At 40.1% G+C, this 102,195-nt stretch overlaps 1 protein-coding gene across 2 annotated transcripts; it reads left to right on the top strand.

Moving 5' to 3' along the window:
* Nucleotides 1-5,094: 5,094 nt before the first annotated feature.
* On the top strand, nt 5,095-75,428 carry b3glcta (beta 3-glucosyltransferase a). 2 transcript variants are annotated; one of them, XM_073493785.1, is made up of 15 exons: nt 5,099-5,267; nt 17,290-17,333; nt 31,279-31,318; nt 41,844-41,953; nt 49,320-49,396; nt 50,102-50,213; nt 52,155-52,291; nt 52,390-52,453; nt 53,388-53,519; nt 59,146-59,215; nt 62,336-62,449; nt 71,322-71,421; nt 71,861-71,980; nt 73,527-73,671; nt 74,894-75,428. In XM_073493785.1, exons 1-15 carry the CDS (start codon nt 5,204-5,206, stop codon nt 75,059-75,061), a joined length of 1,497 nt encoding a protein of 498 aa, XP_073349886.1. In that variant the 5' UTR covers nt 5,099-5,203; the 3' UTR covers nt 75,062-75,428. The 2 variants fall into 2 exon arrangements, with proteins under 2 accessions (XP_073349894.1, XP_073349886.1); XM_073493793.1 differs by lacking the exons at nt 71,861-71,980; nt 73,527-73,671; nt 74,894-75,428 and adding an exon at nt 71,541-71,844 and having other exon boundaries at nt 5,095-5,267.
* The last annotated feature ends 26,767 nt before the right edge of the window (nt 75,429-102,195 follow it).

The following is a 102,195-nucleotide window of genomic DNA, read 5'->3' as shown; positions in this document are numbered from 1 at the left end:
ATTTCAGCATATCTGGTTAAAAACATCACAGGGCTTACCTGTTGTGATGACATTAGAGAGCAGTGTGAATTTCATAGACATGTGAGCTTATTTTACCATTAAACATAGAGGGAGCAGTGTCTGACAATCACATTTTCAGCGGTCAGGAAGTGTTCTCCCTGATATAATGGACACATTTTAGCATAGCTGGCTCAAAACAGGGCTTACCTGTTGTGATGACATTAGAGAGCAGTGAGGAAATTCATCATCTTTATTTAACATCTAAACACAAACACACAGTTAAAAACTGGACAAGCCTGGGGACATAATGGCAGGATCTTACACCTGATCTTGACTCGGGGATTTGAACCGGCAACATTCAGGCTACTAGTCAACTTCTGGTTGACCAACCGCCCAAGTTGCCACGTAATATTTCTAAGAGCCCACACTAAAAAAGCGGGTGAAAACCAGCACTGAAACACAATCATGTTTAGGCAAGCAAATTAAAGTGTAACAAAATATTTTGCCCAGTCCATCAAGGAGACTATCACTGTTCTATCTGAATATTGTTGAGCCACCGGTCACAGAAATCATACCTATGGAGCTCTTGAAAACCTGCAGTACATCATCCCCTGAACACTGCACCTCCTCCTCATACTGGGAAATATGAGGGCATGCAATTAAATGTTTGTAATAATAATTACAGGAATAACTCAGGGGAGGTTATACACACCACATGTATTTTTTTTTTTTTGATTACACTAACTATTAGCACTTGGCCCTCCCCTATAACCTAATTACTCACACAGTTTCCAAAGCAGTGGGACCTCTGAATTATTCAGAAAAGCTCAGTGAATATAAGCACCTCTAAGAGAGAGAAAGCCAGAAATATTCTGGGTGGGAAGCATCGTAATTATAGCTCACAACTTCCCACAAAGTCATGTGCTCCAGTTCCACCCAGGCTGGAGGAAAACAATGTGATGTCGAAGTGAAAAAATCCATCTTAGAACACTGAAATCTGATGTTAATTACACTGTGATTCTTACAGTTCGAGGCAGATTATCAATATTTATGGACATGAACAACTCTCCGAAGGCTACAGAGCCGAGGCTTTCATCACACAAAACATGTAGCTGTGTCAGTGACAGTGAACTGCAGACACTCTGCTTCTTTTGCCAGCAGTCATGAAGCAGAAAATGTGACTGTGTCTCTGTGAGATCAAGTAACCGTCACTGTCCACAAATCTGCTCTTTCATTTACTGTCTGGAGAAACATTCAGGGTGACGCTGTCTTGGTTTTTTCTTGTTTCTAGCTGTGAGAGAGACTTGTTCATAGTCACAAGTCTGGACTGATCTGTCAAAGTGCGTTTGAATGAATGCTGCATTCACAGGATGTCAGAAATACTGTAGCTGCAACTGCACATGAGCTGTGATGTTGCAAAAATGTGCCAGTTATGGTCCAGAATTAGACCATGTTTTCATTTTCTTAAACTTTAATTGCTGCATGTTGTCCTGCTGTATTCAATAAATTACAGTCAGTAAAGCATTCTTATTCACCTTCCTTTTGACCATTTAAGGGTGAAAAGGGGACTGAGTCCTGAAACCCAGAAATAAGTTCACATTTTTACACTTCCTGTTCCCTTGTCTCAAAGTCAGTGGGTTTTTTGAAGAGGTTTTCGGTTAGATGAGTGAAATAAGATCTGTTATTCAGGCACGTTTAGTTTTTTTTTATGACATAAAATACATCAGTTAATACCCCACTTGTGAATTTTTAAGCTTTTACGCATTTTAAACAGGTGATTGCTAACAAGTGGCTAAAAGTCGTTTCCCACCAGTGCGATGCAAAAAGATTTGGTCATTTAGGTTTCGTGAATGAGACCCCACATTTGATGCTAATGCTAGCTGTTGTGGCTGAGACCTGATTCATAAGGTTTTCTCCCATTTTGACACGGACATCAACTGAAACAATGTATTTCATTGGTCAAACAGACATTTTCACAGGCGGAAGATTAGTTTTACGAAATTTCTGTGCACATTTTTCAGCCGAAAAAATTGGTGCTTGGTGTGAAAAGGCCTTAAATGAGACCACAGAGGCTGTCGGGGACATTAAATGTCAGGGAGGCAACCGCCATTCCGACATACCACCATTCCGACATTAGGTCCAAATTGTCGGAATGGCAACACTTAAACCTTTAATTAAACGTCCCATCATTCCGACATTTTTTGCCTCCTAAGGTCGGAATGGTGGTATTTATTTCTTTTTTAAATGTGTTGCCATTCCAACAAATCTTTTAAAAGGGTTAGGGTTACAGGTTGCGGGTTTGGGTTAGCCTTGTCGGAATGCCGGGACGAAACTTTGTCGGAATGGCGGGACGTTCACATGTCGGAATAGTACAATGTCGGAATGGCGGTATGTCGTAATGGCGGTCTGTTGGAATGGCAGCATGTAACCAAAATGTCATCAGGCTGAACATGGAAACTCATCTAGTCGCTAGTCTGACTTTACAGATGGACTTAAGTTGCAAACTATTCTACCTCTAACTTTCCAACTTGCAGATTGAGCTGTGTTTATAGTACAGTGTAGTAGAAAGCTAAGTAGTGGTGATGATGAAGTCATGCAGCCGTGTTGTAGTTTGTTTATAGCCTAACGTTAGCTTTATACTTCTGGCAATTACATTTACGCTTCAAAAATCAAAAAAGCGGTGTTGATTTGTGAAGATTATCTCACTGAACAAAACGTGTAAGTTTCATAAACTTTGCCCCACGTGCCCCCACGTCATCCCTTCAGTGCTCACTGTACAAATGAAAGAAATGATGGTGTATATATGACAGACAACGTGCACGATTTAAGTATAAAAAATAACTTATATTTCCTTCACTGAGTTATGAAATAAGAATTTAATGGACTGGTTTTCTGTGAGCAGTAGAACTTAATGATCCTGTAGAAATGAGGTGTCAAAGTTTAACCACCTCTGGCCTGATTTTGCTTTTAAATGACGGAGAACGAATGTTAATTTTCATGCCTTAGCAGAATATCTTTGCATAGGTCAGGTAGCAGAAAACACACAGGTGCAACTTAAACCACAAATGAGGCTAAATTTAGGTGTATCACTGAGCTAGCATGCAAAATAGCCCAGCAACACCTGAATGCAATGCAGCCATTATTAATACCAATTACTGGTGCACTAATGCAAGCAGCTGTTGTTCTGGGATCACACGTATCCCAACATTAACATATTCTCCAGAGAACAAAATAATGCAATTATGCAACTTGTAACTAAGTAACTGAGTGTATTCACAGGCCCAGTACACCTACACAGATGTTTTCAGTTATTGTGGGAATAAAGGCTGAGAATAAATGATGTAACCAGTCTAATAAGATGATAAATGTGTAGGCTGTCTAACTCTAACAAGTTCCACTGAACTCAAAGCAAAGAGAGACCGATGTCAGCGTACACACCTACACAGTCCAGCGAAGAGGTCTAAGAAACCTGTGTGGGTGTATCGTGGATGTTACAGGGGATTTAATGAATAATTTGAATAAGACTTCCAAAAAGAACTGTATAAAAATATGTGGGTCTTTAAAATCAACAAAAAAGGAGAGTCAGGGGAAAGGAGTTTTGATAGATTGTTCCCTGTGGCTTCTCCAATTGCAAGTGTAGCATCCAACTGAGTTCGTTTCTAAATTGAAGACACCGAGGTTAAATCATTAAAACTGTTCAGGGACAACCACTGGTGTGTTCTGACTGGATTTTTTCTAGACAGACATTTTGATTTAATGTTTTGAAAAAGAAAAAAAAGCATGAATAAATGCAACTAGTTACACCTGTGACAGATGTCTGGTATGTCAGGGCTTAAAGTAACAAATGCACATGGTGTTTCTGAGGCTGATTCTAGGATTTATTTATATCTATTAAATGAAATGAATGAAATGTGAAGAAAACGGTACAATTATATGAACATTTCAGAGACTCTTCGGTGGCAAGTCAAGAAAGATTTAGGGTGTGGAGTCTTAGGGAATTTTGATTTCTGACTAGAACTTGAAAAAATAATCAATTATTCAATTAGTTCTTAATCAATTTTTATGGTTTTAAGTTATTTTTCAGCGATAAAGGCCAAACATGGCTGGTTCCAGCTTCTTTGCTCTGTTTTATATCATTATAAATTGAATAGGCTCTATTTGGGTATATCTGTATGGAGGCTGAGAACGCCCATGCCTAATGCCCAGTTAAAGGCACAGTACACTCAAAAATGAACTACACCTCCTACACAACTGGAGTACATGGGGACTTGTTTTAAAACGTAAAAAAAAAACACCCAAAAAATACATAAAAACACAAAATGGCTCCTTACTCCCTGTCGAAGTCTCGAGATTGACCCCCAAGATCAGAAATTGATTTCAAAAGACGTCATTTACATCCTCAGGGCGCGGTCGAGATTTTGCACCCACTTCAGACGAGGTGCGCGCTAATGTTTTTTAGCTTAGCAGCAACTGTGAAGATTTTGTCTTAAAAGAAAGGTGTAAATACATCTTTTCAAATCAATTTTGGATCTTGCTTCTAGAGCATCAGATTACGCTGGACAAGCTGCACAAAGCAGCTGTATTTTATTTATTTTTTCTTCAGTTGCGTTTTACATTTTAAAACAAGTCCCCATCTACTTCAGTTGTTTCTGAGAATTCTGCAGCACTGTTTTGCTGTGAAGCTCCAGAAATGTTAAGTGGACAACGAAACTTTGCTTGACTTTTGCATCAGCAAGGTGGGTGAGTAGATAATGACTGAATGTTCATTTTTGGGTGAACTCTTCCTTTAAGAATCTCTCAACTATAGAGCCACAGCTTGATTTTTTTTAAATAAAGTGCAAATAACTGAATAAATAAATAAATCTGTCCATTTTTTCATTATTTTCTCCAAAAAATTAAAGTAAAGGACTGTCACCAGAGCACTTGAAGGCAGCAGCAGCAGCAGCAGCAGCAGCAGCCTCCCTCTGGCCTGCCTGTCTGCCTGTAGGCTGGGCTCAGTGAACTCATCCCGCCAGCAGAGCGCGTCCCTGCGCCTCGGACAGAAAATGGGGAAGCCTCCTACCCGAGCACAAACCCACTCCCCGTTTTTTCTCTGAGAAACTGTGAAAAGGAAAAGCCCTGTTGTTTTTTTCTAACACTGTCAGAAAGCCCATGCACTGCGAGCTTTCTCCACCGCCTCCGCTGCTCACAGGACTCTCCCAGGATGCTGTCGAACAACCCTCACATCGGGCACAAAGTGGCAGGCTGTTGGATTTTCCTCTCCCTCTGTAAGTACTCACTTTACTTTCTAATCTTCTCGTCGGGGGGGGGGCTCGGACCGGGCCAGCTGTGAGGGGACGTAACGATCCTCCACAGTAAACAGTTTGTGCTGCGTTCAAAGGTGAAGCTTGTGTTTGGAGAGAAGCGACAGTTGTGGCGCTGAACTCGGTGTTTGCAGCGTTCAGGGGAGACGAGCTGCGAGTGTTATTTCCAGAAGTGTTGGAGAAGTGCGGAGCCATGATTCAACCTCAACTTCCTGAGGAGTTGGAGGGCGATTTTTTTTTTCTTTTCCTTTTTTTTTCTGGTTGCCATGTGGGTTTATGCAGACTAACAGCTGCAAGTTTTACACGAGAGTTAATCGCAGGGAAAAAGGGGTTTGAATCAGCTCTCCTTTGGCATTCCTGCTGAAATCTGTTCCGCGCTGCGTTAAGTAGCTTCTTCCTGACACATCGACGTTGCACTGGTGGGAGTCAAGGAAGCCCGAGGATGAATGCACCTCAGGCTACAGCTACTGTAAGCTTCAACCAAGTCAGAATTCCCTCTGTTGCTCTGGGATGTGCTCAACACAAGTAGAGGATCACACCACAGACATGCAGAGATGTTATTCCTCTTCTTGTTGGCATAGGAAGAGGAAAAATCATATCCAGTCTTAACAGTGTCATGTACTTTTAATTTTTTAAAAATCAGTTAAGTTTGCTGATGAAAAGTGACATTTTTACTTCCTGGGGTGGACTTGATTGGTTAATTAGACCAACACTCAATGGCTTAAATATCAGATATGTCAGGTGAAGCACCAGGAGCCTGCAGCTGTGCATACAGTACGTCCATGCATATGATCTGCACATACAGAGTGTATTCAGTGATGTGTCACGTCCATTGGGTGGGGTGCAGCACACAATATGTGGCTGCAGCTGTGGAGAGAATTACAGTGAGTGGCCAATATTGCATCGGCTCAGTGTGCCATGTGGACGTCCTCCTGCACAGGATGAGATAAACGCTGAGCGCAGGAGAAAATTGTCACAATTTATGAAAAAAAAAAGAAAAAAAAAGGCCAGAATACACAGATGGATCTGCAAATATTTCAGTACTGCAGGACAGAAAGGGCAAAGACAAGGAGCTGGGTCGTGTTTATGACCACAGACCGAGCACAGGTTACAGGCTAACAGAGTATCTATGAATCTTAATGCTGCAAGAAATTGCCTCCGGTCACACTGATTTATTATTAATTGGATTCGACCTAGGGTGATCAGTTTTTAACCTGCAGTTCTCTGCTTGCTTTATACCTCACCATGCTTGTGTCATGTAATAAAAAATCTTTTTATCCGACAGACTTTCATTTCTAAATTCTCTCAAAAAGCAAGAAAACTTGTCATGTATCGTTTAAAGATCACCCCCCCTCTCTCTCACAATTTCTGGTTTGGGATCAAAAAAATTCAGTCTTGTCTCAGTTTGATCCTTGGTGAAATTCATTCTAGCTCTCCTGGAAAAAAAACATATACCTCAGAGCTACTACACAAGCTCACGGAAACGTCAAAAATACATCACAGCCCGGGCAGTATGTGGAGCCAGGGTCACTGCTGCAATCCACCGCTACGTGCACAGAGTACCGCTTATTTGGCAGCGAGTCAAGCACGTTTAGTTCGGGCATCAGACTCTGACAAGGCTGCTTGTCTGCTCTCCCTGTATGTAATATTCATGGACCCAACATCAAGGCGCAGCTGAGCTCTGGAGGGTGTCCAGTTCGGTGACATTAGGGTGCCACCTCTGCTGTTTTTTCAATGATTTCATCCATCAACGGACTCTCATCACTGATGTGCACCGGAGTGGTTTTGCAGCTGAAGGTGATGCTGTTGGGATGAGCGGCTGCACCTCCAAGTCCAAGTCTGAGGCTTTCGAGTCCACATGGGCTGCATCACAAGTGTGGAGCGATATCGGTCGCTCCGCAAAGCCTCCATTTGATTGATTATAAATGGATACAATAGTGATATACAATATTTGGGGTAGAAAGTGTATTGTGCAGAAACTGTGGATTAGATTTTCAAACAGAAAAAAGCACTGACATGCTGTTATTATGAGAGTGGCGAAACACTAAAAAAAGGCATATTTGCTGCTGTTGGAGATCTTCTCTGCTACCGAGAAATCTCAAAAGTTATTGCTGCTTTGTGGTTTGAGCTTTCTAAAAGTTACAGATAATCATTTTCTCTCCAAAATACAAGAAACGTTTGCTTTCCCTGTCTGCACACCCAAGAGACGCCTCAGCTCAGGTGTCCTGGGGTTTAACTCGGAAGCCACAGTCAAGAGGATGTTGAGATTGATAAGCTCAGCCGAAACCTCTCAAACAGCTGTCTTTGTTCTGACCATCAGCTGTGGTCACACGTTTTGGCTGTTGACTGAGGGAATGAAATCGCAAACAGGAGCTGCCACGTTGAGTTTTCTCCGCAGGCTGGATGGCCTCACTGTGGTTGAGAGCCTGAGGAGGTCTGTGTGAGAGCTCTTAGTGAGGCTCCCGCATATTGAGAGGAGCCAGATTAAGTGGATCAGGCACCTGGTAAAGATGCCATCCAGAGAGGCCAAACTCTTTGTGATCTAGGATGTGCTGAAGAGATTAGTGTGTATCTCTGACTGGTCCGGGAGTGCTTGAGGATCCTGCTGGGAGAACTGAAAGGAGCCCTGAATGAGCAGCTATCGGTGAAGGGATGAGCGGATGGATGGAGGTTGTAGTCTAATGAATTATGATCGGAAAACTTGAATTTAATTTCAGTAAAAAAAAGTTTAGTGGTTCAAGGATGCAACATTGACTTCCCTGTATCCCTCCCTTTAAGTCAGTGTGGACAGTGCTGCAAATCGTGGTTTTATTCGAATCAGCGAAAAGTCATTCAGTCTATGAAATGTCAGAAAATTGTGAGAACTAAATTAACCCCAAAAACCCAAGGTAACATCCTAAAGCTATGTTTTTTGTCAGCAGTCCAGAATTCAAGGATATTCGGTGTATTGTCAGGTAAGATAAGAAAAAACATCAAATCTTCACATTAAAAGAGTGTGAAGAATGTTAAAAGAACTCAAACAAGCTCTGACATTCACATTTAAAGTGAAACTCTCGCCAAAATGCAACCTAGGCTTTTTTTGTGAAGGAACCCGAGTCAAACCTTTGTGTAAAAGCATAATTACGACGAAAAAGCCACTTTTAAGATTCACCGTATTTTCGTTTTCGGGTCAATTTCATTTTTGCTAGGGGCAACATTACGGTAGCATCAGGAGAAGCGTTGATCCCAGAGTGCGACGCTTTAGGAGCTTTCCACCTTTACTCTCCTCCATGTTACGTCGCACTCAGGGATCGACGCTTCTCGACTGGCAGGACGGCTACGAGCAAAGTTTCATGTTGTGTTGAGTCTTCTTAGTGTTTTAAAAATAGTGATTTTGATGCTACTGTAATGTTGCCCCCTAGTTGACATTTTACCAGGTGGAGCCACCTTAACAAAACTGTAAATGTAAATTACAAAACAAAAATGTACATAATAAGTGAGTATTCAGTCACTGACAGTAACTGAGTAAGTACTGTGCAACGCTGGGTATCAAACTTTCATACTACACCGACCGAATGGCTTCAATACTATCGAGTATCGAAAAATGTCTTATCATTCGATACCTAATTTCAATACATAAGGAGTTAATCTCATCAGCGTCAGTGAGCCAGTAAGCATGCAGCATGCCTGTTGTGCCAAGACCTAATAGTGCTGATGATTGCAGGATGCAGGAAGAACACTCTGTTATGCCCAGAGTCAGGGCTCACCACATGTATGTGTAATGTAATCTTTTGATGATATGGATTTCATGAAATTGAGATAGAAAAATGTGTTGCTCAGGAACTGTTATGGAAGTCAAGGTTACACCCAGCCCTCGCAGTGTGTCTGCTGAGCTGAATGTTTTATAATTTGTGCAGTCGGTTTAAAGAAGAAGACGGTTTATACGCACATTTGAAATATATTGTTGATCAATTAACCAATTCTTCTGGTACTTCAGGCACCAAACACCATGTTTGCTAACCTAATTCATGGTCATATTAACTTATCGCTTACAGTGTAATAATATTTTTCTTAATATGATTGTGCACATTAACCACCCCGAGTTAAAACCAGGATGTTAACTGTATTCAAATCAAAAGATATTCTTTCGAGACAGAGCTCCAACCAGAAGCTCTGACTGGGGAAGAAGTTGCCAGTGTGGGTCCTAGATGGCTGCTGGCGCTGCTCGAGTGTGAAAAAAAAGTTTAAATTCAATATGACACAATGCCAGATGAAGCCTGTGCTTCCTGCATGCCGAACAGTTCGCAGAGCAGTTTTCATAAACCACAAATCAGATGCATTATTACAACTGTATGTGCAGCGCAAACTGTGTGCCATCTGTGCCAGTTCTTTGAGGAGCCACTTTCATTATAATAGTGTTTACTGCTTCTGTCCACACAATGTGTTTTTTTTTCCATTATAGAAAGAAACAGAAGCATTTTGTAATGAAAAATGACTTCAAGCTGCCTTAAGTGTTTTTTGATTAGTGACCAGAGAGTGGAATCTGAAGTCACAATAACAAACCTTGATGTACAATATCATCTCATCGTCTTCTTCAACACAAAGCTTATTTTGAAGGGAGAGTGATTAAACTCACAGAAAGAAGCAAATAGACATAGGTTTGTCCGAGGCGCGACACAAATTGAGGTCAAGATCGGTCTGCATGAGTCTAAGATGTTTCTGATGGAGCTGTGTGACTCTACTTCTCGAATGCACAGAGAGAGGAGTAAAACTAAGAGGGGGGTAGAGGACACCCATCACCTGCTTGAAGGGTGTACTTGCTACTCATCCAGCCACCACCCCGACCTCCACAGTCAACCCAATCACCAGAACAAATGTCAGCTAAGTACGTTTTCCCAAAGTTAAAACTGAACGTTTCTTTGTGTTGCAACTTCGCGTTTCAGGTTGAATTTTCTGTTTCTCTCGTCACAATGCTGTACTAAAACCCACTTGGTTAGGGTCAGGAAAGCATCATGGTTCAGCTTAAAAACATCCATTTTGGTTGTCATGATCAGTCCAACTTCCTGCTCGCTAGTTTTGGTCACCACAAAAAATGGAAAATATCCCCAGGTCTCCTTCAAAATAATACATGCTTTAGACACAACAAAAACAGATCGATATATCCCCAGGCGTCCTTAAAAATATCCACTGGTGTGACTTGAATTGCGGTCAGCTGTTCGGCTGCCTTGTTGGCACAAAATGTCTCTATAAAAGTGTCATATTTAATGTTTATTACAGTCATTGTGCTGTTCTGCCTGTAGCCAAGAAAAGAGAAGTTGTCTGTCATCATGTTGAGCTTTGTTATATTTATCCTTTAATAAAAATCAAAAGTTTAAAGCCCTCAATGTTGTGTCAGTTTTTCCCCGTGGCATCCATAACTGTTAGTGATGGGTGTTGACCACACTAATCTGCAGACACACTGACTGTGCTAGCAGCTAACCTTTTGTGCAGTTGGTACATGTTGGGTGCTGTGAATGTTGGACTGTAAAAAGCTCATCAAATTTGCATGAGTAAAGCAAATTAACTCTGTGTTAAATTTTAACAAACCTTAATGGCAGGAACACAGCAACATGAGAATCCCATTTGAGTCCATTTTGTCACCTCAAGTAGAATTTAAGTCCACTATCCACTGGCCTTTTATCTCTCATTTTCCCGCTCCAGAGGAAAAGTATGAGTCTATGTGGCTTGCTGAATGTTCGACTGTCCTCACCAGCCACTCTACGGCATTGTTGTGCCATGCAGATGGCGTTCTCTTTTGAACTCGAGTGCTGGGAGCTGCTGTATGGTTTGAGAAGGGCTTGGTAAGAGGTGAATCCAGGTTTAATGGTCCTCAGCTTGTGGATGTTTGTGCACTGGTCTCAGAAGAGTTTGTGGATAGCAGCCCCTCCGTAAATATCAGCACTGCGAAGCTAACGTGATTTTAGATCTTATTGCCTCGGCCAGATTGAATAACTTTGTTTTTTGGGACCGCTGCAGCTGCGGCAGCCACTCTTCAGCCTCTTTTGAAGCCTTTAGTTGTCTCGTTTCGCTTTGAACCATCACACATGGACGCAGTGATTATCAGAGCTCTTTTAAAGCTGACACTGACTGCTAATTAGCATTCAAGTTAATATAATACACCTGCGTAGCTGCCTTTCCTAATGTGATTTACTTCAAAGTACTTTCATGTGGTCTCGATTTATTTCTGCTCCCTCTGTGCCCATTAAATCCTGAATGAAGTGGGAAGTTAAGTAAGACACCAACCAACAGTGGAACAAGCAAATTGTTGCTTGATTACTATGAATTCATCAGGATTTTCATATTTAAGACAAGAAGTTTCCCTTGAGGAAATGTTGGAAGAAGTATTCAGGTCCTTTGCTTTTTGATCTTATGCTTGCTCGTGCTTATTTTTGTGGATTACATGACTTTTGTGTTTGCTTGTATTGAGGTGAGATTCCTTCTATAAGCTCCTATAGGAAATTTTTACATCTCACATGCACAGTCTGCTTCTTTGTCTTTTGCTATTGTGTTACAGCGTCTTTGTTTGACCTTGCAAAAGAAATAAATTAATAAAACACTTAATTAAACTGAGGGATCATGAGATGATTAATGGCGGAGAGAAGGAAAAACAAAGTCCTGATCTGCATATGTCTTTTTAGTTTATGGACATCTTAAACGTGACAAGAAAAACAATTTTATCATATTAAGTTTATCAAATATGTTTTACCTGACTTTTTTTATTTAAAAAGTAACTATCCCTCAGTCAAAACTGTCACCAAAGACAGGGTTTGATGATGTGGCGTTGGATCAAGAGAGTTGTTGTCACCATTGCCATTTATATTTTTAAGTTAGGATTCCTTTAGTGTTCATTGTCCAGGAGGTTTTTTACCAGGAGTCGAATTATCTGCAGAGGTTTTCTCTTTCTGTAGAAAGCTTTGATTAAAACCAGTACAAACACTAAATAAAGCAGATTCATGTTAAAACCAGTGTTTCTTGATGCTGTTGAGTGGACACAGGATGTCAGGATCGGCTGCAGGCTGTTATCTTCGTCTCAGCTTGTTTTTAAGTGACTTTCATTTTCAAGGTTTTTACTGGGAGCCAAATTATCTGCAGATGTTTCCCACTCTCCAAAACAAAGGGAGCCTGTAATTAAAACCAGTAAAAAATACAGAATAAATCAGTTTCACGAGCCGAGCTGCTGCTGATGTTAGCTTGGCTTGTTTCTCTGATAACTTTAAGATCCAGACTTCTGAAGAGTAAAATCCTTAATCCGGTTAAAGTGATGTAACAGAGTCCAACATACCCCTCGCTTGCTGGGGTCCTGCGCTCTGGTGGCTTGGAAAAATGGCACCTCCCATCGAGTGCGACAGCTCGACCCAGGATGCTGTGGTGGAGACCAATCTCTGCACAACAGTGTCTGACTTCATTCTTTTGTCCATTTCATTTTCCTGCGACCAGACATTAGCCAGGAGCAGGCTGGTCTGGCTGAATGGTTGAAAGTTGCCGTGGGCAGTGATCATTTCAAAGTCCGCTGCTTTTAATCCTAAACATAAGTGAAGTACAAGTACCTCAAAACTGTACTTAAGTGCAGTACTTGAGTAGTACTCTCTTTCTACCACCGCTCCTTGGATAACCGTACACCTTGAACAAATGGGAACTGTGCATGTTTTCTTTGTCAGATTCTTTGAATTCTGCTAAGGTACCAACCTGACTCCCTCCCATTGTAATGAGCACAGTGTTTCCCGGCTAATTGCATTGGACGTCTGCTTTGATTACAATGACAATGTAAATTTAGACTCTTGTTGAAAAGCGTTCAGCTAAACCATTCACAGCTTTCAGCATGTAGAGTGATTCCCAGAGTTTCTAAAATCAAAGCAAACAAGTTCCCTTCGGTACGGCTCAATTGAAAACATGGTTGGAAACAACAGACTTGATTATGCAGGCAGAGGAGGCGATGAGATGGAGGTGCTCCCATCAGCACTCCTGACATTATGTAGGGAGTTATTCCCACCCACTGTCTCCCTCCCCCCCTCCGAGTGTCTCTGCCTCTCCCTCTCCAGAGTGAGCCATGAAAAGATGGGAAGTTTGAGCAGCTGTAGCAGAATGTATCGCGAACTTAAATATATTCCTGTAGGAGGCTTCATTTCACACCAAGTGTTGCATTTTTAATACTGACAGAAATTGCAAGGCCAGATGACAATGTAGTAGTTAAACTCGCTCTACGGAGCTCGTGATTGGCCCGATCGGATTTTATAGTTGTGACCTTTGTGAACGTTTGTGAGTTAATAGGGTTCATTGACATTATCTAAAATGTGCTAAGTCGGAATTTAGTTGAGTTGGCTTTTTGTTGCTGATTAACAAAAAAAGGATGCAAATGGTTATTGCATTTCCCACTTTGTACAGTTTAGTTGCTCCGTTTATCAGCAAGCAAAGGGTTTTTTTATATATAAGAGCCAGACTGCTCCAACCCAATCAGCAGAATAAATGTTGGAAATGTACGTTTATGCAAACCACGGGTATGTTAAGTTGCAAATTTACCTTTCTGTTAATAACATTTTCATCACCTTCTGGTCTGGTTAGGTTTAGGCACAAAACCACGTGGTTTTGGAAAAGATCATGTTTTGGTCTGAAACACCTGCTTTTGTCGCCACAAACACAGCTGATAATGTCACGGCGTCTAGTTCAAAATATTCAGTGGTTTCATCCTGCACATGTGGAAAAAGTTGTCTCATACAGACAAATGGCTTGCAGCACCATCCTCTCCACCTCCCAACATGAAAGTCAGCTCATATGCATGTAATGTGAACGTGATATGACACGTATTGTAGGAATGTCAATATGCTAGATATGAACCATACAAATTTTATTTTGGCGACTAGGCTGAGAACACTTGTGTTCTAGGAGCGTTCAGGTCCATGCTTAAGGTCTACTAGTAGACTATGGGTATAATCTTGCCATTGGCCAACTTTTAGTCAGCATTCTCTTCCCTTTCTGTCATCTGCGTTTTAGCATTTTTCAAATCTCTGTCTCTACGGGAAACGACAACAGCTCCCAGGTTGGCAACCTATACATGCTGAAAATGGAAATGTACACTAACCATAACCTTGTTGTGAACAGTACGGCCGTAAACAAGCAAGCAGTTGTTTCCTTTTCTGATGTGGGGATTTAGCCATTTTAATGCACATATTCCACCAAAACAGGTCCCCTGGTGCTAGTTTGCAGGGGCACGGCTGCTGCATCCTGGGTTTAGCGGCACCCCAAGACGATTGTGATTGATTTAAAGACATACAAACAAGCCAGATGTTTTTTTCTCCTATAGCAGAATGATAATGGGTGCAGAGCTGTGGAGAGCTCTGGTATAGTTTTGCAGTTGATTCAATAATCAATATTGTCAATATCATTTTTATTCTTACTTCCCTGTAAAACATGTTACACTAGTTCAAAATGTAATTTACAGTGCTAGCTCAAACAAGTTCAATAAACCTATGATATTAAGTTGAATCACCAGCTGATTTTCTGTCAGACTGGCTTTTTTGCTGCTTTTCTCAGTCTCAGCTGCTGTTGTTCGAACCGACCTCCGTCTGAAACAGAGTGCCACAATGTGAGGCTGCTCCCGGTGACCTTGTTATATTATAAGAGGGGGTCTGAATTCAATACTAACCTTTGTCCATAGTTCACGTTGTTTTCATTATAGCAAGAAGAAACAACCTTGACTTCACACATACTTAGGACCCAGAGTTCTCCAGGGAGTTTTTACTCTCTTTTCAACTTGTGTTACGTTCTGAAGCAGTCTGAGAATAGAAAAGGGATAAAAATAAAAGAACAAAAACTCTAAATTTTAGGTTAACAACTTATTTCAATTACTGACAAACATGTCAAAAAATAATTACAAAATGCCAATATCACAGCCGAAACATTTTAGTTTTTACTCTCTTTTTTCTTACTTTTCCAGTGACTTTTTGTCTGCAGGGTAATCAGGAGTTTTTTTCCTGTTTTCTTCCTATTTTCTCTCATTACTTCTCTTATTGGAAGCACTAATGCAGTGCTCATTCAAACGTGCCTGTTCAGGCCGATTGCTTGGCCTCCAGTATTGCTGCTTGTGGCTTTCTCAATATCATCGACCCGCAGTGCCGGAGAACCCCCGCAGCTCCAGACACAGCAGTTTCAGACCCAGTTCCAGATTTAGATGTTTATGAGTGCCGCCATTTTTATTTATTTATTTTTACCTTTGTTCAACTTAACAACACACTAATATCACAATATGCCACCAGTGAGACAGATCTTTTGAGGTGTTCCCAAAACATGAGCCACACCTACATTCTTAATAATAATCATCAGTTATGTTATCTTACCATGTGAGGCAGCTGGATTCAGATCATCTCCTGAATCCATCTTGTAAAACACACAGTGGTTGAATCAATCAGTTCGCAGCTAGTGGCGTTGCGACCAGCGAGAGGTGCCACTGTTTGTCCGAAGGCAGCAGTGGCAGCCTCTTAAGATGTTGGCGTAGATGCTGCTATAGCATCTGTGATAGCAAAACTGGAGGGAAGGCTTTTTCTTTATTGAAAGAAGAGCAAAGAAGCACACTAAAGGTCCTGCTGTTGATCTGTTAGTCCTCGATAGACTGTAGTAGACAGATGGTTTGGATGTTCCTGCCCCTTTCCAGATGTTTCTGTGGGTCTGGAACTGCAAGGGCTCTCCAGCTCTGCAGGGTGTTGTCAGCTGATGTTTGTCAACTTCACTGAGAGCTGCACTTCAACACTGCACTTCCTCGGGTCCTCAGTGAACACCTGCCAATTATGAAGTCGATCGGATGAATGGTTGTTGAGAAAATTATAGGGACAGACAGATGACAGAGATTCCTCATCACTAAAAGACTCTCAGCTGCAGCGAACAGTGTCTACATCAGTGTCCTCGGTGCATCTTTCTTAGACAATCGGTTTGAATACGACCTTAATGAGGGTATTTTCTGCTCCTTAAATGACGAATGTCTTCTTTTGAAACGAAACGTCGAAACATAGTGTTTCTTTGGCTTAGTTGGCAAGTTTGGACTTTTTCAAAACTGTCTTGGCTCCATTGTTTATCGGGGGCTTTCAGGACTAACATAATTAGGTTCATTACATTGTTCGTTTGTTCTGAACCGGTGGCTTCACTCCAGGCTTTACGCACTGAAGTGTTTTGAAGTTAGCTCTGCGCTTTGAATAATTTAAGAAATGGGTTCCTTTGCATGGATGGAATTAAAATCTGACCAAATTACTGCAGATTGGGTCATTAAAGCAAAGTCACAGAGATCATATCTATCTTATGAAATATGCACCTTTTTATATTGGATTTGTGTGTGTGTGTGTGTGTGTGTGTGTGTGTGTGTGTGTATATCTTGGATATTGGATATTACACCGTAGCAGTAATTTTAGTGGCTTGTTCCTAGAAAACAAATATGCTGCTTTTTAGGGTTTAATCAACACTCGTTGCCCTTTAATAGCTGCTGCAGAGTCAGGAGTGTACTTTAACTCTTTCTTTTCGGCTCTATCACCTAATTAAAGTCAGATTTAACGCTGACCGATGTTGGAGTGCAGGCAGCCTGATTTAATATAAACTGCTTTATAGATTCATTCTCAGCGACACTGCTGTTTTTGATGTATTGATTTGAAATCCTAGGAATCTCTCAGCGAAGATTTTCTTGTCTCGGAATCGATAGCAATGTGATTGGATAGAAGCTCTCCTGGCTCTAATTAAAACCTTGGATGGATGAATGGTGCTCTTACAGACTCGGCTCGGAGGAATTAGGCTCTGAGTTATCTTTATAATATTTAATTAAATATTGATAAAATATAATATCAGATAAAATAACATAAAGAAGGTCGTTTTGTCTAACCTTGTCTGTGTTCGGCAGCTGTTGGATGGAGAATTGACCCATCCTGAAGGAAAAGGGGGACAAATGATTAACTGCTGTTTGAATTAATATATTTTTCTCTTTCTGTTCTTACAGTTCATATCAACTTTTCAGCTGGCAGCTCAGGAAAAGGCTCACAGGTAAGAAAAACACTTGTGTGTGTGATTCTGTATTTCCTGTCTGCAAATGAGTCTGAAACCTGCTGCTGGTTTCTTGATAATTAGTGTTAATCATTCGCTTCCTGATCTCCTCGCCTCCATTTAAACCCTTAATCAGCTGACCAACTAAAAATAAATGACCATGTTTTTGTTTTTTTATTTAAATGGATTGATCATTTGGCCTCCAGATAGGAACTATTAATTTGCTCTTCCACACAAGGTGCAAGATGATTTTCTTGCTGTTGCATTTTCTACATAAGTCTGCAGTTGCTGCGCGATAAATAATTAACATGTTCAGTTGCTCTACTTCTCCTTGGTGTGAGGAGATGTTGACAGTAAGCCTCCTGGCAGAGGTGCTTAGCATCACAGAAATGGGAAATTACTGTCTTGCCTTTTACTGATGTCAACCGCCTCTTTCCCTGCGAGAGGATATTTAAAGTCTTCGCTTTGTCACTTTTTCATTTTTTTCTCACATTGTTGTAAATGATGTTTGGCAGAAATTGCATTCGTCTGAACTTCCCAGTGTAATGTAGGTGGATATTAAAACATCTCGAGTCTCTGGCCTCTAATTTGAACAGAATCAAGTTTGGTTGAGTCAGTTTTCTTCCCTGAAATAATTGTGTCACTTCATGAGTGTTCCTTCAATAGCAGATACTCGGTCAAAGCGCTTCTCTTTCTTTTTTTCTTTTTTTTTTTTTTACATTTTTTATATAAAAGAGCGATTAGGGACAGCTGCCTGTCAGAGTTATAAAGCAAAGATTTAAATGACATCCATTCAGGAGAAGAAACTCTTTAAGGGAATGAAAAGAGCCGTGTTTTCGCAACAATGGGAACATAATCGGGAATAAAAGTCATGTTTAATGTGCTGGAAAAAAGATATTAAGAAAGCAGAGAATGTTTTATGAAGTTCATTTTGTCTAAACTGTTACATTACATCTATTTTTAGATTTAAGTGTCTCCTAAAAGCTTCAGAAAAACACATTTTCTTATTTCTCCTCCTTTTTTGACCCTGACATGTGGCTTCTAGTGCTTGTGAGAGCTTGTGGGGGGGGGGGGGGGGGGGTTGTTGCCTAGTTACCACGGGACCACGGCGGCGCTTATGCCCTGTGTTTTTTAAAATGTTCACATCGCATTTGAATTTTTTAATGTCACCAACTTCTGACAGGTGTTTCTCAGACAGAGAGTGGAGCCCAAATGTGTTCTGCACCCTGTGTCAGACGTGCGTTGTGTGCTGCAAAGTGGAAACCAGGTTAATGCCCCCCTTTTAGATCTCCTGAGCTGAAGAACAACATTAACAAATTAGAAAGGAATGCAAATTTTTAGGTCATGGAAGCGCTCCAGTTCAGTTATAGAAAGTCGTGGAATTTACATCGGGGCCATAGCAGGAGGCCTGGCGCTGGTTTATACACTGAATACAACATTTTACAACACATGCTCATACATCTGTGAGCACACTTGATTTATTATTTAAGAAGTAAACCAGTCGCTGAATAAAGCAATTAATTATTGGTCTTCCCACAGAGGATTATTGACTTTCTAACAAAGTTGCGATGCAGAAAGACCTTTTTGTCAGCGTAGCAGTTTTGTAGCCAAGAATCAAGAACTATAACGTCAAAGACGGTACAATACATGCATATATTAGCAGATCAAATATCTAAATTATTTTTGTGGTTTAGACTCTTACAGTCTCGAGAACTTCAGTGTGCAACGGCCAGAACTTGTTGAGCATTGATTGATATTTCTCTCAATTATACAGACTCACCACACTCACTCTGGGTTAAACACAGGGTATGCCACACATATGACAAAGGTATAATATGTAACATTTCTGCGTTGAAAAAACCTTTGTTATTTAATGAGTTGAGTTGCTCTTACATTATCCTAAATGTTTCCATCAAATGTCAAACCCAGAGAACTCTATAATTTCACATAATGCAATTGTGCATTTCATTTGCCTGCGTGCCGCTCTAAGAACCCACTAGTAATCATAAGCATGTGGTTTATCTACCTGCCTTCTGAGAATGTCAGAAAGTATATTCGTGTGCCTCAGGCTGGACTCACAATATGGGAGTTTTAAAATCTTAATCAATTTTGAAACTGGGTTCCATCACGCAAGTGTAATCTTCACAGATGTTTTCTCACACGTGCACACGATATAAGATTTGCAAATAATGCCGCATCTTTAAGATTATCATGCCAGAGGGAGCGATGCACCGGCTCACGTGATCTCGTGGGGGAGCAGACGTAAACAAATGGCGACCGTACCGTACTTGCTGCAGTACCGTATATACTTTTGCAGTGAGGAAAAACAAAAGCAGAACAAATGAGTCTGGATGAGAACATGTTTTGGAAGACGTGGTCAACATGGGTCGTCTATTCTACAGCTAGAAAGTTTAACTGTAAGCTGAGTGTGTACCATTGATTGGCAACACTGTCAGCTGCTTCAGAAAGCACTGATAATCATCCAGATTCTAAATCCTAGATATCAAACACTTCTGATATTTATCTGGACAGCCACCATGAGTCTGCCAGCAGTTGGGGAGGTTTAAGAATGGATCTGTAAACCCCTCACATCACCATATAATCTGTGCCAAACTCCCAGGCCAGATTTCTCCTCTGATTGTCGGGAGGGGCAAATCAGGATCAAACAGCCCAAAACTCCTGTAGTAGTGTGATCCCGGCCTGAAACATTATAGTGTATACAGTGCTTTGAAGAACGGTGACGGTGATTAAATTGCTTTCAATGGAGTCAAACAGTCAATCCAAACCTTTTAAAGTAGTGTTTCATCAGAGCGTATTTCACATGATTTTTGTGCCAGTGGTCAGAATAGAAGATCTGGCACTGAATAAAAGAGGGTTCACCATCTGACTTCAAACAGCTGTGCTCATCCCATCGCCATTAAAATCTGGCTAAATCTGCAGGGGCTCCTGTAGCGTGTGATATGGGTAACGCTGATCTCAGAATGCAAAGTAGCAACTGTCGAGTCACATTAAACTTCCAGCAACAGATTCATAAGAGTGTGTGGGGGGGGGAGCATATTGAGTGTGATTCTGCATCCCGTGGCTTATTGTTTGCTCCCTTACAGCGGAGGAAAAGACCATCTGTTCCAATTTTTAGTCAGGATTTGAAAAGTTTCACCCTCTTTGATCAATATTGTTGCATATAACACTGATTACACAAAAAGGCTTATGAAGTGTAAAGCAGGAAATATGGCTGTAAGTTTCAGTGGCTGTCTTTGAGCACAGTCCGTGGCTCGCATACGAAAAAATGTCAGCGTCTCCCCCCTCCTTTGAAGACAGCCTGAAGCCTGTGATGACTGGCATCAGTTTGAACTCGGAATGACTTGGAGAAGTTGGTGAGGCAGGCGCAGGTACTGTGATTATTCGCCGCTTCAGGGCTTCATAAACAGCCTAAACAACAAGTGTGCTCCAAGTTTGCTAATGTAAGCAGAAGTGCCTTGATCTCATGCACTCAGAGGACTCAGAACAGCGAGATGATGCATGAGCACTACACAGAGTGAGAAATTATTTACAAACTTCCTGCTGAGGGTCTTGCAAAGCCAATGAGTAACTTCAACTTGTTAAGAGCACACCTGACAGTTCCTGTCACTTTGCCACCATTCTGGTCCTCTCAAGATACATGAGGGAACTTTTAAAAGACATTTCAGGGCTCAGGCTTTATTCTGAAAGTGGCAGCTGGCTTCACCTTCAGGCGATGTTCCTAGATGTTGGAAAACGCAACAACCAGTGCTAGGACACACACAAGAACACAACCAGGAGAGCAGAAGTAATTAAAAGTGCTGATCTTTGTGAGTCACCTGAGTTCTTTCATGTGTTTTCAAGGCTAAATGGTTGCTTTACAATGTTATGCAACGCCAACATTCTCTTAGGTTCGTCCTCAGGCTGTGCAGTGCCCTTGTAAACTTGTAACCCAGATAGGAACCTGAACGCTTCTCTTTTGCCATCATAGCCATCTTTGTTCAGTTCCTTTGACCATTGAAGGATATAGATCTTCATCTCTGTGGGGGCACTCAAGTGCCAATCAGTGAATGACAAAATAACCAGCCTTCAAGGAAAAGTGCTCTTGCCTTCCTTAACAACACAGTCCGATCAAGTCATTCATCTCTAACTGGAGGACAAAATCATCTATGTTGCTTGAAGGTTGCAGAACTTTCTGCAAAACATTGTTTTGCAAAGATTTTGTGTTTAAGCTCACATCAGTGCTGCCTAAATGGCTTTCACTCCAAGCAAGAAGATCTACTTGGGCTACCTTGGGTTGTTGAAAATCGAAATGAAGCGGACAATTGTGAGACTGACGTTTGAATCATTGCTTTAACTCCTCTGCAGTGACCTTATCTCAGCAGGAAAGATTCTTTTTCTGAGATTGCAAACCTGCATGAATGCTGCTGCCAATGTGCACCTGAAGACCCGATTTGACCAAAACTGTGAATATCAACAGGTGGCGCACACTCATCCTCCATCCCAACATGGATTCTTAAAATGATCTCGTTTAGCTCACAGCATTACAACAGTTTCATATTTGTCTCCGTTTTGGTTTCTGATTCTGAACAACAAGACGTAAAGATGTGATTACAGAGCAGAGTGTAGGCTGTAAAAGAAACACAAACTGGGAAATCAATTGGTATTTAAACTTAAATATTTCTTAGAACCTAACCACTCTTTAATTAAAAAAAAGGTTCTTTGAAACTTCTGTCTTTACCTTGTTATATTTATAAAAAACAATGCTAGTTTGTTTCTTTTGAGTTGGAGTGATGATAAGATACAGATTTAAATTGCACATAACACTTCGCAGCAATCTTTTTTCCCTTTTGTAACTCGAACGATACAAGAACATTATTTCTGTGTGACCAAATTCTTGTTTTCAAAAGTGTTCTGGTCAAAAATATCTATCAGCCATCTCATGTAGAGACCAGGGAGCAGCAAACTGTGACCCTAAATAATTTACACAGCAGGGCCTGACAGTAACGGTTGCCCCGTTGCCCAAGGCAACCAGATTTGGACCACTGTCAACAATTTTGTGCGGTCTGGTCGCCTCTGTTGGCAACAGTTGTTCCTGTGCTTAGAAAAACAGAGCCGAATCCCTCTGTATACAGTCTTCTAACTAAGTGAGAGTGCCCTCGTTGAACTGTTTCACTGTGTGAGAAATGATAAAAATATGGATGAAAAATGCTAAATATTACCCCAACAGATTGTTAGAATAACAGAGTGTTAATGATACTGAAATATGTGGACCTGAAGAAAAGGGAAAGGCAATGAGTTTATTTCTTTTATTTTACAAATAGAAAATGTGCCACAATATAATTCGATCCCCGAAAAACAAGTTTGCTCTTTCAGGTAAACACGCCATTTAGAGTCACAGGGCTGATGAATAAAACAGGGCAGATAAAACATGTTGGAAGAGCAGGTGCACAAGAACTATCACAAACTGTGAGAATATAAGTGGAGAAAATCAATCCAAGGAATACTTTCTACATCCTGTGTGGAAAAGAGCCTTTCTCAGACTCTCCTATCACGTCGAGATCAAAAACAACTCAGATTTTCGAGCTGTAGATTAAACCAGGCTTGCAGGATTTAAATATTCAGCGTATTATGTAATTTTTCCTGCTAATTATGTTACCTTGCTAATGTGAAATTTAAATGCAGTGACATTAGTCGCTCACTCTCACTGCCGTTCTGGATTAGTAATGAACCTGTAAGCCACTTGTTCTTAATCAAATCCATTTTAGGTGCTGGTGTGTCTGTGACATGAAGAGAGAGAAAGAAAGAAGTATGATAAAAATGTTGTCATTTAAAGTTGAACCCAAAGATATAACATGATTTAAATAGTGCCTTCAGTACTTCAGGGTTCACTACCTATTCCACGGGGGAGGGGGGGGGACAGGATGATGCTTGTTGCTATGGATACCATCCAGTGCTGTACACACTGCATCTTATGTCAGTTTAATTACATATTGAAGTTACCCTGGCTGGACGCATATAATTACTGGGTGTCAATTGCTTTGGTCATCTGCACAGTAAAACTGATTACCAGCAGCTGCAGTGATAGCCTAGCATTAACTAATACCGCTTTTCCACCAAAATTAGCAAAATTAGTCTACACAGGTTTTTCAAACACAGGTCAACCTGCTTAAATTACCTATTGATCCCATTCCCACTTCCTGCAGGCGAACAGAAGAGAAAACAACAATACACTCATTGTGAAAGAAGTGTCTGTAAAACGGGGGAAAATTATTTTGAGTGAAATGACTCGTTTCACGATCATAATTTGAGCCATTCCATCCAATAACATTGGGAAAGTCTAGAAGAGCAGCACCATTACATTATTTTATCCCCATTCAGGTTAGTCGGGTGCTAAACCGGCAGTCAGCCGGCTCGGTCGGCGATCCAGGTATTTTGATAGCCGGAAAGTTGAGCTTTTTTGGCTTCAAAACACCAGTGAGCAGCTTTCATAGGAATGAACAGGGCTCCACCTCCAACACTGTGTCAAGTAATAAAACGTCCTTTAATAGACTGCATCCCAAATTCCTTCCTTATTTACACGCCACCACCGGATGTTGATAATGCATCATCATTTTGCGCGGCAGAATTTAGCTAATGGCTTTCTCGCTAGATTGAGCAACCTTGCCTTAGAGTGACTAGTGTTTCAGATCATCTCTTTTAAAGTCCATACAGCCCTCATGAAAAGTAAGAAAAAAAATAAGTTTGTTAATAGCTTGTTGACCCCTAAATCGTGATTGTCCAGTTATAGCTCAGCAACCATGACTAGGCACAGCAAGTTTGTTTAGTTACGATGTGTGCACAGTTCTGTTGTGAAAGCAACAGTCAGCATTTATAGGGCTTAGAAGGTGGGTTTCTTTATTTAGCCTTTCCAAAACCAAAAACACAAGAGTGTAAGGAATGGATTCAACAGTGTTTTTATCTGCTCAAATGTGCATGCAGTAGCAGCCTAAGTGAGCATTGCTTTCATAGTTAACTATGCACTGTGTAGTATTTCCCCACTGTGTGGAAACCAGTCCTGGATGCTATCAAAGTCTAGGGCTACCTTTCATACCCTGCCAAACACATCTATTGGTCCAAATTGTAAAAGCTTTTTCTCTCATGACATAAAAAAGTGAAAACATAGCCTGTTGCTTGGAAATAAAAAGTAAATAGGATAGCTTTCCACCCTGAGCTTGACATCAGAGGAAAATGGCCGCTGTCTGAATGAGAATCAGTGACAATATAACCATGTTTACCTTTGTTACATTTACTTGAGTCTCTCTTTCAAACTCTCAATTGAAGAGAGTCAATTGAACACTGTTCGATTGTTGCTTGCATGGAGACAGATGATAAGCTATTCATGCGCCAACATCTTGACCTTCAACGCGCATCATAACATCACACTGAAAAATGGATGGAAACTAGGTTGTCCACCACGGGGTCATGTCTCCGTCACTCTGCCAATCGGAGCCAGAGATGATTATTACTGTTGACTACTGCAGAATCTTTTGAATTAATGCTAATTGTACCCTGTCCCACTGAAGAAAAAAAGCCAGATTTGAGTGTCTGTTAGTGGGTGTTTTTTTTATCCAGTGTAAAAGGGGCATAACTAGGCAGCTTTGTTCCATGCAGGCACATGCAGCTTTAACCTCAATCAATGTCAACTAAAACCAAAAGACAATGTTTAGTCGCCAGGTTGGCAGTCACTTCTACTGTCAGGCCCATCATCATGCACGTCATGGGGAAAATTGCTCCTGTCGTATCATTAACAGCAAGTTAATAGAGTAGCTTTACTTGTCAGTTTTGAGACTTTCTGCCCTACAGTGTGTTATCAACAGGTTTTTCCCCATTATTTCTGATTGAAGTCAACAAATTGCAGAAAGAAGGTATGAATACAGCCTGACAAGAATAACCTGCTGATTTTCATAGGCAGCAGACCTTTTAAGTCATTAAGTCATTACACATTAAGAGCTTTCGCTTGTGAATGAAAAACGGCTATTGAGTAAAATTTTTAATCTGTCAGTTCTTCTGGCACCCTGACAGGGAGGAGGGACAGAAAAGGCTTTTTAAGTCTTAAAGTGCTCAGTAGATCTGAAAGCGTCGTCAAAATGAAGCTGTTGATTTGCACTACTAAGAAGTAATTTTACTCCTTCAATATAAAGTAAACCCATGAATAATAGAGATCAACTCAGGTATTTGAGGTGCTCAGAATCCTTCCAGACAGCCAGCTTCTGTAAACATCGCACATTTTTCTCCAACATGTCAAAATTCATAAAACCACTGCAACCTTGAATCATTCTTGCCATCAGTGAACAGAGGGCTAATGTGACCTGACGGGTCACTCACATCAGTGGAGCGTCTGTGCCCTCGGGGACTGAGAGATGCAGCAGAGGGCCGGGGCTCCGGCGTGTTTGTATGTGAAGAGCTTCCAAATGAAAGGCAGGGATCAAAGGGTTGTCTTTGCGGGTGTCCTTGATTACATAACGGTCACATCATGTGGGTTGAGCATCGTTCTCAAGGAGTTTACACATGTACACCTCAGCAGGGAAAACCTTCGGCGCGGTGCTGCCGTTGTTCTGCGGTCAAACTACACGAGGCACAATCTTCCTGTCTGTCTGCATCAGCGCCGTGGTGCCACAGATCAAACCCACTCAAGGGATGGTGAAACTAACCCCTTCAGATGGACAGTGTAGACTCAAAGCAATTCCTTTTTAACACCTGTGGGTGTCTGATTCCTGCTGCAAATGGCTGACAGCCTGCTGTCAGATGGGATTAAGGAGAGCTTTACCTGCGCGTAGTAAGCATTGAGGGCCAAGAAGAGCCGAGTCCTATGCGAGCTGGGAATAATTCATTGCACATTAATGGCGAAAATGATGTTAGACCTGTTCTGAGTTCACTCTGCTGCAGAATATTAGATCATTTACCAGAGAAAGATAGCCCTCCTGCTACCCAACTGCAAGATTGCAACCAAGGAACATGATTTAAAGGGGTATTTTGTTAAATGTCCAATGAGTCACCTTTTGACTACAAAAATCTGAGGAACAGATGGACGACAGATTAAACAGAAGACTAACATAAAGTGTCTTAGTAAGATTGTGGGCCACCAGAACAGCTTCAGCGCTTCTTCACATTTATCCTACAAGTCTCTGAACTCTGCTGGAGGGATTGAACACCAGCGATCTGAAATCAGACACATTTCTATCCATTGAATTGAATTGAATTTAAAGGCACCGCTTGGAATGTAGTGAAGGAGGCAAGTTGTTGTGTTTCTTGTGTTTGAAAACCTGTTCTCCTGTTTTATTGTGGATGTCTGTATATCAAGTTTTATATGTTGCATTTTATGATGTTGTCACTTTGATACGGTAGCTACCTTGGCCAGGTGTTTCTTGTAAAAACGATCTTGATCTCAATGGGACTTCCCAGTAAAATGAAGGTGAAATAAAATAAAATAATAAATAAATGTAGCTGTATGCTCGTTTTCAGGTTCAGCAAGGACACAGCTTGTGTTCGTCTATACTGATAGAAAATATATTGTTGTACGTCTCCATAAAAATAGATGTATGAGTTCAGAGAGCTACTGCAGATGGTAGTAGAGGGAGAGGAGGAGAGGGAGAGAAAGGAGTGTCAGCTCTCATTGGTTGTAGCTCATTCAAGGCTCCCCGACCCGTCGGCGACACAACCAGATATTTAGCCTGTTAGATATCCAGCAGGCGTAAGCTCTGATATGCTCTGATCTGAGGCTTTATGTCTGCGATCTCCAAAAAACGTTGGCGAGTGGAAAATCAGGACAAAAATCCTGTAGTGTGAACTGAGCTTAAGGGGACAAGTGGACCCAAACCCGCCAGTAAAGTGCCAACCACAGCATGACAAATCCATGAGATACCCCTCTGTGGGGGTCAAGCATTCAGGCCTGTACCGTTGTCTTGGTGTTGGCCACACATGCACTTGCCCACTTGTCTGGAATACCATGAAAGATGACTCATCTGGCCACTTTCTTCCACATCTCTGTAGACCACTGCCGATGGTTCACTGGACTCTTAAATGTGCATTCATCTTCGTAATGAGGGGTTCATGCACTGCCACCCGACTATAATATCCCTCTCTCTGTAATTGTTGATGGATTGTTCCCACTGACAGTCTGCACATCCTGCACCGACACTCTCAGTCACCTGAGAGTCACTTTTCTGCTTTTCTTACATATCACACTAATGCACAAGCATCGCTGTCATCAAATGTGTGCTGTCGACCACAATATCCAACCCTACTTGCTGATGTCTTTCCCACAGATGCCACTTTAGTTCCTCTTGAAACATGAGTCAGCCGAGCAGTGTTTATGATTACAGCTCCTGCCATCCATGCCCCACGATGAGCCCTCTTTCAAAGTCACCATCTTGACACAAAAGTCGTCTTCAGCATTTTTAGACTTGCCACAGAGAATGATTGGATGTTAATTCCTTAAATATTATGCTTATGATTGCTTAATTGTACCATGCAGTGCACCTCCGAGGAAGCATTTGCATGTGTTATGTTTCTGCACTCAACACCAAGGGCAATAGAAATAAGTCTGTTTTTTCTATAATTAAGTTTGAGATGTTAGTATTTTATAAATATGTTCCTAAACCCTTTTTGTCATTTAATGTTGTTATTTTGGGTTTTACTTCCATTGGTAACAGGCTACATGAAGATGAAATGACATATTTCAATCTCTCCTACAGCACACTGGAATAGGGATCGACCAATGTTTTTTTCAGAGCCAATACTGATAATTATTATTGATAAAAGGAGACCAATAACTAATAATTGGAACCAGTATACATTGGCAGTAATACAAGTCTTGGTGTCAAAGTTTAAATACTGTACTTAAGTGCAATTTTGAGCTACTTTACTTGAGTATTTCCATTTTCTGCTCCTGAATACTTCCACTCCACTAAATGTATTTGACAACTCAAAGTGATAGTTCGGGTCTTTTGATGTGTGGTTGTATGAAGTACTTATCCTGAGTCGGTGTATTACCTGCAGCAGATGACTGTCAGCTCTCCCCCTGTCAGACAGCCACATAATACAGTGCATGTCAGGCAAAGCTGTGGTTGTGCGTAGGAATACGGACGTTGTGCGGTTGACAGAATGTAGTCCCAATGGAAAGGGCTGTGTGACGGCAAAGTAAAGCACCAAAAATGTTCAAAATATATCCTACACTTAAAGGGATAGATTTTTTTTTAGGCGTGCCTTCTTTTAGGTGGCTAAAATATGTCTTTCTGTCGATACCTGTTAGCAGTATAATGCTCTGCTTCCCTGTCGGTGCTGTACGCTGCTTCTCCACACAGGGGGAGAGCTGATGGTCACCTACTGCAGGTAATACACTAATTATGGATAAGTGCCTCATACACTCTACATCAAAAGCCCGGCACTATCACTTTATGTTACTAGTTATTTTGCAGATTTAAAATCTTCAGTGTCGATAGGCTTTTACTCATGACTTGGAACCAATCAGATAGTGTTGTGGGTGGGACATTTTATAGGCAATCACAGATACAGATAATCGGAAAAATGCTGAATATCGTCCCCAATAATCGGCCGTGCAGATAATTGGTCTACGTCTACACTGGAGGTTTCATGTAAAATATCACTGGTAAATGTAAATGCAGTCTGAAAAATGTAAGAAAGCATTAGAATATGTACATAATCCAAGTATATAGAGCAGGTGTTCAGACACAACAGTAGAAATGCATTAAGAAACACAAAGATCTGCATTGGTGGGGGCGTGTTGCTACAGCTACAGGTGAGAGGAAGAAATACGGTCCCTGAAGTCCAGGTTGAGTAATGCATCTCTGAGTTTGAAGGCTAAACAGACAGCTAAACACTGCTTTTAATACTGCAAGACAGGGTTTCAGGGCTCCCAATCGCCAGGCAGACATTAATCAGTAAGAATAAAAAGTGATCTGCAGTACAAAGAATGTGCACTCGCATGTGATTGATTGTTCAGAGTAGCGCCTCGCTGGATGATGATGTGTTGTGGAGAAGCTTTGTTTTGCCCAGATGACCCTGTGTTTTTGGCCGGAGGCAGCTGCGTCGGAACCTCCGCTGTGCCAAAATAGTGAACTAATTGAAATGAATGAGGAGGCTGAATTTTTCTGGACTCCTTACAGCCTGTAAAACAAAAGCTCATTAGAAAGGAACTCTTGAAATACACTGAACATCGCAAACCGCCGTACAGCAGCGTAAGTTAGATTCAGAGATCTCATTAAAGCCTTGTTAAAGTCTGTCAAAAAACGTTAGGACTTATTTAGAGTGATGTGAACTAGTAGACACACATGCACGCATTACAAAGGCACACCCAGTTGCACACAATCAATTTAATTGGTAACATTTCCTGACCACTTAATTCATCACACCGGAGGTCTTGATTTATTTTGTTTGACAGTGACGGTGCAATGATTTACTGTCAGGGCACTTTCCTCTCTGAGAGTTGAGTCGTGTTGGAGGAGACAGTGAGGAACTTTTCACCTGCCACTCTTCTGTCATCCAGAGAAACTCCCACTTTACTTCATTTGTTTTATGATTATTATCCTCCTCTTTCTAGATGAGTTTTCCCTCTATATTAACCTGTTGTCCTATGACATACTCTCAGAGTTGGAAGGTTTTTATACAAGTCATTATCTGATAACGAGTTGGATTCTGCTGGCTTGTGAGATGCATGTTTTCCTTGAGGTACCTTCTCTCTTCAGCTAAGGAAATGATTTAAGAGGAGCGGTGTGTGATAAGATGAGACAGAAACCTTTTGGGCATGACTAATGCTACTGAGTCCAATTAAGCTGATGTCTTGTACCCACTGAATTAAATCACCCTGATATGATCTTGTCTGCCTGTGCATATATTTGCTTCTAACTCTGATCACCTGGAAAAATAAGAGAAGACAGACAGCCTCACATATACATGAATCATCGCTGCACATATCTTTATAATTGGTGAACTTTCTACTATTATTTCTACATCTGAAAGTGTGCTCGCTCGATGCTTGTCAAAGCGCTCGATTCGGGATTTGATGAATATAATAAGAAAGACAGGAAGTGCGGAAAACGAGCCCTGCAAGCAATAAATGATGTTCAGTCGTGACAGTTGCAGGAAGGCATTCATGGGAGGGGAAATGACTAAATTTATAGTTTATTCTGTATTTCTAAAATTGCGAGTCCTCCAAATTTGCTGAGATAGCGAGATATGTATAGGCAGGTTCACACAACTGCCACCAAACTGCTGTGATTCCCTGTAACCACTGCACCACACCCGCTGAGAGTGAATTTATGACTTAGTTAAGCTCTCTGAAGGCTGCAACAGCTTGCCAGAGAAATGATTGTTAGTCTAGAGGAAGTCATAAATCAAAACAGGTCTCGGTTTGTCATTATCTATTAATACTCTGCCGCTCTAGAGCTCTGGAAACAGCCAGAACTCGCACATTCTCGCCTTTTCCTCCAAGACTGAAAGATTTCCTCTGAAAGATGGAGGTGAAAGACAGCTCTTCAAAGTTTGCACAGCTTGTGATTGATTTACTCATCCCTCCATGGTCTGCCGCGTGCACTGACAGCTTTGGAGGTGGAACAGTGTTGAACGCCTTAATTGAGCCGAATGTGCAGAGCTTAAATGCTGCAGGCACAAAACCCACACAATTAGGGAGGACTAATGACGTGGGGTATCACCCATTATTTCTCCAAATAACCCACAGGGCTTTCCATATTTAGCATCACTAAGTCTTAATTAGTGATTAGGAAGAGGAAATAAAGTATTTAGTCGAAACTGTGCGTCTTCACATGAGCCAGTTTTGACAGTTTCTACGTCGCTTGTTTAAACAAAACAGTGGATGTATATAGGTCATTATTTGAAGACCTTTTTTTGTTGTTGTTGCTGTTATTAAAAAGTTTCTCTGTCTTTTCAGAGCCAAGATGATATGCACGTCATCCACAACAATCAACTGGGTAAGTCTTGTTTTTGTAATTACAGTAGAGGCAAGAGTAAGAAAGTCAGACAACGTCAGCTAACTGTTGTGTCTTTTTTCAGAAATTGTTTAACATTAAAGATGAGATTTTTAAGACTAGTCCACTAATCTCAGCCTGAACATCAGGGAAATGTCACTTACAGTTATCAAGTAGTTGTAAATAATCTCAATGTAAGTTTTTTCAAACTGGGAAGCTACAATTCAGAGCTTCCTCTTTGACAAACTGTCATGCCCGTCTTACGGGGATGACAGTGCTGCATTACGTTTTTTAAATCTGTACAATCTAGCAGTCAAAACGTATTAAACGATCGTCACGTTCTTTCACAGAGCCAGACCAATAGACTTAATGATTTTAATACTTCTGCTATGAAGGGACTTATGATTGAGAGAGTCACAGAGTATAACTATCTATCATCATGATTGGACGGATTTGGATGAAAAACTTCAAATTTAATTTAGATTTCACGTCGATAATCTTGCCTGCCAACTCAGCCAAATTGTTGGCTCTTTCTCCCGAAATAAAATCATCTGTCCCATGTTGTGTTGTGTGGAGAGTTAGGAGTTTGATGTATTATTGTTAAGGCAGTTTTCACATCAGTCTTGGACTGCTGTGATTTATAAGCATGCTTCCTCTTTTGATCTTAAACTTCTGGACTTTTCTGTCTTTCACTCTGCCTTGAGATTTATTACTAGTGATGTTTATGGTACACATCACTGTATTTTATTTGACAAGGTTGGGTGGTCTTCTTTCGAGGAGAGACGTGATACTCACTGGTATCTTTTTATCTATAAAGACCTTCCGGGAAAATTACCATATTACCCTTTCAGAATTGCTTCACCACTCAGATGGGCTTTATCAGACCCGCTCTACTGACTGGCTGTCGCTTCATGTTCCGAGAGTTAGCTGTGAACTTGCAAAGACTGCTTTTAATTTAAGTGCACCTGACTCATGGAACAGAGTATAGCAGAGACGTTATAGGAGAGGAGACAAACTACCTAAAGCAGGTTGGTCTTAAACCCTGGGCCTCTGCAGCGAGGACAAGGCCTCTGTATCAGCTGAGCTACTGGGCACCCTGTGACGTGTTTTTGACCCGATTCGACTGATGACTCTAACCCAGTGACCATTAAAAGTGCAGTTACGCCTCTCTTCCATTCATTCAGAGAGGGACCTGGTCTTGTTAGTCTGAAATAACTGCCCCAGGGTGTTGCCAAAATGGCTGCCAAGGACTTCGAATATAGCACCTCCTTAAGATTAACACTTTATATGTTTTGGCCACTTCAGAAATTTAAACCTCACAAACTCTACTTGCAAATGTGTCATATAACTGTATTTTATTTGACATTTCAATTAATCTATCAAATTATGTGCCCTAATCTGAAAGCTTTAATGGCCTTTTATTAGTTAATTCTGGTACTGCCTCTTCTTTATTCATCTCTTTGTTGTTGCTTTTCCTTTATTTTTCACCTCTACCGGGGATGGTTGGGAACGGATCCAGGAATGTTAGGTAGCCGGTATCTATGTGTGAGTGCAATTTGATGCGGACAAAGGGGATTGGGGATGTTGGGATGCACTCTTTAACCAGTATTGTTAACAAGTAACAATAAGAATGTATCCTATTATTATTAAGTAGCAGTAGTTGTAAATAATTTCAGTGTAAGTCATTTCCAAGTCTCTCTCAGACACAAAGTTGTTATCCTCTTGTTTGATAAACTGTAATTATTTGCTGCATCGCCCATTCATACTAAATAATTGAATTGTTAGTCGCAGGCTGTAATCTCAGAATAACCAAAGACTGTTGTATGTGTATTCATATTTGTATTCATTTATATGCAGCTGTATTTGATAGTTGCAGTGTTCAAAGCTGCTATTCAGAATACGGGTCATCCTTTGGACACTTTTGTTGTTTGATATTTGGATCAGTCTGCTTCAGTGGAACTAATTTGTAACGCTGGATGACATTCAAAGGGATGAACTATTAGTGAGTATTTTGGAGAACTGCGTGCTCACAGGATAGAATGCATTATCAGTCGATATAATCATGAATAGTAAATTAAAAATGTCGGACAGTGTGAAATCTAAATAGCTAAAGCTTATTAAATGAAAAGCCTGGTGAAAAGGGCTTTTGTCTGACGCCTGCCTTGAAATTTTAATCTTCAGAGTTCCTCAGATTTTTTTTTTCCATAAATATAGTCCCATCTCTTTATTGATTTGAGAGCCAGCAGATTCATAAGTAGAGCAAATAAAAAGATCCCATGCATGCCTTTCATGCTTCAGGGGGCTCACACAATCACCATCTGAAAGTGATTTTCGGGAGCCTGCAGAGGAGTTTGCAGCCAGTTTTCTGGACCTCTGCCTGTTGTTCATTCAACTGGGTCACCGCAGACGCAAAAGCACACAAAAGCAACTTCATAATGCTCTCATTTGGCACCTCTGCACAGAGAGGAAATACAAACAGACAGTTATCTGAAAAATGGAGCTTCGCTATCTGGCACCGCCACAGTAATTCCCTTTGTCACACCAGAAAAAGCTACGCTCGCCTGCAGAGAATATTGTTTGTGGGCAGAAATTCAGAAGATGAATAAAGGATGTCGGACGTTCTTTTGTCTTAACAACACAGCAAACATCAAAAGGTATAACTGGCTTGTTTATTTTAAAGGAGCGGGTGACCTTTGAGGAGGTTTTGGGGTAATCATTCAAATGATGTTTCTTTAGAGGGAACACAGGGGGACTAATCTAAATCGAACGATGTCTCATTTAAGTCTGAATAAAATGAGCCGCTATATGCGCTGTCCATACTGCAGATAAACATTATTACTTCTTATGAGCAAACAAAAGCAGTGTGAGTCCTCGGGCCATATTTTGCTGCACATAGTGTTTTTAAAAATGCAACATGCTGCATCTGAAAAACATTGAAACCTTGGAGAACATCACGTGTACCAAACTGCCTCAGGAGAGGACATCACTCAAACCAGCCACAATATAAAAATTCCTAAGTGCATTGTTAAAAAAGTGAAAAGTCACAGAATAATCAACAACAAAACACTCAACATTTTTATTTTTAAGATATTGTTTGTGCTTTCGTTCCCAAAAAGTTTGGACGCTGTATAAAACATAAATAAAACTCAATGTGATGGTTTGCTAATCCTTTTTGACATACATACTGTAATGTTTAAACTTATCAACTTCATTGTTTTTTGTAAATATATGCTTATTTTGAATTTGATGTCAGCAACACATGGCGGCAAGGCTTAATGAATGATGTATGGTTTTGCGCCGGCAGCAAAGTGTGGACAAGTGTAAACATAAAGCAGACGATGACTCTACACCAAATGTGACAACTACCAAAACAAAGACAAACAATCTATATCTGGTGGGTAATAAAGAGAGATTTTCATGTCTTTTTCAGCCAAGCTCAGATTTTTAAGTTGGTGAATCCAAAGCAATAATGTCTTAATGTGGGACATAATATCTTAATGAGGCTTCAATTTCAGCTGAGCAGTCAGTGCAGATACACGTTTTGATCTGAGATATTCTTTATAAAATCTGAGTCTATCAAGATTCCCTATCACTTCTTGGTCCTAAAGGATTTTGTTTTAAGATCCACTGAGACCTGGTGAGGAAATTACATGAGAAGGCACAAAAATTCCACTTTTCCATTGTGTTTTGTGGGTCAGTTGCGTCTTCCTCTACTAATAAGCAGCCAGTTATTGGAATATAGATTAGATAGTAGAAAGTAGACATGAGGTTAAAATCAGATTCTTATGCTACATACTTAAGTACTTAAGAGTACACTCGCCAGAGTTTCGTGCAAACTTTTTGTCTCTGTTTCCAGCTGTTAGTTGTATGTGTAGGTGGAGAGAAACCTTAATACAGAGATCATGAAGCAAGATTTTATCTCCTGATTTACAAAAAACTTGGCTACATTACATTATGGTCTGCTTTTTTTCTACAGTTTCTTTCAGTCACGGCCAGCTTTTCTTGTAAAAATGCAAATGTAGAAATAAACCCTTGCTCTCTGGCATTAAGGGAATAGCACTAAAAACAGATGTTTATTGTTCATGTTGTAGAAAAATAAATGACCAAAAGATTTGGTTCTTTAGCTGTGGGAGAAAGAGAAATGTTGCAGCAAACAGCAGATGTGAGGTACATTCCCAAAAGCTGCTCTTTTTTAGGTGGATTTCACTTTTCAATGAATAGCTTTTGGTAGTTGAGGGTAGAGGGCAACTCCGTACCTCCAGAATTGAAATCAGATTATCGCTGTAACAATAATTAAGCCCAGAAAAGCAGTGCTACTGTCCCCTCTGCACCTGTATTATATTCATGAAGTGGCTCGGAGCCAGCTTCTTGAGACCAGAGGGATACGCATTGTATCTTCAAGAAGGTACAATACTCTCAAGATGTTCAAGTATTCCTGTGTAGCATCTAAAATTCCCTGTGTATCTACTTTCCCTTACCCTCTCATGTTTCCAAGCGCCTGGCTGCATGCCAACTCTATTGTCCTCGCTCTTCTTTATTTTTTGATTCCAGACACGTCTGATGACTTTATATTCCAAATTAAAAGCACACCGCGCATTAATCCTCAGTAATGTCACAATTCTGGCATATATTGCCTTTTGGGGTATGAAATCTTTCAAATAAAAAAAAATAAAAAAACCTTTTCAGAAATTAGGGAAAAACAAGTGGTTTATCATCCGTTTTCCAAATACTATTATGGCTAATGAATGGGGTTCATAAGCAAAACCAGGAATCTGCTCTGCATTAATTGCCTGAGCTTCCTGAATTATTGATGCTAAGTGAGGTTTAAGGGTTGAGCTCAGCACTCATTAGTCTTCAGCAGAGTCGTCCATGGAGTCGTGAACTCTAGAGAACCTCTAATGAGTGTGATTATCACAGGTTGGAGACCCTTTTCTCCAAACCTTTACGTGTTGCATCTGCTGCGTGATTGTTTTGTGTTTTTTTGTGTTAGTACTTGGAAACGACTGTAATGAGCTAATTTATACAGGAGAGCGACTTTTCCCCTTGTGCATACCACCCCTTTTCACACACACACACACACACACACACACACACACACACACACACACACACACACACACTTCCTCTTTTTCTTCTTTTGTAATCAAAGTGTGTCTTTCTTTCTCTCTCCGCTGGTTTGCTTCCTCATTTCCCCTCCTTTCCGTCAGCCCCCTCTCTGCTGTTTTCCTCTCTGTTTTACTGAGAGATATTTATGACACTGACCTTTTCAGCAGTAAGCTGAAAGTTAAATACACCATGCTCACTATTGATCTTGTGCAAGGCAATTAAAAGTCTGTATTAATATGAGATGGAAGCTGAGAGAAAATCGTTCCACTTGCTGCATGACACATAGGCCTGTGCCACACTCGATGATTGCCTATAGGGAAGGTGAATTATTTTTATATGGTGAAATCAAACTCTCCACAGCCTTTAAAAAATTGGCTATATTGAATTTGGGCTTCCCAGATTGAATATCACCGGATGTCTGTGGATTGGCTATTAAATCCTGGTGCTGTGTGGTGTGACGGTCATGCCTAGTTTGGTCTGGAAACTGCAGCCCAATTCTCTTGGGGGGAGTGTGTCTCTCGGATGCACCGTTTTGGACGTGGGGAAGAGAGATGGAGGTGAATTTTTAGGGAGAAGGTAATTCTGGGCCATCTTGTCTCGGGGAGTCCAATGATGTGAGTCATTGGAGTGGAGCAGGTTTTACACCGGCACAATCAGCTGCTGGATGGGGAGCCAGGGCTGCCGATGATGGAGACGTGCTATTGACATCCTCTGTCATCTCTGAATGTGTGCGGGCGATGAAGAGCTCTGGATCTGGATCTGTCGTGACAGCTTCATTGTTCCCACAACAGCCTAATGGCCCCACTTGCAGAATTGGATCCCTCTAGACTTTCGCAGACATTTATCATTGAAATTGGGCTATTGATCTGCTTTCCATCCGTATTCCCCTCCTGTTTCCTTCAGAAAACGTATTCACACATTCACTCGTGCACTTGCCACGGACGTGTGTTTATTTAACTGCAGGGAATGAGACACTCGAGGCTGAAATGAACTGTTGCTGTGACAGCTCCGGTGACGACACACACCTGCTCTGTCACACAGATGGAGATGACAGAGCTGCAGGAGTGCCTAGAGGTCAGCGTGCTCTCAGTTCCTCTGCCACTTGGCAACGTCTGCAATCCCGCTCTAAGGAAGTGTCACTATTGATTTGTGTCAATGAGGTGACAACACTGCAGGGCCAGGCCAGTCCGAGAGCACACAAGCTATATTCAGGAGCAGATATTTACTACAGCCTCATGTATCTGTGCACATACCTCGAAACACAAATACGTTTCAGTGCCTCGATTCTTTGATCAGTCTGATCCTCTGCCCTTGGCTTTCGGTGAAGGCGATGAAGTGAGTACATAACAGTCAAAGCCTTCACAGCCTTCACACAGAGTTTGCCATAGACCAGATGGCGATGGCCTTTAAACAATGACTCCATGCATTGAGAAAAGCATCAGATCAGAGAGAGAAGGAGGCACAATTCTCCTGTGACTCATTCCATCCAATACATTTCAAGGCTGATACAGTCTTTTTTTTCCTTTGGAGTGGCCTCTGTGGAATACTGAATGAGTGAGGGGGGATAAACGAACACTAGACTGGTGATTTCTAGTTCCATCAGCCTGGCAAAATAAAATCATCTGTTCCGAGGTGACCGGGGCTTTGGCTTCATCTCCACAGGAACCTTGACTCTCTTTCATTAGAGGATTACTATTATCCAAGAGGCATCCTTTGATAATTTGACTTTAGCACTGAAAAAGAATGTGTTTTGCTGTGTGTTTGGCATCAGGGTGCTACTTCACATCTTTACCCTGCTATTAAATAGATTAATCGATTGCAACTTTCACCTCTGGGAATAGAGGTGCAGCTGCAATCTGTGATACAAAATCACCTCTGTGACAACTGTGAAAATAGACCATCCAAACAAACATTAAATACACACATTCAAGCCCCCAGAGTCACACTAACAAACACTGCAGTGACCACAAGCTCCCTAGCAGACACCTAGAAACTGCCAAGTAAAAATTAAGCAAGCAAGCTAGTTTTATTTATATCGCATTTTGTAAAACAGAAGTTAGAAAGTAATTAGAAAGGAAGGAAAAATAGGGAAACAGCCACACTAGCAGCTCTGTGAGGCGGTTATTTGTCACAGTGGTGCTTTGAAAAACATGCTAACGTGAAGATCGTTTTTTTGGAGGGGGAGTTTGGCATTACAACCGGCGCCATCTTTCTTTGATGACCATATTTGGACGAGTGGGTGGAGCTGGGGAGGATATCTTGAATGGAACTGGCCCAAGAAACCGAGGACACGGTGTGATAGCAACTTGGCAATCACAACATCGCCACGCGCTAGCGCATGCCCTACATCATCCTGTATTCTTCACTAAATCTTACCATCATTTACAAAATGGACATGATGCTGTACTGAGATGAAGACTTGAAACTAGCGGCTCAGAGCAAAACCCCATGAGGAAACTGAAGACGTAGGGTCATTTACTCATAAGCTTACATAGAACTGGCCTTTTTTTTGCAACCAGTGGCATCATCCCCTGATGGCCATCGGAAAGAATGCAGGTTCAGGGCTGTTCTTCATTGACTTCACTTTTTAGACCCGGAGGCCTGGTCCATATTTTATATTATATATTTCCAGTCAATTTTTTCAACATATTAATTTATTGCGTTAGCAGGCTAACATTTGCTGATTAACACTGAACACAGCTAAGGCTAATAGGAATGTATGTTGGCCACAAACCGAAGCATTGCACAAATTAAACTTGGTCAGGGGATCACCAAAGTTATTACGATTTATCCTGAGGTGGACATTAATGTCTGTACCAAATTTAATAGCGATCCATCCAGTGCTGCTGTTGGGACACTTGAATTAAAACCATAAATAGCAGACCTTGTCATTGACGGAAGAGCAAAGAACAGCACTGAAGGCTTTTCTCAATGGAAAATGTGTTTTTACTCTCTCTCAACTGGATTCGGTCAAGGTTTGACCAAATTGGCCTCTGCTGGTGGTAGTGCTCTGCTACTCATGATGTGATTGGTTGAAGTTAACCGGTGATAGACGTGATAGACCAGTCTTTCCCGTTTCCACGACAACTTTCCAGATGGTTCATTGTAACAAACAACCTGGTGCGTCAGGTTACAACAACAAAGACCTAGCAGCCAGCCACAGTAGTTACACCCTAGCAACGCACATTTTCAGAGCAAATAATGTCGCAAAATATGTAGCAAGCACCTAACAACCATTCAGAACATGCTAGCAACCATTTACCAGCACCCTAGCAACTATATGATAATCCTTAGCAATGCAAGAACAAGCTACATGTTTTATTTTTTATATTCTTCTCAGCCTGGAGGCATCCTTGGATAATTTCATCTATTGTCTAAAAAGGTCCTTTATGGCATCCTTGGCACTTTAGGCACTGCTTTAAATCTTTGCACTATTAAATACAGGTAGATGTATTGATTCTACATTTTCAATCTGGTATGTGCTGCCATGAGTGTCAAGAGACAGCACAAAGGTGATTTTTACCTGAATGGCGAAGGACACAGGAATGATGGAGGTGAAGGAAGAAGGGCGCTGTAACAGGATTCTTCCTCTTCCCCTTTTCTCCCCGTTGTTTGATGATTAATCGAAACCCATTAGTGTGGAGCCAAGGCCAGTGAATTCAGTCTTAATTAGTTTCTTTTTTTACCCCTCATCCTGCTTTGCTTTGACATGGGCTACGCGTTATCTACACAATGAGGGATTGGCAAACTGCTTATCTGATTCTGCTGTTAGTCTCATGCAGCTGGCATTATTGCTGCACGGTGCAGTATCAGGAGGCGGGTACCTCACCTGGGGCTTTAAAATGCACCGCTTTATGTGAAACCAGATGCGCACACACACGCGCGCTCACGTAGTCACTCATTTAGCAAACTCAGCAGAAGGACGTTTAGAGGTGGCGTAGTGGTATTCACTCGCTAAGCTTGGCTCTCGGCGGAGGGTTAGATCTGTTGGGAGATGGACATGCTGAGATTTAGCAAGTAAATCCCCTCCCTCACCAGGGCTCGAGGATCAATGGGATCCTTGTTATGAGCGGTGCAGAAAGGAGCGACACACCCACCAACACTTAATTAAAAAGATCTAACACAGATACTGTACACTGACATAGCGTCTACCCCTGACCCCCGCTGCTAATATCTGAACCGAGGGTGGGAACAGGTTCGAGTAGTGTAATTGAGGAGGAGGGAATCCATCTAATCCTGCCATTGTCAGCACTCGCCCTTCCTCTCTTTCCTTGCACTATTCCAATGGGGAGATTATAGACCTGCTAGCAGCGGCTGGTACTTATTTATGTTTTGAAACACCAAAATGCACTTACTCAGCAAATTTTGAAACACTCCATGGGAAAAACACTCCTTCTGGTAATCATTATTTATGGCATGTTATACCCTTTATGACTATATTCTGTACAAATACTTAAATAGTTAATTAAAATGCCAAAAGCAAGTGTAAATTATCTTGCACAAAGCCAGTTATGTTCGTTAGAGCTCAAATTAAGAGTAAAAAAAAACCCTGCACGTTTCATTACTAGAAAGCATCCTGTCATAGCAGGTAAATTCGAACATTGCTCCTGCTTTTCTTTTTTTATCTCTCAGCTCTAAATCCTTGAAAAGCCTTTCTGTTGTCACAGTCGCTCCAGCCAGGAGCTGCAGACTTCATTTTGATGTGAGGGACAGCTTACAGGATTTAGGAGTTGTCAAATGTAATTGTACCGAGCGAAAGACAAAATGACAGATTTTTTTTTTTTTTTCTAGTCCCTGCCCCCTCTGGTCCGTTGGTCTGGTTTTGATTGTGCTGGCCGTGAGAGCCACAGGGTTTATGTTGACATTTCGGTACAGCCAATGTCATTCTTCACTGAGCTGCGTCACTATTACTGCCCTGCAAATGGATTTCACATGAAGAGGAACTGCAGCAAGCCGAGTCAATGACAAAGACGGCATCTAAGCATGTTGAAGTCGCAGGTTTTAAAGCGGCTTTATTGAGCGGGTGGCTGCCTGTTAACCTTGGTCTTAATATGCAGCAACAATACCGAGTTTTACTGACGAAGCAGTTGTGTCATTTAGCCTGAAGTGGACAGCTGGGCCGTGTCAACCTTTTGGGTGTTATGTTACCTCAGAGAAACACTCTTCTGACTGATAATTTTTTATTAAGTCACACAATCTGTCCTTTGACATTTACATACTCTCTTCCCAAGCCAATTAAGCTCTTGATGTGCCTGTTATCATCGCCAGGCCAATAATGGAGATTAGCAAAAAAAAATTCACCTCAGTCATCCCGACAGTTGCTCTTATCTTGTTTTGCTCTCAGAAGGTCATCGATTGCCATGATCCTCTTTTCACAGTATGTGAGCCGCCTCACATCTCTTTGTCCTTTGTGTTCCTCCAGACCTTCGGGAGATAGTGTTCGTCCTCCAGAGTCAAAGCAACTCCTACCATGAGAGGCAGGCAGAGAGACGGAGAGCAGATTTACTGAAGCAGGCACACGGCCTCACTGAGGTAAGATTCAAGATTTCCTCTCACACACAAGGTCTTATTTTGGCGCATGGAAGCTCAGATAGATCACAGAGGAAATATGTGTGGATGACGATCATCACCAGCAGCAAACGTTGGAGCTGAATATGAGTCGTTGTAAGCTGTATGTGTTGCCACATGGTGTCGGCACTGATTTTTAAAAATGATTAAAAACCTATTTTTTTTTTTTTTTTTATCCATTTGGGAGAAAGTACACATTTCACTGCATAGGCAAACAGCTGTGCCGAGTGTTTGCCATTTGTTACGCTATTACTCAATTCTCCTCATTGTAAATATTGAATGATAGTGAGAAGAATTATTCATGCTGCCCTTCAGATTAAACCTCTGAAGTACATCTAAGTCCGAAATATGAAAGTGTAGCTTGAAATATGCAGCGTTCTCAGCTTCTTGCGACAGTAAATCGTGTGCTTGCTCATCATTTTATGTATTTAGAAAAATCCAGACATTTGCGCAGCTTTGATGTTCAGATACACAACAGATCAACCTTGCATTTCTGGCCTTTTGTCGGTAAATGTATAATGAGAAGTGATGATGTGCTCACCGTAATGAATATTGTAATTCCTGATTATAATTCCCATTTCAAAACAAGGCTGGAGGGAAGGAAAAACTGCATTTTCTCCTGGGACAGCTCAGTATTTTATGCAATTTGTAAAATTTGGGTGAGCACATCAGCTTCAGAAAAAGACACGGAGCACATTTACAGGTCAAAATGCCCTTTGCTTCTGCTCATTAAATCTAACAACAGATGACATGTAATGCAATAAATGTGGTTGTAGTCCATTAATGCAGCATAACTAATGACGACATTACAGTAAGTCAGCGGAGGAAACTGCTCGTTGTGCCTCCTGTATCAACAGACCTATTTAGATCTCCTGTTTGGGTTTATATTTCTATCATCCTGGATTTGTCTTCGTTGTTGTTGTTGTTGTCTCTCTTTGCCACTGCTGGATGTCGCGTCGCTTTTATCCACAGTATTGACTGCCTGTACCAAACTGACAGAGAAGAATATATAAATAATCATCATTTCTCTTTTAAGTAGTTGAAAGTAATATCCAAATATTTAGTGTGGCACACCAGTTGAATACCATGCTCTTGGAAAAGTACCAGACACCATGTTGTCTATTTTTGTCTACAGCAATCAAGAAAACTCCACCTGAAGCAAAACAAAGTCCAAAATAAGAATGATTTAAATCTGATTTGTCAAATTTCGTCCACAATTGAAGGATTGTTCCATGTCTCCTGTAATGAATAGTGGCGTCAGGTCGAGCCAGTAGATGAGATTTGTCATGCACAGATTTAGTTACACTAATGGACATCAAGATTTATAAGATGAGACAGACATTATGAACGTCACATCATGTCTTGTTTGCATTTATGATCTCAGAGATGTCTGCCGTTTTTAGTACATGTTGCATGCAATTACACAAACTAGGTCCAGGGAGAATTTTAATCAGCGACTTCTCAAAGAGGCAGGCAGCAGTAAAGGTTTGACAGCTTTTTAAAGAGATATACAACCCAAAGACTTGTGATTAAAATGATTTATCTTCACAGAATCACAGTGAAAACACTTTTCGCCTCAGGTGTGGGTACAGTCCTCAGAGAGTACACGCTGTACCTCCAACCAAGGCTGCAGAGTCCTCACAATTATTATTTGCTGAATAACAGAAAAAGTTAAAGTCTTGTATTGAATCTGAATCCATTTCTTCAAAGAGGATAATGTGACTTGAACACAACTTCAGAAATAAAAAAAGCTCCTTCAACCCAGAGAACTTCTTAATTGTTGTGTGTCAGGATGAAAACTGACTAAACTAAAATCTAACCATCAATAATACCTTTTTACATTTTCTTGATGTAGGAGAACACATATTAACCAATGACTATTGGCAGCATATTGGCTCCTTTATTACTCATCATAAACCACTTATGGATACCTTGTTCTCCACAACAATATTCTACAACTGCTAGGCCGTTAGGTCACTGATAATAAGTTAACTAGTTGAACCTGTGGTGGTTAAAAAGTGTAAAACTACGAGTAAACTAGTAGCAACACCCCTCTTGGTTGATGTGAAACACATTCTGAGTTAGAGAGATTTAATACAGACTCATGTTGGACACCATTTGTAGTTTTATTAAGTGTTGTAGTAATGCCCGTGCTGAGCAAACCAACAACTGACTTACTATTATCAATAAGTGGTATTTAAGACTTTAGTATTTGCATTTACATTCAAGAGCTTCTTTTTTTTATCTTTTCAGGACTTTAAATTTCACTTTCAAATCGACTCTTCACAATATCCATGTGTAAATATCTAATTTGATTTTAAATTATGGGCCGATAATCATGAGTAGTATAAGTTGTTTGGGTTTTTTTTTTGTTATCACTTAAATTTTGGGTACAATTATCTTTCATATATCTGATCTAGTGAAGAATAAACTGCTCCAACTCTCAACTCTTTTAAATCAAGGCTGAAGACCTTTTTGTTGGCCACTGCCTTTCACTGAAGCAATTTCAAGGCTTTGAACTGCACTGTGACTTTTATTCTTTAGACTTGTCTCTTTTAAACCTATTCTATGTATGCTTATTTTCCTATTTCATATCTTGTTTCGATGTTTTGTTTCTTGATGTCTTCCTACTTGTTTTTAATGTATTTTAAATGCAATTTTTATGCCCTTTGAGTTGCCTTGTGTCTGAATTGTGCTACACAAATAAACTTGCCTTGCCTGATTTTTTTTTTTATTCGAGTAAGAACAGCAGTTGAAAAACATGATAGAAATGTCTTGTCAGGCAATGTTAAACAATCATAGATCTACAGCAAGAACTGAATGGCTGTATTTTTAGACCGTGTCCCAAGTGTACACAACACTTTATTGAAATTGCTTTTTGAGATATCCTGCAAAAACAAAAAAACTCTTCAGTTGCAACTCCAGCCAGAAAAGCAGCTCTGGAACTAAAATTAGTAATTACCAGCTGTTGTGAGAACTGTCTGAGCTATGGCAGACTGCTGGTGGTGTTATATTTCACAGAATGAAAATCCAGCAAACAATATAGCAAAAGCAAAAAAACTGTGATTACTTTAGTAACATTTGAGTTTAAAGTATGAAACTCTCCAGGTCATCGTATTTACTTCCACCCCCACCTTTACAACCAGCCATCCAACACTTCACTCCCACCTCGGAGGCACAACAAGCTTATAATTCTGCTATTTAACAGTCTTACAGGGTGTTCCTGGTATGCTGGAGGAATAACATCAAAGCCAAAACACATACGAGATTTATTTAGTTTGCAGCTGTTAAACATGTTTGATGTACAGTATGTTGTGGTGTTTTGCCACTGAAAGTCTTGTGAACAGCTCTGTAATGTTTTGAAATCAATTTCAGACATGAGAACTGAAATAACTTTTGATTCTCAAGGAAGAAGGTTTAAGGAATAAACCGTTGGACTTCATATGATTGAAAAATTGCTTCTTAAATTATTTATTGCTGTATTAGTAACTAAATATGCGAGATTTCAGCTCAACATCTGTGATAAGATGAAGATTTATGGTGTGATCGTTGCACATCCGAGATGGGAAACACATGTAGTATCGCTATTTGTGTCTCGGAGCCTTTTTCGTCCTCAGCAGATATTTGTGTTTTATCCCCGCCTGACTGTGATATCCGCAGATTCACAAAGACAGGAATTTGTGTATTCCATGTGGCGACTCGCGGTGCATTTTCCTGCAGCTTGACATTCTGCCTTCTGGGAGGAATTCACATTACATTCATATAGTATTTTTGTCGTTTAGCCGATGCTCATATCCACAGAGACGCGCAAGTGCAACAGAATGAGATTAAACTCGGAAACCTCCAACAGCAGAAGTGACATGCACTGTTTTTTAAATGATTTCACATGCATCATCTGACGATTTCTGCGTTTAAGAAGGCTCTGTGATGAAAATGTTCTGCTATAGAGGTTTGGCTCTCATTGGCTCGCCTTGCTTGACCATCAGAAATGTCATTGTTGACTGCAGCTCATCACTGGAGTGCCTCTGACAGGCTCTATATCCAGCCTCCCCTCTAGCCTCTCCTCTGGTTAAAAGCATAGCTTCCTGTCCCTCCATGACAACCAGGTCTCAGTGACCCCCATCTTCTCCCAAGTCACCAAGCAATCAGTGTCCTATTCGTTGCGAGCGTGTCCACACGAGCACCAGCTCTTATCTGTTGATTAGGAGTCTGCCGCTGGCTCACAATCGCCGTAAAAGAATCAGCCTCTTCTTCTGCCTCCTTTATCGCAGGAATGTCAATAGCTCTTTGAAGAAAAAGCTCTGTTTTTTAAGATTGCATTATTATCTGAAGACTGCGTGTCTCTTTTTTTCTTTTCAACTTTTCTCTCAAGTTAAATGGAAAAGGAGTTATTCTTTTCATATCACAATGCTGGTGTGAATGTCAAGTAGAGAGCCGTTTGATGAAACACCGTACGTGTCATTATTAGCTTTAAGATAAGGCTCATATTAGAGCAGAGCTAACAAACCTCGACAGACTAATACAGTTTAATACGTGTAAACAGCGTCAGACTCATCGCCTAAATCAAACAGGCTGCCGTTAGACAGAATGGCTCAGAGGAGACTGTTCCCCCTGACTTCCTGCATGATGAGTGGACCGTGCAGTAATGAACCACAGGGTCTCACGCTCTGCTGCTTTGTTTTCCTCGCAGTGTGAAACATCGGCTCACTCAGACAATCTTCACACACCTTCTACTCTCCGTCCTCAATACAGAGAATTTTGCTGAAACAGATTCCTCTCGTTTTGAAGTGATTGTGTGCACTGTCCGTGCCCTCAAATACCCTGCGCTTGTTTCCAGCGATATTTCTGTCTCACTAGCAGTTTATTTCTTAGTTTAAGGACCAGCGAGAGCACAAACCCTGAAGGCAAAATGGGTTTTTGAAGGATCATACCAGTTTGTTTACAAGTTTTTATCTCCTTACAGGATAAGACTGCCATTATTCTGGGTTGTTCTTATTGTCAACTCTTCACATGAAAAGATCCAAACCACAACACCTAAAGCTAGGCTCCACAATACAAGCTATGATAATGGTCGAACTCGACAGATGTTGGGAGCCAGAATGAGCCAAATTTGGAATATTCGAATTTATGATTGACCAGATGACACACAAGCTCTCCAAAAGTGAAGACTAAACATCTCAATTGCTCCCTGATGGCAGGCTGCAGTACAGCTCATAAATCCCTCCTGCTACATGTTGGCAGGTGGGACATGGACCAAACTTAAAACTCAAAACTCAAAGTACACATCAGAAAAAATTATTCTGATAGGTTTGCTTTTAATTAGTTATTTGATGTCATAAAAAAGGGGTGTGGCAACATGATTGACATCTCATGATTGAGTCAGGCGGGTGTATGGGCGGGAACTCGATACCACTGCTCCACCACCTGAATGCTACTGCGCAGACTCTGGCTACAAATGACGTCGCCAGCCCAAGATGACGGCACTTGTATCCGGGATGTTTCGGTTGATATTTGTACAGCAGGGGGAAATGGAGACTAGTGCTGTCAAAAATGTTGATTCTTCATCACGTATTGACTTAATCCATCTCTCTTCTCAATGACTGCGAGCTGTAAATTGTCTTAACTTGAGTGTCAGGTGCAGCAATTACTAATTTTATCTTATGAAGTGTGATAAAGTGGAAAACCAGCATTCTGCTCTTTAAACAATTACCTGTTCCATGACACTGTCCTGTAGGCGAAAATAATTACATTTTATTTCATTTTAGTGAACCTTCAGCCACATAAATATCACCCTCTGGTCTGGAGAATTATACCAAATTAATCATGCCACTCAAGTGCAAGTCACATCGCAGACACCTTCTGTATTTATGCTTCACTGAGTGGAAAGAAGAAAAGACAGAGCCCAGGTTTACTTTCATGCATTAAAGTGTCTTAACAAATGTCAACATTCATCGTAGTTGCTGTCAGGTGGAATAGTAAAGTCAATTCCTGGCACTTTAACGATGATCGTTTGTCATGTCTCCCAGCCAGGCCACAACAAGAATTTATGAGACAGAAATGTTCTGTTGTCTGACCCATTGATCGTAAAAAGTGAAGAAGAAAACTGCTAATACATTAAAAGAGCATTATTATCCAGCTTAGGATACATTGTAATAACTTTAGTGATCTCCCTGACAAAGTTTAATTTAATACTTGGGTTTAACCTCCCAAACTAACTGACATTCCCATCAGCCTCAGCTTTGTTTAGTGCTTATTAAGAAATGTTAGCATGCTAACAGGCAAAATTAATATGTTGAAAACATTACTGTCTAAAATATGGATAGAGCTTCCAGGCCTGAAAAGTGAAGCCTGAAACCTACATTCTTTCTAATGACCAGCAGGGGGCAGCTCCACTGGTTTCAAAAAGAAGTGTGATTGCATTTAAGCTTATGAGAAAATGACCCTACTTCACACTTAATTTATTACCTCAGTAAACAGTTTCCTCATGAATTTATTGACTCAATCACTAGTTTCAAGTCTTCTTCAACACAGCATGATATTCATTTTGTAAATTATGGTCCTGTTTAGAGGTAAAAATAGACGCTAAAGCAGGGTAGGTTTTAGGGCGTGGCTACATTGTGAATGACAAGTCGCTACCCAGGCGTGTCAGGTTCTCAGTTAGATCCAATCAGGATATCCTCCCCAGAGACGTTGACGGCCGTTATGCTAAACTTGACATTTCAAAAGTTCACAAATCAATAGGTGAGGTCACGATGGGTTTACAGTTGGTCTGATACGACATTATTCCATCCCAGTTTGTTCTCCACCAATTCTGTGGCACTCTGGACGATGTAAATCTTTTAAAAACAGGTCACAAATATGTAGTCATGTCTTTAAAAAGGCTAAATAATGTCTTCATAATGTGTTGTCTCTTGTAGCAAATTTAAATTATACACTTAACAACTCCTTTTTGCTGCACTTTAAAACACACTTGGTGCTCTAGTGAATATTTAAGGAAACAGGAAAAGTGTGGGGCATCAAAATAAATTACAGTGCTCATCTGTGGCACATCAGACTTTGGCAACACAGGCAGTGCTCGTAGGATACATTTACTGTTTATTTTGGTCTATTCATCGGATTTGTTGACACTTAAATGAACAGAGTCTGTGTTCATTTTTGTCAGCGTTGCGCAGTTTTGCTGTGAGGTCAAGCAGCGCAGCTTTCTTCCAATTTTCCCCTCGGGTTCATTCTTGCAGAAAAGTTCCTTTTATTGTCTGTAGCTGCTTTGTGCAGCTGTTGTGCAGTTAATAAACATGTCTTTATCTCTGGTTTGTGTGGTCTTTTCTTTCAGAAAACACCGGTGGTTTTGCTTCTTCATAGTTTATCAGATAATGAGGGAGACTGGAGCATCCTCCCTCTGCTGCCTTAGTAAGTATCCCAGAACTCTCACAGTTGAACGAGCATGTGATTAACCAAAGATTTAAAATGTCAGAAACATTTTGTCTTCCTACAGTTGAGATATTGAAGGTTATATTTTGGTTGTGAGGATATTTCCTTAGCCGCTTTTTAGGGCTACAGATTGCTTGGAAGCTATTTCTAGCACAATATCTTTGATCGATTGCTCCACATTCTAATAAAAGCCGTCCGAATGTGTCTGTAACTGTGACAATAAGCCTATTACCGCAGTTATTCAGTGGTCTGAACAGCTTGATAATGACATTAGCTGCAGTCGGCTACATGATTGGGCCTCCTGAAAATAATCCAATATGTGTTCCATAATTGTTTTGGTGAGATGTGAAGTAACATCTGAATCTGTTTTCTTCTTCCACTGTAAAGATTTAGGGACGTAGATCAGAGAAAGCAGCCCATATCATTACAGAGCCGCCCTCCCTGAAAGAAGCCTTTGTGCTTGTGATGTGGTTTTTTTTTTTGTCTTTGTGCCCTCAAGGGAAAAACTGTGTGGCTGCCTTGATCTGACTGGGTCAGGAGCCTCAGTTAGATAGATCCTCACACTGGACTGGAATAAAAAAAACTGTTTTATGTAGTGTTTCTGTGCATGGCAATGTTCCATTTATTCTTATTTCATTATTCAACTCCAGTTTTGATGTTACTTTTTTTTTTGTCTTTTCTCAGCTTATCGTACTCCTTCGGGAAAAACTCATCCTGGATTGTATTTCTCGAAGAGGAAACAAATGTGAGGATGTCTAAGCTCGTTCAAGTGCTTGCAAAATTTGACAAGAATAAAGTGAGTATATTTCCTCTGAACCTCCATTTCTCTTCATCTATCTATTTTAAATTCATCAGTGAGATTACTGCTTCCTGTTTGCAGCTCCGGCTTAGCTGATCATCGCTTCAATTAAGAGATATAGTATCAGGTTGGCTCCGGCTCAGCTGCACTGAGCCCTGCCAGCTCACAGTGAAACCTGTCAGACATGTCACTCCGTTCTCTGCTGTAGATATAATTTAATCTCTCCATTCATGAAATTATGTTCTTGTATATGGGTCGGTGAGGTAGGTCAAATATAAATATTAGATAAATGCTGCAGTCTTGAAATAATACTTTGGGGTTGTTATAAAAAGATTTTTTCCTAATCAAGCTTTTTCCACCAATAATGTGTTTGTTTATTCATTTTTAAAATAATCCATTGTTATGGTTCTTGTTGCCATGCGCACCTGTTGTCAAGCATTCACAACACAAGTTTGGCTTTCAAGTTAATCAGGGCCAAAAACAATGTTAATTCCACTTTGACGTAAAGCCGACAAGAAAAAACAGCTTATTTTTATCAGCAAATGCTGAATTTGCTTTGGTCTGAGAAAAACTCTGCACAACAATTACAGAAACCCTTTTTATTCATCTAGGAATATTAAGACCCTGTGTGGTATTTCAATTCCAAGTCAGAGATGGAAGTCATTATTGTGTGGATATGAACGGCCTCATCCTGAGGAAGAGACGACCCTGGATACATCACCATTCATTACAACACACCCTGAAGCACAGACTTCTCCCTCAGGTGTTACAGTGATGTGGTCAGCTTCATATTGTGATAAGCGAGACGAAATTAGATTTTTTTTTTTCAGAAGTGATGGCCCTTTACAGGGACTGGCTGCCACTTTCCAATTTAAGTTTTACCAATTAGACACTGAGGCACTAAAGCGTGACAGTAATTAAACGTAGTATGACGTATGATACATTAATGATGTGTTGATTTATTGGCAGATATCATTCATGAAGGGGAAGAAAGGGTCTTTCTTTCATACCTCAGCATTTAAACAGCAATCAACACTTATAACAAATATATGTACACAGATTTTCAAACACCTCCTGCTATAACACAATACAATTTAACAGCATTGTATTTTGTTCGCCTGTTGCTTGTTTTTGTTCCAAAAGTCTTTAGCCTGACTGACAGCAGCCGCGCTGTCCGGTTAGCTAACTGTTTGTTACTGTCTCATCCACATTTTCAACGCCCATCATTCTTAGATGCATCGCGACTCTCTTGAAAGATGATGTCTCCATGCAGTAAAGTCAATAATCAGAAATGTGAAACCCAATTCTCAACATTAAGATCACCTGTAACAGTTTTGTAAGAATCAGCTGTACGTTTCTTAAAGTTGAACCAACTGGATAGTGAAACATAACGAATGTAAACGTGTGTCAGGGTTACTCTCTAAGCTGGGCTAATTCTAGTAGCAAGTAGTAGTAGAAATAAATAAGGACTAAGACTAAGACTGCTACTCCTAGCTGCAGCCTTTTATTTACCATACACAAACACCAGAGTGTGGTATCTGTCTTCTCATCTGAGACAAGAAGCATATTTTGCAAAATAAAACTGTTGGAGTTCTCTAAAGTAAGATATTTTTTACTCCAGATATATCATGATGAGAGCCTTTTTGGCTACAATTTGTGGTATTTTTAAAAACTTTGTTCTATAAAGAGATCTCATTATTTCCCAGACAGTAAGGAACTTAATCACCAGAGAGAATTACAAAGATTTTCTGCCAAGTGCAGTGTCAAAACTCCCAAATTAGGCCAGATGCCCAAATGTGCCTTTTTTTTTACAGTAATATATTAACGGCAAAAAAGAAATATTAAGTGCAACATCTTTCTAAAGTGTAACATTGTCAAAATAAAGAGAAGTAACCTGCTCTCATGCTGACAGCCTGTCACTTACTTCGTATTTATCAGGAGTGGTTTCTTGGTAAGCCCCTTCATGACGAGGAGTCCACCATCATCCATCACTACGCCTTTGCTGAGAACCCCTCCGTCTTTAAATATCCTGACTTTGCTGCTGCCTGGGCCTTAAGCATCCCCCTTGTTGTTCGGTGAGTTTGTGCAGTAAAAATTGAGTTGTTCAGTTCTTCTCATGACAGTATTCCCAAGGTTTGAAAGGTCGTATATGTATTTATATTTCATATTTTAGGCTCGCAAACAAAGTGAGAGATGAGCCACTTAAGTCTGACTTCACCATTGACCTGAAACATGAGGTAAGATAACGCGCAAGCCGCTCCGTTACCTTCAGACCTGTTTTGTTTTGAAAAGTGATGATGAGGCTGCTAGTTTTCAGCCATTTTCCGACAATTTTCCTGTTCGTCACACTCAAGCCACACCGACCTACTATAAGTTATTTGCACAAAGAGAGCGAGGCATGAAATCCATCTAAGCTTGAAGTGAAATCTCATTACTTTGGAGAATTGTCATGGCGCGGCGTTGAGGTTCTTATTTTTATCACTGAAATTCAGTCAGGGAGGCATCGAGGGATTTTTGTTCAGTAAACACGGCATCAGACTTATCAGACTCAGTCTGGTAAAGTGGTTCAGTTAGAGACGGCATGTGCTCAGTCCAAGAGTATTAATTATAATACCGTGTATTATTATGATGCTATGTTTCAAATACAGTTGAGGGATTTTAAGCGTTTTGTATTTTCAATGCACTTCCAACCTCACGCAGACGAAAATAAAGATCACAGATATGCAAAAACACAGACGGAGCGCATGAATCCTCAACGTCAATCCAGTTCACCGTCAGTTGATTACCTGCAGGCTGCAAGTCACAAAAACATCACAGTTTACAGTTTCTGTCGATCCTGATTCTTCGGGACAGTCCTCATCACGTATTCTTTTACTGTAACGTCTCGATCTCCCCCCTGTAGAATAGTTAAACTAAATCCTAGATTTGCTGAGGTACTGCAAAATCCACCAGCTCTGAGTTTCTTCTTCCCTGTCATCCCCTTTATCTCTTTTGTTAGCGATCTTAAATATTAAATATGTTCTCTGGAGTTTAGTTGTGGGAACAAAATTGTGGTATTTACTATAAACGGAAACATCTCCTCTGTTAAGTTGCTAATAAAACATTAATGTCTGAAAGATTGCATCTCGACTGTAGCTTGTAAACTCCAAAGATCAATCTGTGTTATTGCAGGTTGCCTTGTATATCTGGGACAACGGGAACGGTCCTCATCTCACTGCTGTTCCTGAGCTGTGCACTGAGCCAGACGACTCTCCTCAGTCCCTCAGCCACTGTGCTACCTCTGTCAGCGAGCCTCCACTGTGTGTGAGTATCTGCTCCGTGCGCTGCCTCAATTTGATCGTCCTCACTTGCCAGGAAACGATAAGGGGACCAAAATTAAACAACTGCATAAAACAGAAGGTGCTTCACAGTGAGCTGTCGCCACTTCTGTTCAGCCTACGTGCCCACGGTCACGTGAAAGCAGCAGTCGGTGCAGCACAACCTTGAACGTTATTGCCTTCATACGCCATGAGATACAACATTGTGTATCAACCTAAAAGGACAGACGTTTGGGTTTGTTTTACTAAATTTAATTTCGTCTCCCGCCAAGGAGGAAATGCTTTTGAGTCCTCTCAGAGTCTAGAGTTACACCTGACAGTCATGTCATCTAAATGTGTCCAGGTTGGTCCGTCTCAAACACTGACTGAGTGTGAACCTGTACTGACATTACAAGTATTTTGGCTCATCCTCTGCATGTGAATTCACATTGATGACTAACCAGCTCTCAATTTCTCCTTCTTCTCTATCCTCTTTATCTCTTTTGTCAGCCATCTTACACACATTATCAGGTTTTTGTTACATGAGCATAATGCCACATATTTTGGGATGGATTTAAAGTAAAACACATGTGTGTCTAAAGGGCTTTCACACAGCATATTCTTAGCCTGGGGCTATCCTTAATCCTGAATCAAGAGTCAAGAGTTGACCCTTTTCACACACATTGTTTACCAAAGGTTAACCTAAGCCCAGGGCTATATGATTCACATTGCATTTCTACCAGCTATGGGTTAAATGTCTGTTTGAACACGCAGCTAATATTCATTATTTAGCATGACGCATTACTACTCCTGTTTAATTTAGCCCCGTGATCTTTAATTCTTTTCATTTTTCTCGCTGCTTACGCCCCCTGGGTACCTCACATTTTTCGATGCCCGGAGTGGCTGCCGTGTTTGCAGGAGCGCTCTCAATACCTCAAGTTGAAAAAACTTAAACTTGGAGCAGAAAAGTGCCTGACATCATTGTCCAACTGTCCCCAACTTACCCTAAAATCAATTTAATAATAATAGCTTCATAGCTTTGAACTGAACATTACTCCCTGTGATCCCTCCTCAATCTTTGATTCCCTGTGTCCAGTTCAGAGAACAGCTTCTCATCCTAAATCAGAGCCAGAGCTTTTTGCTGTGGATGTTTTTTATTTATTTACAAGGTGAATAACTATTGAACTAGGAAGTGAAGTTCTTTCAGCTAGCCAACATAAAAGGGACAGATCTGCAGGTTTAAGTCAAGGGAAAATCATCTTCATGCTAAGAACAGGTGATTCAGTGGTTGCCTAGCAATAATTTTTTTTTAAAAAATGTACTGCACTGCTGTCTTTTGTGCGTTTCAGCAAGAAAAAGATGAGTGAGAAGACAGTACGGTGCACGCCCAGTCTGATCAGCCCTAAGGAAGCAGTTAGCCCAAGTTTAATCCAAAGAGGGTTCATCAGCCGATTCCATAGTTAGAGGGTTAGCCCAGAGTTTATGGGCTTATCTCCTGAATATCAACTAAACACGGGGCTTAAAGGTGCCAGAATGAAAAAGCAAACAGAGTAATCATGTGTCGTTCTCGACTGTAAACATTAGTAGAAACATAATATAAATCTTGCAGCCCTGGGTTTAGATTAACCCAGGGGTAACAATTTGTGTGTGACAAGGGGCAAAGTTATCCCGGGGTCAACTCTCAGCTCAGGGCTCACAATATGAATATCATGAAAGCTTTTTTGACCCGGGGCTAAGAAGGTTCTGAGGTTCTGGAATGGTTGTGGGCTAAGTGCAGTGTGAGAAGTCAGTTCGTTGCTCCTGAATAAACTGTCTGTGTTGCTTCTCAGAAAATGTGGAGCACAAGTGTTTGCTTAGTTAAATGAAACTAAGTGGAGTAACAGCACTCAAACTGGTGCTACGCTGCAATATTAACAATACAATGAATATCTCTCTTCTCTTGTGGTATAATGAAGGCTTCATTATAAAATTAGTATTGATCTTCAGTAATTGATCTCATGTGGAGTTGCCTATTTAGTAGATAATACAGAGAAATGATATTACAGTCGGTTTTATGTGCATGGGAGAAATATCTAGCAGGAGAAAACACCTTAATTGGTTGACAAAGTAAAATCAGAACAGTGTCATGTGGAAAAAACACTTCAAGTCAGATTTAATCCTGATTGCTGGTCGACATTTTGCGTTGTGTATAATTTTTCGGACCGTGTCGGTGTGTTGAATTATTAGCATGCTCTGCCACACAATACCTGATATGTAATGTTTGCTCAAGCAGAAAGAAGTTTGTTTTCTGAGCCGATGAGCAGGGTCAGCCAACCTTTAGCCAGCAGTTGTCGACCCTGCGTGCAGCCTGAGACAATCAATAATGCTGAGAGGAAGTGATGTGTGTGCGACTGTATGTGTGAGTTGAATTTTGGATGCAAGAACTGCAGCTGAAAGTGTCCCAGTTCTGTTTTTCTTCCCTCTCAGTTTGTGACAGAAAAAATCTTAATCTTATCTTTTCATTTGGGATTCAAATCACATCCTTGCGTGTGCACGTGCGGTCTGTAGATTGTTCTACATGTTCGTCGCAGTCTGAACCGTCAGATTTATATTCATGTGGTTTTTACCTCCCTCTCGACGAAAATCACTGCGCTCATAAAACTGCAGTCATTTGACCAACAACAACCGGAGCAGCCAGCTGAGAAACACGAAGGTCGCAGGTTTAATAAGTATTCAGGGAGAAGTTTCCATTCAGAACAAACAAGAGGGGACGTATCGTAATCCTCCGGTGGTCAAAACAGTTGCAAGACAAATTGCCAAGCGGGGCCACAACAGCACTTGGCTGCACTGTCAACAAGGAATCAAGAGCCTCAAGAGGCAGATTCAAGGAGGCGAAGGACGATGATCAACAAAGTGGCCGCGGCAGCAAAACATGTCCTTTTCATTTGAGGCAATAAACTTGTTGTGGAGTTGCTACTCTCTGCCTGTCGGACATTTGAGGACAGAGGCTTAAATAAGTAAAACAGGCAGAACAGAAGACAATGAGCGCCATGGAGACAAATGTGAGTGAGTAGTACAGCTAATAATAAAAATGTATTCTGAGCCATCTTGAGGTTTTCAGGGTCAACAAAGAGTGAGTGTGCTTACATGCTCGGTCCTGTCAGAGTGGACGGGCTGCTGTCTGTCTGTCTGTCTGACAGTCCTGTAGATGACTGTCGGCGCCGCCTGATGTTCTGAAGTGGTTGACATTTTTAGGTTTCACTAGCGCTGAAATGATTAGTCAAAAATGTATTGTTCATTTATTATTTATCAAACAACCTAAATATGCTTGTTCCCAATTCTCAGATATGAAAGAGCTTTTTTTCTTTCCTTTTTTTAATCATTATAAATGTAATACTTTTTGTTATTGGACTGTTGGTTTGATTAAAAAAGCAATTTCAGACATTACTGTGGATTCTCTGAGATTGTGATGAACATATCCGACTATTTTCCGCCATTAAAGCGGCTGTAACCTACAATAACAATTATTCAAACAGTGTAAGGGTATGAAAGGGGTTACTGGTAATGATGAGCATACAGGTAAATATCAGCTGAATCTGCAGCTCCCCTCAGCTTTATAAAGCTGTGTAGTGAGTTTCAGCTCATTGTTTGGCTTTACTGTTTTGGTTCACTCTCGCTGCTCTCATGGCATCATTTTCTGCTGAAAACCTCTTCAACCCCCTCTGCACACTACCTGCTCAGCTCATTCAAATAGCAAACAAACACACTCACTGACCAGGGCCACGGTAGCTGCTGGATACCAAAAGCTAACAGTCACAAAAATAGTAAAACAGCATCTACAATATTCAAACAGCATACTTTTTAAACATTTTATAAGGTAAGTATCTAAACAACATACTGACATTCACCCTCTCTCTCATCCCCACACACGCACTCTCTCAACACACACATCTTATGCTCATCTGGAACATCTTCCGGCTGGTTAGTGCCTGCGTGGCAGTCGTATCCTCGGGGGCTGATTTTCTCTGTACCGTCTTTCTAAAATGGATGTGGCATTTGGACAATTTGCGGTCTTTTATGGCTTCCAATCTTAGGTTTGTAGTCTCAATAATGAAACTATTAATTCTCTTACTGGCATCGTGTTGACGACGTACCGAACAGAACATTGTCTGGCTTGTCTCCTCTGGCTTGGAGAGCAAAAATAGCACAAGAAAAGACTCAATTTTAGCCTCACATTCATCAGGTGGAGAAGGAAACCCAACTCCAGCACTGCTGAATCTGTAAATAAACATCTGTTAGCTCACAATTTTTTTATGCCAAGTTAAAGGAGACATATTGTGCTCATTTTCAGGTTTATAATTTGACTACTAGAATAGGTTTACATGTTTTAATGTTAAAAAAAACACACATTTCCTCATATGGTCGAGTGCTGCAGCACTTTATTCCCCCTCTGTCTGACACGCTCTCTTTGCGCTTCTGTCTCTTTAAGGCCCCCCTTCTGAATAGCCAGTCTGCTCTGATTGGTCGGCTCACACGCGCCTGAGCCAGCACCACTTACAGTTTCTCTGGCCGGCTCTGTCATGTTTTTAGCTTCCAGTTAGATTCACTTCTACCGTGAGTGTAGGCAAAACTTATGCACATGTGTGACGTGGTGACGTAGTGTGATGTCAGGAAGACACAGAATTAAAGGCGGGACTACTGACGAGGCGTTTGAGGCACTTCAGGAGCTTCAGGAACAGTGTTTTCTGTGCGAGAGGAGCTCCCATTGGTGCGGACTTTGGGTTTTTTAGCTTTGAAGACCTTTTACACGCACAAGAATCTATAAAAAACACTGAAGAAGAGGAAAAGCATAAAAAGTCTCCTTTAAAAGATCATGATATGTTCGTGTTTTGTTCACTGCTTGTTTCCACTTCACCCAAGTGGCCAAAACAAAATCATTTCTTGCAGGATTAAACAATTCATGGAAAATGTATTCTAACTTAAATGATTGTTTAAATTTCCAGCTTTTGGTGTCTGTGTGATGTCCAGGTTTGATAATTTCACCAAGGATTTTCACAGTACACATCCTGTCTAAAAATGTTGTGTTGTGATGGTTTTTGCAGCCGCTGATGACATTTTAATGGAGCGCACACTCTTAATGCATTCTGTCTGTTGTTGATTTAGTGAATCTTTTTGTGTGATTGTTGAAGCACAAGAAAAAAATAATTTCAGCCTTCCTTTTTGGACTGAATGTCATTATAAGGGGTGCAGAGACGCACACAGAGATGTTCCATTTTCATTTATTATCCCGTCTCACTTGTTGCTCGTCTTTTTTTATCTCCGAGGCTTTTAAATTTGTCAAACGCACACCTCATTCGGTCCTGAAAATTCTAAATGTGCTGCAGTGTTATCAGCTGCTGTATGTCTTTCATTTCAGAAGGAGAGCCAGAGGGCCAAATGATCTCAGACCATTAGCAGAAATATCCATTTCTAATTTTACTTTGAAGATAACAACTCCCACTGATCACTCTGACACTTAATATCGCCTGAAAAACTCCATCTCAACCATTTGTCTGCATCTAATATAGATTTGGTTTTAATTATGATGATTTATGATTTATGCTGTGTGATCCTGTGAGCATTTCTTTGATTCATGTCTCCTGTTTTCATCAAAGGGGGAGCCTGTAAATAAAGAAGATATATTTGTTGCTGTGAAAACGTGTAGGAAGTTTCACAGTGAAAGAGGTGAGTCACACTCCCACTCTTACAGAATCTGCCAAAGATACACAATTTCTTTTTGAGTGCCAAATGCTTTTTCTCCTGTTGTTTTCTCGTCATGGGATTCATTTTACCTTCGACACGTGTGACTGGATAAGAGCTTTACCTGATTATCATGATAAAGTCTTTCTCCAGATAATTCCATCGTCTTGTCGGAAAGGATTTAATGGCAATGTGTCAAAAAAACTACCTCGAAGTGCTTAATTGCGGGCCCCCCTTGATGCTGGAAATGTTAAATCATCCAACAATAATGCAGATGTTAAGAAAATCACTTAACGGTGCTTAGCGGTTTATTTGCAAAGTCAGCCTGACATTAAGCGTGTCCAGTAAATCCACTTCTCTTTTTAACCTGATAAAAATGAAGCAGGTTCAGTCAACGGAGCAGATTGCAGAATCATCTCAGAGCGATCAAACAAATTGTACAGCGCGCTCAAAGAGTGTTACTCCAAAGTAATTCCACTAATTACCTTAATTACCATCTCCACTGCCAAGCTGCCATTATTTCAAATGAATATTAGATTTATATATCAAAGGTTAGCTCAGATCAATAAGCAGTCGACATGAAAGAGCCTCACATTTAATTTATGATGTCACTAAGTGTTTAATCTTCTTATCTGCAGTGATTATCAAGCGCAAAAACAATTATATGAACATGCAAAATGCACAGTCATCAGTTCAGAAATTAGAGTTGATATAAAAATAGGGTGACTAATACTGTGTAGTAGAGTCGCAGTGTTTTTCTTCCCCTTTACTTGTTATGGCAGCTCAATGTAGTTTTATTGCTGTTACAGTGTTTTTGTTTGAAGCTGTGCTACTGCTGCGCTGGGAGAACTACTCTGCACGAACACAAATAGAAATGTGAAGCACAGGTTTCCAATATTACTTGTTGTGTTGGAAAATTATTAATAACACTCGCAGAGAGTTTTATTCGGAGTTTTTATTTACTGGTGCGAGCGGAGCCACGCACGGATACAGTTCACAGATGAATGTTTAAAATCAACTAGTGTGCTTTTTCTGTTTATGATAAAGTTGTTGCCGAGGAGGGAGGGCAGCCAATAGGCACGGAGGCAGCTTACGAATTAAACAGGAAACATTCTACTTTGCTGTATTATGGGGGAAAAATCATAGAAGCGCTGCTCCTCTACTGTGCACATCATCAAGTGAGATACAACTTAATGATATTCGCTCTTGATAAGCGAGCCTCACCAGGTCAGGCTGAACTTTTCCCGCTCACAATATGCAAGTACAGGTTGTGTTTTCTTCCCATCACACTTGTGTTTTGAGTTTTCATGGCTCTGTTTACATTTTTGCATATTTGAAACACAAAAAAATACAATTGTGGAAGGTTTTCTCAACTCATTTGTGTGTTTGTTCTGGGTTTAAAACAAACTACAAGTGACAACGTTTTCCAAATCATTCGCACAACAGAAAAGAAGAAAACCCAAACAAAAGTCATACATTTAAATAATGTAATTAATGGGGCAAAAACACAAAGATGATATCAATATATAATGTGTTCTGCACACCTCACCTCAGAGTGCTGTGCCTCTGCCACATTACAGACTTAAGTGGAATTTGACATGCAGATTTAATAGTATAGTATCATGTTGTGTAGTGTGGTCTTTGAGTAGCTATTACTCATTATGCAAATGGTGCTTTTTTACTGAAATATTACCTTACTACTTACTATTTAAATAATATCTCTTCTCTTTTCAGCTTCTTTAATAAGAAAGTTTTACATTTACACTGGTCGACACAAAACATAAAAGATAATTGCACATTTTTATATTTTAACAAGAAGTTCCTAACCTGTGGTTTATTCACACTTTTCCTCCTCCTCCTCCTCCTCCTCCACATTTTGGCTAGAATATCACTGCTATGGTTAAATAGCCAATAATATAAATGTCACAACATCAAGTGGATAATTACGCAGTTTAATATACATTTTCATCCTAAATTTATCTAATCTTGTAACGTAGTGTTTGCTTTATCCGTAATCTGCGATAAAGTTTTACTTGGATGTTTAAATGGTATTCGGTTAACGCAATCACATTTTATATACTTAACATTGAAGCTACAGTCGTCTTTCTCACAAACTCTTATCTGTAGGCTGCTCTTCTGTTTTAGTATCCGTCTTCAAACTGTTATCTACTGATTGTCTGCTGCAGTACGGCAGGAAATCGACATCTGACCTGCATGATGCATTTGGAGCTTAATTGTACTTCCTCTCTGGTCGTCAGTTTCTAAGAGCCCTGTAGAGGCGGTGCAGGCCAGCCAACTCAACTGTTTTGCTTTTTGGTTCATTCTTCCAGGGTTAAACAAGCCACTCTGATTCACTATTGTTGATTTATGAGAGCTGAACACAGCCTGGAGCTACGGCTGCTGCAGATCTCTGGATATTTGGCAGCTCTCTGCCCTCGAACGTGCTCGCCTCAACAACCCAGAAACTCATCACAAAAACCTCATCAGTCATCAGTCAGAAAGCAATTAAGTCTATAGGAAAACTTCAAAACTTTGATGCGGAGGATTAGGTCACTGACTGGAAGACTGTGTATAAATAGAAGGAAAAAGTACACGCAGACACAGTAATGTGATAACCTACAATACTTCTCTGCTGTTTTCCCACAGAGGACAAAATCCCTGACAGAAATCTGAGGATTCAAAGCTCTGAAGTTTAACTGCTTTATGTTTTACATTATTTAAAAGGTTTTGTGATATTTATTTGATGAAACCATTTCCTCAAATGACAGGTGTACACATGAAAGGTTTGTACACTACTTTGTATGTGAGTCATACAGTCTACCTAGTTCTGCTCAGTGGGAGGATTAAAGAAACATTTTATCTTATTTTCCTCTTTTATTTTCTATTTTCCATCTCGTCTCCACTGATTATTTATTTCTTTAAAAAAACTTCTCTTTTATAGAATATTTGACTAAAAAGAAGATGAGAACATCAGAGAAACCACTTATCGCATTCAATCTGAAATACTCATTTGCTAGGGGAGCACGTCTACATCACACAGAACCAGATGTCTGCTTGTTGTGAAACTTAGTTAACAGAGTATTGATTTTCTTCCCTGTGTACTAGTTCCAGTGATAAAGAAGACCTGGGAGAAGGATGCCTTATTTCTCGAGTACTATAGTGACCATGCTGATCCTTTAATACCCACCATTGATATAGGAGTACCAAATACTGAAAGAGGTAAGTGCTTGTTTTGTCGTCTAAACTCCCTCAGCTTCAGGGTCAGCCGCATGCTGCACACGAAAAAGACACACATACTGTGAAGGGGCTGGTAGTGTATATGATAGTGATTCAAAACCTGGTATTTGCAGGAGAATTTGAACTTAAGCGAGTAGGTGACGCCGTTGTTCGGTCCCCTGTGCAAAAAGCAAATTGCAGTCAATTATGTTTTTTAATGAATATGTTTGAGTTAATGTTTTTTGTAATATTTGCATACTTTCTTATATTTGTTCTGAGAGTAATTCTGCTGTGATAAATGTGTCTGTATCTTCTTTTGTCCTTGAATTTGAGAAGCTTCGCTCTGACTGAGAGCTATAAACTGAACAATTACCCCACATCACCTGCTGATCTCCACAGACTGTAGGACTGTTTTCACCAGATAGTTGTTTTTGTGATAATCTGACATTTTATCACTTGTTATAGTTTATTTTTAACCATGGCTTGTTTGGTGAGAGTTAGACAGAAAATTGATAGCACTCTTATGTCTGTACATTAGATGTCTGGCTGCAGTGAGGAGCTTGTTAACTTTAATGTATTAAGTAGATCTGGATACAGTGCTGCTCAGCCTTGCTCCCAATTTACCCCTGTGGCCACCCACGGTATTGCAGGGAAGAAGCTGTTGACAGCACACCTCAAACTGCAAATAAGGTTGTTATGATTCTATCTATTAGGAATTTTTGACCCAAGAAGGTTTTATATTTGTAAAACTTTCCTGAAGACGAGGAAGCAATTTAAAAATCTGTGACTTCATCACAATGTAAAGTTTAGTTGGCTGCAGAAACCTGAAACTAGAAATTTTTTTGCCGTAATCAGCAGGCGAACAATTCTCATTATCCTGAATAGGCGCCAACCTTATGTCTGGTATGTAGTTCTGTTATAAATCTATGCTGGAAACAGCAGGACGGAGACAGTCTAGCTGTTTCCCTCTGTTTTCAGTCTCGAGCTAAGTTATGCCAATTGGCTCCTGGCTGTATCTTTATTTTTAACAGATATGAGAGTTGTATTTATTTTTCTCATTTAACTTTCTCTCCCAAAATGTCAAACTTCAAATCCACAGGAACTAATTTAAAGTCCCAAATGTTATCAAAGATATCAGAATCTGAGTTTGAATAAATGTGTTTTTCATATGTGTAAGAAAAAGCAGAGCATGTTTTTTTGAACACAGTATAGAAACACAACGTTTACAACCACTGTTGCTCTGCATTAAGAGGCTGCACATGTATCAAAGCCCAGAGGTGGCTCTTTCTGTCTGAATGGGCGCTGACCCTGGGACAGACGAGGCTTCCCTCTACCGAAGAGAATTCTATGTATGTGAAAACCAACTTGGTAAGAAACCTTATTCTGATTCTGGAAGGAAAACACATCTCCCAGCTGGTCTGAGATCCTGCTGATCCCTCAGGAGAAACTTTAACCCGACAACATCCTCCAGCTTCTCCTGAGGGAAAACACTGGAAACGCATAATGTATGATAATCAGAAGCAAGTACAACAACGTGTACACAGAGCGTAAGACCCCTTAAAGCAAACCAGGGTACTTTGTAAAGAAGCAGCCGCTCTTTGCTTCACCACCCTCCTGGTTGCCTGAGGCAGAGGCCGTTTGGGCGCGAATTATTTTACAGTCTGATGGCTGTCGGCATAAAGCGGCACCTAAGCCCTCTCATGTTGCACCTTAATGGGATGATGCATCAGCTGTAGCCACTTTCAGCCCGCTGTAGGAGGGCTGAGGGATGTTGCTGGAAAGAGTCTGGTTTAGTCTCCAGCCTCCCTTCGCTTACTGTCTCCAGGTCTGCTGCAGAGTTGAGCCTCGTCAAGAATAAAAGTCAGCCTCCTCTTTAAAAGTTACCTTGTTATCAGTCCACTTTGTTGTTGATATGCAACCCTCGTACTTGAGGGTTGCCTCATCTCCTCCTCCTCGTTGTGGATAGTGACAGGTCTCCGCGGCTTCTCGCTCTCTAACAAATCCACTACCAGCTCCTCTGCCATCCTGACACTGAACTACACGGTTCTTCTTGCACCGACTGTCAGTGCTCTCAGATGTCAGACATACTGTATCCTTACTGGAACCATCACATTGGATCTTTTGAATCAAATGTTAAATAGGAAATATCATATATCATATATTTAAGGCGAGACATGTCTGTTGGACATGTTCAATATCTGAACGTCGGATTAGGACTCTGTGGATGTGCAAGAAAAGCTAAATATCTTGACATCTAGCTAGGACCCCTTCTGGACGTCTAGGGACATTTAAGACTAATGAATGCAAGACATTTTTTGACAAATAGTCATGTGAAATAGCTTCCTGTTACATAAATAAAATAATTAAATTATAATGAAAAAATTTAACAAAACTGCTATTTGATATTATGTAATTATTTCAAAACTAATCAGTTATTTACAATTAGATGTGGGTTGCAAAGGGACAGACTTTCTGGAAATGTTCCATGAAATCACGTATTTTGCCGAATTTCAATAAAAATCTTACCTCAATTCTAAAAAGTGTTGGGACGCTGAGTAAAACATCAATAAAACAGAATGGAATAATTTGTCAAATCACAAGCAATCGCGAGTTGCCTTCACAAGATGAGTTTTATTGAACACCCTGTTTTGTCCATCCAACCTTGGAACATTGCCTACCTGATAATGGTTTGATGATTTAAAAAAAACAAAAAACATTTTTTCAATAAAGCCGATTTTATGAAGACTGAGAAAGACTCAGTTAATAATTGTGGATTGTTTGAATCCAATCATTGCAATCAAAGAAACCCCAAGTACCTGAGCATCCAGATGGCTCAGCTCACAACAAGGATGTCTGAAGTCCAAGAAACAAGCAGAGAAACCTTTTATTTTGAACCACGAGAAGCTGTTCTATGGATGGCTTTGAAAAGCTGTCTAAAAATGGCTTTCATTTTGAAGCCCGTAAGGATATCACAGTGAAGACGGTGCAGAAACTTTCATTCTGGCTCCTCAGTGGACATATTTTGAAGGTTCCACAAAGACGTTGAAGTGAATCTCTCTTGGACGTGTCTTTTCTCATCATTCACAGCCCGATGTATAGTCTTTTTTATAAAGGCTGTTGACAGTATTTTCTGATTCATGGAGTGATAAAAGAAATATCCCAGATTCACTTTTTGATTCACAAGAATTCTGAACCTGGTATTAACTTATGTTCAGATTTCTGTGTCTGTAGTGTCTGCCCTTAAGACAATTCCATCTGGTTTAAGAAAGTTTGATGACATTTCTGAAGTTATGTCTCACCCCAGCTTCTCAAATCAGATTTCAAACTGACACAGGCAGATTGATGTCACAGCTAACCTCATGGCAGCAGCAGGAACCAGCAGTGATGGAGGAGTTTCACGCTGCGATGAGATATTGTTGATCTGTGACTATCCGATACATCTGTTTTTTCATCCAGCCTATTGCTGGTTAATTCCCTTCTGCATTGATAAAAATGTCTCCAGAAAATGCAGATGTGTGGAGTTTACACTTAACAACAACAAACTAGTATATCCTGACCTCACTGATCATTAAACTGTAGCCAAAATGCAGAAGTGGTGTAAAGTTGTAGGTCTGATATTTGGAGAGAAAAGAGGAAGGTGACAGTAGTGTCCCCCAGGCCGCCGCAGTGCCGCTCTGCAGCTTATATTTCATCACTGATGTGTAATTGTTTGGAGTCGGGCCACGTTTGACTGAAACCGGCCTGCTTTTCTTTTTTTTTTTTACAAAACATTAAAATCCACAAGAAAAGGCCTGATTGCATCATACAGTTAATGACTGCTTTGGGTTCAGTGTAAATGGAAAAATGTTCACATTCTGCAGGGATAGTTTTAAAAGCCTTGTCGAAATTACCTTAATAGAGCCCCTTGGTTTAAATAAGGAATTAAACTCTGGCTGCTTCTTTGTTTACCTTTTCTAATTCTCTCATTAATCCGTAGCTACACTATTATATTGACTTAAGTGACTGCATGGCTTTTCTTCTCACTGGTGGTGTTGCACTAGATTTCATTATGCAGAAATGATTCCACCTGCATTTACACACATGAGGATATTAGAAATGCCACTGAACATAATGGAGTCCACTTCATCATCACTGCCTGCAGCCTAAAAACTGGCCAAACATGCAGGTATGGTAGAGTTTGGAAAAGAAACATAACCTTCACACGGTTTATAGGAGAGCTCTTCAAGTGGATTTGCATTCGATCACATGTAATTACAGGTAAAAGAGCAACCAAATGATGTTTTTACAGTAGGTAAATATGCTGAATATTTTTGCACTTAGTCATCGGGTCCATGACATCGCAGAAAGTAATTAAAAGTGTTAACATTTTTCCACAGCCTACAGAGATCTGTTCAGATGGCTTTTTGTACTCACCCATCATTTAAAAATATATGAATAAAGATATAAAGATATGAAGTTTACTACTTGTGTTTTTACCAGTATTTATGATAACTGTGTAATTGGAAAAAATAAAATGTTTATGCCTCTTAAATTATTTCCTTTTCTTTTCGTTCTCACTTTGTCACAGAAGGTGAATTAGCAAATGTTTGGCATTTGTCTTGAAATATCAATCGATTAATTGACTAGTTATCTTGGCTTTAGTAGTTTAGTTAAAAACACTAATTGGCAGCACAAAGTCCTGCATTTTTATGATACATCATGTTTTTCTGATAAATTCCTGACAGTGTTGATTAGCCACACTGTTTGCCAAATGTTTTTTGACAGATTAATTTTGTGTTTAAACTAAATTAAGCTCTTGCTTCAATGAAACAATGACTATCTGCGAGTCATCCTCCAAGCTTGCACAAGCGCACTGAAAGGAGAGTTTGAGCTAATGTGAGCACAATGTGAGCTGTTAACTCAAGTGAATGGCTTATAAAGGTAGTGTCGCTCCTTTAAGAAGAGGGTAGGGCGTAGTATCTGTGTGTGGTTGAGTGTGAGAGACCTTATGTTAGAGTGACGGCTATCACTATCCCTGCTAATGATGGTCATCTTGCAAGAACAGCAATTTATTTGCTTGCGATGGATTACATCCAACTTTTAACCATGATCTCATTAACGCTAACCGCTACACAATTAGACGCACTGGCTGGAGCGGTGCTCTAAATGGCCATCTAATGAGTCATTTCCACTGAGCAGAACAACATTAATGTTCCAGATTTGTAAATGATGTTTGTCAAGTTATTCTCCTTCCACATGACAGATACTTGGGTCCGGGCACAAGATAATGTGTGCTCCCAGTCACAGTTTGCATATTGCCAAGCTGACAGGCTGGCAGCTGGTTATGCCACGACAGAAAAAAATTCAAGTAGACTTGCTTCTCAAACTCGACACACTCCCTAACTCGGGGTACCGAGAGTTTTGCTGACTTGCTCATGATTTTGACATCTTACTCCAGAGAAAGCCACGGCCCCGCTGCTCTCAAGCGATTAATGATGTTAGTATTTTTTTAAACCAGTGTTGGACAAGTTTGTCTCATAGATCATCTAGGAGAAAGTGTCTCCCTCCCTTTAATTCTGCCTGCCTCTGCATGCCAGGATTTTTTACTTTCAGGAGACAACAATTAAGTGTTGTAAGTTTGGCAGCGATCCACAGTCGTCATCAAGGCAGGGGGATTTTCTCCAGTTTGGTCAGCAGCCAAACACTGAAGGTACTCTCAGTTTAGTAACTGTGCACACTGTCAATCAGACAGCAGCCATAATTCCTCCTGCATACAGTAAATTGGATTTTCTTTACAGTGGTTTGAGTCTGATGATGCAGAAAAGGGGAGATCTTAAACAGCGCCATGGCAAGATAAAATAAAATGTTATACAGCATCTTTAAACAGAAATATGCAATGGAGGCAGTCACATAAGGACATACAGTTAATCAGATAAACTACTTATTTTTTATTTGACCTCAATCATATTTCAGTACGTGCTTATCTGTTCCTCAGCACTAAATGCCCACATGATACTCAATCAGTTATAGGACTTAAGTTGAGTTTAAGTCAGGCCGTGCATCATTTCTTTCTTTTTTTTTCACCTCTTTCTGTTCTTTTTCCAAGACTTCAAGCTTTATGCTAATGACTGCTGAGAGCAGCCTTTGAGTTCATCAAGGGTCGACAGGCGCCAATATGTCAGGAATCTGTAGTGACCTTCATGATTCTTTTATTGTTCACCTTTCACTGACTTCATTGACTGGCCTGCGCTTTGAAAACCAGTCTTAAAACTCCATCACTGATGTATATTATTTATATTATAAAATACAGCATTTAGTATATTTTGAGGAGAAAGTTCAGAATTTCAAGCTGCCAAATCAGTTTTAAACAGCTGGATAGATTGATAAATAATTCTAGCAAGCGCACCATGAGAAAACCAACACTGAAGACTTATTTAAACATAAAATAGAATCACTTTGTTGCCTCGAAAACCTTGTGATGGGGTTATCATGCTGCCATCTGTAGTCCCAAATAAATGTTAAGCCTGCTGAAAACACACTCAAGCTTTATAGTAAATATGTAGTTTGACAATGGAAAAATAAAACTCAACAGTCTGAGGTTAAAGGTTTTCGATGTGAGGGGAAGGGTGATGTAATACCTTGAAATGGAAAAAATTGCAGTAACTATCAAGTAAATAAACTATTCGCGGTCAAGTGTGGAGCATGGCGGAGGACAAAGACGTGATGACAGGAGACGTTTCTGAGGCCAAAGAGGACCTTTCTGTCACATTATGTAGCAGTGCTAGGTAGGACGCTTTAATGATGGATACTGCATGTGACATGAAGCCTCCTCCGACTAGAAATAAGATTACCGGCTTATCTGGAGACCCGCCTCTAAAAAGTGTGATTTTGGATTTTATTCTTGTCAGCAGTTCAAGGTGTCCTTACTTATTCTATATTCAGATACTAGCAAAAAAACACCTTGGGTGCCTTTATAAATAAAACAATAGGGCTTCAGTATTCTTGTGATGCTTGCCACCAGGGATTTCCATGTCTCAGCTCTCAGTCCTGATGGTGTGCAGATATTTGATGGGTATATTTCTTTGGGTTCCTTGTATTTGTTCTGTGCTACCACATCACCGTTTCTGTTTTCAGGAGTTGGCAGAACATTTTGTTCCGCCTGGCAGCCATGTCAAACATGCCAGAGTAAAAGTTTGATCTTCCTCGCCCATCATGCCAAGCATACCTTATTATGTGTTTGGGATGCCTGAATATAGACAGCGGCTTTCTTCCTGCTCATAAACATCTATAGGACAAGACAAAGATTGCCTTCAATGCTGTACAATACAAATCTGAAAAAGGTGGCAAAGACATTGTAAAATATAAGGTTGTTTGTTTGATCACTGCAGTGACTGATGTGTTCGCCTACAGCCTCGTGTGCTTTTGAGGCGTCCTTGAGCAGCATGTGGAGTCACTTGTTCACTCTTTGTATGATGCACACAACAGTCGAGTTAATGCTGCGATGAAAAATGAAAGTTGCAAATGTATTGCAAGGTTAGCGTTCAGTCTCAATAGTGCCACTCATTCTTATTGCTTCATCAAAGGCTCCTATTAAGAGAATTAAAGTTTAATTAAAAATGTTTGGTTGCAATGGGTTTTTGATTGATTCCTTATCTTATCGTTCAACCCAGTCGGAAGAATAAATGTTGGCAATGTACATTTTCTCATTTCTTAATGCTGTTTCTTGTTTTTTTCGATTATATTATAATTTTTATGTGGTTACAATGCTGTTGGAAAAGATTATGTTCTGGCTTACCTGGATCTGTTGCCACCAACACGGCTGGAAATTGTCACGACATCTAGTTCCAAATACCTGGTTTTTCAGCTGCAAATTGTCCCAACGCCCCACCAATAATATACAGTTTTGTTGCCACTAACAGAGCTGGAAAATGTCCCGACATCTCATTAAAAAATATGCAGTGGTGTCGCGCTTGCAAATGTTGAAATGTCGTCCTTAGCAGTGGTCTCTCGTTAAAAATATCCTCTAGTTTCATGCTAACAATGATAAAAAAACGCCATCTTGACAGCAGCCTCACCTAGTCATCAGGCCACCAATATCCCCTCTTCCTCCTGGCATGAAATTCACCACAAACCGTCTCAACACCGCTTCAAAATTGCCACTAAAACAGCTTGAAAATGTCCTAACATCTCGTTTAAAAAAATATCCAGTGGTTTCATGCCTACAAATGTTGAAAAACCATCTCGAACAGTGGTCTCTGGCTTGACAGCTCAACATCTGTCGCGTTATACTTCCAACATCCCCTCCTCCTCCTCCTCCTGCAAACAAGTCAGCTCATGAACATGTAATCTGAAAGTGACATGGCATGTATTGCAAAAATGTTTATTTGACACATATAACGTGTAATAATTTAACATATCTGTGGTTTTGCAGAAATTTCAAATGCCAACATTTTATCTTTTGGCGACTGAGCTGTTACATTTGGGGCACATTGCCCGGGCTGGATTTCCAGGAGCCAGTCATGCTGAAAAATGTATTCACTCATTGTTCTGAGTGGAGCTGTGGCATCTAACTTCAAACTGAGGCCTTATGTCGTCTCCTAATAAAGTGTTGCTGTTTTTATAGTCTCTACTTGTGACTTTCGGTTAGCCTGCCACCTTTCAAATCCTTTAGTGTTAGCACAATTTATGACTTAATGTTGTCTTTTTGTGGCAGAGCCGTTATATATGCATTTGTGTGTATGCAGGCGTGTGTGTGCATGTAAATACCAGCTTATGCTAAGTGTGTGTTTCTTCGTTCAATAGGGTCATTTATCTTCGTAAAGCAGAATACAGCACACGGTCAATATGTGATTAAGTCGTACAGGCCAGTCTATTGATACCATGTCTCTATTTGCAGGCCACTGCGGGAAAACATTCGCAATCCTTCAAAGATTTCTGAACAGCTCTGTCCCAAAAACCAAGTGGCTCATTGTTGTGGATGATGACACACTTATCAGGTAAAGTTCCATGATCTGGAAATGTTTTTTTTAACTGGGACACAGTGTCTCGTTTTTAAATGCCAGGCTTTCATTTTGCTCAAAGTTTGACTGACATTTGTTCATAAATGCTCTAATAGATTCTGTCTGACAGCCGAGAAAAGGTTTGAACAGTGGAAGAGAGAAATGCTTGGAATGAAGTCATTTTGGGAAAATGAGCTCCAGAGATATTACCATCCTGTCGGACATCTAAAAAAGTACATAAATTCAAGTCCAGCTGGCTTCACTTTATATCTGTCAGGTTGCCCCTTCATGTGGAAATCTCTGGATGTGTAATAGTGCCTGAGGGGGAGCAGTTACTTCAGCCCCTAAATGGACAGTTTCAAATGTATGTATGCGCAGGCAAGTGTGTGTGTGATGATGATGAGGGTGTGATGAGCTTGATCTGTGCTTTCTGCAGCATCCCGCGACTGCAAATCTTGCTGAGCTGTTACAACCCCTCTGAACCAGTGTGTCTTGGAGAGAGGTACGGCTACGGCCTGAGCCAAGGCGGCTACAGCTACATCACGGGAGGTGGAGGGTGAGTCTCACAGCGAAGATGCTCGGGGAATAACGATGAAAGATACAGACGCAGCGGAGGGACTATAAAAGCTGTAATGGAAAACCTGTAATCTGTAATTTACGGATAAACTGTTTAAAGTCAGTTTTAAAGCATGTCACTCCCTTCAGGGAAATTGTGTTTTGCAGTAAAGATACTTGATGAAAAATGGAATAAATCACCACGTAATACAACAAGTGATCATTAGTTGATGAGATAAGACAGGGGAGTCCATGCTTAATACTCACACTACATCATACATACATATTTTCTGGCAACGTGAACAGTTTATTGTTATAACAACATGAGACATGCAAACTTAGAGGTGGCAAAAGTACACACATTCTTCACCCAAGCAGAAGTACAGATGCTGGTGTACAAAAAGTAGAAGTACTGATTCAACTTCTTTACTCAAGTAAAAAGTGATAAGTATCCCTCTGAAGGACATTTCTACCAGCCATTTATGTGTAAAGCTAACTGAACCTCACAACATATTAATGTAATTTAAAGACTATTAAACTTTAAAGGTAGAATCAGTAGGATTTGTCCAAGCTGCACCACAAAGATTGTTGATTGTTGAGTCTCGATGTCAAATAATGACATTTTGGGTTGGTAAAGCGGGACGAGCACAGAAATAAATTGAGAAAATAAGAAATCCAGGAGGAGGGCTGCAGGGTCTCTGCAGATAAGAAACACTGACAGAGACTGTTTTGAAAATGATTGGAGTAGAAAGTGTAGATATTTGTGTTGAATTGCAGGGAGTTGTGAGAAAAAAACTCAAATACAGTACAGACACCTGAAAAATATACTTTAGTACAGTAACAAAGTATTTGTTCTTTGTTACTTCCCACCTCTGGATATTATAGTAAGAAAATATTCTTGTTCTAACGTGAAAACATCTTGTAATAACAATACTTTTTTCTAGCATGGCAGCAATAGGTCACCGCAAATAAACACACAGCACACAAATAATTGTAATCCACAGTATCCACATTTTAAAGCCCTCGTATTATATACAACTAAAAGTGGGCAATAAGCACAAGTCATGTGTCAGCTGTCAGTGCTGGAGGAAAGCTGCACCGGAGATAAATCTCGAGCTGTGAGTGAGCTGTGTGAGAAACTCTATTTAGGGACACTTCAGTTGCTGTGACACTCTACAGCACTGCAACTGCCAGTTTTCTCAAAAGAGACATCTCCTAAAACCTGTTTTGAGTGGCAATGAGCGATTTCTTTGGCGGCTTGAGATTTGTTTTTTCATGTGTAATTGCCTCTTTTCTCAGAGAGATGTCACATCATTGTTGTGCAGAAAAACCACATCTGCCTCTCAGCTTGATTTGCAGTTTCACTCTCTGCTCTGTCGCCCTCTCACCATAAAATAAGTGTGGCGGACTTTACGGTGATCGCTGAAAGACAGATTTTTGTGTGATTTTGTTTTCTGGCCATTTCTATCATTTGCTTCTAAGGTTCAACTCAGCTAAATTGACTGTGTCGTGCATCTATTTTGTGTCTTATGTGTCGGTTGCTGCAGGATGGTGTTCAGCAGGGAGGCTGTGGTGCGACTTCTTGACAGCGGCTGTAAGTGCTACAGTAATGACGCTCCGGATGACATGGTGCTGGGAATGTGCCTCAACGCTCTCGGACTTCCTGTCACACACAGTCCACTCTTCCATCAGGTCTTACACACAGTCTTACAATACATCCATGTGTGTCTCTCTCTCTGTGCATTAGTACCTATGGTGAAAAATACCATCCAAATATTTTCTTGCCATAAGAGACTGAGAATTCGTTTTTTTAGCTCGGAAAAATCATTTGAAATCTCTTCAGCCCACTTTTCAATTAAGGGGGAAGTTATTCAGTGTGATACATGGTGCCTTTAAACTAATAAACTGTGCAGAAAGTCAGATGTAATCACAGATTTTACAAACCTTTCATCAGACAAATATAAACTTTTATCTTATTGGTAGTCGAGAGCACAACTGGCCGACATAGGTGCTCATTAGACCGCCGCTTACATCACATTTAAGTCATGTCTTGGATTCCATAATTACAAGCAGCTGAGCACGAAATCCCCATTTCTCTCTGCAACTGTAGCAAGATATCAGGAATCTCTGTCAGACACAATATCTCCCATCGGGGAAAAAAAAAATCTACATAAGAAAAATGGCCACAAATTGGCTGTCATGTGGGTATCTCCCATTCTGCTGACATGATGTAAATGCACCATCATGTCACATTCACGTCATGTGGGATGGATCGTAAAGATGACAAAGATTCCAGTGGGTGTAACTTGCTCCTGTACAGCTCTCGATGGCTGCAGAATTTGTTTTGTGAAGGTTGGAAACACTGTGCAGTGACATTAAAGCATGACATCAATGAAATATTACCTGGAATGATGGATTTGATACGCCGTGTTCTGAAGTTGGGGACTGAGCTCTAAGTTAATGTGTAATTATGACTTGAATGTTTATGCGAACAGTATTTACCAATCAGAGACTGGTAATTATGTGGCTGATGATGTTTGTGAACGCACTCTCTGTTTCAACTGATCTCAGACTGAGACCAGACTCCCTTAAAAAATTGTGCAATTTTGAGATTTGTCGGAGGAGAAACTTAAAAAACTTTGCAACACAGCTACGGCATATTCTAAATCATTGGTCACCTGAGACATATTCTCATAGCAGGTATGAACTGAGCTGTCCGCTTGTGCTCGGATCACGTGAAAATGCCGGGTATAAACAGCATCTGAGGATCAGCCAATAAAACAAACAAATTGTTACAACTTAATAATTGAATTTTTTAAAAGTATGCAGTGACATAAACTTTCTGCAGCACTCGCACGTAGTCTCCTGTGACGGCTTCCACATTGAAACGACTGTACTTAATCTTATCTTTCAGGCACGCCCAGAGGACTACTCCAGGGACCTCTTAGCTCACCAGGTGCCCATCTCTTTCCACAAACACTGGAACATCGACCCGGTCGCTGTTTTCAACAAATGGCTCAGAGATGACTTGGTGGCAAAAGCTTCAGATGGACTCGATAACAGTGCTAAGACGGAGTTATAATAATTTTAAGCACACAACTAGCCTGTATGGATATGTATGTATGACGTGTGTGTGTGTGTGTGTGTAGTATGGAGTCATGGAGCTGAATCCTTCACAGATGTAAATGTTTTTGTATTGCTGGTGTTGAGCTGTCATTAAGAAGGACCATGCGAGCGTGTGTCCATGACTGAATGTTTTCATGACTGATCTGCATGTTGGGGTTTCTGGCATTTTGGAAATCTGGATGTAATATGTCATATTTATATCATATGAATAATCTGAACCTTAAAGAGGAGAATCTTCCTCTGTGGGAGGTACTGTATCTTTCAAAAAGTATTGCTAATGCTGTACATTGTGCTCTATTTTGACATAAAATTATTTGAGAATGTTTTGCTTTTTATTTCTTTAGAGGCCTATTAGTTTAAATCAGTGATGTGTTGTTGAAGGTTAATTGGGGATAAAAGTACAGGCTGTTTGGTATTGCTAAAAGGAAGAATTAAAGCTCTCTAAAGCATGCTGAAAGTTCGTAATTACTCCCAAAATGTACCCAACATACAGTCTTTAAAAGGGTCCAACTTTTAACTTTAAACTCACCTAAACACCTCATTACATTCTGGGAAAAACCATCAGTTTCTCAAGGCTCGCTATGACCTCAGTCACAGGAGAAAAACGAGCATAATTTGATCAGACTTTTTTTTGTAAAACATTAGCTGATATCCCGAGGTATAAGATGGGAATTAGTTTTATCAACATCAGTAGCAATTTTTCATTTTCACTTTTTCCCCTCACAAAAATCAACTGTCTCAGATAATTAACTGGCAGACGCAATGATTTGCTGACCATCATTAAAGGTCTTTCAAAGACCTTGAGCCTCTGGTGAAGAATGATTTCTTTCTGGCTGTATGCCAGTCTAAAAAATTAATTTGCAGCTGCAATTCTTCATTCTCAAAAAGAAAAAAAAAAGCTGGAAGTGACTGCTGCCTGGTAATGGCCACAAAAGCTTTAGAAAACCTGAGGATTATGAAGGGCTTGATATTAATTGAAACGAATGTTAATATGGGAAAACTCATTACTGCCTGTCTGAAATGCACTCTGTAATACGGAAGATGTTCCTCCACTCGCTGATTCTGACGGTATTGTGGTGCTAAATTTACACTGTCCTAATAGCGCACCAGGCCAGCTCCAGTTCATGAAAAGTCTATTAGCCTCAGGCATCTGGAGCAGTGCAATAAGTCAAATAGACATCTTCTAACACACCTATGAATTGTAACCTATTTGCAGGAAACAAGTTAAAATCCTGGTGGGACTCACCCACACATGAAGTAAGTGATGAGTGGTGGTAAGACAGTGCTTTACACTGAGGGAGATCCTTGATTCAAAGTAGGTCCACACAACATGCTTGCTCTGCCAATATTTCCAGCGTGTCAGCAGCAACGTCCCAGCGGGGCTGGACTGTGTCTGGTGTTGAATTTCATTCTTTAATCCGTGTCCAGAACAGTAAAAGGAAGGAAGATGAGCGCATTTCCCTCAAAAATAGAAAGATGAATTGCCCTTATCCTAAAAAAAATATATGTGTTTTTATAAATTAGGCGAAATGCATGATTATATTATTTATTTCCCTACATGATTGTCTGAAGTCAGTTTCAAAGCCTCTCCACACTGCCTGCCAGGTATAAAAACTGAATGCTGAATATTTTATTGGCCTCAAGATATGGAATATATAACTTATAAAAAAACACAATGTGTAACTTTGAACTGTAAACTCCCCTGCAGAGAAATTCAAATTTTGACTCAAAAAAGACTTCAGAGCGGCACCCAAACCTTCCTAAAACAACAGCTATGTAAATGGCTTTGATGAACATTTAAGGGGATTTTGCGTCATGTGCTCCAAAAAACCTTCACAGATGCCAGCACTACCTAATTCCAGTCATTTATATTGCTCTGTGAACTGTTTTTAGGCTTCATAACTCACACAATTCATCCAGTTAGGGGTTTGTGATTTATTTACTATTAGCTCCAAATAATAGATGATCGAAAAATGTGAGAGAGTTGGTCCAATTGTGGAGAAGAGGCAAAATCTCTTATAGGTCTGTAAAGCTTAACGTGACAATAATCTTCCTCTGTTACACTTTGTGTGTGACTGTTCTTTACTCAAAAATACCAAAACAAAACAGTTTCCGTTTCATGTATCCTTAGATGTCTTCCTTTATACCCCAGTATAGTGGACGTTAATTAAATCTTATTTGTGTGGGCTTAAAGCTCTGACAAATTACACTGGAAAGAAAATTAAACTTCAAACTCTCTCTCCAGTGTCCTGGTTTTTATTGGAACTCTACCAAAGCAATATCCCCAATGAAAACTGCTGTCAGCATGTTTTGTAATTTGAGTGACCTAGCCCTTTAGTAATGCAGCGGGTTAAGTTGAGAAAAGGGGGCTCCTCTTTACCTTTATTTCTTCCTTTTAAGCAGTTAATTAAAAAAATTACCTCCTTACCATCATCTTTCAAATCCCTCCTTTACCTTTGTAGCTAAAGATGTGGGTCCACATGGCTGGATTACTATTCATAAAGCTGTGTTTGAATAAAAGCATGTGTGAGCCGTGGCCAGTCCTGGCTGGAGAGCAGCTGGAGGGTTTTGAATTTTCAGTTGGGGCTGTTTGAACACGAGTGCGTTCTCCACAGAGGATTCACTGTGATCTGCGAGGCCGCCAAAATGAAGCAGATGAGAAGAGATGCCGCACTCAGTGCCATCTCAAATCTCTGTCACAGTCGGCTGAGCTGAGGCTTTTATCATCACTCAGTTTTCTCACTTGTTGCCAATCTGTTTTCCGTCCCTTCAGGGGAACAACAGAGAAGGCAAGGATCCTCAGCAAAATAATTATGAGACTTAGTTTTCCCCTGCTACCGTAGGTGATCTCAATAGGTAAAGATAAAACCTGTTCTGTGCAACACAATGACCTTGTTTTTGTTGTAGGCAACTCAGTCTCTTAGTCAATCCGCCATTTTGGTCCAGTCCAAAATATCTTAAAGCTCCTGTTGGTAAGACAGTTGATTTTGAGTCTCAATCCCAACTCGTCATATACTGACGCTTTTGGTTGGTGGTCGACCCGACCCTCAATCCTTTTTTGTTTTTCAGTGTAGTGCTAATTAGCAAATGTTAGCATGCTAACACCCTAAAATGAGCCGAGAACATGGTAAACATCACTGTGGTAGCATTGTAATTGTGAGTAGGTTGCTAGCGTTAGCATTCAACTCAAAAGCACTGCAGCCTGACAAAGGCATATTGACTTTTATTCTTTTCTCTGGTTCCATTCATTTTAATCAAATCATAAACCAATTTTGGCAGTTTGTGACATTTTAGAAACAGTATTTTGTAAATGAGAACAAAAAATACACACAAAAAAGCCATAATTTAAACTTTATAGCCCCACAGATTTCTATGTTACCTCGTGAGGCAGTCGGACTCACAAGATCGCACGATTATGCAATCTCGCATATCCATCTAGCCAGGCTTCAAGCTGTGTGTTTGAGGTGTGACAACCGGCGAGAGAAGCAACTTTTAATTTGAAAACAACAATGGTGGCTCCTCATGAGGTTAGCATAGATGCTGCTACATCAGTTATATCAGAACTGGAGAGTATATTTCATTGAAAGAAGAGCAAAGAACAATAACGAAGGCTTTTCTGGATGAAAAAGATGTTTTCGCTCTTCCTTCGACTGGCAAGAGTTTGACTTTCCAACTGGCTCCACTGATGGTAGTGCTCTCCTACTGTTGATCTGATTGGTTGAAGGTTGCCCATGGTAGACAGATGGTTCATCCAATCCCCTGTCAAGAATTTTTTGTAGGTGCCTGTCCTTTTCCAAAAACTTTCTCATGGTCTCTTTCAAACAGGCACGTCAGGTTAATTTCTATGTCTACAGAATTGTTTTTCTATGAATAATTGTCATCGTCCTCCTTTTTTGATTCAGACTTGTAGGTCATTCTATGAGTCGTGTTAATAACATGATTTATGCCAAATGAAGTCTTTGAGTAATGAACAAAAAGGAAGCAGTGAAGGGTCATTGTTTGCATAATTTCAGGTGAGTCGTCGGGTTCAGAGTGCAAACAGATTCATTCATAACTCATGACATTTTAATGTTTTCTCTTTAACGTGAGACCACTGACAATTACACTCCCACCTTTATTTCACACACAGGGCCTGAAATTAGCCACACAGTGTCTGATGTGCAACACTGCTTGTAAATCAACAGTGTGATATAGATGCAGACACAGAGGCTTCGGAGGTGTCTGAAATCTTGTTTCGCCCAGGGGAATTTCACTGATACTGAACGATTTTGCGCTGATTTTGAACATTATGCATTCAAAAGGTGTTCCCCAGCAGGAGTCATCTCTGTGCTTGTCTATTTGGAATAAGAAAATCATGATAATGAATGCTGGCAAGGCTGGTGAATTAATTATTTTCAATTATATGTTTAATTCAGCAGTGTCCTGTAAGGATAATATGATTGTGCCTGCGATACTTAGCCCCCCAGAAAAAACTCTGTGTCAAATAGAGGCTGAAGGTGTTAAACTTGTGCAGATTTACTGGTGAATGGGCGGGCTGCTGTTGAAGCCGGGCCAAGGACAAGTGTTGAAAGTCAAAATGCTTGCAGGTCTTTAACCACCGGTTACACAAGATTGGTTTTATAGCTAGTTCAGTGCTAAAATAAATAGTATGCTGTCATAGTGTCAGGCTACCGATAGCGATTAAAATATTTCTGAATACCTACCCTCCGCCAGCTGCTTATTCCAAGAGAAGATTAGATTAGATCAAAATATATTTTATTGCTCTTGCAGGGAAATTTGTCTTGGACATGGAAGTCACAGCGGCAAGGACATGAAAACGACCAAAGAAAACATAACAAACAGCACAAAAACACGATATATCATAGGGAAACTGCAATTAATGACATACACTATGGCAAGAGATCTTTTCCAATTACTGCACATAACCAGTCACTGTAAATAAATAATAGGAACTAAGGAAAGGAAGGACAGAACAGGAATGTGAAGCAGTATGTGTTTATGCAGTGGGGACCCAGACTATCATTCTGAGTTAATCAGTTTTATTGGCAGGGGAACAACAGGCTGCTTGTATCTGTTCAGGCTGCTGCACGGGAGGCTATCATCTACCTGATGGGGAGAGATGGTATTAGCTGTCCAAGATGTGAGCAGAGTCGACTGATTTATACACGTCACAGCAACTGTTACAATAAAAGTGAGTACAGACAAGATAGAAACATCAGCAACATCCAACAAACGAGCAAAACGGGAACTTTCAGATGTTTGCAGCATGATCTTAAAAGGGACATTTCACCCCAAAATTTAAAAACAAAAACAAAAAAAAGTTTTCCTCTTGCCTGTAGTGATGATGATTCATCCACCTAATGTTTTGATGTGCGTTGCCGAGTTTTGGAGACATTGGACTTATGGATGTCTGCCTTTTCTTGATTGTAAGGAGACTAGATGGCACTCGGCTTGCGCTGCTGCAGTGTCTCTTTCCACGGTTATATAATCCACAAACCTTGTTGTGAGCACTTTAATTCAGGGACAGTTTTCTTTTAACTGTATTACACTGTATCTCAATGTCAAAGAAAGAATGCATCTACTCATGAAAGAGAGGCTAGGATGTTAATATAAATGGCCTCTTCCATGGATGAGCTGTAATGTTAGCTAGCTAGTTATATTGCCTTTTGTCTGTTAGTAGATGTATGTGTCCTTCTATGTAGTGATAAGGTTTGTGGGTGTAGTTCAATGGGAAGGAAACAGTTCCACCATGAAACGAAAATTAGTTGATAAAAACGGAGGTGATGAAAATGCATGAGAATTTAAAAAAATAGAGGGGTAAATATGAATTTGAAATGAACAATGGAGCGATAAATTATCAAGTGATTTACATTCGTCAGCCATCATTCACTGAATAAAAAGTGCCATTCATCATTTAAGTCAGGTTGCCTCAAGGGTGAAAGTAACAAGTAAAAATGGAAGCGATTATTTTTTTTAATCAAATCAGCTTTAACTTAATCAAATCACTCTATGTTTCAATTCACATGCATTTTAATCACCTCCATTCTTGTCATTTAATTGTTTTAATTTAATTTGTTTTCTACGGCTGATATCTCCGAAACTCTACAACTCACATCAGAACCATCAAGAGAGGAAAATAGCACTATAGGAACAAGGGCAAATATATCTTTTCTTGTTTTTTACTTTGGGGTTAAATATCCCTTTAGGTTGCTGAATGAACTGAATTACTTTTTGGCCTTCTACACTGTAACAGCAGTTGTTGGTTTATTGAAAGCACTACAGACCGACCTTGAATGTCTTTACCTGCTCGTCTGCTGCAGAACATTTCATTCTGTTGGTGGTCTTTACTTAGGAGCACTTAAGGATTACTCCCATGATTTAGTATAGCACTCCAACCCACCAGAATAAATGTTGACTTCATTTAACATAATGTAACTCAATTAGATCTTTCAGTACACCTTCCCTGCCTGCCTCTCCTTTCTAACTCAATGCCTCCAGTTTATAATGCAGGTCAAATATTTGAAGTCTTAAGCCTGACCAAAAAAAAATACAAAAACCTATTGACATCATCAGTTATTTTTTCAAACTTCAGAAAATCCCCCCAGACCCACAGAGCATATTATGCAACTGTTTTTTCACATGATGAGGGGAACTCAAGAAATGGTCTTCACAGTCCGGAGCAGTCAGTCAGTCAGACATGTATAGAACCTGAGGCTTTAACGACGAAGATGTTGGGAGTGTTGGCTTTTATTATTTTTTACAGGCATTAGTGTAAAAAGTAACACAGATGGGGGAGAGTCTGACAGCAGCTCTGTTGATAGTCATGGGCTCAGGGAAAGTATTAACTTTAACAAGCTTAGTTTGTTAAGTGGGAAAGGAGTGGGAGTACTTGATTATGGGAGCCTTCACCTCCAGCTCCCTGAAACTGTATGTGCTGCACGTCTGGAGGTGTGTCATCGCTGCAGGATTAGTGGAGAGTTTTGTATTACTGTCATAGTGTGCACTGTCTGAATTTGCTAGCAGTATCACCCTACAAGTAACGACCATGTCTGTCATCTTTTACTGCAGGCCTGTAATGCATGTTGTCTGTGACAGCAATATACAGCCTTTGCTCTTAAATTAATATATGGTGTATGTACGGTATGGCTCTGTTATTGTTCAGCGGTTCTGTATTCATGCCTGAGGGTTATTTTGTCCTTCCAAATGTGACCCGACCTCAATTTTAAGGGGCAGTGGGCAGCCACTCTGCTGCACCTGGGGAGCAACTCCAGTTCTGAGGCCACTGTCCTTGACTGAGGCACACAATGTATTCAGGCAATGCATGTGAGAATAATACTGTTCAACACGGGTCTGTTTTCTATAGAAGCCCATGGAAATAAAAAAAATATGAATAGGATGAAAATTCAGCTTGACGACAAAAATATTCCTATGGTAGGTCATTATAATGACATAAAACGCCATTTATAACATATGAGTTAAATTAAAAAGGTAAAATGTCAAAATTCTGAGCTGAAAGGTCATAATTATGAAATAAAAAGTAATAATCATGAGATAAAAAGTCGAAAAGGCAAAATTATGAAAAAGAAAGTCAAAAATAGGAGATATAAAGTCAGAATAATTAGATAAAGAGTCAAAATGATATAAAAAGTCAGTGTAATAAGATATAGCGTGAAAATTATGAGATAAAAGGTCATATATATGAAATAGAAAGTCATAATTATAAGATAAAAGCCAACATTATGTAATAGAGAGTCAAAAACAGGAGATATAAAGTCAGAATAATGAGATATAAAGTCAACATTTATCTCTTTTGTCTCATAATTGTAACTAACCATGGAAATATATAATTATACATTTTATTTTATAAAGGCTAAGTAGTCAGTTATTTATTTCTACAACTGGCAGATATGGGTTTTCGAAAGCTTTCATATTCTGTAAGTTAGAGTACCACCATTATAACGATGGTGAGCATTAAATGACCAGGAAATAAGGAGTGCAAAGCAGCTCGGTGTGCAGGTGCCTTGATACTGTGACTGTGCAACGAAACAACACACTGTGATGAAAGTAGTCAGAATTCCTCCCACACATGTTAACCCTCATTTATCTTGGAGACACAGAAAGCGGAGAAAAATGGCCACCTGTTCACTTTCATCTCCGCATGAAATGTAATTATTTGGAGAGATGTGGGTAAGTCTGAGCAGAACCAGCGCCGTGTGTAGCAGCTATAGTCTCTGATATGTGAAGAGTGAGTCTCAAAATACTGCGCCAGCCAATTTTACATTTTTGGATTCAGAAATGGGAGGAAGCTATTTGAACTTCTCACTCCAAGTATTTCATTACCTAGAGAGCAACATGGTGTGAGCGTCACTCAACCAGACTTCCTTTTGAATCATTAGTAAGGTGACAGGGCTGACAAAAATGATTCATTTCTTTCACAGGGAGCTCATTCAAGACTGTTTAATAGAAGTTTTGTAGAAGCCTTTCACATAAGCGTACTTCCTGTGCACTTATGTGACCTCGCATATTTTATACAATGATGCGTGCTAAAGGTCAATTTATTTATGCTGTCAGGATAATGATTGTAATTATGTATGCTTGTTTAAATCTCCACAGTTGAATTCAAAACATGAAAGTCTCTTTACTTTGATGTCAGAGGTGAAAAATAAAATTGGAATCATTTCAGAGGAGCTCATAATCCTCTTATGACATGTAGATGGTGGCGGGTTTTTTTATGATATGCAGAATTAAATAAGGAGAAGAGAACAGGTACAAAAATGGGACAGAGTAACCAAAATGCTCAAAAACCTGTGAAGTTTGTCTTTTGTGATAGAAATAAAATAAAAATAAATAAAAATATTCCCACTGGAAACCAATAACATCAGCTTTGCTTTCAGCACAAAACTCATTCAGTCTGAGTCTTTATATCACCTTCTTCTTCCTTGATCACCTGTTGATAATCTATTGATATTTGTTGTTGCAACCAGAATGCGCAGTAAATATATAAAACACTATTTTCGATTAAATGAGAGTAGCGCATAATAATGACTTTATTGATATTTGTGAGGCTGTTCGCAGTGAATGTGTTGGACATGATGAATAATAATACGTTGAACTTATGACCTGAAGGCCGGAGGCCAGAATAATATGTTGTGGAGGAGGAGGAGGGGAACATAAGGTGCAATATGCATTATAATGAAGTGCAGAATTAGATGTGAGCAACCTGACTACCGAGGAAGAATTCTAAGGATAAACTTGAATAATTGTGTTTTGTGACCAGCAATTAGTATGGGTCTGTTGTTGCTGTTGGTTCGTTGTCTTTCTTGTGCATTTTGGCTTTGCACAAAGCTCGCCAGGCTAGACTCTTTAATCAGTTGTTAATTTGTGAATCTGCGCTGTGATGGTGGCACCATGCAGTGAAAGCAAACCTCATGAATACACCCGCTCCCACTCTCCATGTTGACAGCTGTTGGCAAATATCAAACAGCATGGTAGCTACAACTGAATAGCAATGTCTTTCGTGCACACTTGATCTAGATTTTCTGGCTGCTCTGGTCCTAGTACCATCCTATTATGAGTTACGTACCTGTTTAAAGTTTGTTTTATGTTAATCTGGTTTAAGTTTATGGGAAAGGAGCAGTGAGATCTGGTAAAGCAAGGTTTCCTGTTTAACTCTGAGCAAATCTATGTTTTTAATATATGAAATTTTATGGGCTCTTTTATCCAAAGTGCTCGTGAGTATATTTTTCTAGCATGGGTAGAGCCAGTGGGAATTAAACCCCTAAATCTTGCACTAACAATATCATGCCGGAGAAGAACAGATCCAACAATGCTGTACTGAAACATAAAAGCAGCAAACAAACATGTGAATAATCATGCACAATAAAGGAAAAATATTAATTGCTGGATCCATATAAGTGCCGACTCAGCCAAACTAAAATAGGGAAGTACAAATATACAAAGAATGTTGCACTTCAGGGGTTCAGGGGTTGATTAAAAACAGCTTCCCATCTGAGAATGACTAAAATTGCCTAAACCATAGATTTAATAAACAAAAACAGTCATGACTCTGTAGAAGCTGGGTCTTCTAGGTCTGAAAGCTTACCTTGAAGGAGCTCTGTGGAACTTCTGTGTTGTGCTTGAAGACGGTTGTTAGTTTGCATTAGCAGACTCCATTTATAAACTAATGCTAAATGCTTTTGCTCTCTGTTAGTATTTTAGGTTTGGGGTATGATAGAAACATATATCATAACTGCAGTGGGAAAAAAAACAATTCTTATCTTCGGATAGGAAGCTTCTTCAACAAGCCAAAAACCGATGTTAGCCTCTCCAACAATTAGGCTAAAACTTGACTAGTATTCAGGCAAAATGTATATCTTTATCTTAGGATAGGAGTGTATTATTACAGAGCTGTCCTAACTGTAAGATTTCCTGTCTAAAAACTACTTATAAGGTCAGTGTTAGCTCCTCCAACAGGCTAACATTGGTGTTAGCCTCTCCTTAAGGCTAACATCTATGTTAGCTTCTCCAAAAGGCTAAAATCAATGTCAGCTTCTCCAACAGGCTAACATCAATGTTAGCTTCTCCAACAGGCTAAAACAATGTTATCTTCTCCAACAGTTAGCCTACCGTTTGAGTAGTACTTCAGTCATTTCAATGTTAATGATGTTCCCCATCTTCATTGATAATACTGCGTATAGGGGAGACTGGGGTAAGATGAGCCATTTTTCATATTTAGGATCACTACATCAAGGCAATCATAGTTTTGTCGCTAACTAATATATCTGCATATATTTTAGGATGTTGTGCATCCCTTCAAAGAAACAGAATGAGTGTAAACATAACTTTCGATAATATAGCATGTCCAAGAAAAGTGGTCTCGTGGCACAACTTACCCCGTGTATGGGGTAAATTGAGCATAGGAGCGGGGTAAGTTGAGCCGTAGTTTCTGTGATGAGGCCCCAGTTTCCTATTGTTTTCATTTCCCCAGTATGTAGGAACATACTGTAGATGTAACAGCTGTAGGCCTATTTGTGCTTCAACAGTATGAAGAAAACAAGATCAAGCACCTGTTCTTTTCAAAGGAGATGCCTGTCAGCTGTGCTATGACAATAAGACAGAGATGCTGAACCTGTTCTATTTTATTTTTTATACCACGTCAGTTTTTAACCTTCACAATCCTCTCATACCAGTGAACTGTCTGAGTCCGTGTGACAGAAACAAGTGGTTGAAATTGTTTGGCGTGAAAACATTATTTCCCTTGAGTGTTTGCATCTCCAGTTTCACCATATGATGAATGTGAAAGATTAATTATGGTGAATCCTCAAGCGTGTTTGAAATTTTAATCAAAGCAATGAAACTGTCAGTGGCTGCCGTGGATGTAACTCTGGTAGCTATATTTCTTTTTATAGGCAGCAAGCCAACATGTTGGTAGAAAAACACAGATGACAGTATGCTATACACTAACAGTTTATGTCCCATGCTTGTGTTGAAATAATTCAGGAAGCTGTGGGATAAATCTACCCCGTCATTCAGTTTAAATCTTCTTATATTAGTCCAGCAGGAGAATTTCTACAGTAATGTGTCCCAGTGGTCATTAATAATAACTTAAATTGCTGTCGTTATTACATTATCTTTACTGTCTCCATTATTATTGCTCCAGCCTCATGAAAGTCAGGCCTCATGTAAATTCAGCAGCGGGAGCGCACAGCTCAAACTTTCAGCAGATCGGTAGAAAAAAGGAAAAGATGTAATCAAGCGTGACATTTAAAGCCGAATGAAGCTCTGTTGTTTCCTCTGTCCGCTCTGCTCAGCGGCTTTGAAGGCAGTCAGATACAGACTCTCTCCACTTCTGCTTTATATAGTTATCTCACTGTGCTCAGTTCAGCTTACATTCCTGTTACAAATCAAAGATGTGTTAGCAGTGTGTGACTCCTTGTATGGTACTTTGAAATGCTTTTTAAAAAATACAAAACTAAGAATCTGCTGCCATGGTGCCTGCTCTGCTAGGCTTTACATAAGCACAGCAGTACTTTGTGCTAAGTACAGCTCAGGATATGAATGTCATTAGTTTAGCAGACATGTACTAAATAAACCTGGAAAGATGTTGACCTTGGTGGTCCACCAGGTTTAATTTGGGCTGCCAGATGTTTCTATAGAAAAAACATAATTTAAAGATAGAATGTGTAGAAATTCTGCATTAAAATGGCTGAAAACGACAACACCTTTCTTGTGTACTTTGCAAAGTTGTGTACTTACACCATGACAGTTACCTTGAGTAAAACTGTGGATTTGAACATTGTTAGAAACATTTGGGATCATGTTAGTTTTTGGTTTTGTTATTTCCTGTTTTATTTTGAAATTCTGTCCTCATGTGTCATGTTTCGCTTTTCATTTCCTCCCTTTGTCCTTTTCTTGCCTTTATTTCCACTTCACCTGAGTGTCATTTGTTAATAAGTCCTGTCTATTTAAGCCTGTGTCCTTTGTGTTCCCGCCTGTGTTACAACGTTGGTTAGTACTTTTTTTAGTTTTGGTATTTTTTGTACTTTTTAATTTCTCTGATCTGCTTTAGTCTGCTGATCTGCTGATTTCTTCTTTAGTTCTCTGACTTTGCCCCTGCCTGCTTCTGGTGTTTTGTTTGCCTTTTGTTACCAGTTATATGCTCGGACTATATATTTTTGGATTTTGGATTTATTAGACTTTTTTGTTCAGTTACCCGCCTGTCCAGTAGGTGATTTGTTAATTTTTAACAGGGGGGATGGCTCAATGGGAGCACCACCCTGCCCCAACATACTTATGTACACCTCCCAAAGGACATTGTTGATGCCTTAACCATAACTGTGACATTTCTAATTCTACAACTCCATTTTATCCAGTTATCTTCCTTCTCTCCCTACTACAATTGTCTTTTCATAACTGTATTAAAGTAATGAGTAAATACACCTTTAAATTGTATGCAAGTGGACTGAGTTTATTCAGGCAGGGTTTTCTCATGTTTCTCACAATACACTACAAGCAGGGTCATTTTAAGTTACATGACCCCTTGGAATTTTTTACCATCTAAAAAATGAAATAATATGTTTCCCCCCTCTCAAAATGGACAGATGAAGCCTGGCCTTTGAATGATTTATTTTATGTGTACTTCAGATACTACTCTATAACCTCTGTGATTATGAACAAGTTTCTTCTCTTCTAGCCAAAGATATGGGGGGGAGACATATTATTTCAGACTGTTAACCTGTCTGCCAGAATTTGTATCCCCCCATATCTTTGGCTAGAAGAGAAGAAACTTGTTCATAATCACAGAGGTTATAGAGTAGTATCTGAAGTACACATAAAATAAATCATTCAAAGGTCAGGCTTCATCTGTCCATTATAGTACATCTCGAGTGAAGTAGATTTAATAGACGTAATTGAAGCCAGAAAACAATCACAGTGATCTTGATTTTGGATATCGACGTTTATTTAGTTCGACAAATTCCATACCAGGACTTGAATTACAGCGTGTTATATGTCAATCACATGAGGAAATTATTGCCTTGGTTTTTCCGTTCAGTACGTAGTACGACGTTACGACGTACAAGAGAATAAAAGCATTTATTTTGATGGGTGGGCCATGTTGCCAAACCTCGTAGATAATTACAACACCAGAACATTGAATTAAACAATGCAATTGTTGTTAGTTTTAATTTACTTGGGTGTTTAACCCTAACAGTAACAGTAACGGTAAACTTTAGATTTTCATCAGCATGGTGGTTGTTTAATTGTGTATTTGCCACCAGCAAAATGATCATTCATGTTTCGTCAGATTACTCACACAGTGTTTATCCAACCCAATTACTTCACTGTACATTAGCCGTAAGCGTTAGCAAGCAATGGCACACAACGTTCTTTTATTCTTTTCCCCTATCTGTAATTTAACGTTCGTAGAGTAAAATACATCTGCCCTCAACATTACGGTACTTAAAAATGCTCCTTAAAAATGTATACTCTCTAATTATTAATTATTTATTATAATCTGAGCACAGCAGGTGACATTTTGCCAAGAAGGATAGTGAAGGGAGTTAATAAAAGGGAACTTAAGGGATCCTAGCACAATTAGGCCAAAAGCAAGCACCTATTGTGTTGTATTCCTGAGACATTTCACTAAGAAACAGAAATGTCAATGTCATAGTTGTGCTAGATGATCATCAAAGTAAGTAGCATTCATGAATGTCTGTACCCAATTTAATCTTGTAAATAGTTGAGATAATTCAGTCTGGACCAAAGTGGTGGATGGACCGACGGATTTACATCCACGCCTCTAGTAATGCAAAGAATCATATACCATTCAGTGAAAGGCAAACAAGGTTCAGATGCAAGTAAGCAAGTCCTTATTGCTTGTGTTAACCTCCTCACCCAGACATGATTGCTTTGCCAAAGTTGTAATGGACTTTTATTGTATTTCAGTCACCTCTGGACTGAAAGGCTTCGCAGTCTGCTGGTTGTTTACACTACTTATCTGAGGCAAAAGTTAAAAAAAAAACATCACAAATGTAATTAGCAATGCATTCGGTTGTGTTAATGGGAAAAGATATTGCACCGTTAGAAATATGAGACAACTGATTCTCCAAGATATATGAGATTAGAAATGCTGTTCAGCTGTTTGGTTTCCTGAATTTCACATCATGTTCATGAGTTATAGCTACACTATAAGCACTGTAAGGACATTGAGAACGTATTGTCTGTGATGTAGAGTAATTTGTCTGCATTTGCTCCCCTGCAACTGTACTCTGTGTGGGAGAATGTCTCTCTCAATAACATAACTTTCAGCTTGGCTTCTGTTGGAGATGTATAGTCACTGATAGAGGCTCTGATTGAAGTTATCCAATCCAGTTATGTGAAGCAAATTGGTGTAAAACACAAAAGGCTGATGCACATTCCTGCAGTTAATGATTTGAAATCACTGCCCTTCATCCTTTAGATCCGGACACACTAATCAAATTAGGAGAAAGCCAGAGGAAACATTTCAGCCTGTCAATCAATGGAGTGACGAGTTGGATTAAAAATTAATTTTAATGTTATCTGAGGCATTCTGCAACATAAAATAATTTAGAGTAATAAACCAGCAGCTGTGGTTGCCAGAATTTCACCATAAAAATATGGTGACAATGTAGAAGATAATATGCAGTTTTTTTCTGCAACCATCAATTTCACAGTTTCTCAACTGTTTTGTTTACAGTTGATTACTGTGAAAAAACAATTTGCTTTAAAAATAACGACTATAAATAAACTTGTTTACGGTAAACCATTTTAAACTCACAGTGCAACTGTATTATATACTTTGGTATTTTCCCGTGAATTTAACCAGAATTTTGTAAATTTGTGTGTATTCTACATATAATGACAGTAAAAATTTAAGCTAAGTACTGTTTCTTGATTAAGGGTAATTAAATCTATCTGTTAAAGTGACGTATTATTTTGTATTTTATGGTCTTTTCCAGTGCTATTTGACATTTTTTTACTGTTATTTCTAAAGACACATTTATCAACAGTTTGTGACATTCCTGGTGTTGTTTTTGTCTGTGATGCCTTTCAGCTAACAGGCCTGTCTACATTTGAGAGGCATATATGGTGTTCAGGCAGATTTGATCACCTGTTTGCAATCTTCTGCTTCTGGGGATGCATCACACTTATTTTGAGTTATACCATGCCCGCAGGTAACCTCCTTCCAAAATGGTTTGATAAGCCCATCTGCGCGTCCTCTTCTTTTTTTAATCTTGCAATTTCGAGTGGTATTTCTTACAGCCGACTCATAACTTGAAGCCGTGTCATCCTTTGGTGTGTTATATATCCAGAGGAGCAGATTGTTGATAAAATCAAAGATAAACAAGCGGCCTTCGCGCGTGCTTTTGTGCCAGGCCCAGGCCTGCCATCACTCCTGGGGGAGATTAGCAGGTAGAGGACAGATTGAAACCAGACAGAGAGAGGATGATAAATTGGAGCAGGAGCTCCAGGAAAATGATACACAGTACTCATTTCTGTTCTCCCATAGAGTCCTAACAGCGAGACTGATGCTGTTCATACACACACAGATGTCGCAGCTGCTTTCACATCCATATAGTCTCTCTGTAAACTCGTACTCATTTAGTATAATTTGATTCATTTTTGCTGCCTCACATGTGGAGCAGTCAAACAGAATAACAGTGCCATCATAACAACAACAGAAACATCAAGGTCAGAGGCAATAATCACAGATTGTGCAAAATAAGACAGAATCAGACACAGAGATATAAAGGCCATTATATTTATTATGAGTAATAATATGAGCCCAACAGCAGTGAGGCAGCAACACTCAATCATCTTTAAAGTTTACACAACAGTGATGTTCAGGGTAAGACGATACAGAACAGACCAGTTTGATTTGTTTTTGTAATGTTTGTAATCAATCATGTAAATAACATTACATTAGCAGTTTGACAACCCTGCCTTATACATTGCTAATAAACAATGACAATGTCCAGATTGGCCACCAATGGAAAACATGCAAATTGAACAGATCCATCATAAGTTTACAGACATGAAGTTAATGTGTCTCTGGAAGCCCGCATAATGACCTCGCCTCTTTGCAAACCATTTGGATGCTGGCATAATCGCAGCTTATTATTAATAACAGTGCCTCTGTAGATTCACTTAAAGTAATGAACGTGACTCACTCGTGTCTTTTTCACAATTGTCTGCGACAAATCGTTTTAATGTGTATTTTTGCAGGAAAAGGGCACAATTAAAAGTAAATGCTGCAGAGTTAGCTAGCAGCTAATTACTATCTGTTGTTCCCAGGCAGGTAGACAAAAAAACAACAACCACAAAACAGGAAATACACTTCATAAAACAGCACATTACTTAAGATAGAATCAGTATGAAAGATACAATAAATACAAGGCATGGAAAAGCCCAGTCTCCTCTAATTGGTCAGCGGTCGCAGGCCTGAGCAGACACCACCCACTGTGTTTTTTGCAACCATGGCCGTGCTAGGGCCACAGCTGAGGGTGTTGACTGTATAGTTGTGACATCACAACCTTACAGAAGTCCTGACAGCTCGTTTGAAGGCACAGAGCAGTTTGATACTTTCACAGTATTTATATAGTAGCTAGACCTGCTTTATAATTTAAAAAAAAGGGAGAGTCTCTAATGTTCTCGCTTCAATTGAGAAAGCAGATTCACCAAAGGCTGTCTCTCTGAAGTCCGGTAGCCACTCACCCCTTGTAGATGCTCTAGTCCTACTGACTCGATGATGGGATGAGCCAGGCGTTCTCAAAGAGGAGAGGGTGTGAGATTATGAGTGATTTTAAACATGAGGCATGTGTCAGAGTAAAACAAGAGGCTATCAAAATTGAGGAAACAATATTTTTTACAGTACTGATGATCTCCTGGATTTTTATCTAGTATTTTTGAGGTCAGGCCCGACAGCTATGAAAAAACCTAAACAACTAAACAAGCAGATAGACAGAACATCGTAGGTAATCACTACCTCTTCAAAGCCAACGCTCAGGGTGTAAAGCTACAAGTTGCGTGTGAATCGCTGACCATGCAAAAAGCATTTAAATGAGGCAGGTGTGACTCCACTGATGTCCTGACCAGCAAGTGGCAGTAGGTTTTGTTGCTAAACCTAAAGTGGAAAGAAAAACCCATTAAAGTCCTCTTAGCTGTGCAGAGCATTGGGGCTGCAGTGTGCCGTGCACAGTGTGCCAAGTGGCTAGCTGTGCATAAAAGGAAATCGTGGCTGTGGCTGAAGCTACCAGCTCCTGATTTGCACTTACTACGTCAACTGTAACTAGTCTATCTGAATAACATAAAACACTGTCTTTGATTTCTTACTGGCTCTTGTCCTTCCTTGACCTCTCTATGTAAATTTCAGGCCCTTCATGAGAGAGAGTTTGTCTCTGACCACTGTTGTAAGGGAGAACGCTATAATGTGGAGGACAAGTGGTGTTTTTCAAGGTCTGGTTGCTACTGAATGCCTTGTAAATTCACTGTTTTTTGCATTGATCATCGCTCATGAAACATGCCTCTGCTGTGATGCCTTTAGGCCCCATAATGAGGGTGGCAGACCAGCTTTAATGCCACACTAAGATATTAATGGGAAAATGCACCTGTTTTAGCAGCCTGGATTAAAAAATGGGGCCGTGCAGTGGAGAGCGGCCTCCCACCCCTGCTAAGTGAAACCTGCGCCCAAATTTAAAAACAAAACACAAAACAACAAGCAAAGTGACTGCTCCATTCAGTCTCGGTCTCATTAGCTCTTTTCCCTCTCTCATCCCTTTGGTATCCTTTGGCATAAAGCGATCACAGCCTTGGTTAGTAAACATGTGCGTGCTGTGTGCAGTTTACTGATGATACATGAATTGTGGGTATAAACAGTTACTCCTCGCTGCCATTTGGAGCTGACAGCTTGCCAAGGGAGGCTTTGGAGAGGGTTCAAAAATCAGCAATTGAAAGGCCCGTTTGAGTTTTTAGCCTTTAAGATGTTAGTATAAACACATCAGTGGTGGAAGGTCTCTGCAGCTCACAGGGTCCTGTATGCAAATCATATGAGTCTCATACACTTTATACCTGTCTGACGAACATTAGTCGCATCGACCAGCTGTTTATCACACTTCAAACCAGACATTAATCTCTGGCTTTTCCAAGTGGCCTTGAAGTTCTGGCTCAGTGTTTATAAATATCCACTCTCACTCTGGGCAAAACCTGTTCCGACTTCTCCCCTGGGTGCTACAGAAAACAATATGCCAATACGACCAGACACAAGAACAGTTTCTTCCCTAACTCTGATAGACAGTTAAAGGAAAAGATCACCCAAAAATGAAAATTCTGTCATTATCTATTATCGATGGAAAGCAAAAAACATTTCAGGAGTTTCACAACAAAATAGTGTTGCAGCATTCTCCTAAACAGCTGTGATAGATGGGGACATCAATGGAAAACAAGCATGAAATGGCTCCATACATCTCGTCCAGATGTTATTTATACCCTTTTTTTTAAAACCAAAACCTTCACTGAAGCTGCTTATCTAAAAGTGTTACGCGCACCTCATCTTAAGACGTGGATGCACAAGCTCGACTGCACATCATGGGTGTGAATAACGTCCTTTCCAAATGAATTTTGGCCGGACGGAGACTTGTAGTACACCAGATGAGCTGTATGGAGCCATTCCAAGTTCCCATCTACCTCCAAATGCTGAAATGCTGTTTGCTGTGAAGCTCCAGAAATGTTTTGTGGACTACAAAACTTCACCCAACTTTCCATCGGCATCAGGGTGAGTAGAGATCATTTCTGGGTGAACTTTTTTATTAAAATCATCAAGTTCCAATAAACCTCTGACAGCAAAACATCCACTTCCTGCCGCTATAGATAAAAAATACAAGGTTTTTATAATGTATATATCTTCATGCAGGGTCAATGTCAATATTCTGCGCACCATACATAATTTTTCAATAGAAATCCTGCATGCTGCACATAATGTATGTATACATGTATAAATGTATGTAACAACCTTCCACCCTTCGCACTACTTGTACTGTTTACAACATACAGAACAGTTGACTTGCATACAGACTTCTATGTCGTTGACCGTGATGCTCTTTGTATACCGTATACACATCTGCTTTCCTTTCACATACTACACTTCTAACCATAATTGGCCAATAAAGCCTATTCTGATTCACCTTATTTCTCATTCTTCCTCTTCTCCAGTAACGAGAATATCACATGCTGCTTTCAAGCATCTCACCACGAAACCTTTGTTATTCTTGCCGAAGAGAAACTTGGCACAGTTAACAAATACCTCAGGCGACTCGCATTATCTGAACATGCGTGTTAATGATGTGTTTTGTTAACAATTCAAATTATGAGGCTGTAACTGCTGGTGGAAAATAGATCAGTATGTTCTAAAAGACAAACCTGACACATCAACCATCTGTTCTTACAGCGTACATCCATTACAGGACGTCTCAGTGTGTCCTTGTTCAAATACTTAACAGAGCTCAACCACACAGCTCATCTGTGGCCTCATCGATATTGTTTGTGCAACCGTGCAGTGCAGCCCGATCCGTGCAGTCAAAGCATCCCTGCAAGACATGAGAGCTTTGATCCAGCCTCCTGACCTGCCGCTTCAGCGACTTCGCCCTCTGCAGCTGCCTCACTCTGTGGTGGACCGATCTTTTCTGCTCTCACTCAAAGGGTTCAATTCTCCATTAAAAGAGCCAAAGTATAAATCAAGAGTCATCATGCCTCACACTCTGAGCTGTGGGGCAGGTCCCAAAACTTTAACATTATAGCAAGAAATTCACCCAACATGGAGTTGCCGCAGGAGTATCGGCATCCACAGAATTCTCCTGAATAATGTCAAGACTGCATTGAACCTACAGCCCGCAAGTGGAAAGCAAAAGACGACTCACTTTGAAGAAGATGTGGCTAATGTGATTTTATGCATGTCTGTGTGGGTCATGGCTTTCACAAGCGGTTTATGGAATCTCTTTTTAATTGGCTTGCAGACTTTCATCTGAGCTGAAAACTACCTGCATGTGCATCCAGGCGCTGCGCCGTGACAATCATCCACATCCTCCTTTATCCTGGGTTTTCTCTTTTCCTTGAAGAAATGAGAAAGGGGCACTCGGATCAGGTCGGAGCTGCTGTGCTGAGTTTTGCAACTGTCTCTCTTTTGTGCTGAGGCACTGATGTGTTATTTCATTGTTGGGTAGCCTTGCAGAATTATCACCACAGCCAATATGCTGCAGTCAAGCACACCTGGCTCACTTTAGGAGGAAAAAAAAAACACATTTTCCAAAGCGTATTACAATTTAGATCTCATTGCACCAGGGATACTATTTATTCAAAATGCTGGGTTTATCAGGACAGCACAGCATGCGCATGTCTGTTTATTTCCTGGTTATTATCAAAACATATCTTTTTTAATGTCCTGCCTTGTGGTGCACCAGGTGCTCGATAACTCAGCAGCACTGTGGAGCTCTGCTGTCATTGTGACAAGCCCTGGTGTGTGCATACAGTTGACAAAGCAATTTTGTTGTTCTGGTTTGGACAGAGCTCTTGGGCATGCTATCATCTTGAATCAGTAGCATTCCTCTCCCTGAGTGCTATCTGAGAGGTTGATGGCCAGCCATTGAACTCTGTCCATCCTTGTCAGGGTTTCTGCTCCCATCAACAACAGCTGTGTCTCTCTGGGGCGTTCACCTCGCACATCACAAAGATCTTTTTCAAGTAGCAACACAGACCTTTAATTTTATCTTCTGACAAATCTATTAGAGCCGAAAGATATTTGTGGATGGCATTTTCTAAAAGTGTAGCCGTTTGATGCTCTATAGCAAACTAAAGAAACATCAAGTTTCTTCAGACTGTAAAATGTGCTCTTATATTTCCTGGGTTATCTCTTTGAGAATTATTCTCTCACACTTCTCAATCTCGTTCTTTTCCAAACATACGTACATGTCGGTGGTGCTGCTTTTCACCGCCTCTTCTTCAAAGATATTTTCACTCTTATCATGTTCTTTGACGCCATCTGCTGGATCCTCATTAAACTAATTTCACTGAGAGTTCAAAGTGGCATTCAGACACACATCAATGCAATACACATCCTATTGTACTTCCGTATTGTGTTGTTTGAGGCAAAGTAATAGTGGAGCAAATTCCCTGAATTATGTCACCTAAATGATTTTGTATTATTTCATGTTACTTTCTTTTGTTGAACTCAAGCGTGGATTTGAAAAGCCCACAAGCCAAAACCAATGAACACCATCTGTGCATATACATACCTGCGGCAATATATATCGGATATTCACACATATGAATTAGTTTGTGGACAAACTGAAACGTTTTTGAGACAGTTTTTCCAGAGGATTCACTCATAGTCATGAATGATCAGGTGTTGTCTGAGCTTTTATGATATCTTCAACTTTCCATAGACCACATTAACTTTTTCACCCTTTCTTTAGCATTGTGAGATCAGGAAAATCAGGTGTATTTAGGTGGCGGTACGAGTGAGTACAACTTGATACGGGTGGTTTAAAATTTTGAGTGATACAGGGCTGTTGATTTTGATATTGGATTAGGCTTGATTGAATTGCAGGGGACTGTTGGGCCTTAGTAGAGCGCATACCTCCACTAAGTGCCATTCTAGTTAATGTTTTGTATTCATTTTGCGTTTTTATGTGATTTCCTGCTGAGTTGTGTATTGGTGTCACGGCCCAACTTGGGACATGTTTTGGAAGGCGAGGCTACATACTGTATGCTGTGGTGTGTGATATTGGTCCATGTAATGTAGCCCGCTTTATAAATAAATATATTTCCCGATTCATTTTGAAAACTGTAAATTAGCTGCAATGCATTGTACGAACAAGTGAAATATTTTTCGTTGCCGTTTATTGTAATTTCATTTGATTATACGAACAACAAGCAGTTTCTAAACAGTCTCGATTTAATACCTCTATATGACTTACATAAGCAAACAAGACCATCAACAAGAAGATTGGTTATTTCTGTATAGTTCAAATGCCTGACATCAGGTGGGATTCTCACTTATTTGGGTTGGTTAAATAAAAAAATAAAGACTATTTTTATGCCATAGTGCAAGAGGAAGCTGCTGTGAAGTCTGGTGGTACAGCACTGAAACAAAGTAGACTTTGTTTCACCATCGTCATATCACATAGCCACATCACCTGGGCAGGGACCTGCCAGAGTTGTTTTTCAAGTTCTCTCTTTTATTTCCCCCATATTTTTGTACTTGTTCTTATTTCTGTATTTATCAAAGTAGGAACTTATTCTTTTTGTTTTTCTCACAGTTTTATTCAAGAATCTCCCTTGGGGTTGATAAACTTCTGTCTGATCTTATATCATCTTATGCTATCTTCAAATACATACATTACATCATTACCATGCATCCTGCAAACAGCTGTGTTCAAAACCAAAAACAGTAGGCCTGTTAAAAAATGTTGTTGCCTTTTTCTTTCACCGGATGTCAAAATAAATGCACAGTTAGGAAGATCAAGATCTTTAACATGAGGCGATGGGAACACTACTGCTTTTGTCCACAGGGGGTGCCAGAATCAACAACAAATAAAAGCTCCTTGGATTTAGTTTAAGATTTTACATATTTTATATTTACAAATTAATTCCTGTTGAAATTCATATACATGATACTGGACGTATTATGGGGCACTGTGTAGTTTTGGAGAAGAAATTCAAACTCAGAATTTTAATGAGCTATTAATACAAACTCAGAAACATTTGTTTTTTCCATAACTGAATAACCAAGCTGTTCTCAGCGGAAAATAAGGCCCCCAGAACACAGTTTGAAGCTAGAAAGATGGCAGGGTCCGCCACATATAAATTAATAATAAAGTAAATTTACTTTTCAGTCATTACAAAGAAAAGAGTTTTGTTTTTTTCGGCATAAAAATTCAGCCAATGAAGATCTTTCTCTTCTGATAGAAACTACATAATGCACCTTTAATGTTCCATACGAACATAGATCATACTTGGTGATATTTTTAACCCTATGTATTGTTTCTGTAGCCTCCACTGTAATATACTGGGGTCTAAGTGTGTGTGCGTGCATGCGTGCGTACGCGTGCACGTGTGTGTTTCCCTGTAAAACTAACCGCAGGGCAGCAGGTGTGTTTGGAAGCGTGCAGCCTGCAGAAAGCCAATGCTTCGCATGTTTTTCATTATTCAGGAGGACAGGAGGATGAGGTGGTGGAGGAGGGGGAGGAGAGGGGGAGGAAAGGGGGCTGCTGGGGGCGGAGTCTGTCTCTGCAGAGCTGATGGAGGGAGACCGAGAGGGGGAAGAAGTGCATCCGAACAAGTGGATCGCCTGGAGGGACGCTGGGACTGAAACTTGGACTCACTTCACAAGTGCAGATGGAGAAAGAGAAATAAAAACGCACCTGCAGTAGTGGAAGGTATTTATCATCTTTTCACATGTTGACACGTCTCCTGCAGCTTCTGCTTCTTCTGCACTTCATCTTTCTCTTGTTTGTTTTTTTCAAGCTGGAAGAAAAACTGTGAGCCAAACTTAGTGGTTGTGCTTCTCTGTGTTATTTTTCAGCAACCTGAGGCCTTTCATAACCTTGCAATTACAGCACAGTCGCTGTAAAGTGCTTTAAATTGGACCTGGCTTTTAAAACCCTGGTAAAATCGCGTTTAGAGGAGCTTTAAATGAAACAGTTATCACTCGAGAAAACGTCGCCAAATTTAGTTTTGACATCTTTTTTTTTTTCTGATAGAAAACACAACTTTTGTTCCAAAGTCCATTTTTGTGGCAGGTGCTGTCTGAAAACTGAAAAGTTACAGTGAGGTTAGTTTTAAAGCATCAAGTGTTTGGCTGTAATTCTGCGTGTTGTTCTGTAAAAGTGGCCTAATTACCCATAGAGGGCGATGTGTCACATTGATCCAAACAGGAGCCGATGTAGCACAAGGAGGTTCATTTATTGTCTGTATATGAAGCTAATGGAGTAAGATCGAACCTTGATTTCTTCAGTTGGACAAAAAGATGTTAAACCATAAAATTAATAAGAAAAAGTTCACATTTTCTGAGCAGTTAGAATAAAACCCCATCACTAGTCATTATGAAGAAGCACCTGGTTTAAACCTGGCCGCCTCTTAGAAGTCTGTCTGTATGTAGTTTACTTGCTTCCCCATGTGTTTGTGTTTTCTCCAGGTGTTTCTACCTGCTCTCCAAACACATGCTGGTACTATAAATTGGGATTTTTTTCCCCCGGCGTGTCCATAGGTGTGAAGTCAGGTCAAGTCAATTTTATTTATACAACCCAAAATCACAAATCAAACTGCCTCAGGATGGTTTATAATCTTTAAAGTGTAATCCATGACTTATGACTTTAGCTCTGCTGGGGAACTGTCCCAGGATGTATCCACTGGCCTCATGCATGCTGGGATAGGCTCCAGCCCTCTGGCGACCTGTGATGGATGTTTGGATGGTGTTACGTTTTCTTATTTCTGTTGTAAGAGCAACAATTTGCAATGGTGGAGTGTCTGATATGTGCACTTATGGCTCGGTGATATGGCCTTCATTTGCAACATTGGTTGGCTGATTTTATTGGCCGATATTGGCCTCTCACAGATATCCTGTTGATGCACTATACAGTACATACGAACATAACATTAAGTATATATCTTTGTGAGTTTGATAGCCACGTTTGAGGGATCATTGCAAAAAAAACAAAAAAAAACGTACGTATATCTGCATATGCAAGAATATCGGCCGATACATCAATCAGACTTTTACACCCTAATATCAGTATCAGCATTGGACCCAAAAATCCAGTATCGGTCAGGCTCTATTTTAAGCTATATTGCAATCGACAATACATATATGGATATTTTAAAACAAGCATTTCATAAATAACTGGGCAACAAAATCTATCCAATAAAAATCAGTGGTGACCGTCTGCGTGTGCTCTCAAAATCAACATTTTAAAAAAGGGACACTTTGAATCAATAGGAATGAAAGCATCAAACAAATGGAAGGTATAACACAGTGGTTACAGTTTTAACCTATGGCGGATACAATTTCCGCTCATTACATAATTGAGATTATCCAACCCATTTCCAGAATTGTCTCCTTTACATTAGAATGAACTTTGCATTAAACCAAAAAACAGAGGAACTTCTCTGCTCTTTGGAATAAAGTGACAAAAATTCAAGCCGTGCTGTACCCCGCATGTGTTACATTAGTCAGTCACAAGTGTGAAGACCCGTATCTATTTGCGTATCTCTACAGATCCATCATCACAAGAATAATGTCACAGAGTCACTTCTATTCTCAAACTGCGATTCTCGGATGAATAAATGAGGGCTTTCCCACTTCGTTCTGCACGCAGATTTAGTTGACACTGTTATTTTGGTTTGCTCCGATTTCTGCAAAACAAACAGAACTTGTTTGTGCAGACGCGCTCCATAAATAATGTTGACTTGAACTGACTTGACACTGTTGTCACTCCAGTGAAACTCATACTCCGTAATTTAATGTGAACCAAAAACGTCTTGCACATAGTATCATTTTTGTAAGTAAAGATGGAGTTTCTATCACTGCGGCCAATGCTGACATCTAAAATAAATAAGATTTTCATTTAGAATTCAGTGTCAGCAGTTAGATGTGATCAAAGATTTTTGATAGATACAACCCATCCTTACTCGTTTCATAAAAAGTGACCAGAAATAGATTTTTTAGTTTCATATTGAACCACCTCCAAGAGTTGCTGGCACAAGAATTATCGAGAGTAGAAGAGCAGTTTTAAAAGATTTTCAGCCCTCCCTCGTGAGAGAGGCTGTGAAAGCCTGTAGGCAGCGGATGTAATAAAAGCTTTAACAACTCAACACAGTGTTTCTTTGCTTTTTCATATTTATAATCCATGAGTTAGTCAGATAAGCCCCTAGGCTATCCACCTGGAAAAAAAGGCTGAATCGATAAAGAACGGACACAAGATTCAAGATTCCCACATTGTCGGAAATTTGGAACAGGCGTCCAACCATGCTGCATCCACGAAAACAATCCACATGCATTAATAAAAACATGGCAAGACAGCGACAGAGAACAGGAAACATATCTAAAGATATAATGTTGTGTTAATGTTAAGGGGCAATATGTAAGATATGGAGAGAATTTTAGTTTAAAACATAAATAAGAGAATTAGAAGAAACAGCGTTGATGTTATGTCAAAGACGTCTCTGTATTGTGTTGGAGAGATATCTACTGAGGTTAGCATGCTAACCAGCTAGCCCTGGCCCGTCCTGTCTTGTAATACCATGTTGTACCGGCAAGAGGCAATAGTTCGATAGCCCCTGTACAGTAGTTTCAGCTGGGAGGTGTAAAAGAAAATGTTAAAAAAGGAGATTTTTCATCTATTTTCCTTACTGATTAAAAAAAATTCAACCTTACACTGTCTGAATTCAAGTTTCTGTCTTTTACTGAACTAAGATGGGCTGAATTGCCTCGTTAACTCATCATAAAACTCACCAAAACAGTCTTGGTTTGTCTTTCCACAATCACCTCTGGTTTGGTTGAAATAAGTCCTAAATTCACAG

The sequence above is a fragment of the Pagrus major genome, chromosome 2, assembly GCF_040436345.1.
Source record: "Pagrus major chromosome 2, Pma_NU_1.0".
NCBI lineage: Eukaryota > Metazoa > Chordata > Actinopteri > Spariformes > Sparidae > Pagrus > Pagrus major.
Note: the sequence above shows the minus strand (reverse complement) of the source record. Positions and strands in the feature narration are given on the sequence as shown.

What these genes read in the sequence shown, in the direction of transcription:
- b3glcta (XM_073493785.1), top strand. Translation starts at nt 5,204, where the DNA reads ATGCTGTCGAACAACCCTCACATCGGGCACAAAGTGGCAGGCTGTTGG. An exon ending in CCATTGACCTGAAACATGAG is followed by an intron (nt 52,454 to 53,387) that starts GTAAGATAACGC and finishes GTGTTATTGCAG; the next exon opens with GTTGCCTTGTATATCTGGGA. An exon ending in TCAGCGAGCCTCCACTGTGT is followed by an intron (nt 53,520 to 59,145) that starts GTGAGTATCTGC and finishes TTTTCATCAAAG; the next exon opens with GGGGAGCCTGTAAATAAAGA.